Here is a 144,179-nt window from a genome sequence, read left to right as displayed (position 1 = left end):
GGGACCCAGGGGAAGAGCCTTCTCTGTGGCGGCCCCGACCCTCTTGAATCAAGTTCCCCCAGAGATTAGGATTGCCCCCACCCTCCTTGCCTTTCGTAAACTCCTTAAAACCCACCTCTGTCGTCAGGCATGCAGAAATTGATTCCCCTGGGCCGTTTTTGTTTTATGTATGGTTTATATGAGATGTATGATTGCTTTTTATATTAAGGGTTTTTAAATTGTTTTCATAATCAATTGGATTTGTACTGTTTTATTGTTGTGAGCTGCTCTGAGTCTTTGGAGAGGGGCGGCATACAAATCTAACAAACAAACAAACAAACAAACAAACAAACAAACAAACAAACAAACGGTCTCATGTCATGTCTATTAGGACATTTCTCCTTAGTTCTAGGTTGGCTTTTGTCCTTGATCAGTTTCCATTCTTTTTTCTTGTCTTGCCTTCTGGTGTTTTGGAAAATAGGTTGACCTCCTCTTCTTTGTGGCAGCCCCTCAAATATTGGAGATTGCTGTAATGATTCCCATAATGCTTCTTTTCACTACAAATGGATTATCAAACAAATCAACTGAGAGTTTTCTTCAGAGGCACAATTGACCAGGCTCAACTTATCCTATTTGAATGAGCCAAGGTGGTGCAGCAGATAGGCTACAGGCCACTGAAGCTGACTGCTAGATCTACAGGTCAGCAGTTCAAATCTCATCACTGGCACCTTCCAAGGTGGGTAAAATGAGGACCCGGATTGTGGAGGCAATATGCTGGCTCTGTTAAAATGTGCTATTGCTAACATGTTGTAAGCTGCCCTGAGTCTAAGGAGAAGAGCAGCATAAAAAATCGAATCAAATCGAATTTCAGATCTATTATGCGAAGATCTACTGTTTAGAGAATTTTCTAAAGCTGGGAAGTGAAGAGAAGAGGATGATCCTTGAAAGGTGCCATGTCATCTATGGGAGATTGTTGGACAGATTGCTGTATTATCTGCCTCTATAATCACTGTGCAGATGTTACTGCAATGGGTCAAGCAAACAGCTAATATTATGTAAATCAGGTTGTCCCAATATGAGTATTCATGACAGATCATGTCATTTTCTCCTTGCATTTTATAATTTTTCTAAAAATGGAGAAAATTCTTCAAGGAGTCCCATCTGGCTGTATTGTAGCACCTGTGTATGTCACAGTATAGGCACCAGTATAAGAAAATTATGGACATACTACTACTACTATTTGAGTTGATTCCGTATAAAGGCAAGTTTAAGAGAATAAGGCAGCAGCAATAATAACATTTGTTTAGATTGTTACTAAATCCATGTCATTGCATGTCCTCTGAAAGATATTGAGCTTGGTTTCTTCAAAGAGCAGCCCCCACACAGCTTGGCCAAGCACATTTAAGCAGTTTTTAATATGTTATGGTTGATTGTTCCAAGAAGACTAAATCCCAGTGTGTGTCTGTGGCTAAAATAAGTCTTTGGATTGCAGGCAGTGCAACCTGTTCAATATGTGATCCTTTATATGAGCTGTAAATACTTCTTGGACTATTTAGTAATATTTTTATTGCAGATAAATCCATTTGATTATTATGAAATTATGTATTTTGTGGGGGGTAAATCATGTGGAACTTTGCATTTGGTGAGTTACTTGATATGGATTACAAGTATACCAAATTTAAGTTGACCCAAATAAAAAATTGAATAGAGTCTGGATGTATTATAAGGCCAGGACATGTTGGAGACCTCAGCAAAAGCAATCTGTCTTCATTTAAATGTAACCATGACAATGTTGAGATGGAAATTGTGAGTTGAAAAGAAAAACATAACTATAACATTGCAATATATCATCACAAATCAACAGATACTTCTGTTAAAACATCTTTCAGGTCTTAACTGCTTGTGGTGTTTGAGGCAACATAATACAGCCTTATTTTTATTCTTAAAATTCAAGAATATATTTATGGGTAAATTAACATGGAATGAGTGATAGATGATAGATAGATTAGATAGATAAATAGATAGGTAGATAGATAGATAGATAGGTAGGTAGGTAGGTAGGTAGAAAGATAGATAGATAGATAGATAGATAGATAGATAGATAGATAGATAGATAGATAGATAGATAGATAGATAGATAGATAGAATTAATTCTTTATTGGCCAAGTGTAATTGGACATATAAGGAATTTGTCTTTGGTTCATATGCTCTCAGTGTACATGAAATAAAATATACATTTGTCAAGAATCATGAGGTACAACATTTGTTTAGATTGTTGCTAAATTTAATGATTGTCATGGGGGTCAAATAAGCAATGAGGAAACAATATTAATAAAAATCTTAAGGATACAAGCAACAAGTTACAGTCATACAGTCATAAGTGGAAGGAGATGGGTGATAGAAATAATGAAGAAAAACTAGTAGTAATAGTAGTGCAGACTGAGTAAATATTTTGACAGTGTTGAGGGAATTATTTGTTTAGCAGAGCGATGGTGTTTGGGAAAAACTGTTCTTGTGTCTAGGTGTCTTGCTATATGGTGCTCTATAATGACGTTTTGATGATAAGAGTTGAAACAGTTTGTGTCCAGGATGCGAGAGGTCATAAAATATTTTCACAGCCCTCTTTTTGACTCATGCAGTATGCAGGTCCTCAATGGAAGGCAGGTTGGCAGCAAATGTTTTTTCCTGCAGTTCTGATTATCCTCTGAAGCCTGTGTTGGTCTTGTTGGAGTGCAGAACCAAACCAGACAGTTATAGAGATGTAGATGACAGACTCAATGACTCCTCTGTATCAGCAGCTCCTTGGGAAGTTTGAGCTTCCTGAGTTGGTGCAGAAAGAACATTCTTTGCTGATTGTGTGTTTGTTTCATTATGGAATGAGATCCAAGTTTTTTTGTGGCTATGGGCCACATTTAATATTTTGTCGAGGTGATATGACACAGTGTGTGGGACAATGAGAAGACAACGGAGATATTTTTACTCTCAATGAGGGAAAGGGATGAAATTTGGAAAGAGCCTTTGCTTCTAAAAAAAAATTAAGTATGCCTATTGTAGGACTTGTAGTACAGATTAAATGCGTCTTTATTTATTTTATTTATTTTTTATTTATTAGATTTGTATGCCACCCCTCTCCGAAGACTCCTACCTTAACCTAATGAAAGATTGCCTCACCAATTTTCAGGAATAACGTTCAAGAGAAAACTTAGAGGGTTGCATGTTAGCCCTGTAATCACAAGTTTTCCTGTCCTTGGCTTAGTATATATTGTATGAAATCAGCCATTGTGGTGCATAAAATAAAATTTACAAACCTCAGTAACTGGTCTGATATGCAAAGCAGACCCACCTTATAAGGTTGATAGACTCCTGGCGACGTTTTGACAAGGTGCGAGTACAAGTGCACTAGAGTGCCTTCCGTCCCCTGTCCTATTGCTGTCCCATATCTCCTATACCTTTCTTCTATTCCTATATCTCTTCTTCTATTCTTTCATTGATATGTTCTATTACTTTATCTTCTTTTCTATTATTTCTTAGATATATTTTACTATGAGTATCTCCTCTATAACTTTCATCATGTATTTTATTATGTGTATATAGATATATACCCACTAAAACCCTCATTGTGTATTGGACAAAATAAATAAATAAAATAAATAAAAATAAAATAAGGTCCCACTCTTCATTTTCAGGCTGTTGTCTTCAGCTTTGTGCTCGCCCAAAGTGTACATACATACTGTTGTGATTCCGTCTGAGGCTCCTCAGGGAACGGCTGAACCTCTGCCGGCTCCATGCTCAGAGGGGGAGGATGAGGAACAGGAGGAGGAGGAGGAGGCCCAGGCAGACGGGGAGGAGGAATATCAGGCCGAGGGAGAGGGAGAACAGCCTGAGTCCCCCGGGGTGGAGCTCTCCCCAACAAGCAGCCTGGAGTCCTTGGATGAAAATGCACAAGCCATCATCGATCTCAGGCAGAGAAGAGCAGCACAACGAAGGGGACAATTAGCCAGGTATTTCCAGCCCTAAATAGGCAACAGCTGGGTTTGGGTGTGGTTCTCCCCAGAAAGGCTGAAAAGGCAGACCCACCCTTCCTGTATTGTGGAGTATTATCTTTGGGAGTCCTGGGACCTGGCTGTGATCTTTGGCGTTTCTGACTCTGGCTTGTGGCCCTGAAGGCTGAAACCTTGGGGGGAAAGACGTGGGTCTTATTCTCTACAGTGGTGTGTGTGCCAGCAAGAAGTCTGCTGTATTGTCTGGCCGTCATGACTCTGCTGTGAAGCCTCATAGCCTGTCTGTTGGGAAGAACAGGTTTTTCTCTGTGTTTGTTTTTCCAACTATAAAATGCCTTTGCTTTTACCAGCGTGTCTGGCTGCTTTTTTCAGTTGGTGTTGAAGTCTGGGGGCACCCAGACAGAACACATACACATACACATATATATTACCACAAGTAGATTATTTCTTCAAGTAAACACAAACAGGAGAGTTGCTTTCATTTCAGCAGAGCAGACAAGCACAAAGTGGTCTGAGAGTAAAGATTGGACAAAGAATACAGAGTAGACTAAGCCATTCCCAGACAGACTCGAAAGTGTTTAACTCCCATTGGATAACTTAGTTGCTATGGCTATTCATTGGCTGACCTTGTTAACATGGCTCTCTCAGTTCATGAATATTTTAACACAAAATACTTTTATTGCTTGCTAACAGTACAGGTTTAACCCTTGCTGGGCTATTTTTAATTAGATTAGATTAGATTTATTGGATTTATATGCCGCCCCTCTCCGCAGACTCGGGGCAGCTCACAACAATGGTAAAAACAGTACATAGTAACAAATCTAATATTTAGCAATCTAAATTACAGTTTTAGGTTAAAAAGTCCAAAAAAAGAAACCCCAATATATAAAAAACAAGCACACAATTGAATCATACACAAAAACTACATGGGCAAGGGGGAGATGTTTCAATTCCCCCATGCCTGACGGCAGAGGTGGGTTTTAAGGAGTTTATGAAAGGCAAGGAGGGTGGGGGCAATCCTAATCTCTGGGGGGAGCTGGTTCCAGAGGGTCGGAGCCACCACAGAGAAGGCTCTTCCCCTGGGTCCCACCAGATGACATTGTTTAGTCGACAGGACCCGGAGAAGGCCAACTCTGTGGGACCTAACCGGTTGCTGGGATTCGTGTGGCAGAAGGTGGTCTCGCAGATATCCTAATTTTCTTTTTCTCCCAGTCAGATGACTTCAGGAAAGTAAAATTCTCTGGAAATTCTACCAAAAAAAATCTCTTCCAGTACTTCAGAAACATAATAATTCCTAAGTCAAGTAGGGAAGTAGTCTCCAAGAGAATTTGTTTTCTTCTTTGAAATTCTGGCCATTGTAGAATGGAAATTGCAACTCCCCCACTTCCTCAAAGAATTGTTTTGATTGTGACTGAATGGTTTCTATGAATCTTGTTTTAAATAGTGAACAGAAATCTACTTTGACAACCATGAGGCTGAAAAACAGGGTTGAAATGGTTGATATAAATCATATGAAATTAACCCAGCATTTTTCAAAATCTTTGGAAAGCATCCATCTGTATTTTTTTGCTTTGGGTAAATGAGCAGATGGTAATATATTGATTTGATGCCTCGCAGGTGCTGAATTGGGAAGTTTAATACTTATAGCCCAGGTTGAAGGCTGCACAGTTGTGGTTGTTGATTATCTGCTGAGTCTTTGGGTAAGTTAGCAGTGTTCAAAGCAAATCACAAAGAAATTCAAATGCAATGGCACCATTGCAATGGTGCCACGAAACCAATCTTGTTATAAACTGCTTGTTTCCTGATGTCTGATTTAAGTAAGTAATAGCTTTTAACGGCATTGTCATCCATGTGTTATCATTTGTCACCCTGATCTCCCATCCTTTCCCCTTGAAGATCTCCATAAGAATTATGTGTTTAAGGATTTTTGCTTCAGATTGGGTTTTCTTTTTTGCATTCCTCCATATTTTTTCCTCAATTTATGATTAGGACTAGACCACCTGGTGATGAATATGGCTACACTATCTGATTTGGGCTTTTAAAATACATTTTTAAATATTTTCCTCCAGGTAGGATGAAATGACACTAAGCAGAATCCAAACTTAGAAAGAAATCAACAGCACTTTATTTTGACAAACATGAATCTTACTGATCTCAATAGGTCTGCTCTAAGACTAAATTTTGATCCAACTTATTCTCTTCAATCAAACGAAACCTCTTTTCAAGCCTTTTATTAAATTCACAGCAAGAGCTACCTTGAACGTTCCGTTTTAAAAGAAATATGACTTAATTTTTAAAAAACAAGCTTTCCTTTGCAAACAAGCTAATATAATTTTCCTTTCACTTAGAGATTAATGTTAACAATAACCTATTGTTCCACAGCTTTCACTAGCTTTCATTAATTATTTTTCTATGGGGACCAGATTGAATTTGAAAACTACATTAATTAAAAAAAATACAGCTCCAGTAACAGAACTTGGAAATGGAAAAATCCTTACAGATCATTTAGTACATTTATTTGCTAATACAACATCATTCCCTGCGGTATTTTTAAAAAGGCTATTTTTCAGTCCTTTGCCAAGTTTGGTTTGAAATGAGTCATATAAGATGAAAGTCCTTTAGCTGGAGGTAAATGTGTTCTCTACAGTTCTTGATCATAGCAACAGAAAATCTGGATATACTGTAGAAAAATAAGCAAATATGTTACTAGGCTAAAAATATCTGTCTCTTAAGAAGCAGCCTGAAGTCTGTTTTTTGTACCATTGCAATTTGAAGACAGGCTTTGCTATGATTATAATTATTATCTACATTTGTGTCTAATAACAGACACAAATGTTATGAAGATGACATATTCCTCTTCATTCAAGCATTCAACAACTGTTTGAAGTTACAATGATGCTAAAAGAGGAGAAATGATTGTTCCTCATATTGTGGCCATCACAGCATTTCCATGGTCATACAGTTGTGATTTGGGCACATTGTCAATTACAATGGTTGCAGTATCTTGTGGTCACATGATCATCTTTTGCAATCTTTTAATTTACTGCAAAAGTCACATAGAGTGGTACCTCTACTTACGAACTTAATTCGTTCAACAACCAGATTCTTAAGTAGAAAAGTTTGTAAGAAGAAGCAATTTTTCCCATAGGAATCAATGTAAAAGCAAATAATGTATGTGATTGGGGAAACCACAGGGAGGGTGGAAGCCCTGTTTCCTCCCAGGAGATTCCTAGAGAGGCCCCAAGGAGGCTTCTCCATGCCTTTTCCGGCCTGTTTCCTCCCAGGAGATTCCTGGAGAGGCCCCACGGAGGCTTCTCCCTGCCTTTTCCAGTTATAGTTTCAGAGGCTCGGGTTTGTAAGTGGAAAAGGGTTCTTGAGAAGAGGCAAAAAAATCTTGAACACCCGGTTCTTATCTAGAAAAATTCGTAAGTGTTGTGGTTGGCTCTTGCCCAGCTTCTGCCCCAAGGAATGTGGAGGTGGATGCAGGGAAAACATCAACATGTCATAGACCTGTTTCATTGCTGACAGAGTCAGGTAGTGAAGTTTCCTTGGAAGAAGAAGAAGGTGGGGGTGACTTGGAAGAGGGGAGTTCGGCAGAGAGCCCAGGAGGAGATCAATCATCTTTATCATCCCTGGATTTGGAACAAGAATGTATGACACATTTACGCATGCATAGAGTGATGCATAGGAGACAACAACTGAAGGATTATTACAGGAGATAAATGAGGCCACCTATGGTTGGGTGGGGCTGCTGTAATTAGTGCTACAGATAAAAGAGCAGCCTGCTGTTTTAGCCTCATGGCAGTTTATCTGATTCATAGTTTCATCAAGATCATGGTTTTTGCTGTTCATGATTGTGTGTGGACTTTCTGGACTTTAGAATTGGGCTCAATTTTCCAGTTATTGGGTGAGCATTTGGATTGCATTTAACCTATGCCTTGTGTGTACCAGAAAATCCCTTTTACATTTAAAAAGGGAGCTGTTTCTGTTTTTCTCTTGATAAAGACTTTTGGGTTTTCCTTCTATCATGTGGTGTGTGTCTTTCTGTACTAATTACCCTGTAATTACGGGCGGTTGAGACACGCCGGCAGAACAGTAAGTAGAGGTGTTCTTAGACAGAGGTACCACTGTATATGCTTGAGAAGATCTCCAACTACTTCTGGAAAAAGCTGCTTAGTGGCTTCATGGTCATTTCAAGGTAGCTCTGAATCCTACCGAACAGTTTGTGTTTCAGTTTAATGTAGGAATATATATATAATCTGTTATCTAGGACCCATTTGTGATTACCCTGAACAGCATAGGTATAGAGCAGGTGTCAAACTTGTCACGTCATGTTGTTGTCATGTAGTGTATCACGACTCTGTTCTTTGCTAAAATGGGGATGGGCATGGCCAGCACATGATGCATCCGGCCCATGGGGCCATGAGTTTGACACTCCTAGTTGACAGCCTCTCCAAAATTACAACATTTAATGAAGCATTAGTTTTTAAAAATGGTTAAATTCACAGTTACACGAGCTTCAGTTAATTTAATTTTAATTACATTTGCATTTTAATTTTTGTTTGGTCTTGCCTTCAGATTTGTTCTGGTTTCACCCATTTTTGGGGAGTATGGCTAATAGAATTTAATTTATGGGCCAGACAGCCTGTTTTTTTGTTGACTTTTTGCCATACAAACTTTTTCCATAGAGAGAAATGCCCTTCAATTTTCAAATAAATGAATGAATGTTTTGTTTATTTTTATACATACCTGTTGTATGCTTTATACATGCTCCTTTTATGTACAGTAACTCAACATACATTTTATATTTTCTTTCATCCTCATCTTGTCTTCCTCTGAGATGGATACTGTCTTTGGTTCTTTGCTACCTTCTGTGCCTATCTGCTAATCATACCCTACTCACAACTTTAACTTTGGAGGAAACTGCTTATTGTAGAATTATGTCTTGAATAATCTGACAAATACTGTCCATTCAGCATAAGCATAATATTTGCTCTAGATATCATATGTAATAGGATTGCAGAGAATAAAAATGAAGCTCATTACACTCCTCCAGTTGTTAGCTGTAAAAGTTAATAAGGAATTAAGATTTTATAACATGTTTTATTTTTTAATAATTAACACATGGAGATATAAGAAAAAGGCTATAATTATAATAATGGTTGTTGTACCTGGACATTTTGCTGAGGCAAGCGCATACAAAGAACTCTACTTTGTCTTGCGGCAAAGCTGTGAACTACTTAGTGTAATGTGCTGCTGGCTCATTTTGTAAGTAATAACGAAGTATTTATAAATAGAAATCTGAAATAAAATGCTACCATATGCTGCAAGCAGTAATCAGGTGCTTGCCCTTGGTAGAGTAAAATGCCTGTAGAGTTTCAACTCCCACTTGATCATTGTTAAAAGAAGAATATATTCATGTACTATGTTATCAAGGACCTGAATTTTTAGCCCTTGGTGGTGAAAGAGACAAAGACATTAGTTACACAATTAAAAGCTGCTTTAGAGTTCTCCCAAACTATGAAACTTCATTCAGATTTGGTATCTGTGAATTATTTATCCCCACTTAATTTTTAATAAATGTCCACACACACTGTATTAGAATTCCACTTTTGAGAGAGACACATGGTTTCTATTCCAGGATTATATGCAATTATTTCCCAATTATGGAGTACCCTAGGCCTTGAATATTATTCACATGAGTTCTTATATTTTTGCTTTAAACAAAATGAGCATATATGATGCTGTGATTTTCAAGCGACAAAGCAATAACATTTAATTTTGGAAAACAAATGTTTGTCTTCTCGGATGGTCTGCACAGACATGATCCCCTCAAAGTGGAAATGGTGTTGATTGGTCTGTAAAAAAAGGCATCAAAAACTCACCCACAAAATGTGCAGCATAAAAGGGAAAAAAACTTTTAAAGGAAGAGTAGAAGATGTCTCCCCCCTCTCCAGGGAAGACAAGCTCTCTGCAAGTGTTATTTCTCTCATTCAGAAATGGGATCAACTGTAGCTTTTCCTAAAGGCTTTCATAGCATGATCCCATCCCAAACCCATCACAGATGTAATATAAAGCCCATCTTCATGACTTTGACACAATGATGGCTAGATGATTGCCTAGTGACTTCCACTTGGTTTTTGTCCTCCTGACTAAGGGAGGGCTGAACAGAGGTGTCAAACTCACAGCCCGTGGGCTGGAGCCCATGCCTGGTTTACCGATAATTACAATATGTTACGAGATGCTACTATGATGATGTGAGTTTGACACCTCTGTATTAGATAAACATCTCTGCATCTCAAGGGCAAAATCTAAATGGGAAATTGCATTATTGCTTGTCATAACGAGAGGCTTATCAATAATTATGATATCAGTAACAACTGAACCTCCAAATTCAGCGCCAGCATATCCAATAGCTAAGTACCAATTTTGGGGAATATATACAGACGTGTGTAGCCCTTTCGTGCCTTTCTCCTTGGTTCCTTCCTTGGTTCCTTGGTTCGTTCATTAATTTGTTCGTTCCTTCCTTCCCTCCCTCCCTCCCCCTCCCTTCTTTCTTTCCTCCCTCCCTCTCTCCCTCCTGCCCTCCTTGCTTCCTTCCTTCTTTCCTTCTCTCCTCTCTCCCTCCCTCCCTTCTCTCTCTCTCTCTCTCCCTCCCTTCTCTCTCTCTCTCTCTTTCTCTCCCTCCCTCTCTCTTTCCAAAGCATTGCCCTCTGGTTTTGATTGAGCAGAATTCCATTTATGCTCTTGTGCTCATGTGACAACATCTCCATTGCATTCAGAGAATAACGTTCCAAGACAAATGTGTAACTGGCTTTGCATTTAAGCTTTATTGGGTATTAAACATCCTAATTTCACTATCCCTTATGTTGGCCTTTCGTTTCCATGAGGACTATATAAATCTATCCCAGAAACCAGAGTTGGTTCATAGAGCTGCCTATTGTCCGTTCTTGGTATAAACTGTTCAGGTGCAACTAAATCTAATTTCATAGGATGAGGCTGAATAACTAACTTAATTGGAATCCCTCTCTCTGCACGTGTAGTCTCTCTGGTCATGTAATTTCTGAATGCTCGTATATACATGGTCTTAAGCATAAACCTGAGCAGTAAGTATTAAAAATATAGCGAAGCTAAAAGGCTAGAAGTAAATACAGTATATTTGGTTGGGTTAGAATTTAGAACTTCATTGGATTTCTCTTGTTTTTGTTAGCCAAGATTCTGCATGACTTCAATTTTGTCTATCTTCTTAAAAGAAAAATGAATGATTGGAGAATTTAATGGAGAAATACCAAAAGGAGAAGGAGGGGGGAAACCAAGAAATTACTGTATTTTCCCAGAAATAATGAGACAAAGCAACCATCCAGAACTTTTTTTGGCTACGGAAACTAGTCAGAGTGGTGCAAGTCATAAGAAATGGCAGCAGAATAAAATCAATAAGACATATTTACACAACTCAGAGTAGTTCAGAGATTAATAGCCTTTCAAGTTGATTTGATATGTTTCCAGTAATATAATTTTAGGTGATGTTTATTAGGACTGCTGTAGCTATTCATTGCCCTTTGGTATAGGAAACACACTCATGTGTAAGTTCAAGCAACATTCTGAGCTCAACAAAATATTTAAATTGATGGGGGAAAATTCTGGTCAAGATTATTTAAATGAAAGATATAAGATTTGTTTTTAATCACAAGAAAGCAAGTATGCTACAAAGCAAATACTAGCCCCAAGCATAATCTTATTTTCCAAGAATACAACCTTATAATATTGAAATAACAAGTGATATTATATTTTCACCAACATTTAAAAAAAAACATTTACATTGTATGCCGGAGGCTAGTGAACAGTGTTTTGGAAGCCTAAAAATAATTTCACTTTTAGCTTTATAGAAAGAGGGTGTATGGCTATGTTGGCTATGTTCATCAAAATTATTAAAGTATCAACAAAATGATCACAAACTGTGTTCTGTCTGGGTCCCTCCAGAAGCCAACACCAACCAAAAAGAGAATCCAGACACACTGGTAAAAAGCAAAGGCAATTTATATAATTCAAGGCAAACACAGGTAACAGAAACTGTTCTTACAGTCAGGAACACGCTGGAACCTCACAGAGGTTTCACGAAGGCCATGAAATAAAACAGGATTCTTGCTGTCAAAAACAACGCTGGAGATAACAAAAACCCATGCCTCCCCAAGTCTTCCAGACTTCTAGGCCACAAGCCATGATCAGAGACGCTGAGAAGCAAAGCAGGGTCACAGAACTTCCAGTTGATAATGCTCCACAAGGCTGCAAGGGCAGGCCTGCCTTTTAAACCCTGCTGAGGAGAACCACACCCAAAACCAGCTGTTGCCAATTCAATGATGCAAATACCTTTCTAATTGGTCCCGTCTCTGAGCTGCACGTCGCTGTCTCATGTCAATTATAGCCTGTGCTTCTTCATCCAATGAGTCCAGGCTACTAGCTGGGGAGAGCCCCCCCCCCGGGGCTCTCAGGCTGCTCTCCCTCCTCCTCTTCCTGACTTTCCTGTCCCCCATCTGCCTGGTCCTCCCCCTCCTGTTCACTGTCCTCCTCCTCTGGGCATGGATCCAGCAGAGATGCAGCCAGTCCCTGAGGAGCCTCAGGCTGAATCACAACAAACTGTACCCATCAGTCTAACAAATTGGGCTTTACAGATTGCTGTGTATATGCTATGTGGAAGGGATTAACCCAGTGACTCTCAACCTTTCTAATGCCATGACCCCTTAATACAGTTCCTCATCTTGTGGTGATCCCCAACCATAAGTCTATCACCAATTCTCCCAACAGAGCTTTAAGCTGATTGGCAGAAAGTTCAGAGGGACATCCCCACTGTAAATGCTTGATTGGTCGGATTGTAAAAATATGTTTCAAGGTGCTAGAATAGAAGCTTTAACTCCTAACACCATGGGAAATTTATCTTTTCCCACGATCTTAGGCGACCCTTGTGAAACAGTTGTTTGACCTCCAAAGGGGTTCCCCCCAGGTTGAGAACCATTGGATTAACCTTTATTTTCCTTCATGCAAAAGAAAAAAAATGTTCTGTCACCTTTTCCAGTAGACTACACAAACAAAAAAGTATGTGTGTGTGTGTGTGGGGGGGGTTGACTGCTCTTTATAATGGAAATGCTGGGTAACTAGCCATGTTAGAATTGCCTATCTAGTTGTCTTCCAATCACCATTGAAAAGTCCTCTTCTGCTTGTATTCTGTTGGATAGCTCTTCTACTTCAAACTCTTTATTCTATTAACTGAGATGAAAAATAGATAGGAAACAGGCATTCCATTTTTCTTAAACATTCTGTTTCTGATTTTAAAATGTAATAGAATAATTTTTAGAATAAAATGTAAGAGATAGAAGCGGGAAACCAAGAATCTGCAGATGTTTTAATACTCCTGTTGCCACACTACAGATTCCAGCGCTACATGTGAATGTCATCTCATAGTCAAGCTTCATTCTCATTCTGCATTGCCAAATGAATAAATTCTTAAGTCAATTGGATGCTATAGCAAATGTTCAAAAAGTGCTCTTGAAACCAACAAAATATATCCTTACATCAAGCTACACATGTACCAACACTGCATATCCAGACTTCATCCAATGCATACTGTGTTAAAAACTTTTCAAGAACATAGTTATGTTCCCTCCAAAGAGAAGGACATAGGTATTATCTTTATTCTGGAAGTCAATTGCCAATCCAATCACTTGACCAAGAGAACTTCTTTCAAAAGCCAGAAAGCATCAACTCTATCAACAAACAATGTTTCACAAATTTTCAATTTTTTAAAAATTGCAAAATGATATGTGCCATTTCTTAATGAATTCCATATGCTGAATTCAAATATAATAATGAAATTTGTTAGTTGGCTCTAGTTTTCATGCAATGGATATTTTACATTTTTCAACAACAGGTAATAGGCAAATAATGCACCAAAACGTAATACGTATATATAAACCTTTACATTTTTTATTAAAATTAACTGAATTATACTTGCAACAGTGAATACATTAAATAATCTATTGTATATGCTTATTAAGAAAAACTAAATTAGTAAACAAATTTAAAATGTTCAAAAGTTTAAATTTCTCATTAATCTTGCCTTCAGTTTGTGTCCCCGTTGCTTCTCTTGACTTTTCTTTTTATTTCAAGGAAAGGATTGTTTCTTACAATTGTCCAACAGTAGTCTGCAAACATTGATGGGCTCCATTTACCTTGATATTTTTTTCCTTAGCTGCAGCATCTTGATGGACGCGCTTGCCATGCTTGTCACTCATTGCTCCACAATTTGATGGAAAGAAATTCAGATGAGAGTGTAGAAAATGAATTTGTAAGGACATGTTACAACCAAGATTTTTGTAGGCCTGGATGAGTTTGCCTGGTAGCTGCAAACCACCACTTCCTTGTAGCTTGCTGCTTTATTGTCCCCAAGAAAATTTGATGTCACTGACATAATGCTATCCATGCAGTCTTTTCCTTTCCACGCAACAGAGAAAGAAGCTCATCATCATTAATAAGTTCACCAATCTGTGGGCCAACAAAAATTCCTTCATTCATTTTTGTAGCACTAAGTGGTGGAAATTTACATGAAAGCTGCTTTATTCCTGTCCACTGCCTTCACAACGTTTTTCATTAATCCCAACTTGATGTGTAATGGAGATAGTAAAATCTCATTGCTGTCTACAAGTGCTGGATATTTTACATTTTTATTACGATTTGGCCACATGGGAAAGAAAACTGGACAGCTTCCTCACACATCTCAACAGCCTACACCCCAAAATACAATTCACCATGGAAATAGAAACCAACAACCAACTTCCCTTCCTGGATGTCCTAATCTACAAAAAACCCAATGGCTCCCTAGGACACACCATCTACCCGAAGAAGACACACACCAACCGCTATTTGAACGCAAAATCCCACCACCACCCTGCACAGATCAATTCTGTAGCCAAGACCCTCATCTCCAGAACCAAACAGCTAGCCAACAAAGACCACCTGGAAACTGAATTACACAGCCTCACAAATGTATTAATTTCCAATGGATTCCAAAGAGAGGCAATCACCAACCTAATCCAAAAAGAGACCCCCCCCAAGAACCAAGACACAGAACAGGACAACGGCATCGCCCTCCTCCCTTACATCAAAGGCACCACACAGAAATTCAGCAAAATTCTCTGCAAACACAACATCAAGACAGCCTTTGGTACAGATAAAAAAAATAGCCAACATCCTAAGAAACCCCAAAGACAATATCCAGCTAGAAAACCAGGGAGTTTATCAAATACCATGTAAAATCTGCCCAGTCACATATATTGGACAAACTAACAGGAGAGTAAATGCACGTATTGCACAACATAAGAATGCATTAAGAAAAAAAGAAAAAACTTCCTCCCTTTTCCAACACTTCAAAACTATAGGACATGAAATTGATTTTGACAGAACTAAATTAATTTCCATAACAGAACACTACAGCAAAAGAATAATAATGGAAGCCATCGAGATAGAAAAACATCCCCAAAATATGAACAAGCGTGATGATACCTCCCACCTACCAGACATATCGAAATCAACCTTCATTAACAAATGTATCCCAGCCATACAAACTGAAACCAGACTCAGAACACACATTGCAAAACAACTAAGTAGCCTGCGAGCTCCAACTACTCAGGATATCACCCCCAATCCACAAACATCAACTAATCAGCATACCTCAGTTACATCAACGACCCAGGTGTTATCCCACTGACTCACCAGGAAGTCTCAACACAGCACGCAGCTGCTGAGCCATCAAACCACACCCACCCAGCAGTATTTATAGAGGGAAGGCAGCTCAGGTCTCGCTGTGTTCACCCTAGAACAAGGACAGAAGCACCAGCTTGAAGATGACGAGTGGGACCTCGTCGAAATGTCACCAGAAATTTCTGAATCCTACATGGGAAGAAACCTGAATATACCACGATTTCACACAGCCAATGTCAGAAAAGAAAATTATATTTGGAGCGCTATTGTAATGACTGATATAGAATAGAATAGAATTCTTTATTACCCAAGTGTGATTGGACACACAAGGAATTTGTCTTGGTGCATATGCTCTCAGTGTACATAAAAGAAAGCATAGATTTGTCAGGAATCATGTGGTACAACACTTAATGACTGTCACAGGGGTCAAATAAGCAATGAAGAAACAATCGATTCAGTGGTTTCTTTTCTTTTCTTTCTTTTAGAGATGAGGAAGATTAGAACAACTGCAAGTAAATCTGAGTTGCAACATGGGTGTGAAATCCTACATGTTGTTATGTAGTCTTGTCGCACGTTGTTCTTTCTTTCATTAAATATTTTCTTAGATTCTTCTTTTTTGCCTTTTGTGATACACACACACACACACACACACATATATCACCTGTAATTTCCATGGCAAGAAAATGAAGTTTGACATTAAAGAGATTTTAATGAAATTCTGCACCATCCTTGAAAACTTCAATCAAGGCAAGATTATTCAACCAGTTTTGCAAATCCTTAAAGCTGCTGTTTCTTTCTTTTCTTGGCCTCACTCTTCCCTACTGCTGATTGGAAGGAGAATTAGAACAGACAAAAGAAAGCACTTCTTCACATAGCATGTAATTAACCTTGGAATTCATTACCACAACACACGGGTGATCACCACTCGCTTGGATGGCTTTAAAAGGAGCTTGCAGGAGCTTATGGAGAACAGATCTATCAAGGTCTTCCAGTTTCAAGACTATATCACTTTCAGATTTGGGTTATGTTGTCTCTGGGTTGGGTTGCCCTCCTACCCCCCAAATCACCCTTGGGCAATAAAGAATTCTATTCTATCCTATCCTATCCTATCCTTTGCTAATAAGTGGATGTCGTTTATTTCAACCTGAATTTTGATAATGGTAGAGGAATCAACCAAATTTAGTATTAAAGGCTTGCTCTGAATGTGATGGTTATATTTAACGACAATAAATATATTGTTTTTGGTTAGATGATGATGATGATGTTACCTATTGGTGATTCTATGGGCTAGCTGTCTCCACATCTTCTGATCTTGCACTATTTCTTTGAATTTTTCTATGCTCTGGGTGGGGTCAGCTTTGATGATGTCTAGACACTGTATTCTTTGACAACGTAGTTTCCTTTTACCACTAACTCTTCCAAAATAGAACTAATGTTGTATGGAAGAACAAGAGGATTTGGGATACATGCTGTAGGTAAGGAACTGTTGAGCAAAAATGGAGGATTTTGCATGAGGGGAGGCAAAAAATTATGCAAAGAAAGAAATACTGTACAATGGAGACTGAGGACACTGAGGCTGGAATCTTGATTATTAATACAAAAATGTTATGTAGGTAGACAAAGAAGTTTTGAATTTCTCATGCTGATTTGTAATGAATAACTAAATCTAATGAAGCCAGAGTAATAACTTTGATACCAACATTTACCTGTGTAAGATTTACCTTTCAAATGTGGTAATAGTATATATTTTATATACTCTCTTATATCTGTTTCTGAATCCCAATTTTCATTTTTTATTTGACATACGCAAGACTGTAGAAGTTTACCTTCTATGTTATGCATTTTATGGGACTCAGCACTGGCAAGTTTCAAGACTTATGCTTCACATTTTTCCTTCAGCAAGTCATGTAAAGCTAAGCTTCTGGACATAAGACTATAATAATCTACTGCAGGAGTTGAAATCAAAGATAGAAATTCATACCCATGTCTGCACGCATGGTGGTTCCAGCAGAATAGGCAAAACAATGCTTTTGACACTCAAAAATAATGCACCTCAAACTTTGAAAGCAGGGTAATGCAATAATTCTCACACTGTTTTCTATGTCAGAAGCCATAAGATGAAACTCAAAACAAATCGAAACAAAGTCTTGATATTTGATATTCATTGGAAGTATAGGTTCTTGTTGGTGTGAACTTCACCTCCAAATATTCCATGAATCCTTAAAGCGCATCCACAAGAATCTGTGCTCTAATAATGTTTTTACCCCAAAATAAGAGCCTTCTTATAGATATTTTGAACCCTGAAATAAGCGCTTGGCCTTATTTTTGGGGAGATCTTACCTTCTTACCTGATTTTCAGCTCTATCTCCCTAACCCTAACCAGCGAAAATGGTAGAGATTGTCTGTGCATGAGGTTAAATATTTTCAGGGAGGGCTTATTTTCAGAGGAGGACTTATTTTTGGGGAATGATTTATTTTTCGAAGAGGGCTTATTTTCGAGGGATTTTTTTTTCAGGGAAACATGGTAGTTCTTGTGCTTCTATTTGCCTTCCTGCTGAGTTGGAGACATTCCACAGATTTTATTTGTGCCATTGCTTCATCAAATCCTAAAATGGAATCATTCTAAATTTTGACCAGTATTCAAATAGATCCCATAACGATTTTAGCTTTAGGTCTCTGACATAATGATTTAAAAACCCACTTGCTTCACTTAATTCTTTTGTTTTTCAGAACACCCAAGTCACCATTTGTCATCCCCATTACTATCGTACCTTTGTGCAGTTCGCTTTGCCATTTGTCATTGCTTTTTACTTTTCTAAAAGAGGTTTATGGATGTGAGAAGAACAATGGAAATACATGCAAAGTATGGCCAGTCATGATGATGAGAATATTTTAATATAAAGGCAATGAGGGAAAGTATTTTTTAAAAAATATTTCATACTGATTGAATAATCTTCCCATTGTTTGTTTAGGACAACTTTTCCATTTTTAAAAAAACTTGTTGTCTAGTTGTCTTGACTGAAAAAGAATTGGGGAACTTTCTGTATGGTGTCTGGAGATCTCAGTCATCTAATCATAGTTGTCTAAAAGGTCCTTTCTCCCCCTATATGGTGATTTTGCTCCTCACCTGTTTAGTAGCAAGTTTTTGAAAAATGTACTAAGATAAATTTCTCTAATCTCTGTTTCTTTGCTTTTCTTCATCCTGCATTTTTGGTTTTCTCTTTTCTTGCTACCAGAATGCCTCTTGTAACCTGTGCCTTCTAACTCCAAATGCTTCATTTGGTAATGGATCGCCATATTCTTTGTTTTACTAGCAAATGCACCTTTGCTAGGGTTCAAAGTGGACAGCTCATTTGAATGGGGTTCACAGGCTTTGTTCAGGCAATATCTGTGGGGGGCTAGGATGAATAATAAACACTTAAGGCTTCTCAGTGTATTTATCAATAGCTTTGAAAATAAATCCTCCTTTATCGCCATTTCCAGAATAGTTTCAATTGTACAAATGTTCACAAATATATATGCACAAACGTTGCAACATTGTAGGTGGTGGATTCAAAAGCATGAAAAGATGCTTGTTAATTCATAGAAACGCTGGAAATTTGGGGGGGCAGTATCCCAGTGAGTGGTCACCTTGAAGCGTAAAGACTTTAAAAAAAAAATGATTGGCTGGTATTCTCTGCATTCAGCAATAATTGTTTGAAGATGTTTCCTGAGAGCCCTAGATTTGCAAGGGTATAGTATGAACCTTTTTAGATTTGCAGATCACTCAGGGAAATTGTAGCTTATTTTTAAACTGCACTGCACATGACTGGCCAGTGAAAAAACTTTGTGATGTGTCTGAATCACCTTGTTAAAAAGGAAGCACACCAATTTTGGACTCTCTTTTTTTTTCTGGAAAGAAAAAATAGGGAATAGGGATTGAAGCATTGAGATTTTTGAGAATGCATATCAGTTCCAAAATGCCCATCTACTTTTTTTGTTGACAGATTACTTTATTGTGTTAGAAATGTACTTAGCGAAAGTGAGGCTAAATCTAAGAATGGAGCAATTAATCCATTCCTTATCTACATTAGATTTTTGTGTGTTCATTCATATTAAAAAAAGGAATAGTTGCTTATAAATATTGAAACAATACTTTTAAGCTCTATTTCACTTTGACTCCCCCCAATAAAGTGATAATAGGATATAATCAACAAAAATTAAAGGTTGGCAGTTACTAAGTAAACATTAACAGAGTATTTTCAAATGACTTTGCCAAACTGGTGGACATTTTAATTTATCATTCTTAACCTATTTCCATCCTGGCTTGTTATTAATCTGAATATTAACTCTTTTTTTTCTTATATGAAGTTACTTTGGGAAATATCATAGCCATGATTCAAATTTAACTGAAGTGAAACAGTTTTCCTTGTTTTTTTCCCCCTGCCAGAAGGTTGGATCTTTAATTGAAAACAAATTTTCAGCAGAATTTGTAATATGTGCAAACATTGGGCACATATGTACAGTTTTGTTTACATTAGTGTAAGAGGGATGAAAGAATCTTTTTAAGCTATAATAAAGTATCAATCAGACAAGTGCATTTTATTTCTCACACTGTTCTGAATTCAGTTGAAAATAGCATCTATAGGATTCAGTTAATCAAACATTATGTTTTCTTCATGGTAGCTGCATCCAAGGATAACCAACACTCTTTCTGCTATATATAAATCACCTTTGTGATCATATTGTAAGCAGCTTGATCTGCTTTGCTGATGATGTAAAACTATAGACAATTCTACTACCCTATAATTCTACTACCTAGATTATGTATCTGAATGGTCAAACAGTTGGCAACTCCAAATCTCTGTTAACAAATGCTCAGTCCTGTACATTGGCAATAAAAATCAGAATATCAAATACAAGCTGGATGGAAATGATCTAAAAGATGAATCACACCCTGTCAAGGACCTTGGTGTTCTCATTTCAAAAGATCTAAGCCCCAGAGCTCACTGTAATAACATTTCTAAACAGGCATTAAGAGTTGTCAACCTTATTTTATGAAGTTTTCTCTCTGGTAACATTATATTTTTAACTAGTGCATAGAAAACCATTGCTTGACCTATCCTTGAATACTGTTCACCTGCCTGGAACCTACACTGTATTTTCTACATTAATACATTAATAGAGAGGGTACAGATTATTTTACAAGAAAAGTACTCAACTCCTCTGCTCCCAATAAAATTCCTTATTCTTGTAGACTTGAAATTTTTGACCTATGTCATCTAGGTTCCAACCTAAGATTAGTTTACAAGATCATTTACCTTAATGTCCTACCTGTTAACAACTACTTTAATTTCAACCTCAATAACACTAGGGCTATCAATAAATACAAACTAAATGTATTCTGCTCTAATCTTGATTGCAGAAAATATGACTTCTGCCATAGAGTAATAAATGTCTGGAACACTTTACCTGATCCAGTTGTTAGTTTCTCTAACCCCCATACCTTTTACCTTAAACTGTCTACCGCGGACCTTACACATTTCTTAAGAGGTCCCTAAGGGGCATGCATAAGTGCACCAGTGTGTTACCGTTGCTTCTTTATGTCCATTTATTTGTGCCATTTTTTTCATGTGTCCTGTTTCCTTGCAAATGTTAAGAAATAAAACAAACAAACAAACAAACCAAACTTATGGTTGGCTGAAAGGAGAGTTTTAGGAGAATGCAACACTAGAGATAAACTTAAATACACTAGAGATAAACTTTGAAGAGGCTTTCGGAGATTTGAGTTGATCCTTCTTTGGTACAATTGGAGTTTATCAAACAATGTCACTGAGCCTATTTAGGATAGCTGTAAACTTGCTAGCTCTAGCAAATCTGTATCTTCTAAAGCTAAGGAAATACAGTGCTTGTAGAAAATTTGATTGATGAAAAAAAACAAAAAAACCCCACAAATACGAATAATGATAATATATTTACTCTGAATTCAGTCCTGGCATTATTTAAGTATGGATGTGAAAGTATTTATTTTTCATTCCAGAATATTAGTTTATATTATTAACATCTTAGTCAATGCCTGTTTATCACTTATGGGCTCTGATTAAATCCTCAGTGCCTCTTCTCTATGTACTTTATGTTAAAATGGTGATTTCAGGAGAAAGTTGTAGAAAGCTTACAAGCTGATTCTTGAGAAAGATAAAGAGTCAAATACAACAATAATTGGCAAATGGTCTGATTGAAGGTGATAGAAATTAATCTTCTTTATTTGGAAACACTCAGCTGTATTTCAGAAATAGTTCCCCTCCCCATTGCATTTAATCAGGTGAAATACAGTTATATATTGGTGTTACCTTTGGCAAGATCAGCTGACGTCATTCTTCAGTAATCCTTCTTTCCTTCCTTCCTTCCTTCCTTCCTTCCTTCCTTCCTTCCCTCAGCTTCACAATAAAGGCATAAATTAAATGTTGCTATGACCGCTTTTCAAAGAAAGGAAAAGAAATAGCATTTAGACTTATTGTTTCATAGCACTTTACAGCACTCTCTAAATCAGGAGTGTCAAACTCAAGGCCTGAGGCCACATCTGTCTCCAGGGATGCTTAGATATGGCTTGTGGGGCAGCCCTGGAAACAGCAAAGGACTGGCACACAGTGCCTCTGCCAGTGAAAACTGAGCCCAGGAGGCCATGGGTGCCCCACCAGAGCTCTGTTTTTGCTGGCAGAGGATTGCAGGAAGCCATTGGAGCCAAAAATAGAGCTCACAAGGGCCATGGGAGGCCCTCCTGAGCTCTGTTCTTTTCTGGCAGAGGGTTGCAGGAAGCTTGGACTACCACATGAGCTGACCATGAGCTGACCATGCCTGCCCTGGTGCCCCCCTGGTTCCCTCTGCACAACCTTGATGCAGCCCGCAATGAAATCGATTTTGATACCCCTTGCTCTAAACAGTTTATAGAGTTTGCATATTGCTTGCAACAATGTGGGTCCTCATTTTACTGACCTTGGAGGGCTGAATGAATCTTGAGTTGATCTAGGTTAAATTCCTGACAACTAGCAGAGTCAGCTTTCAATACTGCATTCTCACCACTGTATTACCATATTTATGGTTCCTACAATATATATACCGGTATATATTGTCTTGATAGATCAAATAAGCTCAGTATTCTTTGCAATCCATTTGCAAGCCAGAAAACCTTTTAACATTGATGCATGAACTTCAGGTTCAACAATGCCTCTGGGTAGAACATGAAGTCTTAGGTCATTTTGTAGAAACATCAATGTTTATCTATGTTTCTATCAATTCATGCAGGCTGGAAAGTTTAGGAACTTTGGGCAAACTTTGGTTAAGTAGCAAGCCAAAGAATAAGCCTAATCAACAAGTAAATGATGAATTTTTTATAGACTCAAGACGATCGTTATTGTAATGGACATTAAAAGACACATGCATTTGTCAACCTATTAAAATCAATGTTATTATCCAAATGGATTTACAAACATTAAATACATCTTCCCATAAAGCATAAATAATGTAGTCCTATTTTGATCTTACTGAAGGTTCCCATGCAAGAGAATACATATTAATAATGTTTTTGGCTGACAGCCATACAAGTCTGAAAGGAGTAGTCATGTTTATCAACACTGAGACTGGCTTCCTTTTAGATGTTGCATATCAAATTAAATTTGTTCATATTTGTATGCTCATTTGAGCTTTTGACTGAGCTAGGAATAAAAAGGGACATACTGTATGTAGGAAATGGAAGTGGGCTGTAATCAGCAAGGAGATATATCATCAAAAAGCTAATATCTGCAGAAAGAAAATTTGAGATACTAAAGTGCATAATGAAATTAGGCTTGGGACGGAAGCTAGAAACAACAACATCAATAACAACAGAGCCTTTTCAGAGCTACATCAGTAAGAAAAAAAAGGGAAAGTATTATATTCTTTTCTATGAGATTCCTATAGCACAGAGCAAGTGACAAACTTCAACAGAACTTTTTAACAATATTTTTCTTTGGTTCTAGTCTCAGAGAAAAATTAAAATAGTTCAGACCAGAATAATTGGCCAAACTAAGTAAAGATGTGATGAGGGAGAATCACAGCTAACATGGAAGCTTCTCTTAAAGCTTTGGTTAGAGAATATTCAACGCTTCCACAAGGCATTAAAGACATTCCTCTTTGATTCAGCAGATTGAAACATCCTTGTTCTGGGGATCAGGAAGAGTGGGAAGACATTGGAGAGGTTGGGAAGGCTTTTAACAAGTTTTGTCGTTTCATTAGTTGTGTTTTAGCTAAGTGTGTGTATTGCCTACTGTCTGTCTTTGCCAGTTGTATATGGCTTGCTGTTATGCCCTTTGTTAAAAGGGCATTATAAATAAATGTTTACTATTATTATTATTATTATTATTATTATTATTATTATTATTATTATTATTATTATCATCATCATCATCGTCATCATTATCATATAAATTGAAGCCTTTAGGAACATATCACAATCACATTTAACAATCTTGAAAGAGTTGCAAGGTGTCACCCAAGTGACCCATTCAATGACATTTACAAAATTGTGAAGGACAGGTATAGTATCAGAGGACTAAAGTTACTGTATTTTTCAGAGTATAAGATGCACATTTTACTTCCTAAAAGAGGCTGAAAATTTGTGTGCATCTTATTCTCTCAATGAAGCTTTTACAAAGCTTTCCCCCCCCCCACTTCTAATGAGGTGCTAAAGATCTTCCTGGCTTCCTACTCCCCCCAAAGTAGTTTTTTTCCAGCCCTAAGTCTTTGCAAGCTTGCTTTCAATTCTACTCTCTACTGAAGATTTTTTTCAGACCTAATTGGGGGATAAAATAATGTGCTGAAGTTGAACAGACTAAGGAAGTGAGTCAGATGAATACCTGGTAGGTAGATTTATTTCTGTATTTTCCTCCTCCAAAACTAATGTGCATCTTATACTCTGGTACATCTTATACTCCGAAAAATATGGTAACCTTGTTTTCAAAGGAGTTAAAAAAAGACTTATAAGTTACAATAAAATGATTAGTTTGATGCCAACCTGAACAAAAATATGCAACAGATTATTAAGCATGTGTCCACAAACCTTTAGAAAAGGATGCATTATTTTGCAGGTGCCAGAAGAGTTTTCTAAGAAAAAAAATCTTATCGGACTGTTCAAACAAATTTATTTTCTGACAGAAAAGTGTAGTATGATATATATTTTATTTGTTTATTTATCATATTTGGAGACCGCCCATCTCTCTTATAGAATGACTCTAGGCAGAGTTCAAATAGGCATAAATATTAAAATATATATATATCGTTATAACGCATGATTGTGTGCTCTTAAGTGTGAATAATTTTTTAGCTACTGTAACTTGGCCGATAATATAATATTTTTCTTGCAACCTAGGATGGTAAGAACAACATGTGTTTTTGCACATATAAATCCTGATCTATAGAATTATAAAAGAACTATGACTGTATGTTTGAGATTTTACAGGACAAGATATTCTTTCTCTCAGTATCATTCACTTTCTCTCTCTTGACCTTTTCCCTTAAATCCAATGTGTCTGAGTTAGAGAAGACAAGTTGTCCAGATATTTCTTTACTGCTTATACGTAGGTACACCTCTACACTCAAGCACAGAATTAATTACAATTCACTAAATTCTACTTCATGCCACAATCTAACAACAGCGATGTAAAGGGGCCTTCAGTAGAAACAAAACTGCTTTGTAAAATGTTTAACGTTTTCCCAATAGACCAGGGGTGTCAAACTCAATTTCACCTAGAGCCACATCAGGGTTGTGTTTGACCTGGGAGGGGGGGGATAGCAAGGGGGAGCATGGCCAACTTGACGTCACTCATTGAGGCCCCATTTGCTTACATGGCGGCCTCATGCAGCCCTCTGTCAGTGAAAATGGAGCCAGGAATGCATGTGGCCCTCCAGAGCTTTGCTTTCACTGGCAGAGGCATTGTGGGCTGGTCCTTTGTGTTTCCAAGGTAGGCCCATGGGCCAGATCTAAGCACTCTGTGAGCTGGATCCAGCCTATGGGCCTTGACTTTGACACACCTGCCCTAGTCCATTCATTTATATGTGACCCTGCAGATTACACCTTTTCTGAAGAATATAAACTGTTCTGATGTCAAGGAAAAAGAATCATGTACTTTTGGGACCAAACCAAGATCCATTTTGTTTGGGTGGGTCTTCAGTATATGCTTCTCTATTATCTCTTTTATAAACCATTTTATTCCCCATTTTTTTTACCAATTACATAAACATCCATACATATACCATATTATTAAAACATCCATATTTCTATCCAAAACATCATAAACATATATCCTCAGTTTGCTCCTTTTATTCTTTTATCTCCAGTCTACATTTCATACTACTCTCCTTCCTCTACCTCCCTCTCTTACCTTCGGAGAGGGGCGGCATACAAATCTAATAAACTATAACTATAACTACTTTCTTCCCCTCTCTACCTCTTTCTTCACTTCCCTCTTCTCTCTCTCATCTTCCTTCCTTTCTACTTTCTCTTTCTCCCTCTTATCCATCCCTGAATACATCTCAAAAATCCATTTCATCGTTAGCAGACTAGCAATCCGAGAACCCTAACTCCATTCCAATGTCGGAACTCTCTCTTAAACTTATAGTATAGTTACTGTTTTCCAAAGACATAATTAGAATGCTTTTTTAAAAATCCCATTATCCCTGTATTCAGTATATTACAATAGTTGAAGTGACCTATTAGTCAAATTCCTGGGGCTTTTACTTTGAAAGTTCTGCACCTTTCGGTTTATTGTGGCTAAATACAGACAGATAAGAGCACACACAAAAATTACATACAGACAGGGATATTGATTTTTCTCTTTAGAGGGTTCATCTTAAGTGATAAAGATACTAGCAATCACTTAAAAGATTTATATCTCATAATATCATGGATTCACACAAATCAGCTTAATAATTCTCACACAGAATTCCCATTAGATGATCTAACTTGACCCAAAAATTATAATAATATATTACAGTAGAAAAGGAATTAGATGGCACTAGCTTTGAAGGATGGCATCTTATGAAATATGGAACGAAGAGAGAATACGATTTCAGGCATCAAGTTGTCAAGGTCATATCCCTAATTTTTAATCTTGTGGCTATATTCTTATAGATATATTCTCTAAATACTTAACACCTTCTCATTTTACTCCAAGCTTGCTTGTCATTTGTTCAGTGTTACCATATCTGAAAAAAATGGTGCATAATTAAGCATCACACAATAGATACACAGTACGTAAGCCAGAACACTCTTATTTAAATATTCATGCATTAAATAGATACTTTCCTCAGGGTTTAATGAACCATACAAGACAAATATCATGGGAAAAATGGATATTTTTAGTTGAGGTTTTCTTTTATTCATTCCCAGCTCTCTTTCCTGAAACCAAGGAAAGATGCTATTCTATTGTTGCCGTTAAACATGGAAAAAAAGTGAACACATTGTATAACAATACATTCTTTGCATTCTTTATTTGGTGGAGTGAATTCTGTTGCTTCATTCCAACCTCCCACAGACTGAATCTGAGATCCTTTAGGGACTTTACGGTTGTGTACTGGAAACTATGTTACTGACCTCTTTTCTTTCATTTGCAAGGTTGTTCATTACAGTTCTATTTAAAATTGTTTCATTATAAATCTAAGGCAACTATAAAACAAATGAGGCAAATGTTAAGGCAAAATGATGGGGAGGCAATCTACATGCATGATTTCAGAATTCTTCATTTTAACCTTAAGATATACCGTATTTTTTATGTATAAGACACATCTTTTTCCTCCCTAAAAGAGGCTGATAATTAGGGTGCATCGTTATACTCTGAATGTAGCTTTTTTTCCTTTCAGCCCTAACTAGCTGCTAACGATCTTCCCAGCTCTTACCTTGCAGGTTCTTTCATTGTTTCTCTTTGTAAAGAATGTTTTCCAAGCCCTAAGTCTTGGCAGTTTTTTTTAAAATTACTCTAACTTGCTCTGAGTAAGTTTCTTTCTAGCCCTAACCAGATGCCAACAATGTTCCCAGCTTTTACTGGCTTGCAAGCTCTTTCATTGTTACTCTCTGCTAAGAATGTATTCCAAACTCTGTCTTTGTAGGAGGGGGTTCATTGCTTTACTTGCTCCAGATGTTTCTTTCCAACCCTAACCAGGTGCTATTAATGTACCCAAGCTCTTTCATTGTTACTCTCTGTGAAGAATGATTTCCAAGCCCTAAGTCTTGTCAGGGTTTTTTCATTAATCTAACTTGCTCTGAGTAAGTTCCTTTCCAGCCCTAACCAGGTGCTAACAATGTGCCCAGCTTTTACCAGCTTGAAAGCTCTTTCATTGTTACTTTCTGCCAAGAATGTATACCAAACCCTGTCTTTGTAGGGTTTTTAAAAATTGCTTTACTTGCTCCAGATGTTTCTTTCCAGCCTTAACCAGTTGCTAATGATGTTACCAGCTCTTACCTGCTTGCAAGCTGTTTTATTGTTACTCTCTGCAAAGAGGAATGTTTTCCAAGCCCTAAGTCTTTGCAGGGTTTTTCCATTACTCTACTTGCTCAGACTTTTTCTCTCCAGGTGCTTATGATGTTCCCAGCTCTTACTGGTTTGCAAGTCTCTCAGAATAAGTTTTAAGCCCTTAGCCAGAGGATAAAATAATGTCCTGAAGCTGACCAGACTAAGGACAGTAGCCAGATGAATACCTGGTAAGCAGATCCTTTTCCCTATTTTGCTCCCAAAAAATTAAGGTGTGTTTTATATTCCAGTGTGTTTTATACTCTGAAAAATACAGTAGTTAGATTGACCCTGTTCTAAGCATCCATTGCTCATTTCAGTATCAGACTATCTTCTATGCAAGTGATTATAACATGATGTATGCTGAGGCAATAGGTTAATCACATTTGAAATCTAAACATTATATTCTCCCCAATATGGCTTCATTATAAGAAAGATACTAAGTGATTTCCTCTGTTTTAAAAACTAATAATCCATTCAGTCTTTTGATAGTAACTCCCAGCCCTTTAGTTATTAATATTCAGTTCAGAAGGAAACAAACAAACAGATGTCTTTGATCCATTATGAATATATCCCTACTCAGAAACTCTTTACAGAAGGCAAAGATTTGACGAGGTTATGGATGTTAAGTTCTCACCTTTTCCAACATAGTCAGCCAATAGCCAACATAATCAGTTAATTATACTCCTGTGCCTCCTAACTCACATTTGGACAGGCAACCCTGAGTAAAACAAAAGCATTTATTCAATGGAGGCTTCCTGCCAGATGGAATATACTTTTCTCATTGTTGTGATGCCCTTATAATGTTGTGGGACATCTTGGGGTGAACAGGTTGTAGTTTTAGAAGCTGAAATTTTGCTATGGGCTGCTACCTACTGAATTCTGAATACTTTATCCAAAATACTGCAAGGCAACTGATAGGGCAAAATTGTTCTAGGTAAAAATTACAATTCACAACTAAGTCCCTTCTTCCCCAGTTCACAAAATATCCAAAATAGACTGTACAGTACTATTTATTTCCTTCCTGATAATTGGTCTTCATGAAAGGCAAAAATAAAAATGATCACAACTCTAAGGAGGAAAATCACCATTTAATTGAGAGAATGATTGTGGCATTCCAACTTGCCAAAAAAGAAAAGATGATCAGGAAACAATATTGCAGAAGAGACGGAGTAACGACTCGGACACAAGAGCTGGATTTAAACTTGGGTCATTTTTATTATAATAAATTTGCATAATTTATTAATTAAATTAGCATGAATTAGCATAAATTTGCATAATCAACATACTCAACTATGACCCGGAACCAAATGGACCTGCAGGGTCAAACAAATACTTCCGGGGCGGAAATGACGTATAAGGTCAACATTCCTGGGCAACTATGGGCGTAATCGATGCTGGTCCAGGTGAGGGACCTCTCCCTCACCTGAGACCCTGCCATACACTCGCATGAGGGGGGTCCCGCCGGCTCACCCCTACCCTGGGACTTCAATAGCGGGACCCAAAGACAGGTTCCCCCCAAGTGCGCAGGTAGCACCCACCATGGTCTTGGAGAGAACCTGTCAATCATCCCCAAAGATGCCCAAGGGAGAACGCGCAGTTGCTGAAACCACCCAGATTTCCGCCCCTAACCTGCCTACCCAATGACCAGAGGTAAGCCAATTAACCTAATTAAATGCAAACACCCCCTAACCGCACATCCATCTCCCCAGTGTGGAATGGGCGAAAAAACAACCTGGCCTAATGGGCGAAGCTGCAAAAAATTCCCATTCGGCCCCCGCAGGCGACCCCTAGGCACACTGCAAAATAGGGAAGGGCGGGTGGGTGTCTGCTCACGAAGCCAGGTCCGGGCGAAAAGGCTGTTTCCCGGCCTGCTGCCCCTTAAATAGGGCCAGCAGGCCCCGCCCAGACCTGACATCATGCCCAGCCACGTGGGCAGGGCATTCCCGGCCGAAATCTCGTCTCGCAAGATTTCGGCCGAAAACAAGATGGCGGCCGCCATCTGAAGGGTCCGAGTCTGCCCGGCCCTTCAGCAACATCGCCGTGGGGCCGGTAAGTCAGCCGGCGTTATTGCAGAAGAGACGGAGTAACGACTCGGACACAAGAGCTGGATTTAAACTTGGGTCATTTTTATTATAATAAATTTGCATAATTTATTAATTAAATTAGCATGAATTAGCATAAATTTGCATAATCAACATACTCAACTATGACCCGGAACCAAATGGACCTGCAGGGTCAAACAAATACTTCCGGGGCGGAAATGACGTATAAGGTCAACATTCCTGGGCAACTATGGGCGTAATCGATGCTGGTCCAGGTGAGGGACCTCTCCCTCACCTGAGACCCTGCCATACACTCGCATGAGGGGGGTCCCGCCGGCTCACCCCTACCCTGGGACTTCAATAGCGGGACCCAAAGACAGGTTCCCCCCAAGTGCGCAGGTAGCACCCACCATGGTCTTGGAGAGAACCTGTCAATCATCCCCAAAGATGCCCAAGGGAGAACGCGCAGTTGCTGAAACCACCCAGATTTCCGCCCCTAACCTGCCACGGAGCGGGGGTCAGATCTCTATCTTGGCCCCCCGACTCCCCCCTCTATCTGCGCCAGCTCACGCAGAGACCTCTGCAGGTCCTGTAAGAAAATGGCGTTCCCCTGTTCTGACAGGTGAACGCCATCGGCCCGGTAAAGCCACGGCCGATCTACAGTGATGAGGGGATGGGCAACTACAATCCCCCCTAATTCTTTGACAGTCTTTCCCACGGCCTTATTCACCCTACGTCTAACCCGGTGGATGGCCCTAAGGGAAATGGCGTCCCTCCAAACGATCCGTGGGAGGATCTCTGACCACACCACTTGCGTGGTGGGCCATACCGTGCGAAGCCGCCGCAGGTCTTCGCGCGCCTGGACGATCAACGGTAGACCGCCAAGCAGGCATAGGTCATTGCCACCGAGGTGCAAGACCAGCCATCTGGGTGCGGCTATGGGCTGCCGACCACCCAGTCCCATCTGGGCGCGACCCTGGGTAGCCGCCCGCCCAGCAGCGCCGGGTACCGCCCTGAGATGCTGCGTACCCAGCAGCGTCGGTAGGAGGCCCTCCCACCGCATACCCCTCCGGCCCATCCAAACAACATTGACCCACCGTCCCAACGACAGCTGGGTCCCGATGGCACTTCTGGCTGCTGAGCGGCCGGCCCAGAAGACCATGCTGTGGCCACACAGCAGCGCCGTCGGTTTCTGCCTGGACTGGGAACCTGGAAGAGGACACACACAGAGAGGTTACCTAGCCTAAACCCTGCCCCGGATCCTCAGCGGGCCTGACATAACCCAAATATGCCGCTGACCGCCAGCGGCCGATCTCCTGAATCCGTTGGGCCGGGAGACCAGAAAGTGCCGCGCTAGTGGCGGCGCCGATACGGAACGAATGCGTTCCATAGCCGGCGGGATCCATGCCTACCTGAGACATAGCCTTAGACACTATCGCCCAGAATTGATACCGGGTCAGGGGGGAACCATCCTGGTGTATAAAAAGGTACCCACGCCCTGACCCACGCAAGACACAAAATTGCTGCAAAGCAGCCACCGGGCAAACAGACTTATCGGTGGCTGCACTAAGTTCAAGTCTAACCCCTCTGTGTAACTGATCTGTCTTGGAGTGTCTCACCAAAAGAGAGACACCCCCCTGTCTAAAGGACAGATCAGCGAGCTGGAAGGCGCGGAGCGACAAGTCAGACTGCGAGGAGGCCATTGCCTCGCTGACCCTGAGGGCCCCGAAAAACATAACGCAAGTCGCTGCCCTGAACAGCCGAGCCTCGTAAGGAGAGGCGCACAGACTGCCAAATGTCTGATTAATCAGAGACAGCTGCTGAACCGTCAGGGCCCGACGAGCGTCAGCGGGAAACCCCTGTCGCTCCCGCACCCAACCCTCCAGCATCCTCCGGATGCGAAAATCACCCGTAAAATCACCAAACCCCCCCGCCTTGGACAGAAAGGCGAGGCCGGCTAACCTAGCCCTGATAGTCCTCACTGAAAGGCCACGCCCCTTCAGCAGGACACAGAATTCAGCTAGGTGCTCCACCGGGGCAGGCCAGCAATGGGGGTAACCCTTACCCAGCCTGAAATCCCCAAACTCCTTACCTGCACGCTGATAAGCTCGCAGGGTACTAGGAGCTACCGATAAGGCGATCGCCCTGGAGGCCTCGTCTCTCCAGCTCTCGAGAGCCCGCCCAGGCTCCACAGGTGGGCTGGAAACACCTCCGGCGACTCTCGGGCCCACGGGGCCAGGGTCCGAAACCTGGACAACTGACCACGGGACAAGGCGTCAGCCACCCCGTTATCTAAACCAGGGACGTGCCTAGCCAAAAACAAGGCGTTCAAAGACAAGGACCTGTGCACAAAATGGCGGACAAGCCGCATCACCCTGTCACTCTTAGAGGACAGGGCGTTCACAACATGGACAACCGCTAGATTGTCACACCAAAAATGCACAGTCTTATCCCTGAACTGCTCCCCCCAGAGCTCTAAGGCCACTATTAAGGGGAAAAGCTCCAAAAAGGTTAAGTCCTTAACCAACGAACAGGCACTCCATTCCGGAGGCCATGCCGACCAGCACCACTGGTCACCTAACACTACCCCAAAACCGCAAGTCCCTGCGGCGTCGGAACACAGCTGCAGCTCCGCTTCCAAAAGAAGCTCCTGCCGCCAAAACGACAACCCATTAAAACGTTCCAAAAACTCCCGCCACACGCAGAGGTCAGCCCTGACCCCTGCACATAAGCGGGTACGATGGTGGGGCAAACTCAGCCCCTTCATCGCATCATATAACCGGCGAGAAAAAGCCCTACCAGGCACCACTACCCGACAGGCAAAATTAAGAATCCCAGCCAACTCCTGGAGCTGCCGAAGAGTAACCTTCCTGCAGCCCAGGACCGCCTCAAGTTTGGACCTGATCTTAATCAACTTATCCAGGGGCAATCTGGAAGATTGCTCCACTGAATCCAATTCAATACCCAGGAAGGTAATCCTGGTGGCAGGGCCTTCGGTCTTCTCGGAGGCCAAAGGCACCCCCAATTGAGCACAAAGGGCTTCGAAGTCCCGCATCAAAGCAAAGCATTGCTCCGATTGCGCAGGCCCGGCCACCAAGAAATCATCAAGGTAATGAACGACAGACCCCAGGCCACTCCGCCTCCTGAGCACCCACTCGAGGAAGGTACTAAAGCTCTCAAAGAGGGAGCAGGAAATAGAGCAGCCCATCGGCAATGCCCTATCCACATAAAACCCACCTTCGAAATGGAAGCCCAGGAGCTCGAAGTCGCCTGGGTGAATGGGGAGGAGCCGAAATGCCGACTTAATGTCGCATTTACCCATAAGGGCTCCCACCCCACACTCCCTAACCATAGCCACGGCCGCATCAAAGGATGCGTACCGGACGGAACAAAGCTCGTCAGGAATGAAGTCATTCACTGACTCCCCTTTTGGAAAAGACAAATGGTGAATCAACCTAAATTCACCACTCGCCTTTTTGGGGACCACACCTAAGGGGGACACACGAAGATTCGGAAAGGGCGGCTCCGGGAAGGGCCCAAGGACCCTGCCCTCAGCCACCTCCTTTCGAATCTTAGCCCGCACGATGTCTTCATGTCCAACAACCGACCTGAGGTTGTCGGACATGAAGGCCCTCCTAATACCCACATAAGGGATCCTAAATCCCTCGGAGAAGCCCCTCAAGAGCAACTCGGCTCTCGGGCGAGGGTGGTAGTCGATCAACCAACCCTCTAGCACAGAAACATTAATTGGGCTGGGCCCCTTTTCCCCCAGCTGGTGGGGGAGGTTTACCTGGACCCCCGCCCTTCTTCTCCGCCCCTTTCTTGGGGCGGGGACAGACTGAAGCTGCATGGGACCCCCCACAATTCCCGCAGGCATGCTTGTACTTACAAAAGGGACGAAAACACGCCCCTTTTGCAGCAAACTCATGACAAGCGGGCGAGGCCCCCTTGCCAGCCACACCCGGAGTCGCCTTGGCCGGCGAAGCCGCGCCGGGCTCCTCCTCCATAAAATGCCCACTATCAGTGCGCTCACACCCTTCCTTCCCGGACATATGCGTGGCCCGGAACCACAGATCCGGGACCACCATATCCCACGGCAAGTTGGGTTCCACAGACATCCTCATGCGGAAACCCTTATCATAATGGCGCCAGATGGTGCCCTTGTATTCAAAATGGGCTCTGGCAATTAAGTCTATATACTTAAACATGGCAGAGGCCATAGCCGGCTGCCGTTGTATCACTACCGACCCATAGGTAAGAAAGGCATACAGCCAAGAGCTGAAGCATTTCGTTACCTTGGTCTTCTTTGTTTTCTCCCCCGGGACAATCTCTTTCTCCTGCTTGGGAACCTCGCGGTTCAAAAGCGAAAAAAGATCGACGTATTCGCCCCGCCAAATAGCCTCCTTGACCGACGGGTGAAGGTGGCATCCTAGAGGGGTGGACGGCAGCCCGCACGGTATGGCCCCCGCTTTAATACAAGCGAAGGGGTCCCACACCGAGTTGGCCGCCACACCAAAAACACCCGCCCCATGGGGGTAGGGGAAAACCAGGAGCGGGGGCATGACAGGAGGGGCCGGAGGAACCCACCCCCCTGCCCCAGGCACCGCTGGTGTCCCCGCAGAACCCGTCCCAGGCAACGGAGAAGCGCCGGCCGCCGGCGGCCCCGGAGGAGGAACCGGCGGAGCCCACACCTGCCCGCAGGTGCCCGCGGGGGACCCCAAAAAGCTGGACCCACTCCCGACCCCCGCCGGGGGAAAACCCGGGGCGGGGGGAGGAAGAAAAGACAGAGATGTGGTGTGTGGTGCAGCCTCACCTGCCCCGTACGGGGTCGAAGACATCCACGGGGGGCCCAATGGTGTGGGGCCCGGGAAAGCCGCCATCGGCCCTGCAGGAGCCTGCTGTCCGAACGGAGCCGGCTGCCCAGCCTGGGCCGCCGCCGGATCTCTCCCCAACGCCGCAGGCACTTGATCGCTGGACACTCCGGGGACCGCACCGCTCCTCCACTGCTCGAGCTCGTCGAGCCTCTCCAACACCCTGGCCCAAGACATAGCGGGAGAAAAATCAGGTTGAGGGGCAGGAGGCACCGAGACCACCCCCCCCTGTTCAGGGACCACCCCAGCAGTCCCCTCCCTGCTGGCCCGAGCCCGGGCAGAAGGCCTAAGGGCCCTCCTGGGGCGCGCTGCTGGCGGAGCCAGAGGAGCAGTGGCAGGCCTCTTCTTAGGAGCCATCACACTGTCCCCTTAGGTAAGCAATAAGTCACTAAAACCACCTAGGCCGAAACCAACAGCACGAATGGCAGGCCCAACTCCAACCACAGGGCCCTACCTAGGGCCTGGGAGCCCCTGCTACCCCTATTAACCCTGAATTGGGTATAACAGTACAATTATATATGGATATAATGACCAGTAGTTATTAAGCAATAGTATTATTATGATGGCAAACCTCCCTGCTCAGGCAGGCCTCAAAGGCCTGCAATCCAGGAACACCCCCCGCCCCAAGACCGGGGGCCCAAACCCGACACCCCCACCGCGCCCTCCTCCCAGCCGGGAGGAGGTTACCAGTCCCCCTCGGGCCCGAGGGGGATCGCTGCAAACAGCTCCGGTGAAGGAGGAAAGGCAAGAAGTCTTCCAATGTACTTTTCGCCCCCTCGGTAGGCCACAAAATGGCGGCCGCAACACGAGGGAGACACAAAATGGCGGCCGAGCAGCACCAAGGAGTGTCTGCTCACGAAGCCAGGTCCGGGCGAAAAGGCTGTTTCCCGGCCTGCTGCCCCTTAAATAGGGCCAGCAGGCCCCGCCCAGACCTGACATCATGCCCAGCCACGTGGGCAGGGCATTCCCGGCCGAAATCTCGTCTCGCGAGATTTCGGCCGAAAACAAGATGGCGGCCGCCATCTGAAGGGTCCGAGTCTGCCCGGCCCTTCAGCAACATCGCCGTGGGGCCGGTAAGTCAGCCGGCATTAAAATGGTAAAACCTTTTATGAGAATTTTGAACTGTGGGGCAGGAATTTCTTGGGCTCTGATCAGGAATTTAGGACCACAAAAGGAAAAGCAGATAAGATTTGCCTCCATAAACAGAATATTTTTTTTGTTTAGAGGTAGTAGTAGTCCCGGACATAGTTCTTGTATCCTTGTTAATATGTGTTGAAATCTTGATAGAATTTGGCTCATTTCTCCAAATTGCAGCTAAGTTATACGCTTGATGTTTTCCTTATTAAGTTTACTTCAGACAATAAGATGGAGTTGGGTCTCTGCTGCCATTGGCCAGTTTCATTCTGCTTTTGGTTAGGATGAGCAACATTCTTTTCTTCTAGGCAAGGGAAGGATCAGGAGCCTCGTTCTGGGAAAGGAATAGTTTACTTAGCAGTGAGAGGGTTATTTTAACAGATAAAATTGAACTGGTCTCTGATTTACAGAAAGATATCCCCTAAAAATAATTTTCTCTTTTCATTTAGCTATCACATTGTAACATTTTTATTCACTGTGTAGAAAATGGATGATATAGGCTAAAGAAAACGTCTTGCCCGAGTGGATATGCCATTTGTGTTCATGCAGTTAACAAATGGATTCAACTGCTGGCTGACATATTTTATAAAAAAAGATTAGATGTGAAAAGTCTATATAACAATTTATCTCCCACTATCTTGTGGGTGGCCTGTGATAGATGTGACCGGATGACATTTCTCTTTTATTAGCAAGCCTGGGCAATTTCTCCCTATTTGTTTCCCTTCTCCATTAGCACCAAGTTATTTTCTTCCCCTGCTACCTACCACTCTACATGTTTCCAACAATAGTGAAGAGAACATCACTATTGTATTTGGGGAAGATGAGGCCTAATGGTGCTATTCCCTCTAATGATATGTTGAAATGACCAGACTGACATTGTTTCGTTTGTGCTACAATTTAATTCTGTTCCATCAATAGTATTCTAAAATTGCATCAATATATATCTTTACCTGCAAATGTGGTTGGGGAATTAGCAACAGCACCAGTTCTTAGACTTATGTACAATTTTACAGTGCTTTTACAGCCCTCTCTAACCCTGCTGTTCTGTTCAAAAAATCTTCCTAATCTTCTGTTCCGGGTCTATTTCACCCGAACTGAAAATTTTTCATTTTAGGTACTTATATTTGGTCTTTTTGAAAGCTTTTTTCACTTGGAAACTAGTTTGAACATTTCTGCACACAATGAAATGAAAATTGAACTGAAAAAAATTGATGCTTATTGGTTTATTTTGCTCATAAAAGGCTGCCCCAATGCTTATACTCAAATAGGCTTATACGCACGTAGGATTATACTCGAGTATAAGACCCTATGGTCTTATATTCGAAATAAACAAATAAGCATCAATTTTTCAGTTCATTTATATTTTTCTTATAATCAGGAATGTTCAATTTTGTATATCAAACCTTTTGGGGGGAAATCCCTTGGAGATTTGTAGCCTAAAAAAATATAAACTGACACGAAATGCTCAAAAAGGGGGGTGGGGACTTTTTGATCAAAATAAACCAAGAAGCATCGATTTTTTTTCAGTTGAATTTTCATATCATTGTGTGCAGAAATGTTCAAACTAGTTTCCCAGTGAAAAAGGTTTTCAAAAAGACCAAATTTAAGTACCTAAAAATATATATATTTTTATGATGATCAGCAATGTTACATTTAGTAAATCAATGCCTAAGATGTTAAAAATATTTTGAATTTGTAGCCTAAAAATAATTTAAAGTGAAAATGGTTGCACGCAACCGGGGGGAGGGGGGGAAGAAGGCCTTATTTCTGATTTTAAAAACCCAATAAGCATCATTTTTTTCAGTTCATTTATATTTTTCTTATGTTCAGAAATGTTCAAATTACCAATCCCACACCAACGTTAGTAAAATTGAACGCATTTTGCAGGCTAAAGAAAGAAAGAAAAAAGATCACAAAAAGGGGGTGGCCTTTTATGAGCAAAATAAACCAATAAGCATCAATTTTTTCAGTTCAATTTTCATATCATTGTGTGCAGAAATGTTCAGTCTACCTTCCAAGTGAAAAAAGTTTTCAAATTGACCAAACATGAGCAACTCAAATGAAGAATTTTTGGTCTGGGTCATGGTGACCTGGGAATAGAACTTAAGAGACTTTTTTTCAGCAAGAAAGAAGCCCCCCACCCCCAAAAATTTCTCATAGAGAGAACCTCTGAAATGATGCAAAGTCATGAAATTTCAAGTTTCAGATATGCAGGGAATATTTTTTACAGGGTCTCAAACTTTGATTTCGGGTCTCACAGACCCGAACATAACAGCAGGGCTAAGCAGTTTACAGAGAGTCAGCATATTGCCCACAACAATCTGGGTCCTCATTTTACCCATTTCGGAATGATGGAAGGCTGAGTCAACCTTGAGCTTGGTGAGATTCAATCTGCCAAATTGCACGTAGCTGTTAGTCAACAGAAGTAGCCTGCAGTACTGTACTCTAACCCCTGGGCCACCAGGGCTCAATAAAAACAAAAAATAGTTACAAGAATGGTCAGCACAATGTGATCAAATCTCTGCGTCCTCAATTTACAATCATTCATTTAGTGACTGCTCAAAGTTACAGCAGCATCAAAAAAGTGACTTATGAAAGAATAAGTCATGATATGTAGCTCCCTCTTATGGCAACTTGCAATTCCACAGCCATTCAAAACATAGTATACATTTCAAAGCTATATTACATCAATCCATGCAACCATACATTGTTGGCTTGTTTATATATTACCAACCCAACCATTTGGACAGAGTACTAACACACACCTGCCTACCAAGCCATGCCTACAGAAGCAGTAGTAAAATTTGTTGAATCCCGTTACTGAACCATTTGCTTAGCAATGGGAACTCTACTCCAGGTTGTGGTAATAGGCAAGGGATATCTGTATATGTATTGATTTTGAGAGAGGGAAAGGATTTGAGAGTGTTGCTGTAACTACCATTCTGACCTTTTGGTCTCTATCTTGAAGATATCAATAACAACAGCACTTAGACTTCATAGTGCTTTTACAGCCCTCTCTAAACAGTTTACAGAGTCAGATATTGCCCCCAACATTCTGGGTTCTCATTTTACTGACCTCAGATGGACGGAAGGCTGAGTCAACCTTGAGCCCATCAGGATCGAACTTCTGGAATCAGCAATGAGTTAGCATGCAGTACTGCATTCTAACCACTGTGCTACCACGGGTCTTCCACAATGCCACAAAATTCACAGCTCTGCTTCAGGAGAGCCGCCAGTTTGCTTCCTCCTGTGCCAGGTGAGCGCATGTGCATTGCATAATTTCCTAATGTTCTTTTCTCTCCCAACCACTTAAAGATGGAGCTGGTTGCTCAGCATTTCTTATTGTTTAATGTCAAGACCCAGATAGTTTTGCATAGTTTGGACAGGATCTACCTCCTTTGTGGGGCTTTCTAACACAATGCCGCCGGCGACTCACCGCTGGCGAGGGTTGCGGCGTGGGCCGGGGAAGGAGGCCGCCATGTTGGGGCGGAGCCTGCGCCCCCCACGTCATCCCCGGGGGCCGCAGCGCGTCGTTTGGGTGCGTGGTCACCCAGTGAACCTGGCAGGAGGGAGGCAGCCCTATAAAAGGGGCTGCCTTGTGGCGCAGTGCCTCCTGCCCGCCGACGCTGGACATCTCTTGCTCCCGAGCTCGCCGCAGGCCGGATCAGCGAGGAACGAGCAGCGCGCTTTTCTCCCCGACGGGAGGACTGGGGTGGACGGTTTGTAAGCCCCCGGGATCGATGGCGATCGCCGGGGGCGGCCCTGGTCTACGGGGGTGGGGGTGCGGCGGCGCCCAGCGCCCGTGCACGGGCCGTTCGTGGCGACGTCGCTTCTCCTTTGTTCGTTGCCGGCAGCGCGCAGGACGGCGCCGGCCGGAAAATTGCAGGATTCGCCGGCGGCTTGCTTGGGAAAGGGAGGAGGGGGTCAGATGGCTGCTGTGCCGGCGCCCCTCCTCCCCCCCACCCCCGCGGCATCGTGTAAATGGCGGCAGGGCACGCGGGGCGTCGACGGCTTGCCGGCCGGGTTTGCCCGGCCGGTGTGCCGCCGGGTGGTTGCTCTGACACCAGAGCATGGGAACATTGTCTCCAAAGGCTCCTTCATTTTATGAAGGGAATGATAATGAATTTGTTGATCTTCTCTAGCATGAAGCTAGAAACTTATGGCAAAAGCAATATGATTGCAAGATGATACATATTTATGGAGAGATGATTTAATTAAGTTAACATAAAGCATGCAAATATAGCTTGTCACACAAACCACAAGCAATGGTCATTCGTTCCATAATTAAACTGCCATAAACATGAGATGTAAACTTAGAGCTATACTTCCCTTATCTTACTATAGTTTGTAGAAATTTTGATCTATTTTTTATTTTATTTTAATTATTTATTTATTTGTCAAACATGTATAAGATAGTAGTTTGTATAAACATAACAAGTAATGATAAAATAAAGGACAATAGGACAGTGCTAGCAGGCCCGATAGTGCGCTTATGTATGCCCCTTACAGACATTTTAGAAACAGGGAGAGGTCAACTATAGACAATCTAAGGTTAAAGTTTTTGGGTTTTGGGGAAGAAACCCCAGAGTCAGGTAGTGCATTTCAGGCATCGATCACTCGACTGCTGCAGTCGTATTTTCTGCAGTTGAGTTTAGAGCAGTTTACATTTAGTTGACTCTATTCCATGCTCGTGTATTGCTGTGGTTGAAGGTGATTCCAAAGCCATTCATCTGAATTAAGCTGTTTCTGGATATATCTTTAGCGTAAAGCCTTTCACCAGTGATCTGGCACTATCACTATTCTCATTGGCATAAAGGCTGTACTAATACATCTATTTTATTTCTTTATTATTAACAAGAATTGGGCATAACCCAACAATCAAGTGCTGACCATACATGAGCAGGGACCGATTCTGTCCTGGATTCTATCCAATAACCTGACTCATTTGGTGCAAAGAATTCGGTGAGATCATTTGTCCCAATTTTCTCCCTTGGGAAACTTTCTTCAGACCGGATTCAAAGTTCTGTATATCCATGATAACATTAGAGGATTTTCTTGGAGTCAGTCTTGCTCATTCAACTAAGATCAGCGATAGGCCATTCCAGACCTTCAGGGATCAAGTGGTCCACTGGTCTACCACAGAGCAACCATTGTGCCTCTGATAGTTTTCATCCTTCAAGTATTTATGAACTATACATGCTGGTTAGGAATGCTGTAATACAGCAACATCTGGAAAGAACAAAAATATGGATAGGTCCTACATCCCTTTCCTATTTTATAAAACTCCTCTCCAACTTGAAATTTAAAAAAAAAAAAATGATTACTGCCTAAATCCATTCTGAAATGGTCACTTTTCCCATATGAATTACCACATAGGTTCTATTGTTGAGAAATGCATTATAATATTGCTTGGTTTTCTAGCAACGACGATTAAAAGTAGAAGTAGTCGGTGCATAGGTTCATGGGGACACAATCTGAAGTTAGTTGGGGGAAAGATCAATGGCAACATGAGAAAGTATTATTTTACTGAGAGAGTAGTAGATCCTTGGAACAAACTTCCAGCAGACGTGGTTGGTGAATCCACAGTAACCGAATTTAAACATGCCTGGGATAAACATATATCCATTGTAAGATAAAATACAGGAAATAGTAACAGGGCAGACTAGATGGACCATGGGGTCTTTTTCTGCCGTCAGTCTTCTATGTTTCTATGTTTCTATAAGCTGTACTTAAATTCTTAACTATTAAAGAATTAGCAGATAAACTAAATTTCTAAGCCAATCAGTGGTCTTGTGACAATTGAATAAAGTTCTACTATAAGATTTATTCCATCTTTCTGCTGCTGCGACAGAGAAGACTTCTTAGAACATAACTTGGATTACAGTTCAAAAAATGGACAGAACTGTACTCCAATAGAACTATAAAGCATGATATTGGGAAACACTGGAGAAGATTAATTTAAGCAGAAGTGACTCAGAACTCAAGGCATGAACTCCATGACTTACAACCGTTCATTTAATGCCTGTTTGAAGTTACAATGATGCTTAAAAAGTGGTGTATGGATCGTCCCCACACTTAAATCCATTGCAGAGTACACCGTGATCATTTGATCAAATTTTGGGTCCTTGGCAACGACAAAACATTTATGCTGGTTGCCGCATCCTGGGGTCATGTGATCACCATTTATGACCTACCCTTGACATTCTAACTAACAAAGTAAAGGTAGACAGCCAGATTCACTTAAGAACTCTAGCCAAAAGAAGTTGTACAATCAAATAAAACTCACTTAGCAGCAGAAGATCCAGCCTCACTTGTAGTCAGCTATATCGAAGTGGGGGTGTTAGGAGGTTAACATTAATACTATGGTTATAATGATTAAGTTAGGTTGGTCTAGCTAATGCATGCGCTAACGGTAAAGGAGGCATTTTCAGGGGCCTTTGCTTCCCTGCATAAAATTCTCGCTACTATTCTATTCCCTGGGGGAACGAGCAGGGCCACGGAGCTTATTGGCTCGTCTCCCAGACAATTTAAGGCTGAAGAAGAGTGTGGTGACTGCCTGAGGGGAATACAGGAACATGGGGCTGCGACGGTGGCACAGCTGGTTCAGCGGCAGGGAAGCGAGACAGCAACAGAAGGCCCGGTTTGTTAGCAGGGAGTATGTGCGCATGGGCAGGCTGGTTGGCAGCCACATGGCTTGGGCGGGGGCACAGGGTACCCAGAATGGTGGGCGGCGCCATCGCTCAAGCAAAGGAGTGCAGGTGGGGACCACACGGTTACACGCCCTCATGTATGGGCAACAAGGGGGGGCTTAGCTCTCCTAACAAAAGACCCGGTGGCTAACTATTTGAGGACACGGGGAATGATCAAGGGATGGTCCTGGGAAAGGACGCAGATGGGGGAGAAATTAGTAAGCCGCTATACATTACCCAGTTTCAGGGGCAGCGGCATTGGGGGAGACCCAGCTTCTCACCCAGCGAGGCAAGGCTGTTTCACTCGACAGCCAAATCTATGGCCTTTGGGACACGAAGGTATGCCAGGAGCTGTCCTGGTCGCACAGTAGTGGATCATGTACGGTTCCCTGGGCCAGGAAATCGATGTTACATTGGGGGCTGTGGCAACCGCGTCGGTTGTGCTCGGAGTCTCCAGTAACGCAGATGGTGGATTGATCACCGGCCAGGCGTATCTAACAGGACAGAGGCCTGGGTGTGAGGGACCCAGTCCAGGTACAGTGAGGAAGCCAGGGAATGGTTCCCTTTGTACCGTAAGACGGGCCTCCACTGAGCAAATAGCAGTTGGGGGCCGTTACAGGAGCATTGGCAGGATATCGGGTGGTATTCCCTCAGCAGTACTGATTGCGGTTTTCAGCAAGTTCTCCGCACAGTAATGAATACGGTGGCTGTTCAAAGTCAGTGGGTTTTCGTGGCGTTGATTCAAGCACCCGAGTACAAGCGTTTTTTTTTTTTGTTTTTTTTTGGGAGCGGGTGGATAACACTGTCTTGTTATTCTTATCGTTTCTCTAGGTCCTGGCCCTGCTCCACCGTGTTACGCGCTAAGTGCGAAGGAGCCGCCCTTTCCTTTGCCCACAGTGGCAAACTGCGGCCACTGCGTGGCATGTCGGCTGGATGTACAGCTGCAACATTATCTTCAGGAATGTGGAGGTTGCTGAGTCACTGGGGCTTCAGTGGAAGGGGCTTGAGCTCGGAGGTCTCCGTTGAGACGGGCCTCTCCCGTTTGGAAAGTTGGGAGCTATGAGGGGCCGGACCCAGATTGTTTGGTGTTGCACACTGGTGGCAACCACCTGTTGCTGGTGAATTGGGAAAGGTGGCCTGACACACGCGTGTGTACCATATATTGCCACGGAGGTGCTGGAGGTATGCCAAGAGCCCAAGGCGGTGGAGGATGCCAGGTAGAGAGTTAACAGGGCAGCGAAGGAATGGGTACTCCAGACGGGGGGGTGGAGTGTTAGGTCACCCCAACATCAGAGCATCCCAGCTAGCTTTATTCAGAAGGGACAGGGTACATTTGACAGACGAGGGGAATGACAAATTCATAACGGACCTGCAGAGGTGCCTGCACATTCATGTGCAGGGGGGGAGCAGGGGGAATAAATTTATAATTTCACCCCCTGCTGTGGCCGAAAGGGGGCGGAAATGGGCGTAAGCAGCAACTGTGTGATCTCCTTTAGGGGCACCTCTACTGAGGTGAGGGGCGATCTCCTTCTCGGAGTACAGGGCTCGACCGGCTTGGGTTCGGGGAGGGGGTCGCTCCTGTGGCTCGCTGCCTGTGGCGTATCAGAGACCAGTGGCGAGCCATCCCACACGCCGTGGGGGCGTGTCATTGGGCAGGGGGCAGGTGTAATTTTACCTGACCCTGCACCCGGGCAAGGAGCTTTCGCCCTAGAGTTGCTCAAGTGAGTTTGTTGCAAAGTTAACTCCGCCCCCATTTGATTTATGCACCTTTGCAGGTCACGTGGTTAATTGGCTAAATAGTTAATTTGAATTTGTTTAATAAAAGTGACCCTATTTATACCCACACCTTTGTGTCCGACTGTTACTCCGCCTGCGCCGCAATGCCGCCGGCGACTCACCGCTGGCGAGGGTTGCGGTGTGGGCCGGGGAAGGAGGCCGCCATGTTGGGGCGGAGCCTGCGGCCCCCACGTCATCCCCGGGGGCCGCAGCGCGTCGTTTGGGTGCGTGGTCACCCAGTGAACCGGGCAGGAGGGAGGCAGCCCTATAAAAGGGGCTGCCTCGTGGCGCAGTGCCTCCTGCCCGCCGGCGCTGGACACCCGCCCACCCTCCCTCTGTTACAGGGTGCATATGATGGGTCGCCCTTGGTGGGGCCGAGTAGGAATTTTTTGCAGTCACAAGGAATTGGCCGAATTGTGGCTGTTTTTTCGCCTACTCCACTCTGTGCGTGGGAGTGTGTGGTTAGGGGGTGGTCTAACCAACTAGCGCCCCCCCCTCAAGGTCACTGGGGGGGGGGACGGCCGGAAAGGGGGCGGAAATGGGCGTAAGCAGCAACTGTGTGATCTCCTTTAGGGGCACCTCTACTGAGGTGAGGGGCGATCTCCTTCTCGGAGTACAGGGCTCGACCGGCTTGGGTTTGGGGAGGGGGTCGCTCCTGTGGCTCGCTGCCTGTGGCATATCAGAGACCAGTGGCGAGCCATCCCACACGCCGTGGGGGCGTGTCATTAGGCAGGGGGCAGGTGTAATTTTACCTGACCCTGCACCCGGGCAAGGAGCTTTCGCCCTAGAGTTGCTCAAGTGAGTTTGTTGCAAAGTTAACTCCGCCCCCATTTGATTTATGCACCTTTGCAGGTCACGTGGTTAATTGGCTAAATAGTTAATTTGAATTTGTTTAATAAAAGTGACCCTATTTATACCCACACCTTTGTGTCCGACTGTTACTCCGCCTGCGCCGCAATCACTTTCCCTATATATATATATTTTTGTTTCACATTCCTCTAGACCAGTGTTTCCCAACCTTGGCAACTTGAAGATATTTGGACTTCAACTCCCAGAATTCCCCAGCCAACGAATGCTGGCTGGGGAATTCTGGGAGTTGAAGTCCAGATATCTTCAAGTTGCCACGGTTGGGAAACACTGGTCTAGGTGCCGTGCCTCATGAAGTCCAGGCTGAGTCCTGAAGCCAGGTCCACCTAATTTGTACTTCCATGCTCTCTTGGAGAATGGCTAGTCTGCTAACTGGTGATAGGCTGAAAGGGGTCAGAGCAGTAGAAGGAATCACTTTGCCTCTAACAAGTGACAGACTCACAAATCAGGATAACAACCACTTGAAAATGACTCAGAACAGAAGCAATATTGGATGAACAGAAAATGGCAATGAGGACAGTAGATTCCAGCCAGCTTTGCTTTTCTGCTGGCAAAAAGTTGAATTTTGTTTTCCATTTCTAGAATTTCTATTGAGTTTTGTTTGATAGTGCAGAATGTTCTTTTGTTCTCGATTGTTTCACAAAATGAACAGAGGCAAAGAAAGCAGAAAATCTAAAAACAAAAAAGCACTTTTTGCACAAATGACCTGCCTATCTGGGGGGACATAACTTGCAAACAAATGTCGGGTCATGTGGACAAAGAGGATTAGGAAAATGTTCTACAGTAATATCAGTGAGCACTTAGATATTAAAGAGTTGATTCCTCCAATGACATCTCTTGTATAAATATTTCTTTGCAATGAAACAAGCCTTTCCCTTGGGTTAATAATATTGATTTTTAGATGAATTGTAGACCGAATAATTATCAAATATGGGACGATTCCCCTGGCCTCTGTCAGTCTGTAGCTTAGTGCTCGCAATTAGATTGCATTTATGCCACATGCTGAGCTCTGGTAACTTGCCAATGTGAGCAAAATAAGAGCTTGGCACTTTTGAAAAATGCAGCTACGCTTCGGATCCCTAAATGAACACAGCCGTCTACTTGTCCAATCTGCTGGGCCCCTGAAAGGTGAAAAACTGATCCATAATACACACACACACACACACATACACACACATACACACACACACTTAAGTAGCTAAGTAAACTGTGTATGGGCGATGGAGATAGACCAAGGAAGGAGATAATATTTGGGAAGCAAACTCATTATGTTTGGATGGAACAAGTCCCCTTTGCTTGAGATCCATAAGAGCAATGAATTGCCGAGGGAAGGTTCTTCTCTTTTTTAAACTGCTAACCAATCTGTTGTGCAGAAACAGAATCATAATGAGAAGACCATTTGTTAGACTTTTAAACTGAATTATCTTCAGTGGGTGTTTGTGGCATCGTTCATGTCTTAATTGCAGCTATATAAATAGATTAATTACAAAAAAAAAGTTTCTGTAAAAGGCAAATGTTATGTGCTGTGGATATCTATTTGTGATTACCACTAACACAATCAATAAAGGGCATCCCACAGGGAGCTTTACTTCTTGGTGATTTGTTTTACTTTTGTGATCAAGTTAAAAAAAAAGCTACTTATTAAGCATCCAATGGCTATTTCAAAACTTTTGAAATACAATTCTAGGTACTCAGGTGCAACTCTTGCAGCACTGATTTTCTAAATGTAAACAATCCCCCCTCTCTCTCACACACACACAAACACACTCACACACCACACACCAACTTTTTAATACAAACTATAGGCTTACACCTGGTTTGCTTTTAAAACAAGTTGTCATCTTTCATTTTGACTTTATTTTTATATCCTTGGGGTCTGGAAGCTTAAAAATCTTAGTGTGCCATCTTAGATTGATTGATTGATTTTGTCCAATACACAATGAGGGTTTTAGTGGGTATACACATAGTAAAATACATGATGAAGGTTATAGAGGATATACTCATAGTAAAATATATCTAAGAAAGAATAGAAGAGAAGATATAGGAATAGAACACATCAATGAAAGAATAGAAGAAGAGATATAGGAATAGAAGAAAGGTATAGGAGATATAGGCGAGCAATAGGACAGGGGATGGAAGGCACTCTAGTGCACTTGTACTTGCCCCTTACTGACCTCTTAGGAATCTGGATAGGTCAACTGTGGATAATCTAAGGGTAAAGTGTTGGGGGTTTGGGGATGACACTATGGAGTCCAGTAATGAGTTCCACGCTTCGACAACTCGGTTACTGAAGTCATATTTTTTGCAGTCAAGTTTGGAGTGGTTAATATTAAGTTTAAATCTGTTGTGTGCTCTTGTGTTGTTGTGGTTGACGCTGAAGTAGTTGCCGACAGGCAGGACGTTGCGGCATATGATCTTGTGGGCAATACTTAGATCATGTTTAAGGCGTCTTAATTCTAAGCTTTCTCGGCCCAGGATTGAAAGTCTAGTCTCGTAGGGTATTCTGTTTCGAGTGGAGGAGTGAAGATTCTTGTGGGTAGAAATCTGAGCCATGCAAGTTATTAAAGGGCAGTGAGCAGCAGTCCTCTTTACATACAAATGATCAAAGTGAAAACCATCCCGAGTTTTCTGGATACTAATTGCTTACAGTTCACGCTGGTTGTACTTCAAAATAGTCATTGTGAGGGAAAGACATAAACAACTTGCAACAGAGGAAACAAATTGTAATATTGTGGGATCAGTTGTTTGATGTCAAAAGTCTGTGTTTGGGGAACAAAAAAGGCCATGAACTAAGGTTGCTTTTCTGCTTGGCAGGAGGTGTATGTGAAGAGTTCCAACATTTTGTATTTTTTTTATTTTATTTCTTCCTTTAAGATTTCAAAGGCACGAGGCATGATTAACAGTGAGTGGCAATGAGCCTAGGGTGAAGAATAAGATGATGTTTGATAGTGTTGTTTTGATTTTAAGGAGCTGTTGTATTAAGGAGCTACAGTTCAGTGTCTGGTGCAATTATTCATGAACTAGCCTGGATAATACTTTCATAGGGGCTTGGAGAAGAGGTTTCCTTAAAACAAATGTGATTAATATTGTTAGAAAAATAGTTAAAAAATAAAGATATGCTGCAGGAATTCATCAGGATAATGTATATTATCAAAAGGCATGTGATGAATTTTTAATGGGTATTTCAAGAAGTTGTTTTTGGAAAACGTAGAAATATAACTAATCTCGATGTAGCTATAGAAAGATATGCCGTGTATCAGAAGTGGGTTCCTCTCAGCTCAGACCGGTTCACCTGAACTGGTAGCAACCTGCTGGTGATGTCACAATGATGTCACAGAACCGGTTCGGTCGGTGTTGGTCCGTGGATGCTGCAATCTTTTTTTTTAAATTTATTTATTTTGGGGGGATTTTTTTAAAAAAAATTTCTTGGATTTTTTTCCTTCTGCGCATGTGCAGAAGCTGAGTTTCAGGTACTGCGCATGTGTTGCATCTTATTTTTGCCTTTTTTGGGGGGGATTTTTTTTCACCACTGCACACGTGCATCCATGAGGCACACCCATGCGTCACAGGCACGTGGCATGGGAGAAAGTGAACCTGCAACAAGGTAAATTAGTACCCACCCCTGCTGTGTATGAATGTTGTAGCTTAGTTTGGATATTTAATGCAAGAACAAATATAAGCACTGTTGTGGTTAGCTTTGGCCCAGCTCCTGCCCCAAGGAATGTGGAGGTGGATGTGGGGGAGACATCCACATGCCGCAGGCCTGTTTTGCTCCCATTAGAATCTGCCGACGAAGTCTCCTCTGACCAAGGAAGCATGAGTGAAAGGGAAGAGGGGAGTTTGGCAGACAGCCCAGAAGGAGATCAGTCATCTGTATCATCCCTGGATTCTGAACAAGAATTAATGACACATCCACGCATGCATAGAGTGATGCATAGGAGACAACAACTGAAGGATTATTACAAGAGAAAATGAGGCCACCTGTGGTTGGGTGGGGCTGCTGTAATTAGTGCTACAGATAAAAGTGCAGCCTGGTGTTTTAGCCTCATGGCAGTTTATCTGATTCATTGTTTTGTCAAGATCGTGGTTTTTGCTGTTCAAGATTGTGTGTGTGGACTCACTGGACTTTAGAATTGGACTCAATTTCCCAGTTATTGGGTGAGCAATTGGACTGCATTTAACCTGTGCCTTGTGTGTACCAGAAAATCCCTTTGACATTTAAAAAGGGAGCTGTTTCTGTTTTTCTGTTTATAAAAACTTTTGGGTTTTCCTTTTATCGTGTGGTGTGTGTCTTCCTGGACTAATTACCATATAATTATGGGCGGTTGAGACACACTAGCAGTACAAGCACGAGTTTTGCATGGGCTGATATTGAGAAGAGTACTATAGGGCAGTGATGGAGAACCTTTTTTGGTTTGCTTGCAAAAAGGGGGGGCACAGTGGTTGTGCACATGTGTGCCCATACCCATAATTCCATGCACCCCCACACATAAACACATGATCCCTCCCAGTCCTGGCAGGCAATGGCACACCCATTTTTTTCTTTTCCCAGGCTTCAGAACCTTTCTAGGAGCTTGGGCAGGATGAAAACAGCCTTCCCCATCCCCTACAGAGGCTGAAAACAGGCTGTTTCCCAACTTCCAGTGGTCCCAGAAAGCCCAAAAATCAGTTGGGCAGACTGATCTTGCATGCCCACCAATATATGTCTGCCTGACATTAGTTCGCCATCACAGGTAGAGGGAAATTAGAAATGAGCAAAAATGAAGTGATAAAGTTAAGGAATACAACGCATCAACTAGTGATGGCGAACCTTTTTTTTCTTCGGGTGCCGAAAAAGCGTTTGCATGTGCTATCATTCCTGTGTGAACGCCCACACCCATAATTCAATGCCTGTGTCAGGCCAGCCTTTGAATTCACATATTAACCTTTGGCTCTGTTAATAAATATGACTCTACGCTAAAGAAATAAGATGTGGAATTTCATTTATTTTCTCAGATGTCTTAATTGTTCACCTGACAGCCTGGGAATGGCGAAAGTGGCCTTCCCCGCTGTTATGTACCCTCGGCGGATCTGATTGGCTAAAACCTCCCCCACGACCATTGGTTGTTGTCAGGCAGCTGGTTTTGGGCGGGTTCTTTATAGTTACGTGATTGGATGTGCTGTCAGCAAGTTGTCAGCCTTAAATACCCTGTCGAGCGAAGTTAAGTTGTTATGTTGTTACTGAATTGAATAAACGTTGCTTGCTGTTACCTGCTCTCCACGGGTGTCTTTCTTCTGACATATTACCTGCCCTCCCTAGAGGGCCTCTAGAAGCCTGAAACAGCCCATTTCCCAACCTCTCCTGAGTCCGGTAGGCCCATTTTCCGTCCTCCCCAGGCTGTAGAGGCTTCTCTGGAGCCTGGGGAGGGCAAAAATATCCTCCCCCTTCCCCCAGAGACTCTCCAGGAGCCGAAAATGCCCTCTCGGAGCCTCTGGGAGAGGCAAAAATCAGCTGGCCAGCACGCACATGCTCATTGGAACCAAGCTAGGGTAGTGGCTTGTGTGCCAGTAGACATGGCTCCACATGCCACCTATGCCACCCATGCCATAGGTTCACCATCACTGGTGTAGGGTCTCCTGCTTGAGCAGAGGGTTGGACTAGAAGACTTCTAAGGTCCCTTCCAATTCTGTTATTTTGTTGTACTAAACCTTCTCAGCAGCTACACAACATCGCAAATCCTATCATGAAACATTCTAGCTAACCTTTGCCATCCTGAGGAAAAAAATAATCTGACCCTTTGAATGGCATGAGACAGCCATCATTGCTATAGCAAAAATGACCTCTGTGTTCAGAGCAGCATGTGACTTGTCTACAGGGACTGTTTCTCTCCCACAGCACTTTCTGAACAATGTGACCATGCACCTTGTGGTTGCATGGTTAATTCTCGAAACTCTATAAAGAAACAGCAGTTCCTGGGAGAAGCAGGGCAATTTTTTTTTCTCTGAGCAAAGATTAAAGGCAAGATAGCTAACTGTCTTCCCAAGATACATTGAACTGAGCAAGGGTTAGTGATAAAAGTTGCCATAGAGAAGGAGTAGGTGACAGAAAGTGAAGTCTTCAGGGTTAAGGCCAAGCAGCACACAGCACACTTCCAGACCACTGTTTGCTACAAGTCCCAAACCACAAGTATTGTAGCCTGTTGTGTAAGGTTAAAGGATCAAGCGATAATATGAAGTCTTGGCATTATGTTCCTCCCACAAATGCTTCTGGGATCCTGCCATTTTTTAGGAAAGTAGTTAGGCCCTCTGTATGACCCAAGTGATGATTTTTAAAACAGTTAACGTAATAATATACTGCAAAGCTGTTAGGGACGGATCTGTATTGTGTTAGTGGCTGATTACATTCTGCTTGTCGTAGGAATAGGGTTTTGAAAAGTAAAATGACAACAAATTGTGTATGTCACATTAATAATCTGAACAGGGATTTTGCAGAAGAGAAATCAGCCTTAATGGATAGTAGCAGAAGTGATTGCATTTGCCCCGGCTGGTAGATCCTATTGTGAGCAGAATCTTGGGAAATAAAGTCACATGAGACATTTGGAAAAGAGAGACAGAGTTTTTTTATTCTCTCTGGGCTTTCAGAAAAGAAGAAAACGAAATCAGTCCCTATCCTAATATGGGTATATTCCCCCTTTCCTATTTCCTAAAGGTCAAGAATCCATGTTTGGTAAGTTTCTACCTGACTCTAAACAATGGATTTCAGTTAATGGTTTATCGTTCCTCAGAAAAACAAATCTTAAACTATCCTGCTAAGGCAACTCCAAATCTCAACTAACAAATGCTCTATCCTACACATTGTGAAGAAGAATCTGAACTCCAAATACGAACTGAATAATCAAATATTACAGATAATTCCCACTCGGTTAAAGACCTTGGTATACTAATAACAAAAGATTTAAGTGCCAAAGCCCACTGCAACAATATAGCCAAGAAGGCTTCAAGAGTTGTAAACCTAATCCTACATAGCTTCTGCTCTGGCAATCTCACACTACTTACCAGAGCTTACAAAACTTTTGCCAGACCCATCCTCGAATACAGCTCATCTGTTTGGAACCCATATCGCATCTCAGACATTAACACCCTTGAAAATGTCCAAAGATACTTCACCAGAAGAGCCCTTCACTCCTCCACTCGAAACAGAATACCCTATGAGACTAGACTTTCAATCCTGGGCCTAGAAAGTTTAGAACTAAGACGCCTTAAACAAGATCGAAGTATTGCCCACAAGATCATATGCTGCAACGTCCTGCCTGTCGGCGACTACTTCAGCTTCAACCACAACAACACAAGAGCACACAACAGATTTAAACTTAATATTAACCACTCCAAACTTGACTGTACAAAATATGACTTCAGTAACCGAGTTGTCGAAGTGTGGAACTCATTACCAGACTCTATAGTGTCCCCAAACCCCCAACACTTTACCCTTAGATTATCTACAGTTGACCTTTCCAGATTCCTAAGAGGTCAGTAAGGGGCGAGTACAAGTGCACTAGAGTGCCTTCCGTCCCCTGTCCTATTGCTCTCCTATATCTCCTATACCTTTCTTCTATTCTTATATCTCTTCTTCTACTCTTTCATTGATATGTTCTATTACTATATCTTCTTTTCTATTATTTCTTAGATATATTTTACTATGAGTATCTCCTCTATAACCTTCATCATGTATTTTACTATGTGTATATAGATATACCCACTAAAACCCTCATTGTGTATTGGACAAAATAAATAAATAAATAATTTTATTCCTCACTATCCAACTGGATGTGACTCATAGAGTATGCCATGTTGACAAGTTAGCTTTTTTTCACACTAGCACTAACACTTGACCAGATGTTGACTCTATTTCTAAGTGGGAAGAATAGATAGTGGGAAGAGGAAGATTCCACTCTGGTGCAGGAAGGAACATGGAATACTAGAAGTGCAAATTCAAACAAAAGCATGAGCATATCTCAAGTGCTTACATGTCTCTCTTTACTGATCTTCAGGAGATTTTAAGATGTATTTGTTTAGTGCTGTACTGGATTCGTTCAATATCTTACTGAACCTCTACCTGCCCTTGTTGCTCCTATTTGATTTACCCTATTTTATTGTTTTGTTGATTCATATTTGGATGCAGAAGAACTAGTTAAGGTATCTAGGATTTAATCAACTTAAAAACCACTTTGTAAGAACGCTTACAGGATTTTGAAAATGTCATCCAATCTGCTTCAAGAACCTGAAGCGTAGCTTTGAGAATAGCCAACGGTTTCAAAATTATCCATATTTTTCTGGACAAAATGACTAATCTGACTTGATTGTGTCCAGATTTTGGGGGGTGGAGGGGGAGAGGTTTTGTTTTCCTAAGAGTTGAGGAATGGAACTACATACAAACAGATGTAATGTTTTATTTTTCAGAAGAAAAGAGTGAAAACTGGGAAAAATGTAGGTCTTTATGAGAGGATGAATTGTTCCAAGTGTTGTAAAAATGATTACAGGAATTAAGAGCTACATATCTTCAAATGTGCTTATAACTTTGCTATGGCACAAGTTGATGAAATAAGCAGAAAAGTGTCTCATCACCAACAAACAAAGAGAAATTGCTGAGGGAAAAAAACTACCTCAGAACAATATGGAACAATAGTAAAACTAAGAAACTTTCCATCTGACGATCTCTCCATCTTTGGGATGTCATGATTAGAATGGTCAAACGTAGTCTAATTATAAAGATTGGTATGATTTTCATTTTAAGCTGCATAGAAACATTCTGGGATCAAAGCTATGCTGAGGCTGAACTTGAAGTGACTGAATTCAGAACTGTCTTGAGGGCCAACAGTTCAAAAACAGGATTTCAGTAAATCTACCCAGTGGGCTATATAAATCATTTAATAATCAACATGTAACCACCATATCTAAAACTAAACAAGTTTCCCTAAAATCATAGAAAAGAACAACCCTCCACATTAGCCATCAACCAATTCCATATCCGTGAAAGAGGTGGGCTTTGAATCACCTTTGTTGTAAGAGTGACCATATGGCAATGTCACCAATTGAATTAATTACAATCTTGGATCCAACACATGCAATACCAGCCAACAGGATGGCATTATATAACTTTAGAACTAGTTACAGTAGGTACAAGATAATATGACCAACAGCACTTACAGCCTACTCAGAATGTTAGTAATGTTTCCTAAATAGGAGAATGATTTCATAGCAATAAGGTGTCATTTGTTCACTGAAATGTTGAACAATGAAAGACAACCTGGAGCTCTTTTGGCTTAGGCATACCATAAAGGTACTTTGCAAAATTTGCATAAAATAAAGCTCACTTCTCAGGGGACAAGAAGTAAAATGCCCATAGATGAATATATTTGTGCTTTATATTCCTTTGCTCATCCTCAAATAAGTTACTTCCATTTCTTTGTACTGAAATTAAACTTCATATTTAAAAGGTCATTTTAAAATTTATACAGCATACTCAAATTATTGAATGATGGGGGAGGATTGAGAGAGTGGGAATTTCTGGGTTGGCATATAAAGTAGCAGAGAAAAAACTGTGAAAGGTATTGTAGTATATTAGTGCAAGGAGTTTAGAAGGAGAGACTGTACAAATAATGTTTTCTTCACAGCATAAAAATATATCTTGGAAGTACTTGCACCTTCTCTGCTGATATAGATGCATAGATAGTCATTAAACAGATTCCTTCTGATAATGCTATAAAATATTTCCTCTGGTATATAGAATTAGTCAATGAGTAAAAGCTTTAAAATAAGATATGTTTAATTTTTATAAGATTTCAGTAGAAATACAGTAATGAAAGCAGCAGATTCTATAAAAGGTTCATTTCCAGTGTGTTCTCCACCCCTCCCTTATAGTACATGCAATGAAAGTGATTTTAAAATTAAATTTACGAGCAATGTGTCACTGCATAACACCAACAATTTATCCTCAGATGCAACATTTTGTAACCAGCTTTCTGGATCATGAAATTAATTAGCATGTAGGAAAAGACACCAAAAAAATAAACAAAAAGCCTTTAAATCTACTAAACTTTGTGGTATATTTATATCTGTTAAAACAGTTTTAATTACTTGCATTTGTGTACAAAATCATAAACATTTTAAATAATTTTGTTTTTCTCAGTTTTAATTGAGAAAAAAACACTGGGATTTTTCTCTGTGTATTATGTTTCCTTTTTCTTAGTGCTAAAAATATTACTGTCAAGTTGACCGCAACCAATAAAACTATCACTCCCACATGGGGTACCAGGAAATATAACTGTTATACAAGTAGTCTATGAAAAAAATAAATTAAATAAACTTTCCCTAAACAATCTCTCCCACCCCACCCCAATCCGACTCCCCCCTCCAAAAATCTGTCTGTATAAGCAACTAATAATTGTGTCTTTGTCAGTGAGGGTAGAATGAAAATAACTTACATTTCATAGCCTTGTCACTACAACCACAGACTGAGAATGGGGTACATTTTATCCTTTTTTCAGATATATTGAATTTTGGAAGCAGAAATCACAAAAACCACTTGAGTCCAACTCATTTCCTCCCATATTGCTGTTTAGGGATTTTCTGGAATACTACCACAATTAGGTAAGTATAAACGAATTCCATTCTTAATGTTGTTACAACTTTCCTATTTCAGTACTTTCCTTTAGTTCAGTGCATCCATCTGAGCTGCCTTTGAGGAAAAGGTTGTCCTGCCAGTTTTGCTAAGTCCTTGAGTCTTTTAATGTTCTTCTTTTCTGGATAAGAAGAAATGGCTAACAGAAGCTGCAAGTTTGCAAAAGAACTGAATTCCTACTTCACGTTTTGTTTTATTTTGTCTTGTTCCAATTTGTTCCTGCCTACTGAAAATATGAACATTGGGAAGGAGCGTTTAGAGGCAAAGAACCAGCACTTCTAATTCCTTCCACAACTTTGATTCCTACCTTGTTATTAGGTAAACCATTTTAACTTCATCTGTTGAAGGGATATGGGTAGGGAAGTGAATTGTTGGATAATGATGATTAATAGTCCAATGTATGGCAGCTCAGACACAACTGGGAGACACTGCATTTTTAGGCAAAGGCAGAGTATATATTTTGGGGAGATTTGTGCATAAGTTTAACAGCTAGCCTATTTTTCTAGCTAGAGACTAAATGACTTTGATATTTATATTTAGAGGCCTGTTTAAAGGCCAAATCTCTTGAGTATGCTAAAGCTTATCCACCAATACTGTACACCAAAAAGAGATTAGTATCCTAGCAATCTATATAACCGAACAGATTTTTTTTGTTGAGTGGTAAGTCCCCACTGAATGACGGACAATTTTTTGCCCTGTTCCAAAATATCATGGATGTTTTAGGCCACCTACTTAAATCAGCCTAAAAGAAATGGGAAGAAACAGTAATATTTGAGGCAGGTTCCTGGAAGTTTGAACTGAAGAGATGTTTACAGCAGGGACTTTGCATAATCCCAAGGTTTTCAGTTTTTAAAAATCCCAGGAACTGAAGAGTGGTTTCCTCTTCCCCCTCAGTCTGTGAAAAGTAAGATAAGAGGCATGTTAACATTATGTTCTATTGTTTAAATTGGCACACTTACATAGCAGTTTTCCTTGAGCATCAAAATGAATGGGGAGATTGTTTGGGGCAATTGTCTGAATTCAGACTTCCAGTTGATTCCACCTGCAATATTGAGACTCTGTTAAAATTTCTCAACCTTTTACAGAAAGGAAAGAGGAGGTAAGAAAAATAGCTGCTGAACGAAATGCCACTTTATCCTAGTCTCTGCATTATGGAAAGGTGGCTCAATTTAACTTCTTTCCTGGTGGGGAATGTGAGATGTGAAGATCCTGGCTCTATTGGAAATGATTCTTCAAGGTACTGCTGAATGGAGGTTCACAATATCACTGTTAACCCAGTAGCATAAATAAAATAAATAAATACAAGGTTTCAACTTGCTTCTGTGTTCAGAATAACAGAATTTGACAACTTCCCTCTTACACCCCCACCCCGATCAACGTGGTAAGAACTAATAAAGCCCAAAACATATAACTATGAATCAAATGCATGAATGCATGAATGCTTGCATGAATGCATGAATGCATGAATAAAATTATTCCAATGTGCATCGATTCCAAAGCATCTTCAGTCCACACAGCACAAATATAACACTAGTAACTCCCATTGCCTAACAGATCTGGTCTTTTCTATACTTTATGCAGTATATTGTCTGACTTCAGGAGTCTTAATTTGTCAAGAAGCTTTTTGGTATCTGCATGACACTTTGCAGAGAACTGGCAACTACCTAAAAATCCTAACTTTGTGATTGATTTGCTATATCATCACAGCGCCTCACCTTGCCCTCCAACAACCTAGGGATTGTTCTCCCATTAGGGATTGTTCTCCCTTTAGGCCCCAGTCCTCCAGCCTTTCCTCCAGGCCTAAAACCCAGAAGGCACAGTGGCCTTTGCAGCAAGCTTCAGCCACAGGAACAGAGAGGCCTGCGGCCAAGCATAGGTCAGATGGGGACTGCATCTTCAACTGTCAATGCTGATTCCAGAAACAAAGTGATTAGGGCCCCAAACAGCCCTTTGGACGCTCCTCCAACTCTATCTCACTTGACAATAGGTTGCAGGATGCTGATATGTAGGGTAAGGTGACCAGACATCCCACTTTTAGCAGGACAGTCCCGCTTTTTAGGAATTTTTCCTGCGTCCTGTGTTGTTTTTAAAAAGTCTCGGTTTTTTCGGGTGGCCAGTTTGCAGAAGCGTGCTCACTCGCTCCGGCTCTGCAGCACCCCACCGCCGCCGCAGTGATGTCCCTCACCCTTCAGCCCTCCTGCTGCTGGGCATGCTGCAAGCTGGCAAGCCAACCCAAGCCACCTCCGTGCCCCAAACTGATGGGCCAAACCTGTCCTGACACTGCAGTACCCACAACTCCAGCTGCAGTCACCATCCAGTCCTCCAGTGATGCCTACAAGCAGGGACCTTGTGAGCACTGTCGAAGCCTCCAGCCTCCGCCAGCTATGTCTTCATGGGAAAGAACAGGCAAGTTTTTTTGAGCGTTTTGAGCTTTGTCCATCCTCCCCCTGGCACTGATGGTGTCCCGCCTTACCTAACTCAAGATCTGGTCGCTTTAGTGTAGGAGCCTCCTTGTCCTGAGCCAGACCCTACAACTCCAATGCCCATCAGAGGGTGGTTTCAGGCAGGCCCTTCAGAGGCAATCAATTCAAACGGCTCTTTCAGGGAGCTGGTGGTTGCCTTTTCCATCGGTACAAGTAATTCCCTATCTGATCTTCCCATAGGGGGTTGTCTGGCTTTGTATGCCAGATGGTGGGAGGACATCACCACTGACCAAGTAGGTTTGTGAAACCCTTTTATCTGGCTTTTCTATTGAGTTCATCTCCACCCCCCTGGGTTTTTTTTTTTACTGTCCCTGTCCCCAAGTACAACCAAGAGGGCCTGACATGGGATCTGCCCAAGGTCCTTGATTCGCTCACGAGGGGACCCTTTGAGCCAAACTGCTTCACTTCGCCATCTCACTTACAAACTGCTTCACTTCGCCATCTCACTTACAAAGTGTTTTTTCTTGTAGCAGTGACTTCAGCCCATTGGCTCTCTGAACTGGCGGCTCTGTCAGTTTGAAGTTAGGACCTTTGTGGCTCTTTGACTGTTTAAGATTGCCGGCCCCCTTCCCTAGAGATTATCAAGAAGAGGGAAATAGCACTTCTAGATATGAAATAAGGGGAAATAAAGAAAAACACTGCCATAAAAAGCTGATCTTCTCACAGTCTTCAAATAAAGTTGTTCTTTGCCCTCATTACCTATGACCAGGCACAATTATCACTGTCATCTTCTTTTCATTTACCCTTTTTTGGCCAGTGAAAATAATGAAACCAAGCATTGTGTGTTTCAGCCCGTTTAAGCATAGCAGCGTCCGTGCATAGAATATACAAAGGAGAAATTACTGTCTCCCACCAATTGACCTGTAAGAGCTAGGAAAAATTCTGGCCAAGCCACTACCCAATTATCCAGAGATAAATCTCACTGAATCTACAAAGAGATATTTTCATAATGTTAAGATAGGGATGGATTGTTTTAAGGAAAGAAATAATAGAGGATTTGGTAAGCTGGAGCAAAATGTGAAAAGATAATTCTTGGAACACTTAAGAAAATGAAACCTATTCATAATGCTTTCCCCTCCCCCCCCCAGTCACCATGCCTAAACCCTCAATTAAAACAATGCCCCTGATATCAGGCAGTATAATCTGCATTTTATTTCACTCATGAGCAAAATAACAAGTTACTCAGGCCTGCGGCACTCATGAGTGATATGGGCCGTGTAATATCTTCTCCATTGAGTTTCCTATTATTAAGCTTGAAATAAGGAGTTCAGAATTAACTGTGACAATGATTTTATGGAGAGTCGGCATCACCATTAGCTTTTGCAGTTTACTGCTAATAAAACTTTGAATTTGCTACCCTGCCTAATAACCTCCTTGCCACCTTTGTTGTAGAGTCTTATATATATAAAAAATACACACAGAAAGAATATTCTGCCCAAAATGTGACTAATGAATTCCCCACCTCACTCCCACCTCACTGAAGTCCATCAGCACTGGCAAACTTTGGAATTGATTATATACAAAAATCACAAAGATGATCTCGAATGGAGTAGCATAGTCCAGCTAATGCTAAACCCATTTCTGAGACCAAATGGCAGCGGTTTTCACGTGTTGCGATGGGCATATAACTAATCTGCTATACATGGCCTGTCAAAAGGATATTTAATTATAAGTATTCCTGGTACCAGCCGTCAGTCCATTTTGAAAGGAAGCACATGAGTGGGCAGAACTAATATTTTAAATCTTACTCGTGTCTTCAGATACATTCCATGTTAATTGCACGTGGCTCCTTTCATTTTTAAACATTCAACAACAACCATTATTTTGAAGATAAAATCAGTAGATTCTCTTTGAGAATTCTTAGTTCATCTTTTTACTCACTGTGTCAAAGTTCCAACTAATGAGCCCAACCAATTCAGCACTTTCGACTTTCTCAAAGGACTGGTTGATTAAGGACGTCATATCGCCACGTTTGAAAGCAAAACCAACGCTGGCTATTTCCTGCATTTTCAGTATAGTTAAAGAATAGAGTTTTCTACCTCCTTGTCACAGGTCATATTCAGGGGTAGATTGCCATTACTGCCGCTACCAGTGCGGTGCATGCACAGTTTCGGTCCTCTTGTGTACGTATGCACATTATTATTGTTGTTGTTGTTGTTGTTGTTGTTGTTGTTGTTGTTGTTGTTATTATTATTATTATTATTATTATTATTATTATTATTATTATTATTATGGTACCTCGACATACGAGTTTAATTCATTCCAGACCCGAGCTCGTAAGTCAATCAACTCGCATCTCGAACGAATGCCTTTAGACTTTGTTTTTCGCGCCGAGATAACTGGAAGCAAGGAGATTCTTGCACCACCTAGCAGAAGCTCGGCTCGTATCCCGAATTTGAACTTGGGTGTCGAACAGAAATTTTGCTCGCGTTGTGGCTCGTAACTTGGAATACTCGCATGTGGAGCAGCTCGTATCTAGAGGTACCACTGTATTATTATTATTATTTATTAGATTTGTATGCCGCCCCTCTCCGTAAACTCAGGGTGGCTCACAGCATACAATAAGACAATTCATAACAAATCTAATAAGTTTAAAAAACATTAAAAAACCCATTATTAAACCAGACATACATACACTATGCATGACTTTGCTTCTGCACCTGTACAGGAAGCAAAAATGTGCTGAAATCTTGTGAGGGGACGTGCACACACAAGAATTCAGCAATTTTTTGCTTTCACGCAGGTGCAGAAGGAAAAAATTGCCAAAATCTCACATGCGAGCCCATTCCTCACAAAATTTGGTTTCTGTGGATGCACACAAAGCAAAAATACAGTAGCAGCCGCATGCAAATTGTGCAATCTGGCAGCCTCTAAGGGTTCACCATCCCCTACCGTAGCAACCTACTACTGGTTGCAATCCACTACTGGTCACATTGTACAAAATTAGGTGTTCTGGCATCTCCTTGGCAACCTCGTCCAGTTTCTGGCCAGCACCTATTGGGATGACCTTGGCACTCATAAGATAGTAAGTTGTTGATGTCTGGTTTGAAATTCCAGAGCTCCCTCCTTCCCACAAAATGTGCCAAGCTGCGAAACAGAGAAAATGGCTGCAACAGACCTAATCCATTTCAGAGTTGAAACACTGCTTATGGATACGATAATATGGGGCTCTTCATATCTGAAACAAAACATCTTAATTTTTTTAAAAAGTTAACTTCCAGTGCTTATACAAGAAAAAACTGGTCCCTTCAAACTCTGGATGTATACTGCCTAAAATCTTCCCTCCTTCCTTCCTGGAAGGTGGTGGCCTCTACTAGGAAAAAAAAAATCTAGGCTTGGTTAGTTTGATTCAGAAAAATTGAGGAGACTTATCCATGCTGAAGAAGTTGTGAAGAGTATCTAGTTTCTTCTAGCTTGCAGTGTTTGAATACAACTCCTTCAATTGGACAGAGATATATTTTGATAACCTTAAGCTATATTCAGTAAAGCTGAAGTGAATTGATTATTCACATAGACAATATTCATTGATTTCTCATCAGGCAAGGTACTTTTGTGTTGGTTTGTATGTCAAATCATTACCCATTATTGTTGTGGATATATACAGGACAAAGTAGCAGTTAATAAACATGCAGATTTAATAGTCTTTGCTAAACTGATAATGGAAAGGCCGGTGCAGACACTTGGGATTGAACTTTAGTTCCTGTCATTCCTCTCAGAATAGTTAATGGCAAAATTATTTGTGAAAATTATAATCTGAATTATTTGGAAGACTGAAATGGCCTATCAGTTGTTTGGATAAAGGAAGGCAAGGAACAAAACATGGGTTATGATGTCATAGTGCACACTCTGCCCCTTCAGACATACATCAAAACATGGCACAAATACAATTAGTCCTTGACATATGACCATAATATGTCCATGTTACACCAATGCTCTGCAGACTGCATTGGTTGCTGATCAGTTTCCGGTCACAATTCAAAGTGTTGGTTATGACCTATAAAGCCCTTCATGGCACCGGACCAGATTATCTCAGGGACCCCCTTCTGCTGCACAAACCCCAGCGACCAGTTAGGTCCCACAGAGTGGGCTTTCTCCGGATCCCATCAACTAAACAATGTCATTTGGCGGGACCCAGGGGAAGAGCCTTCTCTGTGGTGGCCCCGGCCCTCTGGAACCAACTCCCCCCAGAGATTAGAATTGCCCCCACCCTCCTTGCCTTTCGTAAGCTACTTAAAACCCACCTCTGCCACCAGCCATGGGGGAACTGAGATATTCTTTCCCCCTGGGCCTTTACAATTTTATGCATGGTATGTTTGTATGTATGTTTGGTTTTATAATAAGGGTTTTTAGTTGTTTTACTATTGGATTGTTACATGCTGTTTTTATTATTGTTGTTAGCCGCCCCGAGTTTACGGAGACATAAATCAAATAAATAAATAAATAAATAAATAAATAAATAAATAAATAAATAAATAAATAAATAAATAAATAAATAAATAAATACATACATACATACATACATACATACATACATACATACATACATACTGTACATACACACCCAAACAAACAAACAAACAAACAAACAAACAAACAAATAAATAAACTTGGATCAGAATTTTGGTTGCTAAGCAAGATGGTTGTTAAGTGAGTTACACCCAATTGTCCTACCTTTTTGCCATGGTTGTTCAATGAATCACTGCAGTTGTTAAGTGAATCACAAGGTTGTTAAATGAAGCTGGCTTTTCCCATTGACTTTGCTTGTTGGAAGCCAGCTGGGAAGATCACCAATGACAACCCTATGACTCTGTAATGCAACCATCCTAAATGGGTATGGCTGATTTTTAACTGTTGTTAAATAACTGATTGTTGTTTCTTTTATATGTTGTAAGCCGCCCTGAGTTCTCGGAAAGGGGCGGCATATAAATCAAATAAATAAATAAATACTGGTGGCCCCGGGTTGGGTTCCACTTGCCTTTGCCGCTCCATTTCCCCCATGAATGTCCATTCATACAATTTCGCTTCCGCGCATGCTCAGTAGAAAGATTCAGCTCGAAACCCAGCCGAGGAGCTGATCAGCTGTGCTTCAGGTGAAGAAATAAAGGTCAGTATAAACCCAGGGATGGATGGGAGGGCTCTTTTTTTCAAGCAGCACAAGAGAAGAAGCCATCCGAACATAGAAAAAATTGTGAAAAATTCCACAAAAAAGATGGCGGTGCCCACAGACCAGCACTGACTAAGACGGATCCGTGGTGCCATCATCACGTCACCAGTGGGTTGCTAACAGTTCAGCCGAGGAAACCACCCCTGCGGTGGCCATGGATTTGAATGTTGATTCCATGATTCTGAGGATGCTGTGATACGGATAACAATCATAATCAGGACAAGCAACTCCATCACTAAGTGACATGGTCATTAAGTATGACAGTACATGACTGTGACAGACTTACCATATTTACATCACAATTATTAAGCAAATTATTTGTAATCTTTAAGGCACTGCAAGTTGCAATGTTACTATTGGCTTCTCCATTGTCTGTGCTCGCTGGAAGCCAGCGGTGAAGCATACATATGACCACAGGATGCTGCAACAGTCATAAGAGCGAGGACCAGGCACATAGTTACTTTTCAGTGCTGCTGCAATTTCAAATGTTTGCTAAGCATGACATGTTAAGCAGTGACTATCTGTAATGTTATTGTTCCATAGATAAACAACCTCAAGCTATGCACACTAGATGTTTATTATGAGGAACTGAAATAACAATCTAATTGTGTCTCTTTTTGCCCATTTCTAAGGTGGAAAAGAGTTCACGATGGCAATAGCAATAGCGCTTAGAATTATTTACTGCTTCACAGTGCTTTAAAGCCTTCTTTAAATAATAATAAAACTACTACTACTACTACTACTACTACTACTAGATTTATTAGATTTGTATGCTACCCCTCTCCAAAGACTTGGAGCGGCTGACAACAGTAATACAAAATACAAATCCAATGTTAAAAGCAAAAACAGTTTTAAAACCCTTAATTAAAAACAATCGTACAACCCAAACAAGCCATACATAAAATGGAGCAGCCAAGGGGAATCAATTTCCCCATGCCTGCTGACAAAGGTGGGTTTTTAGGAGATTGCGAAAGGCAAGAAGCGGGGGGGCAGTCCTAATCTCTGGGGGGAGTTGATTCCAGAGGGTCGGGGCTGCCACAGAGAAGGGTCTTCCCCTGGGTCCTGCCAAACAGCATTGTTTTGTTGACGGGACCCGGAGAAGGCCAACTCTGTGGGACCTAATCGGTCGCTGGGATTCATGCGGCAGAAGGCGGTCCCAAAATGGTTTACAAAGTAAGCATATTGTCTGATCCTCACCATCTAGGGCTTCATTTCACCCACCTCAGAAGGAGGGAAGGCTGAGCCAACATTGAGCTGGTAAGAATCGAACTGCTAGAGCAGTGTTTTTCAACCAGTGTGCCGCGGCACACTAGTGTGCCGCAAGACATGGTCAGGTGTGCCGCGAAGCTCAGCAAAAGAGAGAAAGAGAGAGAGAAAGAAAGAGAAAGCAAGCAAGAGAGAGAGAGAAAGAGAAAGAAAGAAAGAGAGATAGACAAAGAAAGAGAAAGCAAGCAAGAGAGAGAGAGAAAGAAAGAGAAAGAAAGAAAGAGAGATAGACAAAGAAAGAGAAAGAAGGAAAGCAAAAGAGAGAAAGAGAGAGAAAGAAAGAAAGAGAAAGCAAGCAAGAGAGAGAGAAAGAAAGAAAGCAAGAGAGAGAGAGAAAGAAAGAGAAAGAAAGCAAGAGAGATAGACAAAGAAAGAGAAAGAAAGAAAGCAAGAGAGAGAGAGAAAGAAAGAAAGAGAGAGAGAGAGAAAGAAAGAAAGAGAAAGAAAGAAAGCAAGAGAGAGAAGGAAAGAAAGAAAGAAAGAGAGAGAGAGGAAGAAAGAGAAAGCAAGAGAGAGAAAGAAAGAGAAAGAAAGCAAGAGAGAGAAAGAGAGGCAGGGAAGGAGGGAGAGATAGAAAAAGAGCAAAAAAGAGGAAGGAAGGAAGAGAGAAAGAGGGATGGAGAGAGAGAGGAAGGAAAAGAGAGAAAGAGGGAGAGAAATAGAGCGAAAGGGAGGAAGAGAGAGAGAGAGAGAATTTTTTTTGTCCAAACTTTTTTTAGCCCACCCACCCACCCACCCACCCGCCAAGGTGCCCCATTATTTTGTATATGTAAAAAATGTGCCGCAGCTCAAAAAAGGTTGAAAATCACTGTGCTAGAGGACAGCATTCAGCATAAGTAGCCTGCAGTACTGCATTCTAATCACTGTACCACTACAGCTCATAAGTGTGAGGACTAGTTGTGAGTCTCTATTTTCAGTGCTGCTGCATTTTTTAACAGTCACTAAATGAATTATTGTAAATCAAGGAGTACTTGTAGGTAACAGGCATAGTTTATGTCATGATACCTTGGTATGTGTTTTATCCCTCTAGCAAATTTATGGTTGATCCAGATGCCCCTTTTAAGCAAAGGGTTCTTGTAAGTTTCCAACGAGTAATGAATGCCTAAAGGAGGGATGGATGGTTTAAAAATATCTCTAGCAAAGGTTTTAAACTCTTGTTTGATATGAAAAGTATCATTAATTACTTTCAAAACACCAACATTATATTAGATCATGTATAAAAATTAAAAATAATCAGAATTCTGCCTGTAGGATTATATCTAATTGTTTATTCTCCTTCCCCTTGACTACTTCTATTATAACTATTACCACTTTCAACATTCCAATTATGAATATAGAAATATGATTATAAAAGTCAAACATGAGCATTATATTTAGCATGTTAATATTTCATTGGCTTATGAATTCATAACGTCGACACAAGATTTAGTTTTCTTGAAAGGCTCCTTGGAAGTAGTTTTAAAATTCAGCAAAGTTCTCCAAGCTGTAAGAGTCCAGCTGCTTTCAGACAGTGAGATAAATTTCATAAATAAATATTTTAAAATTAAATTAAAATTAAAATTGCATCAATTGTTTTATCCTTTCTTTTTTCTAATAGTTCAGAAATGCATAACCAAACAACCCCTTTCCAAATCCAAGTTCAGTTGTGGGGGTTTAGATATGAAAAAACAATAACTGCAAGCAATACGCTGTACAGTGGTCTCAAACGGCACAAGTGCATATATAGTGTGGTGTTTGATTACTTCCTCAAGGAGAATTAAAAGTTGGACTGAATAGTTTCAAAATGACAGAAAAACCTTTATTGTATATAGGATAGGATGGGATGGGATGGAGTGGAGTGGAGTGGAGTGGAATGGAATGGAATGGAATGGAATGGAATGGAATAGAATAGAATAGAATAGAATAGAATAGAATAGAATAGAATAGAACTTCTTTATTAGCCAAGTGTGATTGGAGTTTGACTGGAATTTTTCTTGAGTACATAAGCTGTCAGTGTATACACACACACACAACAAAGTATATGTAGAGCAGGCATGTCCAGTCCACAGCCTGTGGGCCAAATGAGGCCCTTTATGTCTAGTTATATGCCCTCACAACATCATAAACCTTTAACATTATTATGTGAGTTATATACTTTAACTACATTATAGATTTTATATGGAGCCCAAGACAATTCCTTTGCACTCAGGCAAGTCAAAAAGTTGGACAATTATGATCTACATTATGGGAGTCCAACCTTTTGGCTTGCCCGGGCTGTACTGGTTGAAGAGAAATTGCCTTGGACCACATGTAAAATATATAGTTAATTTATAAATAAATCACATAATGTTAAATGTTTGCAATTTTGTGGGGCCATATTACTAGTCATCCAGTCTATTGGGCCATGAGTTGGACACACTTGATGTAGAGTATTCTACATCAGAGTATATATAGAGTATATATAAAGTATTCTTATTAAAAATGAATAGTGATGACTCTTAAATCTCTCCTTATAGTTTTTCAGAATAATTTTGGTTTCATGTATGCAGTTTAATCTGAAATTTTCCCCACCTTTGCACATCAGATTAAAGGGCTCCAAATCACAGAAATGCTCTGGATGATGTCTACATTTTTTTTCCTTTTTTCTTCTTTTGAATGGCCAATTTAATGATCTAAAACAGATTATAATAAAACTAAAGGAAACAATAAAATCAACATCCCAAATAGCCAAAACCCAAATTTGGACACCATCATCTATACTCCTTAATCCATCAACAGTTACTAATAAATCTCTAAACTCCAGCCTAACCTCCTCCTAATGTGGAGGGAAAATACATATTTTAATGATTCTTTGAAGTCTAGGGAAGTAGATCCTGCCAGATCACACAGGGAAGGATTTTCCACAAGGCAGGGGCCTCTGCAGGGCAAATATATTTTTTAGGTCTTCATAGGAGACAACCTTTAAGGAAAGGGAGTAAATCCACCCTATTCAATGTGGTGGCAGGGCAGGTACCCTCAGGCAGAGGTGGTCCTGCAAATAACCAGTTATTTTCTATGCAAGGCTTTAAAGCACTTTAGATTGCACCCCGCAAAAAGCTTATTATAGTTAAGTCTAGTTATATAGTTAAGTCTGATGTTGCTGTCTCCTATAAAAAAAATCTCTAGATCTAAAAAATATTCAAGTGACACAAAAGATGTCTCTTCCTGAGACCATTGTATGCGAGCTGTTCATGAACACCACATTTCGCTTCTTACTTCGTAATAGAGCCCCTGATTACAATCTTGCACAAGCGAACAAACTAACTTCAATACTGACATGGGCAGGCTATTGTCCATATCCTCTGATCTTTTTCAGTGAGCTCAATCTGTCTCTTATTAATTGGACCCTAAACAAATGTACAACAGAACCAATGCATACAACCATTCAAGGGGCATACATAAGTGCACCATTGTGTCTACTGTCCCTGTCCTACTGTCACATTGTCTTCTTTTACCTTATTTACTACTTTTGTTATGTTTATACAACTACAACCCTATACAGTGTTACCTCATTATACGAACCCCTCGTCTTACGAACAACCCGAGATATGAACCCGGGGTTCAAAAAATTTTTGCCTCTTCTTACGAACTTCTTTCTTCTTACAAACCCGCCGCCGCTGCCGAGAAGCCCCGTCGCCCGGCCGTCGCTTTTTGAAACAGCCAGGGGGCTTCTCAGCGTCCTCCTGAACCCGAACGCCAAACCCGAACTTCCGGGTTCAGTGTTCGGGAGGCCGCCGAGAAGCCCCCCGGCTGTTTTAAAAGGTGACAGCCGGGCGGCGGCGTTTTTTTGCGGTTTTTGTTGTTGTTGCACGGATTAATTGATTTTACATTGTTTCCTATGGGAAACAATGTTTCGTCTTACGAACTTTTCATCTTACGAACCTCCCCCTGGAACCAATTAGGTTCGTAAGACGAGGTATTACTGTACTTGTTTGACCAAACAAACAAATAAATAAATAAATAACAATAAATAAACAAAAATAAATAAATAAATAAATAAATATACAATACTGTTACAAATCTGGGACTCAATTAACTAAGTTACAAACAACACTAGACTCAATGTCATCTTTTGCAATACAGTAATACCTCATCTTACGAACTTAATTGGTTCCCGGAAAAGGTTCGTAAGGCAAAAAGTTCGTAAGACGAAACAATGTTTCCCACAGGAAACAATGTAAAATGAATTAATGAGTGCAAGAAACCGCCCCCCCCTGCAAAAACACCGCCGCCCGTCTGTCACCTTTTGAAACAGCCGGGCACTTCTCAGCGTTCTCCTGAATGTTGTTTGGGTTCAGATTCAGGTTCGGATTCAGGTTCAGATGGCCGCTGAGAAGCTCCGCTGCTTGGCTGTCGCCTTTTGAAACAGCCGGGGGGCTTCTCAGCATCCTCCCGAACCCAAACGCCAAACCCGAATTTTTGCCGAACTTCCGAGTTCGGCGTTTGGGAGGACGCCAAGAAGCCCCGCCGCCCAGCTGTCACCTTTTGAAACAGCCGGGGGGCTTCTTGGCATTCTCCCAAATGCCAAACCTGGAAGTTTGGCAAAAGTTCAGGTTTGGCGTTCGGGTTCGGGAGGAGGCCAAGAAGCCTCACCGTCTGGCTGCCAGCTTTGCAAAAGAGCCGTGGAGCTGTCAGCCAGTCGGGAGGCTCAAACGGAGGTGGTGAATCCCAAAAGGGAATTCCATGTGTGGACCTTTGATGTCACGGAGATGTCCTTCCTGGCCGGCTGAAACATGGACTCCAGGAAAGATGTCTTCATGACGTCAAAGCTCCGCCCATGGAATTCCCTATTGGGACTCCCCACCTCCGTTTGAGCCTCCCGACCGGCCAACAGCTCTGCAGCTCTTTTGCAAAGCTGACAGCCGGGCGGTGGGGCTTCTCGGCCTACTCCCAAACCCGAACGCTGAACCCAAACTTTTGCTGAACTTCCGGGTTCGGCATTCGTTAGAATGCCGAGAAGCCCCCTGGCTGTTTCACAGAAGATGCTGTTGAAAAGGCATTATGCAACCTAAAACCATATCTATCTGTTGGACCTGATGAATTATGTACCTACTTCTTAAAAAAGCTCTCAACCACCATAGCAGAACTTCTTAGCATAATTTATGAAATATCTTTCTGAAACAGTCCCTTGCCTGACTTATGGTCACTAGCCACGGTCATTCCTATTTTCAAAAAAGGTGACCCCAGGTTAGTTGAAAATTGCAGATCAATTTCATTATGTTGCATCACATGCAAAGTCATGGAATACATTATAAACCAAACCATTACCCTCTACTTAGAGATAAACAACCTACTCTCTAAAAAGCTATTTGACTTCAGATAAAAAATTGTCTTACAACCTGCAATTCTTACACTGCAAAAACATATGGACTTCACAGCTCGGCCAGGGTAAAGCAATAGATGCAATTTATATAGATTTCTGTAAAGCCTCAGTAGTAGACGACAAACTACTTCTAAAATCTTATGACATTTCAGGATCTCTGCATGTGGATAGCTTCATTCCTATCAAATAGACAACAAGTACCATATATACTCGAGTATAAGCCGAGTTTTTTAGCCCCAAAAATGGGCTGAAAAACACAGCCTCGGCTTATACTCGGGTCATTGACAAAGTCACCACACGAGGGCGCCATTGCTTGAGCCAGAGCGAGGAGGCACCAGCTTTTGTCCCCTCTGGCAGGCCGTAGTTCCTCTCCCTAGCTCAAGCAAAGAAGGCAGCCATTTGCAATGGTGAGTCGGATTAAAAAGGCCCCTTGCTGTCAGATTCTCCTCCCCCTCCTTTGAAAGGATTTAAACTGTTTAAAAAATGGTATTTTGTGGTAGTTGCTGTCCTTGCTTGGATAGGATCTAATAATGTGTTATGAGGCAGAGCTAGACAGGAATTCTTTTTCTATCTGTCTATCTTTCTATCTATCTATTTTTCTATCTATCTATTTTTCTATCTATCTATCTATCTGTATCTATTTCTTTCTATCTATCTATCTATCTATCTATCTATCTATCTATCTATCTATTTTTCTATCTGTCTGTCTATCTTTATATCTATCTGTCTATCTATCTATCTATCTATCTATCTATCTATCATCTATCTATCTATCTGTATCTATTTCTATCTATCTATTTTTCTATCTAACTATTTTTCGTTCTATCTATCTATCTATCTATCTATCTGTATCTATTTCTATCTATCTATCTATCTATCTATCTATTTTTCTATCTGTCTGTCTGTCTGTCTATCTATCTTTCTATCTATATCTATCTATCTATCTATTTCTATCTATCTATCTATCTATCTATTTTTCTGTCTGTCTGTCTGTCTATCTTTCTATCTATATCTATCTATCTATCTATCTATCTATCTATCTATCTATCTATCTATCTATCTATCTATCTATCTATCTATTTCTATCTATCTATCTATCTATCTATCTATCTATCTATTTTTCTGTCTGTCTGTCTATCTTTCTATCTATATCTATCTATCTATCTATCTATCTATCTATCTATCTATCTATCTATTTGGTTTTCTATGCTGATAACCTCACAGCAGCTAATGCTGAAGCTCTTCTTTGGATACACTTATTTGTTTGTTTGTTTGTTTGTTTGTTTATTTATTTAATTGGATTTGTATGCAATCCCTCTCCAAGGACTCAGGGTGGCTCACAGCATATATAAAAACAGAACAATAATGTAAATCCAATTAATGATGAGAAGGAATCCAGTTTTGAAGGATTTTAACTCTTAGGTTTTAGCTTTGTTCCTGATCGAGCTACTTTTTTTACTTTTTAATTTATTGTTAATATTGTTAATTTGTTTACCCTCTTTTAAATTTACAGAGCTAGTTTACTGGTTTTCTTTAAAATAAATATTCTAAAACATGTCTCAACTAATGTAATTTTATTGTTTTCCATTTTTATAAGTTACCAGTAGCCACTGCATTTTCTAACCTCGGCTTATACTCGGGTCAATACGTTTTCTCAGTTTTTGTGGCAAAAATTGGTGCCTCGGCTTATACTCGGGTCGGCTTATACTCGAGTATATACGGTAGTCAAAATAGGGAACAACCTATGAAACCCTACAGCAAGGATGAAATGCTACCGGTTTGGCCCTGTTTGGATATACTGGTAATGGCGGTTGTTGGTGGTTCAGAGAACTGCTAGCAGTGGCAGTGTTTTCTTGTGTTTAACCCTCTGCACATGTACAAACCATTTTCTTGTTTTTAACCCTCTGCACATGTACAAAGCACACGCAAAGCACACACTTCTAAACCAGTAGGGAAGGTAAGTAGATTTCACCACTGGTCCAAGGAAACGTTTTAGGACCCACACTTTTATACTTTACATAAACAACCTTTGTGATCATATCATAAGCAACTGTGTTCTCTTCGCTGATGATGTAAAACTATTCAACAACACCAACAATGCTACTACCCTACAAAAAGAACTTGACTATCTGTCAGAATGGTTAAGCAATTGGGAACTCCAAATCTCAATCGAAAAATGCTCTGTCTTACACATTGGGCAAACCCCCCCCCCAATAATAACAAAAAATAATCAGAACACAAAATTTAATCTGGGAAGATATGACCCTAACTTTGTCAAGGACCTTGGAGTACTCATCTCAAATGATTTAAGTGACCTCACTGTAACAGCATTGTCAAAAAGGCATTAAAAGTTGGTAACCTAATCTTGCATAGCTTCTTCTCCAGTAATATTGATCTACAAACTAGGGCATAAAAAACTTTTGCTAGACAAATTCTTGAATACAGTTCATCTGTCTGGAACCCACATTGCATATCAGGCATTAATACAATTCAACTAGTCCAGAAATATTTCACGAGAAGAGTCCTCCTCACCTCTGCTTGCAAGAGAATACCCTATGTCACCAGACTTGAAATTCCGGGCCTAGATAACTTAGATCTTCACCATCTTCTATCCAACGTAATTATAGTATATAAAATTATCTGTTACAATGTCCTACTTGTCAATGAATACTTCAGCCACAACAATACATGAGCACACAATAGATATAAACATGGTAAACTGTTCCAAACTCGATTGCAGAAAATACAACTTTAGTAACAGAGTTGATAATGCCTGGAATGCATTACCTGACTCTGTAGTTTCTTCCCCAAACTCTCAAAATTTTAACCTTAGACTGTGATCTCACCCCATTTCTAAGAAATATTTAAGGGACATGCATAAGTGCACCAGCGTGCCTACCGGCCTTGTCCTACTTTTATGCATATCCATTTCATGTATTCATAATTATATTTTTATATCTGTGATCTACCAGTAATACATGCCTGATGAAATCAATAAATAAAATAAACACAGAGATGGTTCTTCCCTTCTCCATCCTCACAGAGTCTAGGTATGGTGAGGATAGTGGGAGTTACACATCCCTGAGGAAACAGGAACAGCCTTATGTTGGAGATGAGTGACCAGAGCATGAATCCTGGATGGTGAAACCTTTTCACAGAAAAGAACTATCATGAGATCATCACATGTACGATAGCTGCTTTTAGTGAGTAGTTTGCAGAACTGGGGTTTTGTGGTTGGCTAATGAGTCAAGAGCCAGGGAAGACTTGGGGAGTCCAACACAGCTCACAGTTGTAATGTACTCTACATGGACATAAAGCTCAGCAGAGCTTAATTTCTTTATCACTTTTGCAATTACTTTTTCACTGCTTTTTAAACATTAAGAACCTTTGGAATGGCAAGTTTTATGGCATGCAGTGAGTGAATTTCCTTCAGTCCTTAGCAAAATAAGTTTTAAATAGGAGTTTAAGGACATAGAAAAAAAATCTTTTTTTGAGGTGGGAGAATAAATGGTAAAAGGCTGACTGCACTGTTGTTTTTGAAAAGTTATAAATGGATGTTAAGGTCCAGATAAATTTCAAATAAAAATTTGAAATTTATTATAAGACTCCTTGTGTGAAATGGCTGTTATTTTGAATTTGGAGAAAAATATGATATGTATTTTGAATGTTGGAAACTAGAGGGAACCAGAATATAGATTAAAGGAGAAGAATACTTAAATTTGACTTGGTGATACACACAATGATGTGAAATACTTTAACACTGGATGTATTGAAAGATATTTGTGAACAATGAATCAGAAACTAATTTTAAGAATGTCTGCTATTATAGATAGACTGTGTTTAAATAATGTTATAGAAGGTTTTACCTGATAAGACTGAAATTGATTAGAATATGGATTTAAAAATTTCTACAAAAAAGAACGGGAAAAGATATAACTGGATTTACAAACAAAACTAGTTGATGTCTCAATAAGAAAAAGAGAATTACAAAAACAAACCAGAAGAGTGACCTGGATAACTATGCTATATTGGACTTACAAAAGACATCTATTAAATTTTTGAAGTAGGTTGTGAGATGGGACAAAAGTAAAATAAAAAGTACACTATTTGAAGGAATTAAAGACCAAGAGTGTTAACCATTATGGGAAGGAACATAAGCTAGCTTTGTTTGAGATTGGAAAAGATTGGGAGAAGAGATCGTTGTATTTTAAGAGTGGGTAACAGATTTCTAAAATTGTTGATACCAGTTATGACAAAGGAGTACCAGTAAATTACTTTTTTATATATGTACTTTTTATTTTTATTTTTATATTGTTATTTTTGCTTTCTCTCTTTTTTCTTTTTCTTTTATTTTTAGCTTTTATTAGCTAAAGATAAAAGCTGTATTAGCTTTTATCTTTTTCATTATAACATTTAATAAAAAATATTTAAAAAGAAAATGAGCATATGATTGTTATGATAATTTTTTTTTGTATCTTACTTGCCTTTTGCTGGTGTTGGACCAGAATAAAGTTTTGATTTGATTTGAAGCATATGAGCATTTCTTTCAAACAAGCTGTTATTCAATTTTTTTTAAAAAATCCAGTATAGGGATATTATGAAAAGCAGATTATATAAAATCATACCAACATCATTTTGGTGTCAAGAAATTAGTACACACAGTAATATATTGATAGGCTTGGATGCTTCCTGGCTTTGTCCCAAATGTAGATAAGTATTGGTTAATTTGCAAGGGAGGCTATTTTTAAATGTAGACTTTTTCTTGCTAACCCAATGCAGCAATAGTAAAGTAATGTGAACAATGACAAATTCTTTCCCTTTGGCTTTGTGCAACGAATGTGGGTCTTGCCCTCCAAACAGTTGGAGGTGGAATTAGTATACAATCTCTGACAATGCATTGGTGGAGAGATCGATCAGGTTGCTTTCAGAGTCAGACCTCATATTTATCACAAGGCAAAGCCATAAAGCCTCTTATAAGATTTTAACAACAATACCATTTATTAAAAATTGCTGTTCCAACAGCCTTGCAGTCTGATAGAGAAAAAATATAGCAGATGAAGCTAATGCAATGCAAATTAGATATAGGTATATTGACTATATGCATGTCACTCCGATATTTTTTTGTGGAGGGGATTCTTTTAATGGTAAGATCTGCTAATCAAAGAATTTTTGAATGATATCATCTAGTCATACTTTGTATCACACATTCTGATATTATTTTGCAGAACATCATAGCTATGATACAAACGATGAAGTTTTGATCATCTCAAAGAGAGTCTGCATGTGGACATTAAAATGGTCCATTGTCATTCATACAGGATATTCCATCACAATGCAAGTTTAATCCAGGCTGTCTCCTATTGGAAATTATGTTTTCCATGTAGTTGGGCCCCTAAATTGCAATTTCCCATTCCTTGAGCAACCATTTACTCACCATGTTTATTTAATAAAGTTTATTTTAAAAAATATTTATTAAAGGTGGATGAAAGTTTGGCGATGACATATGACGTTATCAGGCGGGAAAAACTGTGGTATGGGGGAAAAAAACCACAAAGTATTTTTTAATTAATATTTTTGAAAAACTATGGTATAGACTTTTCGCGAAGTTCGAACCTGTGAAAATCGAGGGAACACTGTACCCCTAAAAACCCATTCTGTTCTATATTCAATATCTACTTCTTAAACATGTAGATTTCTGGATAGGGGATTTTCTTTTTTCAGTATTACCAGACACACCCACATCCACACACATATCTAAGGCAGAATATCATCATATTAGCCATTGTCCATCCACTGCAAGATTCTGCATGTTTCCAACCTATATAGTTCTGAGGCTTTCTTTTCCCCGCAATACTTGCTGATGTCATTGATCAATCTTGTTTTAGGTCTCTTTCATTATTATTATTATTATTATTATTATTATTATTATTATTATTTATTAGATTTGTATGCCGCCCTTCTCCGAAGACTTGGAGTGGCTCACAACAACAATAAAAACAGTATAGACAATGGAACAAATCTAATAATAAGAATTATATAAAAAAAACCAACTGTTAAAAAACCATACAACACATACATACCAAACATAGAATATAAGAGAGCCTGGAGGAGATGTCTTAGTTCCCCCATGCCTGGCGATATAGGTGGGTCTTGAGTAACTTGTGAAAGACAAGGAGGGTGGGGGCTGTTCTAATCTCCGGGGGGAGTTGGTTCCAGAGAGCCGGGGCCGCCACAGAGAAGGCTCTTCCCCTGGGGCCCACCAAACAACATTGTTTGGTCGACGGGACCCGGAGAAGGCCAACTCTGTGGGACCTTATTGGCCGCTGGGATTCGTGCGGTAGAAGGTGGTTCCGGAGGTATTCTGGTCCAATGCCATGAAGGGCTTTAAAGGTCATTACCAACACTTTGAATTGTGACCGGAAACCGATCATGGATGCTTTTTATCCTTTCTCTTAAAAACAAAACAACAGCTAAAAGAATACTGCAAAATGTATTCTGCCAACTATATGGCATATATATAAATATGTGCTATAGATCAGTGATTTTCAACCTTTTTTGAGCCGCGGCACATTTTTTACATTTACAAAATCCTGGGGCACACCACCAACCAAAATGACACAAATCTAATACATAAATAAATAAATAAATAAATAAATAAATAAATACATAAATACATACATACATACATACATACATACATACATACATACATACATACATAACCCCCTCATATATACAATCCCATGTAACATCCCCTTATAAATACAGTCAATCATCAATCATCCCTCCTCAAATTTATACCACTGTCTCATTTCTGGGTACTTCTCCTGTCTTTCCCCCTTTTCTCTCTCATGTTTCTCATTTCTCTCTCTTCCTCCCTTTTTCCCTCATTCCTTCTCCCTCTCACTTCTCCTCTTTTTCCATCCCTGTCTCTCTCCCCCCTTTATGCGTGTGTATGTATACACACTCCAACCATTTCTAAAACCAGTTATGGGCTGGGGGGGGGGTTTCTTATTATTTGGGTGCTTTTTACAATATGCTTCAAGAATCACCTCTCTCTCTCTCTCTTTTGTTTCTCTCTCCTCTCATTCTCTGCCTCAATCATTTTATCATTTCTCTTTTTTTCTCCCCTTTTTGTTCTCATTTCTCTCTCTCCTTTCCTCTCCCTATCTGTCTCTCTTGCTTTCTCTCTCTCTTGCTATCTCTCTTTTTCTCTCTTGCTTTCCTTCTCTCTCTCTCTCATTCTCTCTCTTATTTTCTTTCTCTCTCTCTTGTCCTTTCTCTCTCTCATGCTTTCTCTCTCTCTCTCTTTCTCTGTTGCTTTCTCTCTCGTTCTCTCTTATTTTCTCTCTCTCTCCCTTGTTCTCTCATTTTCTTTCTCTCTCTTGTTCTTTCTCTCTCTCTCACGCTTTCTCTCTCTTGTTCTCTCTCTATCTCGTTCTCTCTATTCCTTTCTTCTCTGTGGAGGCCGGCGAAGGTTTTCCTTAGTTTGAATGTTCTGAGCAAGCTGGCAGGGGATGGGAAGCAGCCCCTTTACTGACAGCCCGGGACGGGAGAGGGGTGGGCGTTCCCATAGCGCTCGGAGTGGCTAGCAGACGGATCGCCAGCGCCGCTGCAGCCACCAGGAGGAAACGGGGGAGCTGCCTTTCTATTGTCCTTCTGATGCTGCTGACGTGGTGCCAGGGACCAAACGCCCACCCAGTCCTGAGGGAAAAGACGGACTGATTGGGATGGGAATTAGCATCTCTCCCGCCGCGTTACGTAGGCAAGGCAAGGCAGAAACTCACCAGACGCGGAGCCCAAAAAAAGCACCTCAGGAAGGCAGAAGCGAAGCGCCCCCACCGCCCGCTCGCTTTCCAACGCTGCGCCCATTGCGCCGGGTTCTTTGCCTGAATTCGCCTCCTTTCTGAGGCTCGAGTGAGCCTCCTTCGCCGGCAGCCGGGGGGGCAGAGCCCAAAAAAAGCGCCTCAGGAAGGCAGAAGCGAAGCGCCCCCACCACCCGCTCGCTTTCAAACGCTGCGCCCGTTGCGCCGGGCTCTTTGCCTGAATCCGCCTCCTTTCTGAGGCTCGAGTGAGCCTCCTTCGCCGGCAGCCGGGGGGCGGCTTCTGCAAGTGGGAGCTCCAGGGCTGAAGCCTCAGCCCTGGAGCTCCCACTTGCAGGAGCCGTCTCGCGGCACACCTGACCATGTCTCGCGGCACACTAGTGTGCCGCGGCACACTGGTTGGGAAACACTGCTATAGATTATATTATATAAATAAATAAAGATGTGTTTGAGGGGAAGGGAATGACAGGGAATTGGGTAGACAGAAAACTCAATTCTGGAAATTTTCTTGAAGCCATGATAGTATTCAAAGTATGACTCTAGCATTGGAGGATGGTCCACTGCAAGAAAGAGTTAAGGTATCTCTTTTCTATTCTGCAAGAGAGTAAAAATAAATTGAAATGGAAATTGGCTGGTCACATAGCAAAAAGAACGGATGCAGGTGGAATGTCAAAAGTCCTTCATTTTAAGCTATCGGCTGTTGGTTGAAATGACTGCAGAAAGATATAACATGTTTCTGCATTGGTTTGGATCCATTATGTAATGGTGCCTTTCTTCCACAAGGCCCTCTGGCTCTGGCACTCTCTCAAAATCCCTGCCTGTTCCTCTATCGTCAGGAATGATTTAAAATAAAAAACACTTGCACTTTTGAACCATAAAACAAAAATACATAGCTGAAATCAAAAGAAGGAGGTAAATTACTTTTACTGCTCTGCAAAGAAACTTTCACTTGGCTTTTTCCTGTTGTTCTGAAACTCTGAAAAAAATCAATATAGAAACATATCATAGACCGAAGGCAGGTCATCTGTGCACTAGGTGTTTTTAACCATCAATTCTGAAGGGGGTGCATATGGCTCCAACCTGAATGTACTATTCTTTGCACTAAGTGTCCTGTTGAAACTATATTTTTGCTCTAGCTAACCATTTCAATGGTTATTACATTTTAGTGTTTCAAACTCCCATCTTCTATTATAGATTCACTGATAGAACCATATGACAGTGGCAAGATAAAAGGCATTTAGGTGTACATGCTTATTTGAGGCCAGAAATCTCAACCCAGAAAGAATACATCTGACAGAAATGAAATACCAAATACAGAATGTGCTACTGATCTGTTATCTTTCTTTCTTTCTTTCTTTCTTTCTTTCTTTCTTTCCTTCCTTCCTTCCTTCCTTTCCTCCTCTTTTTTCAAGCCAAGTTTGTACTAAACCAATCATCTGTCTCAATATGTTTCTTAATTTTGAGATTCTCCTGGCTGCTTTGCAAATTTGCGATGAGAGTTTTTCCTGAGGGAAAGATCTTTTTTAAAAAAAATACAATCTCTACTTCTGAGAGAAGACAGCAGAACATATTTGCTTTTAGGCAGGAGTCATAAAAAGGAATTCTGACATGCTACACATCCCAACCAGAGGCAGGTATGGGTTGCTGTAAAAATGAAATGGTGATTTGAAGCCATAATGAATTTTTTCACAAGCAGGTGAGGTAGCTGGAAGGAGAATACAGTGCATAGCTATTCTTTTTCTATTCTTTCTACTCAGAACAGGAACACAAGATTCCTGAAAGCAACCATGTTGATAGCTGCATATCTAATAACTTATCCATGGTTAAAATAATTATTTATCCATCTAATAATTGTTTATACATTATTACCTTTCCTTATTGCATGAAATTTGGGTGTACATGTATTTACAATATGGATAGCCAATTTGGAGTTTGTATGTAATTTTTCTTTTTTATTTTCTTCCAGACATCTGTTAAAGCATTCCTAATATAATGTTTTTGGAAGTATTGGTGGACTTTATACTTTTCCTCCCATAAAAAGGCGTGGCATCCAATTGGTGAATCCTGACCTTCCAATTTCAATATTCTTTCATTTTTTTAATTGAATGCATTGTTTCTTCCAAATTAACATAGCAGCCTGATAATTTCCCAGTCTGGAAGGTCATATCTTCCCCTCTCCTTTGCATCCTGTAATAATTTCATTTTAATTCTTCCTTTTTTCTTTTGCCATGTAATTTTGTTCAAATTTTGAAAAAAAGCTCTTCTCTAATTTTGCTGGTACACATTGAAAAAAAATAGTTTAGGAAGAATATTACTCTTGATTAATGCTATTCTTCCCATAAAGGAGAATTGCAGATTTGACCATCCATCTAGATCTGTTTTAATTTGTTCAATTAACTTTTTATAATTATCTTTTTTAAACGTGGCACACCTTGATGTTAATTTTATCCCCAAATATTTTGTTTTCTTTGATGTTTGTATTCTCAATTTTTCTATCAATTCTAATTCTTGCAATTTGGTCATATCTTTAATTATCATTTTTGTTTTTCTTTATTAAGACTACTAGGTGACCCTGATGACAAAGATAAAACTCCAAGTAGCCTCAAATATTTTCTAAAATAATGTAAATCACCAGCTGTAAATGTAAATGATTTAAAGAATTTAAATCCTTCCATTTCCCCCATCCAGCCAGAGTTGAAGAAGCTTCTTGAATAAGAAGAAAAACATCTTTAAAATAAAAACAGGAAAGTCCAGTTGCCTCTTGAAAAAGTGCATTTCCAAAATTGTTATAAGGCTGGATAAAAATAATACCTAATTCAGGAAAACATGGGTCAAGGGAATTTAATCTCTTTGTAATTCAAAATCAAATCTTCTCAGAATCATATTCTCATTGTATTGTATTCTTGTATTCTTTTCTTGATCCTTTGTTTCTGTCTCTTGATAAAACTAATTCTGGGCATGATAAAGTATAGATTTAAACTTTTTTTGCTCTAGCTAGAGATCAAACTAGTAGAGTTCATGGAGTTGTGCCCTTGACCTTGCACTTTCTGCCCTTACATTTTTGCTGGTTTTCTACAATGGTAATTGTTACTCTTTTTTTCTGTTTTATTCCTTCATCTATAAAACTGCGAGTGTAGTAACTACCCTTAGAGAATCGTTGCAAAATCTTAAAAGGTTACTATGGTAACCATGATACACATTAAAAGTCCTGTGGCAATCATAAATAACAACAGTTATGACTATTGTGCTTTAGTACAACTTAATTCCGTGAGAGAGATTTAAGCATATACTTCATTCTTTTGTCAACACTGATGGGTATTTGTAGGTGGTAATGCTTGCACCTGAGAGCTCTGATCTGAAATTAAATTCAAAATGAGGACATTTACAGAATGAATATTCTCCTTTCTTTGAGTAGGAACTTAATGTTCCTTAAAAAAGGATGCTGGGACCTTTAGAATCTCCCTCTAAACAATGTGGGTTGCATAGGGGAAATCTTTCCACTGTGACTCTATTTTAGACTGCAATTCTATATAGATTTAGCTGTGAGTGAATCTGTTGCAATGAACTCAATGACTTTTATTTTTCAGTACACATGGGAAAATTATAGGGATTTTCTCTTTGTTGATTTAAGATCTCCATCTTCCCCAGCATGTCCTCACACCTATTCCACCTTGTTCTGAAGAGCCTTAGTTCCATTCGTTCACTGATAACATTTTTGGGGACTAGAAAGAAGGAAAATAATGGTAGTGCAAAGTGTTTTTGAATTCAAAGCATTTAAAGTTTGAAATGCCCTGTTTGGATTCCAAGCAGAGGGTTTGTATTGGAAAAGCAAATTACCCTGACTGTGTTTTTTTTGTTTTGTTTTAACGTTTAAGGTAACTGCACTGGTGGGTTGCTGCAGGTTCAAACCAGTTCTATAGAATTGAGAGTGTAAATTTACCACCACTTGCTGAACCGACAGCGATGACCGGCGGTTCACGCTCCCGAACTGATACTCTGGTCACCATGGCTTGCAAGAAACCCCTTTGCGCATGCACAAAGGGTCATTTCTGGGTGTTTTGTGTAATGTAATGGGGGCATGCAAAACATACACTTCCTTTGTGATGCGAACAGGTAGGGAAGGTAAGTGGAACCCATCCCTGGGTAGCTCTGTTCTGCATTTGAGGCAAATTGTGGATTGTTTTGAGCTCAGAAAGCTTCTGGGGTATCAGGCAGCCCACTTGAAAAAGTCCTTTTGAATAGTTTTACGTACCCAACAGGAAATCCTTTTTCCTTGAACTTTCATATATAAACTTAAATCAAGATCCATGCCAATATTTTTTTCCTTCTTTCTTGCTAACATTCCTTTATTTCTGCTCAGACATAGCAGCCTAAGAAATATCAACAACAATAACAACAACAACAACAACAACAATAATAATAATTTATTAGATTTGTATGCCGCCCCTCTTCAAAGACTCCATAGAGTGTAACCTACTTATTTGAACTGATTACAGTGATCCCTCATTTTTTACAGGGATGTGTTCCAAGACCACTCGTGAAAAATGAATTTCTGTGAAGTAGAGGAAAGATATTTTTTTATGTATTTAATGAGTGTTTGGACTTTTAAAATCCACCCTTTGCATTAAACAGTCATTTTATAAAGTTTTTCATCTGGAACTACATGTGATATCCTACCAGTTTACAATAGTACTGTAGAAGAATTTTATGAATTTTTAATGGTTTAAAATTTGCAATGGATTTAATGGATTTAAGCTCCCTTTGAAAACCCGTGAGGTAGCGAATCCACGAAAGATGAACTGTGAAGTAGCGAGGGATTACTGTTAGTGTTGGGCGAACCCAACGAAGTTCGGGTTCGGCGAACTCACCTGAACTTTGCCGTGAAGTTCAGGTGAGTTTGCTGAACTCAAACCTGAACAGAAGCAAGCCGCTGTGGTGTCCTTTTCTGTAAAAATAAACAAGAAGGTGGGGAATTCCTCACCTCATTTTGCTTCCTTTTATTTTTACAGAAAAGGATGCCGCAGCGGCGCTGCAAGCAAAAGTAGGTGGGAAATCCCACGATGGGATTCCGGGGGCGGGGCTTTGACGTCATGGAGATGACTTCCTTCCCATTTCGGCCAGACAGGAAGTAGTCTGGGATGGGATTCCCCACTCTCCTCCCGGGTTTCAGTTCGGCATGCCAAACACTGCAAAGTTTGGGACGAACCCGAACTTTGCAGTAATATAATTACTGTATATTATATCAAACAAATGACTGCAATAATTGCATTTTTAAAATTAATACCTTTAGGAACCATATATTATCCATTGCAAAAGAATGGGGGAAACTGATTTGAATAAATGAATTGAAAAAAAATAATGCAATAATATTTTACTAAGCATTCATCCATCTGAGAAGGAAAACTAAAGAGTGGAGATTGTGGAAAAGAGAATTTCTGGAAAAATAATCCATCATTGAAGGATGCAGCTTGCCAAGTATCTCTTGACATATGATTTTCACACTGGGAAAATAATGGATGGTTCCATTCCAGCTCAGAATGTGATTTTTGGCAAGGTTACTGATGAAACCATCTACCAAATTAAGAGAGAGAAGAGTAATCTTTTGAGAGTACTCATCTGCTTAGACTTTATGTACATTAGAGTAACTAAATTCAGTAATATAACAAAAATAATGTCTGATGCCTTTTCCAATTTTTTTCAGATTATATCAATTGTAAGTATATGCAGTATGGGCTACCAGAAGTCAGCTTTAAAGACTGAAAAAAGGCCGTTCCCTCCAGTAACCTACAGGGACACACTATTTCTACTAAAAATGTAACTCTTAACTTTAACTTCCTAATAGTTAGGAAATTAACATTTTATTTGACTTACAATTTTATTTTAAAAAAATCAAAATTCACCAATTTATTTGAAAAGCAAAAGAAGGGTTTTGTGTTTTAAACAATTCCAAAACTGATAGATTCATTCATTTAACACCCCAAGTCTGCGGAGAGGGGCGGCATACAAATTAAATAAATAAATAAATAAACCAGCTTCTTTGAGCACATGGCTTATTCTTTTTTCGGGGGGGGGGGATTAATGCATCTTTTTTTTAAGCAAAAGAAATAAATATGTGCATTTGAACAATGTTTGAAATACTATTATAAACCTTTGTTTTTATTTTATATTCAGATAGTGGTGCCATTATTATGAATTATGGATCGTTTTATTTATTGTTTCAACTCAAAGGCCATAATATAAAGTCACTTATCAGGAGGGCAATAAAACAGTAATTAATTTTAAAAATCAGGTTAATAGTCACAAAAATAAAATCATTTAAACTCTCTATGGTTTGGAAAAAAGTATTTATAATATTCATCCAAGGTTTGGGGAAAAAACCTATTAGTTTCTTTAGGGTAGCTGTCAATTATATATTTTTTTCATAAGAATTTGATTTTTGGGGAATAATGCCAGAATACTTTTTACATATTTGATACATTCAGCCAATAAAGCAAATTTGGAGACACTAAACCAGTGTTCCTCCACCTCAGTAACTTCAAGATGTGTTGACCAACTCAGCATTCTCGCTGGGAAATGACAAAAATAGACAGGGTGTGTGAGGTTTTTTTTAGGAGCCAGCTGCCATGTATGGTCAATGCCATTGTTGCATCCTATAAACTTGTCAGTGCTAATTGGAGGAAATTAAGTTTTGATGTTACTTCATGTTTTCTCCCTTTTTTCCCCCCCGGAGATTAGGATTGCCCCTACTCTTCCTGCCTTCCGTAAACTCCTTAAAACCCACCTTTATCGTCAGGCATGGGGGAATTGAAACATCTCCCCCTGGGCATGTTTAATTTATATATGGTATGCGTGTGTGTATGTCTGTTAGTATATGGGGTCTTTTAAATCTTTAAACATTTTAAAAACTGTTGGATTATTTATGATTTGTTGTTACATGTTGTGAGCCGTCCCGAGTCTTCGGAGAGGGGCGGCATACAAATCGAATAAATAATAATAATAATAATAATAATAATAATAATAATAATAATAATACTCATCTTTAACTGTTACGCCATACTGGGCAGGCAGCTAGAACTTGATCTTTATGTTAATCGATGCTACCTAACTGGAAAATATACTTTTCATCCAGTTGAAGTTTTGTTAAAGAAATTCTTAAATTTCTTCATAAATGGAATGAAAAAGCTTGAAATCACAACTGAAAATAACATACTGTAATTTTTGGAGTATAAGACACACCTTTTCTCCTCCCTAAACTGTAAACGAGGCTAAAAATTTGGGTGCGTCTTATACTCTGAATGTAGCTTTTTTTTTAATGCCTTTTTTCAGCCCTAATTAGCTGCTAACATTCTTCTCAGCTCTTACCTTGCAGGCTTTTCATTGTTTCTCTCAGTGAAAAATGTTTTCCAAGCCCTAAGTATTTGCAGGTTTTTTTTCATTGCTCTACTTCTCTGAATGTTGCTTTCCAGCCCTAACCAGGTGCTAACGATGTTCCCTGCTTGCTCTTACCTGCTTGCAAGCTCTTTCATTGTTACTCTCTCGGAATAAGGGTTTTTTAAAGCCCTAACCAGGGGATAAAATAATGTGCTGAAGACTAAGGATGCTAGCCAGAGGAATGTCTGGTAGGCAGATATTTTTTCCTATTTTCCTCTCTCAAAACTAAGGCACACCCTATATTCCGGTGCATCTTATACTCGTGACGAGACGCAATCCCCGCTGGACGGGGGTCTCGACAACCCTGTGATGGTTCACTTTACGAGGCCCGATCCTGAAACCATTACTAGTGCTTACCAATGAAACACGGAGTCAATGGTCTGGGTAAAGTGACAAAACTTTATTGTTACAAGTATGTCTCTTTTATACCCTTCATATGCAAATGAAGGGGTTTCAACTAGTAATTTTCTATTGGCTAAATACAAGTCTAATTTTTCCTAATATACGTTTCTTATAGGCTACAAATATAAGGTTTTTCAAATCTATAGGCTAATAATAAAACTTTTGAATACGCAAGTTTTCATAGGCTATATCTATATGCAAAATTAAGGCTTCTGAGCACCCAACTGTTCATAGGCTATTTCTATTAAGCTTCTAATTGGTTATAAAAAGTATCATCTACAGCTTATGATAGGCTACTAAATTCTTACTTTATGCACCTATCGGTAGCTGAGTTGCCAGCCAATCACACCGTTAGTGCCTTATCTCGTGCCAGGAGCGCTGTTGAGGGATTTCTCTTACTGTGTCCAAAGTTCATGGCTATTGTATGACTCACTGTCTCTGGGCAAATTTTCACCATGCTATTTCAGATAACTGTTTCTGCGTATATCCTAGAGCATAGCTAATATTTGGCTTACACAATCCCTACATACTCGGAAAAATGTGGAAATAAAAAAGCAAAAATTCCAAATACATTGCTACAAATTGCTTTTATGTTATAATTTACAAGGTCTAGTTAAAGGGAATCAGGAGAAAATACAAAACAGTAACGGAAAGGAGAAAGAGGGGAATTGTCTCTGTCTTTGCCCTGCTCAGCATGTCCTAAGACTGAAGAACTTCTGCCCAAAGGTATTTCTTTCACCAAAAAAGCATACCTGTGAATGTTCAGCAAAGAGGCTGAAGGATACACTATTTGGAAAACTGGTTGGCATCCTAATGAAACTTGCCATAGCCATCAGATGCAAGTTGTCTGTAGGTTATTCTAGCAAGGTTTTCTTTCTCCACCCCCCGTTTCCCCCCACTTTTTCTGCTTTGGATCCACAATATTATTTAAGCATTAATAAATGTCAACTCATCTATTTACAAGGAAACCGAATAGATTATTTGCAGACATGTGAACCTCAGAAATTGCCTCTGCAATCTATTCCTGTGGAATCGGCAAAAGAGGAAGCAGGCTTATTATAGGTCAATACCAATGAAAGGCCCTCTGTGCAGACATCAGATTCACAGTCCATTAAGTTTCAGGTCTGCCCCAATATGGATTCTTCTGATGTATGACTATTACATCCTATTTTTGTTGACTCAGTTCCTATGTCAGCACACAGAATTAAACATTTTGGCTTCGACCCAGACGCAAGCTGTCTGTAGAAGATATCTTCTTCTTCTTTTCCTTCCACCACCATGACAGTAATGAGGAATGGGCATTAGCTTGATTTGCATAACACACACTTTTAAGTTAGACTGCATGTCAGTTGGAGACAACTTATTGTGATGATGCCCATAGCATAATATGTTTTGTGCTATCAGCATTTATTTATGCAAATTTCATCTTTACAAGCGGTCATTTCCCAATATTCTACCATGAAATCACTTGCTTTGCCAATAAGAAGGAAATAAAAGTTGGGGGGGGGGGGGAGAGAACAGATATATAAATATATATATTACTGATCGTGAGCAGTTGGCAGTCTAGTCAATTGACAGCTCTGATGACAAAACTAAAATCTGATAGACCACGTGTGGTCAATTTAGACACATGCTGTCAAATGATCATTTCTCTTCTCTCCAACTTACTTCCCAAATTTCAATTCCGTTGTGTTTGCAAATAAATAAATAAATAAATAAATAATCCACAATACTCTATGGATTAAATAAAGAGGATTAGTGCTTTCAAGGCATAGATTCTTCTGCTGATGACAGGGTTCCATCCCATGCTGGAAGGAAATATAAAAAGTCTCAGAGCCGACACAACATTAAACAAAAAAGAGCTCATGAAAGAGAATTCCAGATCAAGATGAATATTGAACAAGTTCTGCAGTTGTAGATGCCAGGTGACTATTGAGAATGAAGGGGAATAGATGAACACTGGTTGGGGACAGGATAAAATATCCTGGAAGTGGGAAGCTGAATTCTGTGTTGAACTATAATTGGAAAGAGTGAAAACACATCCAATGTGTCCAAATGAGGGAAATGCAATTGTATATCGCATGTGGGTGGAATTACAGAGTGCATATATTTATTTATTTATTGGATTTGTATGCCGCCCCTCTCCAGAGACTCGGGGCGGCTAACAGCGACAATAAAACAGTGTACAATAGTAATTTGGTATTAGAAATGATTAAAAATCCATTAATATGAAAACCAAACATACATGCATACATACCATGCATAGAATTATAAAGGCCTAGGGGGAAAGAGGATCTCAATTCTCCCATGCCTGGCGGCAGAGGTGGTTTTAAGTTGTTTACCAAAGGCAAGGAGTGTGGGAGCAGTTCTAATCTCTGGGGGGAGTTGGTTCCAGAGGGCCGGGGCCGCCACAGAGAAGGCTCTTCCCCTGGGTCCCGCCAGGAGACATTGCTTAGTTGATGGGACCCGGAGAAGATCCACTCTGTGGGACCTAACTGGTCGCTGGGATTTGTGCAGCAGAAGGCGTATGCATATCTTAGAGATGGGCTTAGAGATGGAAGCAACAAGTTCAAATTTCTGTTGGAACAGCATTAACAAAAGAAAGCATGAAATTAGGAAGCATGGCTGTGCTGCAGAATCAAAGCCATGAAGGAATCAGTTACTACTCTGGGATAGAGCAGTATGGCCACAGTAAAAAGTGGTTGGCTATTGTCATTTTATGGAATGGTGTTTTTTTCAATTTTCCAGTCTCGTTTATAGTCCTTGAATTCTCTTGTGTTCTCCACCCAAATACCAACCAGCAAAACATTTCTTAGCTTAGCTTACAAGTTCACACAAGATCAGCCAGGCACTACTGCTGCTGCTGAGACACCTCTACTATTAAATTATTTTGAACAGCTGGATCTCTAATGTGCCAGTAGAAAAAAAATGTGTACATCTAAAGAATGAGAAATTAAGTGGGAAAAGGTTTAGAATATTACAATACATTACCTTCTGATTCCAGGTGAATTATTCTAACTGTTCAGTTTCAGGAGATTAATTTTAGCACATTTGAACGCCACAAACAAATTGGAGAAGAGAAAGCAGATGAGTTGTATGATTCTACCATTTGTTATACATTGGCCAGAATATCTTTTCCTACTTTGGGGCAGATGGGCAACCCTAATTTCAGGCACTAGAAATTTAGTTAAAGGAATTACAATATGTTTGTGCTCCTCATTCTGTGCTGTTTTCAACTATCAGCCAGTAATGTAAATTTGTGTTTTGGAAGTTCCATCATTCTTAAAGAGTTTGGAGTCAGATATACTACCAGTGTTGGCTTGAAGTTGGTTTTCCCTCCTTTTCTGACTTTATTGTAATCCAAAATGCTAAAAAGAAAAGTATGTGTATGAATTCTGGACAAATCCTTGGCTAAAGGGCATCCATTTTGTTCCCAGGTGTTTATTTGCATGCCCCTCACTTTTTTATATAGTTTTTTTTGTGTTGTTTAGACTTGTATTCACAGTAAAGATATATGTTCAATTGTATTTTGGTGTATTAAATGTAATCTGCTAAAATCTATTGCAACAATCAAAGATATATGCCCCCCTCTCTCTCTTCCTCATATATCTGAGAAGTGCCGATCAGTTCATTTTGTTTAGGATTTTGCAAAAGATTGAACTGCTCAAGCATCTCTTCTCAAAGGCTGAGAATGATAAAAGCAAAGAGAATCATTTTGGGACTGTTGAGAAATAAATATTGGTAAAACTAACAGTAGCACCCAGAAGACCAAACAACTCCATCTGCAACAAATGAAAGACAGATTTTTGCCTAGAACTTTACTTTGAACGCAAGTTTCAAACAAATGCAGCCCTCCTGCTCTGAACTCTTTTTAACATCACTTTTATGTTACAAAAATATTTTAAGCAACAACACAAGGTCTTTTTTGTTAATCAGACAGATTTATCAAATGCAAAAGCCATTCCTCACAGACTCTTTGATTTATTGAGGACTTCACCTCATTGATGAGCAACCTCAGGCAGGACACTAGTAGTTAATGAATACATGGGATCTATCCCCCTCCCCAATTCATAGCCTTCCTACATAATGGCTATTAAAAAGTCAACATAAACAACATGTGTGTGTGTATGAACTAACTTTCTTGTTCTTGTTGAAGTACATAGTGCCAAGATCTAATTATAATGCTCAGCCTTTCCACATTAAAACTGAATTCTCTACACCATACTTTGGGAATGCTACAAATGCCTCCTAGGAAAAGACTCCATCCCAAATAATCATGGTCCCCAGATTTATTAATTTATTTCTTTCATGTATACCTGCCTGATTCCCAATGAATCTAACAACATCCTTCAGTTTATTGAAAACCTCAAGAAGTATCACCATGTTTTCGGTTGTTGCTGATTTCCAAAATAGTCCCGTATTAACCCATAACTATATTTTTAGCCTCTGATATATAAACAGTATATTTTAGCACTGCATCAAAATATATCAGAGTCAGTGGTGGTTTTCACTTATCTTTGCTACCAGTTTGGGAACGGGAGTGTTTTTGATGATGTCCGGGTGGGTGGGCGGGCGGGCGGGTGGAGCCTGCTGCCACTGCCACTGCCACTGCTGGTTTGCCCAATCCAGGGCAAATTGGTAGCAACCCACCACTAATTAGGGTGGAGAAGCCTTTTTCTACTCAGGATGATATTTGGCAATTGTAAGCTGCAAGGTTGCGTGCTGGCAACAAACAAAATTAAAGAGCAGAAACAGTTCTTGCCAAAGGACAGAATTGGCTGAAAGTAACATGGAATTTTTATAAGCAAATGTAAAAACCATAGTTTTCCAACTTCTGTTTTAGGAGAAAATACTCTTAACTTTCACAATTATTTTGTCCTTGTGTGCGTATGTCATGGTTTAATTCACATGGGAGTATTGACAATCTTGATATTTTAAATAGCCAAAGGGGGAAAAATACTGCTCAGAATACTGAGTGGTTACAAGTTGCTGTAAATTTAAATCCTTCTGAAACTACAATAAAACTCATATAAACAATTTTGGAACTTACCTAGCAAATCAAAAACATAAGGAAGCATTTTATCTGACATTCTGTTGTTCCTTATTAAATATTTGTCAAAATGCATAGATAGTAGAGCTGGTGAAGCCATTGCCAAAACCAGAAGATGCATGGAAGCACTAATGATTCTCCTGATTTTTTTTTTTGGGGGGGGGGGGTTGAAAGAGAAAACTGTACCCCTGCATACCTAGCATGTAGGTACTATGGAGGGGGCACCATCTTGTCTCTTGGTTAGCAAAATATCTTGACTCTAAGAGGAGCACAAAACCTTCTATTCCTTGATTGCTATGACTTCTAATATATGTTGCTCTGCAATAATTGAACCTATACTGGTGAGCTTCTGGCTGTCCTTTTATCTAAATCAACAGCATGTGTCAGAGCTTTCCGCCACACTGTGTCTATCATTTACTCAAGTTCTGGGACTTGAGGCTTATGGAAAAGCTTATAGCTTTTGTGTAATTGCATTTTTCTTAATGATGAAAGTCTCTTTAATTTTCTATAATTAAGAACACATCACCTTCAAAATATTTTGGACAATTGCTTTTAAAAATGCATTTAGGGAGGTACTTTGCAGGCAGGAAGTCCACAACTTATTAAAATAGATAAGCTACTATGTAGATTAGAAGCTGTTAGTCACTTTCCAGGATTTCAGATTCTCAGAAATTACAATTTCGTGTAGTTAGCTGAAAGAAGTATTAATGTGAGCACTGGATACTTACTGACAATCTTGTCTAATAGAAATAGAAAATGTTACCAATAATCTATCTTCTTAACGTAATAAGAAAAGAAAAGAATGATATAAATGAAACTGAGATCTAAAGATACTTTATTCAAAAGAATACCTGGAGGGCTTTAGTCTAAAAACAAGGCCTACTTAAATTGTTTTATCCTCCCTGTTTATTGAGAATGCTGACAATTTGTTAATTTAGTAATGTAGTAATGGTATTGTTAAATGTGAGAGGATGAATCCCAGTTGTAATCTTTGTGTCCATCTAATAGCATCAAATTATGCACTTTGATGGGAATAACAATTATTTTTCTTATCCGATTCTAATTCTTTAGAGTTTATACTATATTATTTTTCAATGAGAAAAATCCCGTAAGTCTCCTGATCAGAAATAAGCTTTTCACTATATTTCCAAAAGATTACTTTGAGTTTAGAAATAGTAACTTTTTAAAAGAAACTTTAAAAAAATTAAAGTCTAGTCATAATAGAGATCCACCATATACTGTATTTTTCACTCTATAAGTTGTACTTGACCATAAGACGCACCTAGGTTTAGGGGAGGAAAACAAGACACAAAACGCTCAGGCAGAGCCTGAGAGGACCACAGATAAGTGTCCTGTCATGTGCCAGCTTTGCCTATTTATTTCTGTACTGCGGAAAAGAGACAGAAGAAGCAGGCAATGACAAAGGCAGAAGAGGCGAGGTTCAGCATTATAAAAGGACCTCACCACTGTGGCCCGGCTGCTATTCACCAAAGATGCACAGTCATTTCCACCCATTTTTGGGGGGAGGAGGGTATCTTATTGAGCAAAAAATATGGTATTCTTCAACAAATCACTAGAGTTGTGCTATGTTCCTTCCTGCTTCAAACGCTCGATTATCATCCCAGTGCCAAAGAAGCCCTCCATCAAGGAACTGAATGACTACAGACCAGTTGCTCTAACATCTGTAGTTATGAAAACCTTTGAAAGGCTAGTGATGTTTCACTTGAAAACCATCATGGATCCACTGTTAGACCCCCTGCAATTTGCATACCGAGCAAATAGATCAACAGATGATGCTGTTAATATGGCTCTACACCAGTGTTTCCCAACCTTTTTTGAGCCGCGGCACATTATTCATATTTTCAAAATCCCGGGGAACACTGAAAGGGGAGGGCGGGGCGGGGGGAGGGCTAAAGAAAAGTTTGGACAAAAAAACCCTCTCTCTTCCTCCCTTTCGCTCTATTTCTCCCTCTTTCTCTTTTCCTTCCTTCCCTTCTTTCTCTCTCTCCATCCCTCTTTCTTTCTTCCTCTCTTTTTTGCTCTCTTTCTCTCTCCCTCCTTCCCTTCCTCTATGTCTTTCTCTCTCCTTTGCTCTCTCTCTCTCTCTGTCTCTCTTGCTATCTCTTTCTTGCTTTTCTCTCTCTCTTGCTCTCTCTCTCTCTTTCACTGTCTTGCTATATGTCTCTTTCTTTCTCTTTGCCTCTCTTGCTATCTCTCTTTCTTTCTCTTTCTCTCTTTCTCTCTCTCTGTCTGTCTTGCTATGTCTCTCTTTCTTTCTCTTTCTCTCTCTCTGTGCCTCTCTTGCTAAGTCTCTCTTTTTCTCTTGCTATGTCTCTCTTTCTTTTTCTCTCTCTCTGCCTCTCTTGCTATGTCTCTCTTTCTCTGCCTCTCTTTCTTGCTCTGTCTCTCTCTCTGCCTCTCTTGCTATGTCTCCCTTTCTCTCTCTCTTTCTCTCTGTCTCTTTCTCTGCCTCTCTTTCTTGCTCTGTCTCTTTCTCTGCCTCTCTTGCTATGTCTCTCTTTCTCTGCCTCTCTTTCTTGCTCTGTCTCTCTCTCTGCCTCTCTTGCTATGTCTCTCTTTCTCTCTCTCTTTCTCTCTGTCTCTTTCTCTGCCTCTCTTTCTTGCTCTGTCTCTTTCTCTGCCTCTCTTGCTATGTCTCTCTTTCTCTCTCTCTCTGCCTCTCTTATATGTCTCTCTTTCCTTCTCTCTCTCTCAGCTGACTGCAAGCGGGAGCCCTGACGGCGGCAGCTGGACGTGCTGCTGGACACCGTATATGCCAGGCCCGCAGCGCCAGCATGTACGACGTCTAGCAGCACGTCCAACCGCCACCGTCAGGGCTCCCGCTTGCAGTCAGCTGAGAGAGAGAGAGAGAGCGCTCCCTCTCGCCGCCGCCATCTCCCCACGACTGCCTGCGGCCACTGCGGCCGCCCCCGCCCCCCGCTCCCATCGCCAGTGCCCTCCCGCCGGGCCACAAAGGAAACTTGCCGTCAACGCAGGAGAAGCTCCAGCTGGGCGGGGCGCTGCCGGTACTTCCGTCTTGGGGCTCCCGCTCGCAGCTGTCAACCGGCTCCTGCTCGATGCCGCGGTTTTCTGCGCTCTCCTGCTGGGTCCCAAAGAAGGAAGGCGGGAAAAAGGCGCGAAGAATAGAGCTCTCATTCTTCCTGCCTTCCTTCTTTGGCGCCCAGCAGGAGAGCGCCGAAAACCGCGGCATCGAGCAGGAGGCGGGGGACAGCTGCGAGCGGGAGCCCCAGGACGGAAGTACCGGCAGCGCCCCGCCCAGCTGCAGCTTGGCGGCACACCTGGCCATGTCTCGCGGCACACCAGTGTGCCGCGGCACACCAGTTGGGAAACGCTGCTCTACACTACATCGTTCAACATCTTGAATCTCCAATGACCTACGCTAGGGTCCTCTTTGTGGACTTCAGTTCAGCATTCAATACCATCGTACCGGACATTCTCTTAACCAAACTAAATCAGCAAGCGGTACCTGAACGCACTTGTAAGTGGATCACAAGCTTCCTAACAGACAGGAAGCAGCAGGTGAAGCTAGGAAAAATCACATCAGATACATGTACAATTAGCACAGGTGCCCCCCAAGGCTGTGTACTCTCACCACTTCTCTTCTCTCTATACACTAATGACTGCATCTCTAATGATCCATCTGTTAAACTACTGAAGTTTGCAGATGATACAACAGTGATCGGACTCATTCGAGACAATGATGAATCCGCATACAGACAGGAAGTTGAACAACTATCCTTGTGGTGTGACCAGAACAATCTAGAACTGAACACACTCAAAACCATAGAAATGGTGGTAGACTTTAAGAGAAACTCTTCCACCCTTCCACCTCTCACAATACTAGACAACACAGTATCAACAGTAGAGACCTTCAAATTTCTAGGTTCTATCATATCTCAAGACCTAAAATGGTCACCTAACATCAAAAACATCATCAAAAAAGCACAACAAAGAATGTTCTTTCTGCGCCAGCTCAGGAAGCTCAAACTGCCCAAGGAGCTGCTGATACAGTTCTACAGAGGAATCATTGAGTCTGTCATCTGCACCTCTATAACTGTCTGGTTTGGTGCTGCAACCTAACAGGACCGATACAGACTTCAGAGGATAATCAGAACTGCATAAAAAACAATTGCTGCCAACCTGCCTTCCATTGAGGACCTGTATACGGCATGAGTCAAAAAGAGGGGAGGGAAAATATTTACTGACCCCTCACATCCTGGACACAAATTGTTTCAACTCCTACCCTCAAAACGTCGCTACAGAACACTGCACACCAAGACAACTAGACACAAGAACAGTTTTTTTCCGAATGCCATCACTCTACTAAACAAATAATTCCCTCAACACTGTCAGACTTTCTACTAAATCTGCACTTCTATTCTACTAGTTTTTCTCATCATTCCTTTCACCCATTTCCTCCCATGTTGACTGTATGACTGTAACTTGTTGCTTATATCCTAAGATTTTTATTAATATTGCTTCTTCATTGCTTATTTGACCCCTATGACAATCATTAACTGTTGTACCACATGATTCTTGACAAATGTATATTTTATTTTATGTACGCTGAGAGCATATGCACCAAATTCCTTGTGTGTCCAATCACACTTGGCCCATAAAAATTCTATTCTATTCTATTCATAGATTATCATTTATATAACTTCTTCACCCTAAAGCTTTCATAAATCTCTTTTCATGCTAGTAATGCAATGTGATTATAGTCTTATGATAGTCAGAACTTCCATGTCATTGGATGTCCTTAGAAGAATAGTTATTATAGGTCAACTATGGATTCTCATATTGACCTAGTAGAAGTTTTCACAATGGAACTATATCCAATTTCATCTGATGTAGGACAAAATAATATAGACTGAGGCCATTATCATAGTGTCAAATCATTGTTTGTGTTTGGTGGATGTGAGATATTTCTATGGGATGCAAAGGAAATAATATTGAAATAATTTGATACAACATGATAAATTGTTCCCTCCTCCATAAACATGCTCATTAATACCTTTGTTTAACAACATGATGTACAGTTTACTGAGAACAGCGGAAAATATTGCAAAAAGTATCTTCATGGCGTGGTGGAGCATGGAGAAAATGCCATGTAAATGTTGGCGCTTCCAAGAATTGTCACCATCAGCATCGCTAAGCTACATCAATCATGAAACGAACAAAAAATCCATTTCACAGGCCACCAGTAAACATCTTAGCTGTTGGTCCTCAGAGAGTACGGAAATGTTTCGATGTGGCAGTTTGGCATGATTACAAGGGAACATCCTGGAGATTTGCTGACTCCTCATCAACAAACAGCACACTGAAAACCATCATGTCAGGAGATTGAATAATTGCACAAAACCACGTGAGCCCCTTGCAAGCCGCAGAACGTTTCAGGGCCAGGAAATATGTATTTTGCAGGATTTTGTGATGCAAATTAATGGGAAAATAGGATTCACAAAGAAGCTTGAAGATGTGTCCAGTCCAAAAATATCTACCTCAGGATTTCAAATAATGACTTTTGGGGTGGGGTGGTGGTAGAAAATTGGGGCAAAATTGCCTACTTTCCTCCTATTTTTTGGAATTTTCCCAATGATTCCACTGGTTGGAAGCTACTGAGGAGTCAGAAGGAGAAAAGTGGCAACTTTTCATCAATTAATTTTGAAATATCCATATTATTAATATTTAGAGAACATTCATCCTTATGATATATACTCTTCCAAATCTGTCTTCCAAATGTGGTGGAGTCTTACTGACCAAAAGTTAATTTCTAATTTCCTTCCTGCATTTCTTAAAATAAATACTGACTTCTTGTCTTCTGTGGTTTCTATACCTATTGAACAGGGGTGAATTCCTCCCAGTTCAGAGAGAGGGGCGAGTTTTCGGAGAGGGGCGGCATACAAATCTAATAAATAAATAAATAAAATAAATAAATAAATAAAGATCAACCAAACCATTAGTGACCTGCTGGTGACATAATTTTGGTGTCACAGATCCATTTCTGTCTGTGCCGTTTTGTGCCTGCCATCATCTTTTTTTCTGAATTTTTGGCCGATTTTACTGTGTTTGGATGGCTTCTCCTCATTCTGTGCTTTGAGAAAAGCCCTCCCACCTGGGTTAATTCTGACCTTTATTTCTTCATACAAAGCACAGCTCCTCAGCTATGTGTCAGCTGAATCCACCTTCTGAGCATGCGCGGAAGTGAATGCCCAAGGACAAGTGAGCGTGCATGAGTGGAACATGTGTGCATGTGAAACATTGCAATGCGAACCGATGGTGAAAGTAAGAGGACCCCACCCCAGCTATTGAACATATACAAATGTCTTTGTGTTTCTTGGTTTTCATGGTGGTTCCATCCCACCCAGCTTTTTATTTTATTTTAATGTATAAATAAAATACAATTTTGTCTCCATGGTATTTATTGTTTTATTTATTTATTTATTCATTCATTCATTCATTCATTCATTCATTCATTCATTCATTTATTCCATTTATATACCGCCTCTCTCTGAGGACTCAGGGTGGCTTACAACATATAAAAACAATACAACATCATAAGACAATTAATATTAAAAGAGTTAATCTAAAACCCCAGCAATATTAAAATAAGTCATTCCCATTCACGCAACAAACATACACTGCATTCATTTGGCCAGGGGGCTAGGGTCTAATGGCCTCAAGCCTAGTGGCATAAATGAGTCTTGAGACTCTTGTGGAAGGCGAGGAGGGTGGGGGCAGTGCAGATTTCTGGGGGAGCTGATTCAAGAGGGGTGGAGCCCCCACAGAGAAGGTAATCTGGACCGACGCCATGTAGGGCTATATAGATCATAACCAACACTTTGAATTGTGTCTGGAAACCAATCAGCAGCCAGGTATGTAGTGGAAAGCACTCGATGTGACAATAAAAATAACTTACAGGTTATCAAACCTGAAGGTGATCATTTGTTCTAATCCACATATGAAAATATTTTATGATTCACATTTGCAAATTAATACCTTTCAGACAAAGCTTCAAGAAGTCTGCAGTTTCTCAGAAGAAAGTAAATATAAAAATCACATTAATAGGATCAATCATAAAGATCTTAAGCTTACTAGACCTTGTCGACTTCTACATTCCTGAAATAGTCTGTCTGGCATTGTGAAACTTCTCCACTAATGGCAAATACATATATTAATTATATTGTTGGCACATCCCTAAGGTATGTATGTGTTAAAATTAGAAAACATAATGAAAGTATGAACCTCCAGACTATTATTCCACATATTTTTCACCCTTATTTCATACTAACCTGACTGAAGTTTCATATTTCTACAATTATTTATATTCAATATATCTATCTATGTAACTTTGTAGATGTATAGGCAAGTAACTTTAATAAAATATCCATAAAATATACCATTCCTCCATTTTAGTATGGACAGACCACTGTTCTGACTATCTCTTTGGGGACCAGACTTCAGAAATAATTTTGATTAGCCATCCCCACACAGGGGATCTCAAGTGCTTATCTTGCTTTTTTTTATTTACAATTATTTCCATGTAACTATTTATGATACTCTAAGCAATCTATATGGTTGAATGATCCTATCAGTGATAAATGGCAGCTTTGCAAGACACTCCCTTCTAATGAATGTTGAAATAAAAGACTGGTCCTCTTAAATTGTATTCATTTGAGCTTATCCAGAATTAACCATTCTTTTTCATTTAGTTTACTGTAATTTTGCTGAGATGTTTATTTTTATGGCGTTATTTGGAAAATATATTGCTCATTGATTAATCCCAGCAAGAGCTTGTGGCTCACAGCCATAGGTACTGTATATTATCTATAATTTAATTTCACAGTGCAAGAGATTTTATAGATTCAACATTCCCCAACCAAATTCATTTAATCCAATTAAATATTGCTTAGATGCCCCATTATTCTTATTTCCTATTACACCTGAGATATATTGTTTTTTTCACACTATGGTTCTTTGGCAGTTCTCTAGACGCCCAGAGTCCTTCAGGAGTTGGGCGGCATAGAAATACAATAAATTAAATTAAATTAAGTAATAAACCAGGCCTCATTTAAATGGAAGCTATTATTTCTATTGTCTCTTAGATTCAGACTGAGTGCCTTAAAAATCTATGTATCTAAAAGCTACATGGCAGAGATAATTCCATATTTCAGTAATAATAATAATAATAATAATAATAATAATAATAATAATAACAACAACAAGAATAATAATAATGACAAACATATATTCAGACTAAATTTTAAAAATTACAGAACAGCAGAAACACAAGAAATTAAAGAAAGAAATAATAATCAGAAGGTAGAAAAACAATACATGGCATTACATGAAATTCATCAGTTCCTGATTTAAACGTTTCCTTAATATGACTGTAGGGAATGAGATTGCATGGAGTATTTTCACCCCCGGTATGTTAAATTTTGCCTAGCCATGTCCCTTGGTGTTCTGCTTAAAGCATGAACATCTGCAGGGCATACATCTTCAGGTAATTTCTCATTCTGTAATTGGAAGCTAGTCCTCGGGGAAGTTTTCACTTGTTTAGCTGTATATGTAAAGGTTTCCTTCCAGGGCATTTCCACTGTAGACATGCAAAACAATGAAGGAGCATACCATATTAGAGACAATACATCTGTCTTGGTTCATTTAGGGCAGCAAAGACAATTAGAAGTGGGATGAAACAAAGGAGTCACCATAGCTACCAACATCCTGCCAGATATCCTGGTAGAGTAAAGAAAATGTCATGGGTAGCTTCATCATCCACTCTGACGAACGATGAGATCACTGGCAGCATACCAATATTTTGATTTTACTATTGTGTTAAAATCAGGCGATAAAGGCATTCACCGTCTCTTTCTTGTCCCCACTTGATAAAACACTTCTCTTGAATAACGTATAAAAGCAGAGGTGTCAGGACTTTGTACTTGCTAGGAATTTGGAAAGTCAGGAAGCCTTTATACCAGTGCAAAAACAAACAAACAAACACAGCATAAAAGTTGCCTTTTCTCATGTCTCCATTTTTTTCATGTATGCCTGATTCTTTTCAATCTCACCTACAGATTGTTTATTCAGATGTTTTATGGCATCCCTTTCAGCAAAATTATTATAATCTTGTTGCAGAGGTTATAACGATTTAAAACAGAGCAATTGTCTCACCTCTTGACAGCAAAGTGCTGTGAGATGTGATGTCGCTTTCCCCAGCACTTTTATGCTTAGATCATTTCTTCTGATCAGGTAATAAATCCAGAGGAAACAGGATCCCTCGTCTCCCATAATAAGTATCCCATTGGGCAACACTAGATGTCACTGTCAATACAGGCTGTGGCTTCTTATACTAATCCAATGTAGTTCCTAAATGATTGCTGGTGGACAGGCAGTTGAGAAAAAAATGCTGCAAAAGTACAGGGCTAAGCCTCTTCCCCAAATTAAACCATATGCTTCCAAAATTGGATACTCTAGAATATGTATTTGTTTTAAATCAAATCCCGAGTCAAAGCTTCTGAGAGCAGGTAGTGTTTTCCTCAAAGCATCCGGAGCTACTTTGAGAGCTGGGCAAGGTGCTGATGGTGAGCAGTCTGACACTGGGTGAAAAAGGCACAAGTCTTTGTATCTGTTTCTATTTTTATTTAAAAAAAAGACATATAAGAAAAAATATTTGATTATGGAGACTGGAGTGGGAAATAAAACACAACGAATGATAGGGTTTCTTCCCCCCCCCCATAATTTTAAGAAGACCGCTTACCTAGGGTTCAACAACTATACTGAGAGAAAGAGGGGGGGGAGAGAAATGAACAGGTGGTGGATATTACGTTCCAGTAACAGTCAGGTGTCGCTGGGTGTTTCCCTACTCTGGCGATAAAGTCACAGAGTGGGCATTGGCTGGCTGAGCCTGGCAGCAGGGAATATATACTGCTCAAAAAAAATAAAGGGAACATTCAAATAACACATCCTAGATCAGAATGAATGAAATATTTTCATTGAATAAAATGGTGCCTCTACTTACAAACTTAATTCATTCCGTGACCAGGTTCTTAAGTAGAAAAGTGTGTTAGAAGGAGCAATTTTTCCCATAGGAATCAATGTACAGTGATCCCTCGATTTTCACGATCTCGATTATCGCGAAACGCTATACCACGGTTTTTCAAAAAATATTAATTAAAAAATACTCCACGGTTTTTTTGCTATACCGCGGTTTTCCCCACCTGATGACGTCACTCTCTTCCTTCCTTTCTCATCTTTCTTTCTCTCTCTCTTTCTCTATCTTGCTTCTTCCTCTCTCACACTCTCTTCCTCCCTCTCTCATCTCTTTCTTTCCTTCTCTCTCTTTCTCTATCTCTCCCCCTCTTGCTCTTGAGCGGCGGGCGGCGGGCGGGCGGGCGAGTGGCGGGCGGGCAGCAGCGAGGAGCCGAAGATCGGGGTTTCCCCTTTGCGTGGGCGGCGGGGAAGACCCAGGGAAGGTTTCTTTGGCCGCCCAGCAGCTGATCTGCTCAGCAGCGTGGCAGCAGCGAGGAGCCGAAGATCGGGGTTTCCCCTTTGCGTGGGCGGCGGGGAAGACCCAGGGAAGGTTTCTTCGTCCACCCAGCAGCTGATCTGCTCGGCAGTGCTGCTGCAGGAGGACCCGTGTTCGAAAGCCGGTGAGAGGGGTGGATCGGGCGGATGGGCGAGCGGCGAGCGGCGGGCAGGCGGTAGCGGCGAGGGCGCCGGACGCGCTGGGGGGGGGCGGGGGCAGCCGACATTCAAAGCAATCTTTGTTGGCTTCCGCACTTTCATCGCTCCCCGGCTCCTCCATCTGCGCATGCACGGCCATGGAAAAAGGGCGCGCATGCACAGATGGTGTCTTTACTTCCGCACCACTATACTGCGGAAAATCGATTATCGTGAGAGGTCTTGGAACGTAACCCTCGCGATAATCGAGGGATCACTGTAAAAGCAAATAATGTGTGTGATTAGGGAAACCACAGGGAGGATGGAGGCCCTGTTTCCTCCCAGGATATTCCTAGAGAGGCTCCATGGAGGTTTCTCCCTGCCTTTTCTGGCCATGTTTCTTCCCAGGAGATTCCTAGAGAAGCCCCATAGAGGCTTCTCCCCGCCTTTTCTGGTTACAGTTTTGGAGGCTTGGGCCTGTAAGTGGAAAATGGTTCTTGAGAAGAGGCAAACAAATCTTGAACACTGAGTTCTTATCTAGAAAAGTACGTAAGTATAGGCTTTCTTAGATAGAGGTACCAATGTACTTTGTTCTTTACAAAGTTGGATGTGAAATTGATTGTCAATCAGTGTTGTTTCATAAGTGGGCAGTTTGATTTCACAGAAGTTTGATTTACTTGGAGCTATATTGTGTTGTTTAAGTGTTCTCTTTATTTTTTTGAGCAGTGTATATAGCTCCCAGGAATGGCCAGCAGTTATTTTCTGTTCTAGTGTTAGCCAGTTATTCCTGTGTAGTCGTTCCTACTTGCTTGTCCATTAAAGGTTGCTTTCAATGATTCTTGTCTGGCGGCTTCATCCTTGCAGGGATCTAACAGATGTTTATGGTTTTTGTATATATCACAGTTATCAACAGGCTGAATCTATATTCCATTCAGAATGAAATTCTATGTTATTCAGTTGTCTTAATCTCTCTCTTTCTCTCTCTTCCCTCCCTCCCTGCCTCTCTCCATCTCTTTCTCTCTCTCTCCCTCTCTCTAATAATAATAATAATAATAATAATAATAATTATTATTATTATTATTATTATTAATTAGATTTGTATGCCGCCCCTCTCCGAAGACTCGGGGCGGCTCACAACAACGATAAAAACAATATTAAACTGGCACAAATCTAATATTAAAAAAAACTAAAAACCCTATCATAATTAAAAACCAAACAGCACATACATACCAAACATAAATTATAATAAGCCTGGGGGAAAGGTGTCTCAAATCCCCCATGCCTGGCGGTACAGGTGGGTCTTAAGTAGTTTATGGAAGACAAGGAGGGTGGGAGCAGTTCTAATCTCCGGGGGGAGTTGATTATTATTGTTGTTATTATTATTATTATTATTATTATTATTATTATTATTATTATTATTATTATTATTCCTTTGAAGGAGAGGAGCAATACAAATCCAATCAATTGTCTCAAATAGGAAATGTTCTTTAAGCTAGAGAGAGGTGGGACTCAATGCTGGTTCACCCAGCACTGAAAATGTGTGTGCCCACTTTCCACGCATGTGTGCAGCCTTCCATGCGTAAGCTTTGTTTGTGTGCGGGGCTTGCACACATATTCATGGCTTGAAAAGGTGGCTAAATAGGATGGCATAGTGCTGGGGCGGATGGCCAGGCCCATCCACAGGTCACTACTACAGAGTCTTCCGAACAAGTCCAAAATGGCTGAATACCTTCTCTGCAGTAATGGGCTACTGCCCCCACGGGGGGTGGGGGGATGCAGTGGGGATAGTAAGTTTATGCACTATTTATTGAATACTTAATAGGGTTTTTTATTGTCCTTCCTTCTCTAGTAACTAAGTATGATCCTTAAAATAGGAAATAATTAAATAGTATGTTTTTACCCATACCATTTTACCTAGTTGTGGCCCTACCTTGACCAGGAGGCGCTCTGCACAGTCACTCACGCCCTCATCACCTCTCGTCTTGACTATTGCAATGTGCTCTATGTGGGGCTACCCTTGAAGAGTGTTCAGAGACTTCAGCTGGTGCAGAATACAGCAGTGCATGTAATAACGGGTGTACCAAGGTTACACTAACTTTATGTGTGCTGCATTGGTTGCCAGTCAGTCTCCGAATGCAATTCAAAGTGTTGGTTATCACCTTTAAAGCGCTAAATGACTCAGGGCCAGACTAGTAACTAAGTATGATCCTTAAAATAGGAAATAATTAAATAGTATGTTTTTACCCATACCATTTTACCTAGTTGTGGCCCTACCTTGACCAGGAGGCGCTCTGCACAGTCACTCACGCCCTCATCACCTCTCGTCTTGACTATTGCAATGTGCTCTATGTGGGGCTACCCTTGAAGAGTGTTCAGAGACTTCAGCTGGTGCAGAATACAGCAGTGCATGTAATAACGGGTGTACCAAGGTTACACTAACTTTATGTGTGCTGCATTGGTTGCCAGTCAGTCTCCGAATGCAATTCAAGGTGTTGGTTATCACCTTTAAAGCGCTAAATGACTCAGGGCCAGACTATTTATGGGTCTGCCTCCTCACTCATACCTCACTGTGGCCAGTAAGGGCCCACAGAATTGGCCTTCTCCACGTCTCATCCACCAAATAATGTCAGTTGGTGGGACCTCAGGGGAGAGTTTTCTCCACCCATTAAGACCTGGTTTTTCCGGAAGGCCTGGAATTAGGCTGATTGCAAGTATGTATGTTTTTTTCGGTTATTACTGTTATTATTGACTTATTATTAGATTTTAACTGTTTTTATTGTTGTTGTATTTATTCCTATTGTTAACCGCTCAGAGTCCGTTTGAAATGAATGGCATATACATACAATGAATAAGTAAATAAATAAATAAATGCTTTAATCATTTTAATCATTATCTAGAACTGAACTTTTACAGCAATTAAAGAAGATTGAGCTATTTGCCTAATCTGTTATCATACTTGTGGGTTCAGTACAAAACCTTAAAATGTTACAAATGTTGTCCTTTCATTTATCCTTTTGTGGTTATTCAAATAATGTGATTTAAACAGCTGAAAAAGAGTCCAGGCATCTATTTGAAAACTTATCTTGGTCGGTAAGCCACTCCCACCCAGTCACATGACCTTTAAGCCACCCTCCTGGTTACATGATTGTCAAGCCATTCCCACCTGATCACATGGCTGGCAAGCCATTCCTATTCAGTCACATGCTCATCAAGCCACACCCACAAAATAAGCCATGCCCACAGTGGGATAGTCAATTTTTTTTGACAGCCGATCATTACTGCTCTGACTAGAGACCCATTGCAAATAGAATATTTAAACCTAAAATGCTTTCTATTATGTAGCAACTGAGGAAGGGACACTAATTCAGTTGATTTCATAGTGCTAGGATAGGACATGTATGTGCTGGCGAATAAGATGACAGAATGTTGGCAGAGAAAGTGAAGAGAATTGAATAAAAAGGAAAGTGTCTGCAGAACTGGAGACAAAATAAATGATTTATTTCCACAGAAGGAACATTTTCAACAGCAGTAGAAGCAGCATTATTAAACTTACCTGGACAGGGCTAGAAAACTCTGGATGATCAGTGTTAAAGATGGAAGCAAAGGGTAGATATTTCTATACACCTCTCCTGTCATTGAGTGGTTGTCTTTGTGGCCTAGATCTGATAACAGAACACAGTACTTATATGTAATCATATGGGATCATTTCAGAGAGCAAGACAATGAGGTTAGACTTGTGGATGAGGGCTTTGAGGTCGTGACTGGGCAGAGAAGCAATTAACTCGTCTTCTATGGTGAGGTGGAACTGCATTGCACAGACACAAGGGAAGAAAAGATAACACAACCAGACACTGACTCATCATAATTAGGAGGTTTGCAATAATGGCATCCACTCTTCATCTTCAATCTGAAGGGTTATCAGCTTTATTGATTCAATCAAAGTTATAGAATTGTTGCAAGCTTTCAAGTTCATTAAAACTCTTCATCTTAGAGATAGTGATTAAAATAGAGGAGAGGGGGAGAGAGATATTTTAGCTAATGTTAGAGCTGTTCCAATTACATGCTTGAGTGATAAGTAAGAGAGTTTAGGAGTTAGATGTTGTTATCTGGTGCAAGATAAGTTGTGTCTAGTTACAGTAAGAGCTCTTTTTGGTAGAGTAAAATTTGACTTCTGTTTTGCTTATCACCAGCTAAAATGCGGATTTTTATTTTATTCCCCTCCTCTGTGGCCAAGGATCTATGTTTTATTTAATCCCAACAAATTATGCAGTTTAAGAAAGAGAAGCATTTCCTGATCTCACACTGCACCAGAACTGTAATCATAAACATGTCAGAATCCCAGGGTTAAATTATTATGGATTATCTTTATTATCTTTGAAGTCATTGCCCCTATTAGAAATTCCAAAATATATAATCCATTTAGCATCATGTTACTAGAATTGAGAATGCAAAGAGTCATGTAGTTTAGATCTTCAAAATGTATAACCATTTTTGGAAATTAGAAGTAATGGCACCATTAACTCTGGCCTGTTTCATATGAATCTGGCTAGACTTTACTTTATTGGAAATTTCTATTCGATTAGTGATCCTTCACTGGCACTCAAACCCAGGGGATCAATTATTCACTCCCTTTCATTTGTTACCTACATGGCAACAAACACAATGACAATTTTGCATCAGTGCCACAAGGTATAACAGACTAAGTGCATGCATTAAAAACGGCTTTGTTCCTGGATCATGACAAATGGGTGCGTTTTGGAAACAGTTGTCTAATGACATAATTTACAGTTCACCAGAAGAAGCAGTAGAGGGTACAAAAGGGGTCCAACTGCCAAGCACAAAGCCTGTGAAGAATGCCATATAAATGTTGGCATTTCTGAAATTGCATCGTTGTTGTTGCCTGCATCTGTAAAGTCAATATCAATCAGTAAATAAATAAATAGAGCTGGTTCGCTGAACACGAATAAATGAGACACCTTAGCTGCTGATTCTGTATCCTTAGAGAATGCAGAGATATGTTTTTTGTGTGGCAGCTTGGCATGATTACAAGGGAACATCCTGTTTATTTGCTGACTCTTCATCAAGAACAGGCACCATAAAAACTGTCATGTCAGGAGGCTGAATAATTACACAGAAGCGTGCCACATTTCAGGCTGGTTTGTGAAAGCTACGTTTTCCAGGAGTTTATGATAATTATGACTTTCAAGAAATGTTTGCAATATATCTTCAGCCCTGGGATACTATTTTGATTGTTTTGTGGACAGAGTTTAGACACCGGAAACAGGAAGGGGACTTTTTTCCCTTTTTGTTTATGTGAGTCTGTCCAACAGAATTAAACACAGCTATATTTTGTTCTTAGATGGTAGTAAGGTGAGGTCTCTGCCTAGCTAGGAAGGCAATAGGACCGCCTTCTGCTGCAGGAATCCCAGCGACCAGTTAGGTCCCACAGAGTGGATCTTCTCTGGGTCCCGTCAACTAAGCAATGTCGCCTGGCAGGACCCAGGGGAAGAGCCTTCTCTGTGGCGGCCCCGGCCCTCTGGAACCAACTCCCCCCAGAGATTAGAACTAAATAAATAAATAAATAAATAAATAAATAAATAAATAAATAAACAAATAAATAAACAAATAAACAAATAAACAAACAAACAAACAAACAAACAAACAAATAAATAAATAAATAAATAAATAAATAAATAAATAAATAAATAAATAAATTCCCATTCATGGTTTCTGAATTTTAAGAATATCTGTGAATCAAAACAAAACTAGATGCCTTGGGAGAGGCTGGAATGGTCTTCATGTCACCTGCAGGACCCTAAAAATATAGGGTAAGATATGTTCCTCCCTTGATCTTCACAGGATCAGATCTTGCCTCTATAATACACGTATAATACAGAATCCAGAAACAAAATAGGCTACTCAAACAGCTTTCTGTTTTCAGCTCAACGCAATTCAATTTTAGTATATATATCTGAATGTTAATGAAGCTCCAGCCCTGGTCTGGATCGCAGAGCTACAATAATTTAATGAAAAAATAATAATAATGAGCTACTGGCATGAGAGTTAAATGGCAACAAATGCATTCTGTCATTGTCATTCAAGTGTCTCACATCAGGCATCATGACATCAATGTGTAATTATTTTATTTGAATATGCTAGGAGAATACACAGAGATTTTGGCATTTGTGTAGCCTTGCTATGGATGCTATTTGAGAAAAGAACAGAAAAAAAAATACCACAGGAAACTATTTACACCAGATTTTTCATAAGAAGTACAAATACCTTCGTCAATTTAATGAATCTTCTTGCTGATTTGGCTGTCAGATTGGACCATCGCTGTCAAAAGATTCAGGACACAGATTTCACCTACTATATAGCAAAGGGCCCTACTTACCATGTCCTGGTGACACCCCAATTGGATTATTGCAATGAGCTTTAATGGAGATGCCCTTGAAGAGCATTTGAGATGGTGCAAAATATAGTGGCATGAGTTATGCTATGTTTCTGGTAGAGTCTAGGACATTTACCACTTCTGTTGTGTGATCTATATTGGTTATCAAATTGTTTCCAGGTGTAAATCAAGGTGCTGGTATTGATCTTTAAAGCCCATCATGGCATGAGACTGGAAAGGGCTACTTTTTCCCAATTTCATCTTTCCATCTCACCAGATTCAATAGAATAGGAATGTTATGAGTTCCATTGATTAGGCAGCTACATATGACAGTCACTTAGTGGTGAGTTATTTTGGCTATGGCACCCACATTGAGGAATTTTCCTCCCCCAGAGATCAGGTGGGCATCATTATTTATTTATTTATTTATTATTTATTTATTATTATTCTCCCCCGGGCATATACAATTTATGCATGGTATGTTTGTGTGTATGTTTGCTTAGTAAATGGGATTTTTTAAAATATTTTAAACTATAATTTAGATTTGTCATGAATTGTTGTATTCTGTTGTGAGCCGCCCCGAGTCTGCGGAGAGGGGCGGCATACAAATCTAAATAATAAATAAATAATAAATAAATAAATTTATTTATTAAATTTGTATGCCGCCCCTCTCCGCAGACTCAGCTTCAGACTTCATTACTCTGAAGCTTTCCAAAGTCTCCCAAAACTTGGTTGAGCCTAGAAATTCTGAGGAACCCAAAGGACAGGTGAATTCATGAGTTGGCTCCATTGTTATTAACATCCCTCCATTTACCTTTCTATTTTGGTTTAGTTCTGTTTATATAGATTTTAATGTTTTAACAATTATTTATAATGATTTTAGGCAGAGGTGAGTTCCTCCTGGTTTGGACTGGTTCGTCTGAACCAATAGTGAGCCACTGGTAGTTTCACAATGACGTCAAGGAACTGGTTCGGTCAATGTCAGTCTGTGGGCACCATCTTTTATTTATTTTATTTATTTATTTTTCTTTTTTTTAAAAAAAATTCTTCTGAGCATGCACAGAAGATAAGTGTCCAGCTTGCATGCAGTCACCATCTTGTCTTGGGATTTTTTTCTTTTGGATTTAATTTTTTTAAATTCCACTGCACATATGCACACACACACAAAATGCATACACAGACACACAGTGCAGGAGGAAGCAAACTGGCAGCGAAGTAAGTTAGAACCCACCCCTGATTTTAGGTCATCATTTTTTATATTTATTGTTTGTATTGGAGAGTCATTTCTCATGAAATGGGCAGCCTTATGAATTTTATTAATAAAATAAAATTAAAATAAAGTCATAACATAAATAGAACAATATCTACTCAGAATTTCTTCTATTCGGAACAGTGGGGCTTCCATAAAAGTGAAGGTTATCTACCATGTATCTTGCTTGCCCATGTGGAAATACTTGTCTTCTGTATGCCTTTGGTAGGCCTCCTACATGACTTCAATGCACATAATGTATTTAGAACACATTCTGTTGAAATTAATTGAATACATAAAAATCAAAGAGTTGAAAAAAGGATGTTAAAGATTTATGAATGCTAGTGAAATGATTAGAGCACAAAAAAGCTTTGAATCTCAAAGCCAGCCTTCCATCTTGTTCTTAAATATCCGCCTTCTTTGATCATCCACCCTTCAAACTTTTACATGGCTTTAATGTGCTCTTATAATTGTTTCACTAATACTGTTGAAGATTAAAGGTACGAGTCAAATTCAAGTCTGATATCTGGAGGGGGGCGAAGAGTAAGGGTTGATCAGGCTTAATTCTGAATAAATGCATGTATGAGTGTTTGTTGTCTGTGTTTGCTGCTTTGTTGAATTTAGTTTGGGACCTACAGATGCTGCTGTAAAGATCATGGAAAAATTAAGTGTAAACTTCCCAGGCTTTTTATGCTTCAGCTTCCATCAGGTCCAGCTTCCAAATATGCCATTGTGTGTGTGTCAAAAAATATGCTTTAAAATCAGATCAGTAGGAAGACTACCAAGATTGTTATTGATATGATCAAAAAAGAGGAGCAAACTACAGTTGGTTGTATTATAGCTGCTAAGAAATTGCCACGTGTTGGCAATATACAACAGTTGATCCAGTGACAATATGTAACTCATGCACCTGTGTAGGGATTGGAAGTATTCATGCAGCTTCTATAAAATCAGTATTGTTGAGATTATGCCCCTAAATAACTCTCTTTTTCTCTCTGCCTAATTTACCCAGCAGCAACCACTTCTATCTGTTTTCTTCCACAAACTTATTTTATCTCCTGCTACATTTGAAAGTGGTCCAGTGGAGGTAACATTTTCCTATATTCATCACTAGGGACATTTGTTGTCATTCATATTTACTCTGAAGCTGTGAGCCTGTACGTGAGGCAATATTATCCACTATTGTAACAAGCAGAGTAGGAGTCGACAAAAATCTATTTTTATAATATAGCATAGGCTTAAATTTAAATCATCACGATAATTATAACTTACTGTTCTTTATTTTTGTGGAGCACTGCCTAGAGTCATTTACAGTGATACCTCTACCTAAGAATGCCTCTACTTAAGAACTTTTCTACATAAGAACTGGGTGTTGAAGATTTTTTTGCCTCTTCTTAAGAACCATTTTTTACTTAAGAACCCAAGCCCAGAAAAATTTCCCAGGAAATTTGAAAGTGGCACGAAGGCCCGGCCAGTTTCCTGCCATTCCCCCTTTAATCCTGGCCATCTTGGGCTTTTCTGGGCTACCAGAGGAGTCTTTTGGTGGCGCTTAAGGAAGCTTTGGCAGTCCAGAGCAAACAAAGCATTTTCCTTTCTCTGGGTACTTGGAGAGAGAATAAACTCTGCCAGCGCCCAGAGAAAAGAAACACTCCCTTTGCTCTGGGCAGCCCAGAGTGAATGGAGTGTTTTCCTTTCTCTGGGCACTTGGAGAAGGAATAAACCACTTCACTGTGGTGACTCCCTTGCGCTGCCTCCCATACACCTAGCGTCAGGTTGTCTCCCAGAGCGTCTGGGCATGGAAAGGCAAAAGGGGGTGCTTCACCCCATCTGGACCAGCTCAGCTTCAGCCAAACTGATGAGTCACCACAATGAAGGAAGGGCGCCTGCTACAAAGCAAGCGAGCGAGAGAAGAGGGGAGCCCTTAAGCATGGGAAGGAAGAGGAAGCAGGTAGCAGCAGCAGCAGCAGCCGCCTTTCGGTCAAAAGAGCGGGAGGTTCCCTCTTCTTCCCACCTGAGTTTCTCTCTGGCACAGTTTAAGGGAGGCAATCTTGTGCCGGGTGTGGGAGGCATGTGCTCCTCCTTGCCACCTCACAGTCCCTCTTTTTTTTTAAGCCTTAAAGTTTTGGATTTTTTTATTCCTCTCACCTCACCTTCTTTCAGTAGCGACTGTTCTCCTCCTCCTCTTCCTCCTCCTCCTCCCACCCAAATTCCGAGCTTTTATTTCTTTCCTAATGGGATTTCACACATTATTTGCTTTTACATTGATTCCTATGGGAAAAATTGCTTCTACTTACAAACTTTTCTACTAAAGAACCTGGTCACAGAACAAATTAAGTTCTTAAGTAGAGGTACCACTCTATTTTGTGACATGGGTCGCTATACAAATTACAAGGGGAGGAAGAAAAAGAGAGAGAAAGAGAAAGAAAGAAATAGAAATAAAGAGAGAAAGAAAAAAGAAAGAAGGAAGGAAGAAAGAAAGAAAGAAAGAAAAAAGTCTACTGATGAATGTCTCAGATTCACCTCACAGGGTTGTTGTTGTGGAGAAATTAGAGGAAGGAAAGGGTATTAGATGTGCTGGCTGCCTTGAGTTATTCATAAAAATAATAAAGGTAGGATAAAATAAATAAATTTAAATAAAACAGGAAACCAGATTTCAGATCAGTACAGCATTAGAAAACACCCCCCTCCCCAATGTAATGTTTATTTGGATTGATGCTCTCCAACACCATAAGGAAGGATATTAACCAAATTCAGGACTACTTATTCTCAGCCTGACCAATTAAATCTACGGGGAGAACCTGCTGTAAATGAGACATTTTGGAGAGGTTGAGGAGGCTGATGTGAAGTGGCGCTGCTTCCATGTAACAGTGTCAACATTGTGGAAAAGCCTTCCCAAAAGAGATCCGACTGATTCCCTGTTGCTAGTTGTTTGGAAACTCCTAAAAGCCAAATTGCTTCTGAGAGCTCTCTCCTGAAGTAAATACTGCCACTTTTATCTTTTTGTCATTTATATTGTATGGTTTTTTTTTCCATTCTCATTTTTGCCATTGGTGTTTTAATTTGTTTTAGATAAGCTGCTGGATTTTTTTTTACTGCAGCAGCGTAGAAATACATTGAATAAATGAATAAAATATAATAAAAATAAATAGTACTTTTTTTTTTAAAGAGCCTTTACAGCACAAACCATTTTAGAAAGGGAAAACCAGGCAAATGTGTTATGGTGGTTATTTGGGATTCTAGTCCATCTTCAACCATAGAAGCTTAATAGGGGAAAATGGAACCCAAATCTGAGATAGTGTTTTTCAATCAGTTCAGCTTTAAATTACATGGACTTCAACTCCCAGAATTCCCCAGGCAGGGTTGCTCTAAGCCTTAGAGTCTGTTGCTGTGGAGAAAATGGGAAAAAGAGTATATTATATACGCCACTTTGAATTTCTAAAGGAAAAGTAGACTGTAACTTTCTTTCACCCTTCCTGCATAAAGAAATACCGTATTTTTCGCTCTATAAGACACACCTGCTGATAAGACGCACCTAGATTTTAGAGGAGGAAAATAGAAAAAAAATATTTTGAGCCAAAAAGTGGGCTAAAATATTTATTACAATAACAGAATAACTTAACAGCTGGGAAGTGGGTTCGGGGGGGTGCTGGGAAGCCCCCCAGGCCGGCTGCGATCTTTTAAAACAGCCGCGCTGCTTCTCAGCTGACTCCTGAAGCGCGGAAGTTCGCCTTTGGCTTTTGGCTTCAGGAGTCAGCTGAGAAGCGGCGCGGCTGTTTTAAAAGATCGCAGCCGGCCTGGGGGGCTTTCCAGCACCCCCTCCGAACCCCCAACTCGGAACCGCGTTCAGACGATTCCCCCCCTATCCCCATCCCTGCGCCCCCTCTGTTCCAGCACCTCCCCCCCTCCCTGCCTGCATCTTCGCTCCATAAGACAGGGCTGATTTTTCATCCTACTTTGGGAGGAAAAAAACTGCGTCTTATGGAGCGAAAAATATGGTAGATAATTTCTCTTCCCCATACTCATTCATGCAAAGGCTGGCTCAGGAATTCTGGGAATTGAAGTCCACAAGTCATAGAGGGGCCATTGTTCCCCACCCTTGGTTTAGTACATACATCAAAAGAACAGTTCCATTAAAAATGGCCCCTACTCAGTGGTGGGCAGCAGCTGATGCGCCCAAGTGCACGGCCCCGGTAGGTCTCATGCACCCAAGTGCACAGCTCTGATAAGTCTGGAGCTGTGCACGCAAGCAGCCAGCGAGATACCGGCAATTTTTACTGTTTTTTTGTGTCTGTGCATGCGCAGAAGCAAGGAAATGGGAGAAAATCGCCCAAATCTTGCATGCGCAACTATCCTCACGCATGCGAGATTTGGGTGAAAACTGCTGCTTTTTTGCTTCCGCACATGCACATAAGCAAAAAAGCAATGATTTTTGCCCAAATCTTGCTCACACAACAACGCTCGCGCAAAATTTCAATTGCTGCACATGCACAGCAGCTGAATCTCCTGTAAGTGAATGTACAAGCACACACACCAGATATGTGCATGGACATGGAACACACCATGAGCACCAGCGATTGGTGGCCCATCACTGCCCCTACTCATTTGATCACCCTTCCAGGTTTTTTTCTTTTTAAGGCTGTATTAAATAAGGCCAGCCACCTCTGGACAAGGACTAGGTTTTGATTTTTATGCGACAGTCTGTTTTCTGTACATGTCATGTGGTAATGTTAACTGGTGACAGAAAATGGAGTGGGAAAGAATTCAGAGGCTTTTAAGAGGTGTTAGGAAAAAACCCCGCAGCACAGCCATTTGCTGCGTTCTCTTGCATTATTTATCGAAGCCGAGGAAACAAATATGTCCTAAGCCAACACTGCAGATTGCTAAAGAGCTCAAGAGCAAGGCTCATTCCTAAAAGTTTCAAAGGAAATGCTGATATTCTGAGTTCCCCTGGATGCCTTTGACTGAGAGTAGTTGCTTTCCCCACTCGCCAGTAAAAGCATGTGTTAAACTGCTTACTGTTTTACAAGGGCTTAACTATTGTCTCCTGCGGTGTTATCCTTATCAACTAGGAGGATGTTGTGAAAAAGTCCCGTAAGACTTTGCCAGGTGCCCAAGAGGATGTGTCCTGCTTGGAGCTTGAGCAGCTGGGAAGAGTTTTATATTGCTAAGAGGATTTTTTCCTCCTTAATTAATTGCATAACTGTAAGTTTGTCACGAAACAGCGGAACAGTCCTCTGGAGTTCTTGCTAGGAATCGTTAGAAAACAGTGTCATGCAAAAGCAACTTCACAGGAAAAGGCGTACAAAAACTTCACTTCTGTGCAAGTGCAAAGGAATTATTGAGCCAAAGGGTGCCCTTTGATCACAAGCTTCCTTTATGCAAGCTATTTCTGTAATAATGATGGAGGTGACTTCTCAGCCCCAAATGCAGCTCTAATTCTTTACCTATAGTAGGACATTGCTTGCCTACTCTATGCAAATGATAGTGTTTTTATTAATTTGATACTCACATATCCAAAAACCACAGTTGGCAAATATCTTTATTGGGCTAATTAAAATGACACAAAATGATGTACAAGCTTTTGAGTTCTCCAGAAATGCATGGCCAGCGGCTTAAACCACCAGCTGAAATTGCCCCGGAGCAGGGCGACGCTGCTCTGAGCTCTGCTGAGCTCCAAACTTCCGGTTTCCGGAAAAACCGGAAGTTCGGCATTTGGCAGCGTGCCAGGATGGCGCGCTGCATGCTGGGCTTTGGGGGAGGTCCTGGATCACCCTATTTAAGGGCAGTCTGAGCAGGACCTCCTCCTTGCCCCGATTGATCCTGAAGCGAACACCCGCCCACCCTCCGCGATCAACAGTGTGTCTGAGGAGGTCGCTTCGGGGCCGAATAGGAATTTTTTGCAGTTTCCCCTTTAGAGGCAGACGGTTTTCTGCCTATTCCACACTGACGGTACGGACGGAATGATTAGGGGATGCGGCGCCTGATAGTATTAATTAGGCTTCCCTTTGGTCACTGGAGTTGGCAGGTTAGGGGCGGAAATGGGCAGTAGGAGCAACCGCGCATGCTCCTTTGGGCATCTTTTAAAAGTGATGGACCGCCTCTCTCCAGGAACTAGAGGTTAGAACAACGTCGGGGATTGGAGAGAGGATGCCCATGGGACTCACCAGATCCAATTTCCCTCGGGGATTGGAGGGTGAGCTCCTCCCACATGCCAAGGGGCATGGCTTGGATCCAGGTGAAGGTGGCTACCTTCACCTGATTCAGCAAGGAGTTTTTGCCCAATGTTGCCCAGGAAGGTTTTGGCAGGAATTTCTGCCCAGTTAGTTTTTGGCCTCTGCAGGTCCTTTGTTTATGTCAATTTGAATATTTAAATTTACGTATTTAAATTTACGTTATTTAAATGTATGTTAATTTAATAAAGTGACCCTAATTTTAACCCATACACTGTGTCAGCGTCTTTACTCCGCTTCCGGGGCAATTTCTTTATCGTGCAAGATGCAAACATGTGCAGCATCCCCCCCCCAACAGTGGGTTGATTCCGGTTTGTAACCAGTAGCACTGGCAGTGGGATGCTCTGCCCACCTGCCCAAGACTCTTCTGCGCAGAAGCAGAAGCATTGCATGCAAGTACACAACCACGAACCAGTAGCAATGGGTTTAGAACTCACTACTGCCCCCCCCAAAATAAAACCAACCAAACAATAAAAAACAGGATAAAGAAGAAAGTCCAAAAAGTTGGCTACATTGTTATCCAATGAGGACTTCAGTTTAAAATTAATCTCAAAATGTAGGCTGTGGATTGATGGATTGATTGCATAGTTGGGGTTGGATATTTTGAGGATCTTGTTCCATGGAAATCTTTGGAGACAAAATAAATGAATGCTTCCCCCAGCTGTAAAAACACAACCACCACTGGTTCCCAATCTGTTTTGTGCCCTAGATGTCACCTGCTAAACTTAGTTTAATAAATTAAGAAACCATTTACCGTAGTTAGGTTCTATGCACTCGTTTTTGTGGTGCCTTTATACAGTGGAGTTGCTGCTTCAACAGAGGATATTAGATGGGTTTAATTTGATCTATCTTATTTTCTTTTCCTAGCTGTTTCTGCTGTCATGTATTAATCTTGTTTCTCCTGGTTTAGTTTCTGTAATTGAGTGATTAATTTTAATCCTTTGTTTAACTTGTTTTACTATGTATACCATCTATTTTCAAGATGTTCTTATAATCTGTCTTCTGCCTTTTTAGTGTGCATTTTTAGAGCCTTAATTTTAAAAGATTCTCTAAGGTTTTCCTGGGGAACATTTGTTTTGAGTGGTGGTCTATAAATTCTTAAGTAATAAAAACAAGTAAATTTTAAAAAGCCTCTGCTAAAGACAACCTTCTTAAAGGAACACTGGGAACTCATTCCACTGATTTACTGAAATCACCCATAAAATGTTAGTAGATCCAAATCCAATTTCCACATATGCAGAGAGATTTAAGCAGTTCAACTCTCACCTCTAGTATAGTGTAACATTTCCTAATTGGAAATGAGTAATGGTGTATTTCAGGTTACAGTAAGGTACTTTGTGCTGATCCCCTTTTGTTGTCTCATTGTTTGGTTTTCAGACTACCTTAAAATGTTGAAAGGTGAAGGAGAAACTATTTTTTCAAACTTTCTAAAAAATAATCTTTATTAAATATATACATTAAAATGATAGGAAAAAAGAGCAAAAAAAAAGAGAAAGAAAAGAGACATATATTTAAACATCACATTTAAAATAGGCATAGATTTAAAAAAAATGCATAAGATACCACATAAATATCTTATAGTTATATACATCACCATTTGGAATTAGTTTAAGGCTCAGAGTTTTAGATATTTAGGTTTATTCCAGATAGTTTTAATCTTATATGAATATGCGTATCAATATTTTTTTTCAAACTTTCTATAACTATTTTTTATTAAATAAGCAACCTTTTCCCCATTTTTGTTCTCAAGGAAATAGGGATTTTGTATTTTTCAGCAAAAAAGATAATTTATGCTTTTTGTTGCCTTCCTATCATCTCCATTTTAAAAGTCTACATTGATTTTGTACCAAAAAGATAATCCAATAATTATCATATGCCTTCAGGTAAAACTCCTAGTAAAAGCCAGGATGAAGCCCTGCAGTTTTCTTGGTATGATTTTGGAAGTGGTTTGCCATTATCTGTTTCCTGGCTCTGAGAGGGAGTAATTGGCCCAAGACAACTATAATGGCTTTGTGCCTAAGGTGGGAACTCAAGGCTTCCCAATTTTTATTATGATATCCTAACCATTATACCGTGACCAGGTTCCTAAGTAGAAAAGTTTGTAAGAAGCAATTTTTCCCATAGGAATCAATATAAAAGTAAATAATGCGTGCAATTGGGGAAACCACAGAGAGGGTGGGGGATTCCTAGAGAAGCCCCATGGAGGCTTCTCCCTGCCTTTTCCAGCCCTGTTTCCTCCCAGGAGATTTCTAGAGAGGCCCCACAGAGGCTTCTCCCCACCTTTTCTGACCATGTTTCCTCCCAGGAGATTCTTAGAGAAGCCCCATGGAGCTTCTTCCTGCCTTTTCTGGTTACATTTTCAGAGGCTTGGGTTTGTAAGTGTAAAATGGTTCTTAAGAAGAGGCAAAATAATCTTGAACACCCAATTCTTATCTAGAAAGGTTTGTAAGTAGAGGCATTCATAGATTGACAGCGCCGGACTTACCCGGCGGCAGGCTTTGCTGGAGGGACCGGGAGACACGGTCCCTCATGGCGGCCGCCATTTTGGATCCCGGGCAAAGTCTCGCGATGCGAGACTTCGCTCGGGAGGTCAGGCCTGATTGGCCAGGCTCCTGATAGGTCCGGGCGGGGCCTGCTTGCCCTATATAAGGGCGAGCAGGCCCGGGGCTCTCCCTTTTCGCCCGGACTGTGGAGCCTCGAGCAGACACTTGTGTTTGCTCGCGGCGGCCATTTTAGGTGCGGCCTCGTGTGCGGCCGCCATTTTGTGGCTGAGTCGGGCGAGAAGACTTCTTTGGACGGCGAGGGGCTTCTTTCTGTTGCCGGAGAAGCTCAGGGATTAGCGGAGCCAGCATCGGCTGGTCTCCGCTCCGGTTTGGAGCCTTAGTCTTCCCGGTGGTCGGGGGTCTTGAGGGGCTTTACCTTGGGCGGCAGGGGTACCTGGGAGGGTGCGGCCCTGCCTATAAAGGGCCCAGGAGCCAAGCGGTGGGCAGTGGGGCCTTGCTGCCACCGCTGGTGGGGGGGAGGTTTGTCCCCTTGTGGTTGCATTGGTGAGGCCTGCTGCTTAGGACAGGCCTTGCCTTGGGGGTGCAGGCCTTGGGGGGTGCCCTCTTCCTGTTTGCTATTTCTTCTGGTTGAAATATAATATATTAAATAAGCTCATGGCCCCTAAAAAGCGGCAAGCTCCGGCCCTCCCGGCCCAACCAGTGGTGCGGCCTAGGAGGGCTGATAGGCCGTCTGCCCGGGCTCGGGCTGCGGCTGAGGGGCCCCGGGGGTGGTCCCGGTGGTGGTGGGGTGGGTTTTATGCCCACGGTCCCTCAACCAGAGGTTTCCCCTTCTCTTTCTTGGGCCAGGGTACTGGAGCGGCTCGACGAACTGGAGCGGTGGCGGTCAGGTGCTGGCCCGGAGGGGCTTCCCATGACTGCTGCCGCAGCCTGGGGTGCCGACCCCGAAGAGGAGCCGGCCCAGGAGGGGCAGGTTGCCCACACCACGCAGCTGGCACCCACCATGCAGATGGCCCCGGCGGGGCAGATGGCCCAGTTGGGGCAATGGTCAGCGTTGCAGGGACCATCAAGGATGGGCCCCCCGTGGATGGCTTCTACCCCTTACGGGGCAGGTGAGGTCGCACCACACGTAGGCACTTCACCGCTCCTTCCCGTGCAGGGTCCCGGGTTCATCCCGCCTGCATTGGGGAGTGGCACCAGCTTCATGGGGGCTGCTGCGGGCACCTGTGGACAGGTCTGGTCCCCGCCGGCCCCGCCAGTAGGGGCCCCGGGGGTATCTTTCCCACCTGGGGCGGGGGTGGGGGGTTGGATCCCTCCTCAGTTGGCCATTATGCCACCGCCCCCTTTTGTGTATCCATCGGGGCTTGGTGTGCTGGGATCGGGGGCCACCACGGTGTGGGACCCGTTCGCCAGCATCAAGCCTGGGGCCATCCCTTGTGGGTTGCCCGCGACGCCTTTAGGCTACCATCTTCACCCGTCAGTGAAGGAGGCAATATGGCGGGGGGAGTATGTCGATCTTTTCTCCATTTTAAACAGGGAGGTCCCTAAACAGGACAAGGAGGTGGTCCCTGGGGAGAAGGTTAAGAAAACAAAGGTCACAAAGTGCTTCAGCTCTTGGCTGTACGCCTTTCTGACCTTTGCGTCGGTGGTAATTCAGAGGCAGCCGGGTAGGGCCGCTGCCTTGCTGAAATATATCGACCTCATTGCGAGGGCCCACTTTGAATATGGGGGTACAATATGGAGGCATTACGACAAGGGGTTCAGGATGCGTATTGCCCATGACCCCTACTTGCCCTGGGATATGGTGGTTCCGGACCTGTGGTTCCAGGCCACGCATATATCAGGGAAGGAGGGCTGTGATAGGACCGATAGCGGTCACTTTATGGAAGAGGAGCCCGTGACACCCGCGCCGGCCAAAGCCGTGGCAAGTGCCGTCGGGAAAGGGGCCTCTTTGGTGTGTCACGAGTTCGCTGCAAAGGGGGCGTGTTTTCATCCCATTTGCAGGTTTCGTCACGCCTGCGGGAGTTGTGGGGGGAACCATTCCGCAGCCGTGTGCCCCCGCCCCAAGAAGGGGGCTGAAAAGAAGGGCGGGGGTCCCCCAAAGCCTCCCCCACCTGTTGGGGGAAAAGGGGCCCAGCCCAATTGATTTGCGAGTGCTTGAGGGTTGGTTGGGTGACTACCACCCTCGCCAGAGAGCGGACGCTCTCTGGCTAGGCTTCTCTGAGGGGTTTCGGATCCCTTACACTGGTGTTAGGAAGGCCTTCATGTCTGACAACCTTAGGTCGGTTGTTGGTCATGAAGACATTGTTAGGGAGAAGATTCGGAAGGAGGTGGCCGAGGGCAGGGTCCTCGGGCCCTTCCCGGAACCGCCCTTCCCGAATCTTCGTGTGTCTCCCTTAGGTGTGGTCCCCAAAAAGGCGAGTGGTGAATTTAGGTTGATTCACCATTTGTCTTTTCCAAAATGGGAGTCAGTGAATGACTTCATTCCTGACGAGCTGTGTTCAGTCCGGTATGCATCCTTTGATGCAGCCGTGACTATGGTTAGGAAGTGTGGGGTGGGAGCCCTTGTGGGTAAATGCGACATTAAGTCGGCATTCCGGCTCCTCCCCATACACCCAGACGACTTTGAGCTGTTGGGCTTCCATTTCGAGGGGGGTTATTACGTGGACAGAGCCTTGCCCATGGGTTGCTCTGTCTCGTGCTCTCTTTTTGAGAGTTTTAGCACCTTTTTGGAGTGGGCGCTCAGGAGGCAAAGTGGTCTGGGTACGGTCGTTCACTACCTTGATGATTTCCTGTTGGCGGGGCCTGCGCATTCGGAGCAATGTTTTGCCCTGATGCGGGACTTCGAAGCCCTTTGTGCTCAATTGGGGGTGCCTTTAGCCTCTGAGAAGACCGAAGGCCCCGCCACCAGGATTACCTTTCTGGGTATTGAACTGGACTTAGAGGAGCAATCTTCTAGGTTGCCCCTAGAGAAGTTGGTCAAGATTAAAAGGAAGCTTGATGAGGTGCTGGGCTGCCGGAAGGTGACCCTACGGCAGCTTCAGGAATTGGCAGGCATTCTTAATTTTGCCTGTCGGGTAGTTGTTCCTGGTAGGGCTTTTTCCAGGAGGTTGTATGATGCGATGAAAGGGCTACGTTTGCCCCATCATCGTACCCGCCTCTGCGCTGGGGTCAGGGCTGACCTCGGCGTGTGGCGGGAATTTTTGGTCAGGTTTAATGGTTTGTCTTTCTGGAGGCACGAGCTTCTTTTGGAAGCTGAGTTGCAGCTCTGCACTGATGCCGCGGGGACTTGTGGTTTCGGGGTGGTGTTAGGTGACCAGTGGTGCTGGTCGGCATGGCCTCCGGAATGGAGTGCCTCTTCGTTGGTTAAGGACCTGACGTTCTTGGAGCTCTTCCCCTTAATAGTGGCCTTGGAGCTTTGGGGGGAGCAGTTTAGGGACAAGACTGTGCACTTTTGGTGTGACAACCTAGCGGTTGTCCATGTGGTGAATGTCCTGTCCTCTAAGGGCGACAGGGTCATGTGGCTTGTCCGCCATTTTGTGCACAGGTCCTTGTCTCTAAACGCATTGTTTTTGGCTAAGCATGTCCCCGGGTTGGATAACGGGGTCGCTGATGCCTTGTCCCGTGGTCAGTTGTCCAGGTTTCGGACCCTGGCCCCGTGGGCCCGAGAGTTGCCAGAAGCGTTCCCCAGCCACCTCTGGAGTCTGGGGGGGATCCAGAGTGGTGGAGAGACGAGGCATCCCGGGCAATCTCCTTGTCTGTAGCGCCCGGCACCCTCAGGGCATACCAGCGTGCAGGTAAGGAGTTTGGGGAGTTCAGGCAGGGCAGGGGTTACCAGCTTAGTTGGCCTGTCCCTGTAGAGCACTTGGCCGAGTTTTGCGTCCAGCTCAGGCAGCGTGGCCTGTCAGTCAGGACGATCCGGTCCCGGTTAGCCGGCCTCGCCTTTCTGTCCAAGGCGGGGGGGTTTGCAGATCTTTCGGGTGACTTTCGCATCAGGAAGATGCTGGAAGGCTGGCTTAGGGAGCAAGCGGGGGCCCCTGGTGACACTCGTCAGGCTCTGACGGTGGAGCAGCTGTCTTTAATCAACGTGGTTTTGGGCAGTCTGTGTTCCTCATTGTACGAGGCCCGTCTTTTTAGGGCAGCGACTTGTGTCATGTTTTTTGGGGCCCTTAGGGTCAGCGAGGCCATGGCTTCATCTCAGGCTGACACTTCGCTCCGAGCCTTCCAGTATGCTGATCTGGCCTTTAGACAAGGGGGGGTGTCCCTTGTAGTAAGGCGGTCCAAGACAGATCAGCTGCACAGAGGGGTTACTATCCAACTTAGTGCGGCCACCGACCAGTCGGTGTGTCCAGTGGCCGCCCTACAGCTTTATTGTGGTATGCGGGGGTCAGGTCCGGGGTACCTTTTTAGACATGGGGACGGGACCCCTCTGACCCGTTTCCAATTTTGGGCGCTAGTATCCAGGGCAATGGCCCAGGTGGGCATGGATCCCTCCGGTTACGGAACGCATTCGTTCCGTATTGGAGCCGCCACTAGCGCGGCACTTTCTGGTTTCCCGGCCCATCGGATTCGGGAGATCGGCCGCTGGCGGTCAGCGGCATATTTGGGTTATGTTAGGCCCGCTGAGGATCCTAGGCAGGGCTTAGGCTAGGTAACCTCTCTGTGTGTGTGTGTGTCCTCTTGCAGGTCCCCAGGCTAACATGAAACCGACGGCGCTGCTGTGTGGCCACAGCATGATTTTTTGGGCCGGCCGCTCGGCAGCCAGGAGCGCCATCGGGACCCAGCTGTCCCTGGGGCAGTGGGTCAAGGTTGCCTGGATGGGCCGGAGAGGTATGCGGTGGGAGGGTCTCCTACCGGCGTTGCTGGGCGGTCAGCATTCTGTGGCTGCGCCCGGCAGTATGGGGGGAGGCTCCTGGAGTCGTGCCCAAGTGGGTTTGGGTGGGCAGCGTCCTGTGGTCGCACCCAGGTGGCTGGTATTGCACTTAGGTGGCAATGACCTGTGCATACTGGGAGGCCTGGCGCTGATCATTCAGGCACGCGAAGACCTGCAAAGGCTTCGCGAGGTATGGCCCACCACGCAAGTGGTGTGGTCTGAAATATTACCTAGGCTGGTGTGGAGGGACGCCTCTTCACTTAGGGCCATTCACCGGGCTAGGCGACGGGTGAATAGGGCTATGGGTAAAACCGTTAGGGAACTAGGTGGGGTGGTAGTGCCCCATCCCCTTATCATGATAGACCGGCCATGGCTTTACCGGGCCGATGGCGTTCACCTGTCTGAGCGGGGGAACGCCATCTTCTTACAGGACCTGCAGCGGTCTCTGCGTGAGCTGGCGCAGCTAGAGGGGGGAGTCGGGGGGCCAAGATAGAGATCTGACCCCCACTCCTGTGGCAGGTTAGGGGCAGAAAACTGGGGTGGTTTAGCAACCGCGCGTTCTCCCTTGGGCATCTTTGGGGATGATTGACAGGTTCCCCGCAAGCTCATGGAGGGAGTTTCTGCCTGAGCAGCTGGGGGGAACCTGTCTTTGGGTCCTGCACCTTTAATTCCCGGATTCGGGTTAGCCGGTGGGACCCCCCTCATGCACAGCATGGCAGGGTCGCAGGTGACGGCCTGGCCCTCACCTGGACTTGCATCGAGATACGCCCATGAGTTGCCCAGGAATGTTTTTTGGCATAACGTCATTTCCGCCCCGGAAGTAGTTGTTTGACCCTGCAGGTCCAGTTCCGGGTCATAGTTGATTATGCTAATTTATGCAAAGTATTGAATAAATTATGCAAATTTTATGTTAATAAAAATGACCCAATTTAAATCCAGCTCTTGTGTCTGTGTCGTTACTCTGTCTCTCCAGCAATGACAGCGCCGGACTTACCCGGCGGCAGGCTTTGCTGGAGGGACCGGGAGACACGGTCCCTCATGGCGGCCGCCATTTTGGATCCCGGGCGAAGTCTCGCGATGCGAGACTTCGCTCGGGAGGTCAGGCCTGATTGGCCAGGCTCCTGATAGGTCCGAGCGGGGCTGCTTGCCCTATATAAGGGCGAGCAGGCCCGGGGCTCTCCCTTTTCGCCCGGACTGTGGAGCCTCGAGCAGACACCCGCCCGCCCTCCACTATTTTGCAGTGTGCTTAGGGGTCGCCCTTAGGGGGCCGAATGGGAATTTTTTGCAGTTCTGCCTCTTAGCCGAGCTGTTTTTTTCGCCCATTCCACACTGGGGTGATGGATGTGTGGTTAGGGGGTGCTTGCATTTATTAGGTTAATTGGCTTACCTTTGGTCATTTGGGTAGGCAGGTTAGGGGCGGAAAACTGGGGTGGTTTAGCAACCGCGCGTTCTCCCTTGGGCATCTTTGGGGATGATTGACAGGTTCTCCGCAAGCTCATGGAGGGAGTTTCTGCCTGAGCAGCTGGGGGGAACCTGTCTTTGGGTCCTGCACCTTTAATTCCCGGATTCGGGTTAGCCGGTGGGACCCCCCTCATGCACAGCATGGCAGGGTCGCAGGTGACGGCCTGGCCCTCACCTGGACTTGCATCGAGATACGCCCATGAGTTGCCCAGGAATGTTTTTTGGCATAACGTCATTTCCGCCCCGGAAGTAGTTGTTTGACCCTGCAGGTCCAGTTCCGGGTCATAGTTGATTATGCTAATTTATGCAAAGTATTGAATAAATTATGCAAATTTTATGTTAATAAAAATGACCCAATTTAAATCCAGCTCTTGTGTCCGTGTCGTTACTCCGTCTCTCCAGCAAAGAGGTACCACTGTACTCTGTACTTCTTAGTTCAAAGTTGCGGTTCAAGAATTTTCTTTAATAGAAATCTCTGGCAATATATGTGAGACAGAGAGAGTAGTGCTGTTTCTGTTTTCATACCATCAAGACATTGATATTTGGTCTAACAATGATCAGTCTAAGCTGTAGGTCAGAAGACATTTCTCACCAAACATTATTTTCAATGCCCTGAATGTCAACAAACATATTGTACTTGTAAGTTAGAAGGCCAAAGGAGTCAGGTTAACAGACAGCTGAAAATGGATTCCTATGCATTCCTTGGCTACATCTATGCATTCTTTGGCTACATCTGGTGTTCCTCATTAAGTTGCTGCAGTATCTGGATTCTGTTTTTAAATGTTCCTATTAGTACAATGTTGATATCTTCTAGTGAAGAATAAAGAAAAAAATATCACGAGTGAGGACTTGTATTCTCATCAGTCAAGACATTTTCACCATATTTCTGAATTTTGGAATATTGTCCTGGAATAAACAATTCCAGAACTGTAACCTTAATATGAATATATCATGCAGCAAACAACATTATTTAACATGTACCTTGAAATCACAGGGAAAGTCTTCAGGGCTCTCATCATTGTAATACAAATATCTCTTTCTTCAACACAAAAACTTTTGGGAAGTCCTTTCCACATGACAGCATCCATGTTGTGTCCAGAGGACAGTTAGGCCTTGTACCCGCCCCATATTCCTTGGGCGGGAAAATACTGCAAGGTGATTGGTTGGCTCAGCCTGGCAGCCCGGTATATATATAGCTGCCAGGCATGGCCATGTTTTGTCTTGTTCAGTTTTGTAAACCGTTACTTCCTGTTTAATAAAGAACCGTTACTTACTACGAGATTGAAGTCCTTTATTCCAGTAAGGATTTAACATCTGGCGACGAGGAAACGTGCACCAGAGAGAAGGTAACCAGGGACTTCCCTCTGTGTGGTAAAGCAGGACATATTTCATCAAACTACTCTGAACAGACATATACCCAAAGCTCACAGTTTTATTGTTCATTTGTAGAGGTAAAGGCTGGTAAGAATCTACAAACAATTCCATCAAATCCTTTATTGGACACTTCAAAATAAGTGGAGAAAAAAGTTGTCTGGAATACCTCACCTTTTCCATTTTTGTCTGAGTAATGTACAGGTGAAACTCAAAAAATTAGAATATCATGCAAACATTCATTTATTTCAGTAATATAACTTAAAAGGTGAAACTTAATATATGAGAGATACTCATAACTTGCAAGGAAAGATCGTTCAAGCTGTGATTTTTCATAATTGTGATGATTATGGAGTACAACTCATAAAACCCCCAAATCCCTCATCTCAGAATATTAGAATGTTACATGCGATCAATAAAAAAAGATTTGTACATAGAACAATATCAGACTTCCAAAAAGTATAAGCATGCATATATACTCAATACTTCGTTTGGGCCCCTTTTGCAGCAATTACTGCCTCAACGTGGTGTGGCACAGACGCTATCAGCCTGTTGCACTGCTGAGGTGTTATGGAAGACCAGGATGCTTCAATAGCCGCCTTCAGATCTTTTGCATTGTTTGGTCTCATGTCTCTCATCTTTCTCTTGGCAATGCCTCATAGATTCTCTGGGGTTCAGTTCAGGGGAGTTTGCTGGCCAATCAAGGACAGTAATCCCAAGGCCATGGAAGCAGGTTTTGGTGCTTTTGGCAGTGCGGGCAGGTGCCAAGTCCTGCTGGAAAATTTAAGTCACCATCCCCATAAAGCTCATATGCGGATGGAAGCATGGAGTGCTTCAAAATCTCCTGGTAGATGATTGCAATGAAGCACAGTGGACCAACACTGGCAAATGACATGGCTCCCCAAATCAACACAGATTATGGAAACTTTACTCTGGATCTCAAGCATCTTGTAATATGTGCCTTTCCATTCTTCCTCCATACTCTGGATCTTGTTTTCCAAATGAGACGGAAAGGCTTCCACAGTCTGTGTTGGTTTGAGGAGGCTTATTTGACAGCAAGATAGAAATAGAAAAGAAAACCCAGTTTACTTGATAAGTATTGGTATGGTGGCTAACTATATTTGATGGGATAAGAGAAGAGCAAGACAAGTTGAAATGGATTTTATGGTGCTCTGCTTGAGCAGAAGTCTACTTAACAGTTAGATTTTTTGTGGAATAGGGTCTTGTCAAGCTGGAGCAGCTACATTCAAATACATTTCTAGTTGGATCTGGGACTGCTGCCAGCAAACTGTGACCTGGAAGATGTTTTTTTCTTTAATACAGTAATTTCTGTGTATGAATTGTTTGCTTTGTAGGTTTTTTTCTTCTATAATAAATATAACCATTCATAGTGTTTGAACTTTGAAAAGTATGTTTCCTTCAACAATCCATGGAACATTTCCAAATTCTGACATCAGAATGCACAACTCAGTGCTGGATTGATGGCAGGGAATATTTGGGGGTTAATGGATGGGGACATAGTGGCCAGCTATTCTGTAGTTGGAGCAATGGCTAGCCTTGCATTTAGGTGAAACTTATTTCACATGTACAGTAGTGATCTCCTTTATGCTGCACATGGTTGTTACTTTAGTAATGCTTATCCCAATTCAACTTTTCCAAAATAATCATTAGGACCTCTTTTTAAATTAAAATTTCATTTTTTATTTCAAATTGAAAGAATAGCCTGAAATAGGAAAGCAGGAGGGCTCATCTCATTTTAATTATTTTAAAAAATCTAACCAGGCTCGTAGATAAATAAATAAATATTTATTTTTACTGCATGGTATATTTAATTTTCTTTTTCTTTGCAGCAGCAGTTATATGATCCTGTCATAGAGAAACCTCTGCATCTCCAATTTCAATTTTGCAAACAATAGCCACCACAAACCCATTTGCCTGAGAAAAGTGCCCCAATAAGCTTTGCTTATCAATATTAAGGAAAGGACTGAAAGGACCTCCCTTTACTAGCTTGAAAGAAAGCCCAGAAAGTTAGCTAATTCTATAGCGCAATTGTTAGCTCTCTTGACTTTGTATCTGCGGATCGGGGTTTGAATCCCGGTGGAACCACCTTTTTTTTAATTTTAATTTTTAAATTTATTTATTTATTTATTTATTTATTATAATTATCATCATCATCATCATCATCATCATCATCATTTATTAATTATTACCATGGGCACATCGGGAATGTTCCCTTTTGCCCCCCAAGAGCTGGAGGGTCTTTTCTTTTTTTCCCACTAAGAAGGGATTAAAAGGACCCAAACCCCTTTTATTATAAAAAGAAGCATGATGATGATGATGATGATACTACTACTAATAATAATAAATAAAAAAATAAAATTTAATTTTTTTTAAAAAAAGGTGGTTTCACCGGGATGCGAACCCCGATTGGCAGATTCAAAGTCAAGAGAGCTAACAATTGTGCTATAGAATTAGCTACGTTTCTGGGCTCTCTTTTAAGCTAGTAAAGGGGGGTCCTTTCAGCAAAAGGAGCTGGGAAATCCACAATTTCGACATCATGGAGTGTTCGGGGTTCGGTTCGGGTTCTGGGTTCTGTGACGTCACCCGAATTTTTTGTAAAGTCCGCCCGAATTCGCCGAACCCGAACTTTGTTGGGTTCGCCCATCACTACAACTAACGGGTGATGAGGTTGGTTGGTGTGCAGGTTCTGTCACTGAACAATGTCTGTCTTTGGTGGACCTCCTTGTGTGCTACCTCAGGCCACCAGTGGCCTACAGACCATTGTTTATATATCACTGAATTAATAGATTGCTGAAAACATTACTATAAAAGAGAACATTATCTAATATATCATTTGTTTCTACAAATTTGGAAGAAGCCTTAGGGCCTGGCATTACTTGGCGTGTGAAATTTAATCAATCACATAATTAAAGGCTGAATAATATTGTATAGGCCCAAAGGAGCTAGATTAAGATTAAATGTGAACCCTAAACGTTGCCATTTCCCAAAGTTTGAATGATTAACTGTGCAAATGTGTAGTATTCTTTTAATTTAGCTCCCCCTCTTTCTCCTCCTATGAAATATAACAGAAGCACTCTTAGAAAAAATGGCACTCTGTCTACAGCTACTGCTTTGGAAATATAGTATGGGCCCATGAGGGCTCTTCATCTGTTTTCATGACAATACTTTAATCTTGCAATTAATTAAAATCCTTTTCCCAGTGAATGGCACTTTCTTCTTATGCCTTGATGTGGCCAGTTTGGGGGAAAAAAAACAAATGTGAGGAAAGAATTCTGCATATTTTGTGGTGGCTGGACTATGTTGTATAATCAGGGTTATTCAAACCCTTAAGGGAAACACATATACACCCATATTTTGGGGCAACGAGGCAATTGGATCATCAAAGTTACCATAATTTGACAACCTAAGGCAAATGAATGAGAGGACTTCAAATACCATAAGCCTTCTGATTCTTTCTCCTAATTACTGATGCTTAGCCACACAAGTTCTCTAATTGGCTTGATTGAAAACCCACTGACTTCCATGTACTTTTATTAGATTTAAGATCAGACCCCATGCCCTGACTTTTCATTGCAGGCCATAAATACAGAACATATTTAGGCACAGTAGTCTCCTCAGTGCACAAATTTTAATCCATAAGCTTCTGCTGAGCTGGCTTGGTTTAATTGGAGGAAAGCAGCGGAAAGAGCAAGGGTCTCCATTTTCCACTGAAGGGCAGGAGGAAGCCTATTTTCTGCTGTAGCATTTGTTAAAGATTATTCTCATAATATGCATTTCTCCCTGGGAAAAAAGAAAATAAGGAAAGAAAAAAAATACTTGGCCTGTTTGAAAAAGTCTTTGTAGGAAGCTGCAGTTTTAAAAAGAGAGATAGGTTTTCTTTTGATCTGCCTACTTCTACCATCCAGTAATTTTGGAACGAAAATGGCAGGGGAAGGAAGAAAACACAGTTCCGGAGAAATCTCCCTTCAGGAGTCTAATTCTATTTTATAACCCCCTTCCCATTTCTGTTGCTTCTCTATGAAGAGGCACAAAACATTTTGAGAGCGTGATGGGAATGCTCTCCTCCCTCACAAGTGAATGTTTGGCAAGGGCATTCTCACCTTTTTGATATGTGCAAAATTTTTCCAGTGTCAGGGATAAATAGTAAGATGGTAATGATATAAAACTATTTAATGTAGTTTAATATTTCTCAACCTTCACAATTTTAAGATATTGTATGCGGGCTTCAACTCCCAAGCTGCTGACTAGAAAACACTATTGCAGCAGAGGCGGAGTAACAACACAGACACAAAGAGCTGAATTTAAAATGGGTCATTTTTATTAATTAAATTTGCATAATTTATTCAAATAAATTAGCATAAATTAACTATAACACTAAACAAGGACCCACAGGGTCAAACAATTGCTTCCGGGGCGGAAAATAACATCAGAAAAACTTCCGGGGCAACTTATGGGCGTAGCTCCATGCTGATCCAAGTGAGGGGCCACACCCTCACCTGAATCACTGCCATGCACCTGCATGTGGGAGGTCCCGCCGTCTAACCCCTACATGGGGAAGGAAATGGGCGGGACCCAAAGACAGGTTCCCCCCAATTGCTCAGGTCGTGTACACCATGAACCTTTGGAGAGAACCTGTCAATCATCCCCAAAGATGCCCAACGGAGAACACGCAGTTGCTAAACACCACCCAGTTTTCCGCCCCTAACCTGCCTACCCAAATGACCAGAGGTAAGCCAATTAGCCTAAACCGGGGGGGCGAAGCACCCCCTAACTGCATATCCGTCACTGCAGTGTGGAATAGGTGAAAAAAACGGTCACAGGAAATGCCTGAGACCGCCAAAAATTCCTATTCGGCCCCCTAAGGGCAACCCACAATGGCACACTGAAAGATAGGGAGGGCCGGTGGGTGTTCGCTTCGTCGTCCAGGGCGAAAAGGAGGCCCTGAAGCCTGTCCAAGCCCTTTTATAGGGCTGGCAGGCTCCGCCCCTGGACGACATCATCGGCTAGGCCGAAGCCTGCCGAGGCTGGCCGAGATCTCGCAAAATCTTGCGAGATCTCGGCCTTCAAAATGGCGGCTATGCCGAGGGCCGTGTCTCCCTGGCCCTGCAGCAAAACGGGCCGGGGAGTGAAGCACCAGCCAGGTATTCTAGCTGTTTTGTCACAAAAAGTAGTCAAAAACTCCACATGTAAGTACACACGCACGCGCGCGCGCACACAGAGAGAGAGAGAGAGAGAGAGACTGATCTTGAGGTTGTATTGGATAGTTTCTTTCATGATTTGATAAAATCCTCAGTCTAGTTTGCAGCTTTACTTGAAATTAGGATGTGGTTGTGTGAGTGTGTGTGAGGTAAAATCCACAGTGAAAATTCATTTGTTTATTTGGTACCTTCTAAAACACACACATATACTGTACATCTCTAGACACACCTCACTATAAACAGAATATTGAAGATAAGGTAAAGGCCAAATTAAGATGTTGGCCTTTAATATTTTCAAAATGGCAAAAGAAGATGTAGTGTCTGCTAGTTCTAAAGACCCTGCATTGTTTAGTAGTTTGGGATAAATATATATATATATACTTCCCACATACCAGAATAAACATTGGAATGTTCTTTGCCAAGAGTTCTCAAGCTTTTCCTCACCATGGACTCTCTTTAAATACAATTTGTGGCCACGAACCACCAAGACTTAATTTAAGATTTAAATCATAACATTTCTTCAAGTCTTTGCACAGCTCCTGTGATGACATCAATGCCTCCGGGGGTCCATGAATCACAGGCTGAGAATTACTGTTCTATGCCATTTTGTTTGAAACAACTAAAAAAAAAAATCCCCCATATAAACAATGTTTGAGAGTTATAAAGAAGGCAAGTAAAGAAGTATAGAAGAGAACTTTAACTTCATTGGGGGGGGGGGGGGAGAGAGAGAAATAACCTGGGCATATTAAATGAACATGAATTGTTGGATGTTAGGAAAAACATCAAAAAATACTTCTTTGCTAACACCCCCCTCCCCCCAATTGAACCTGTGGGATTTGTAATGATGGGCACCAGCATGAATTGCTTGAAAGAGAGATTGAACAAATTCATGACTGAAAACATAGTCAGTGATTTTCAGGCATGATAACTATATCTGAACATCACAAACAGCACTAATCTTTGGATGATATGTGTTCCATAGTAATAAATATCTAATTCATTTTTAGTGTTTTGCATTAAATAATCACCTGATGGATTATAAGATTAGCACATTTCACTTCACATACTGGATTTGACAAAGGGAGAGTCCTGCTACTCTGTGTAAATCAGTAGGTGGTGGCAGAGGTTTATTTTGGGGGATAATGAGTAATTGTGGAATGTTGGAGAAATTCATTCTTTGTGATTTTCACCGGCATGTACTGAAATCTATATGCAAATTGGATAGAGTTATACATTGAAACTCAACATACTTTGCAGAATTTCATAATGCAGTTTGGAATGTTAAAAATTGCACAGAATACATATCTTTAAAGAAAAAGGCACACAAAAGTATTCAGAAAAACAAAATATAAAGACAGAAAGATAAATTGCAAAATTTGTACACAGTAAAATATGGAAAAAGATAAATATTAGGAAACATGCACACAAATTTTAATGCATAATCTTGAAAAAGGAGAAATTAATAGGGTGGTGTATTGCTTCAAATTTGATTCAGAGGGGTGCTTTGAGTCACTTAGCAGTAACATTGATCTGTGGGTGATTAAAGTAGTTATATCATTTGCCCATTAAACAAAAAAAATCTGTTTTAATATGTCACAAACATGTGCCGTGTTTCCACTCCAGGTATTCCAAAATAGATTTACTAAATTATTATTTTTAATTGCACAGCACTAGAAATTAAGGAAAATTGAGAGATTTACCCAGGCTGACTGGGCTCATTGAATAATTTATGCAAAATCCTTTCAAAAGCATGGAGATTGTAAATTAGAAGCTTTTACATGAGAATGTTTATTGCAAGCCTATTGGGAAAGTAGGGTTATTCATATTAAATAAAGCACTATTTGTTTCCACATCTGCAACATATCTGTCATCATATTGGTTTATCTGATGGGGTTGACATAGCCTGAAGTACTTTGTGAATATTAACTGTTATTAATGGAAATAATATAATTAAAATGACATGATGATGCATGACTGACTAGACTCATTGATAAAATCAATGATTGATTGATGATAGGTATAACAACATCATAAAAGATGATACCATGAAAAGGAGCAAGTTACAAAAGTTGATTTTCCTAACCTGTTCTGCAATGGTCATTTCCCCTAATTAATAGTCAAAGTGGAATGAGGCTGGAATGGAGAGAGGGTGCTGCACAGAATTGGATTAGCCAATACTAAAAAAAAAAATTCAATCAAGCTAAAACTGTTTATTTTATGTATTTATTTATTCATTATTCATCAAGCATGCATTAGATACCAGATATAGATATAAACATGATATCAACAACTAGCTTGGCCATGTGTATGAATGCATATGAAGGTTATGTATGCATATTGTTTAGTTATTCTATTATGAGTTTTAATTAAGGTTTTAGAGGTTAGATTGCATTTTTTTACTTCTTTTTATCATTTTGTTGTAATTTATATTGTTGTAAGCCACCCTGTGTCCTTCGGGATTGGGCGGCATAGAAGTCTGAATGAATGAATGAATGAATGAATGAATGAATGAATGAATGAATGAATGAATGAATAATAGAAGAAGTGGATACAAATAAAAGGGAATATTAGGACAGGGACAGTAGGCATGCTGGTGCACTTATGCACGCCCCTTAAAGACCTCTTAGAAATGGGGTGAGGTCAACAGTAGACTGTTCAGATCTCAGAAAGGTTGAGATTCAAGAGGCACTTTCAAAAATAGTGTTTAGCTTCTGGCCAAATGAAGCCTTAAACTCAGTAAAGCTTAGGCCAGATCCAGACACTGGGCAAAGTTGAAGAAAAGAGAATAAAACAAACTTGTTTATTTATATTTCGACTTCTATGCCACCCAATCCCAATGGGACAGGGTGTTGAACGTCAGGGCATGTGCTTTGTTGAAAGTCACTAGGAAAGAACATATTTACTTCAGTGTGAAACATTCACTGGGATAAGAAAACATCATTGATTTTGCTACCTAAACTTCTGGTCTCTATAAGAGTGAAGGGGAAACATGGTTCTAAAGCTCATTGGATGACACAGATATTTTCCTAGTGCTGCACAAACCGCTCAAAATTTTAAAGATTAAGACTGGTATTTGAATAAGAAATTGACAATTGAATATGAATTTCTGTAAATGACAAAGCATTAGTGCAAGCATTCCAAATGCTTAGCTTTACAAGAGTACATACCAACTCAACTTTTTGAATTCTCAAAGGCTGCCTTACCCAAAGAGCATTCCAATGTGCATAACTCATAGTAGGTAAAATAATAATGAAGGGGGAAAAAACTCTTAGACTATGTTTTCTCTTGATACTGAAATTCCCTATTAAAGCAGATATTTTCCATTGACTAGCCTGTTATTTTCACATCTGGTCACCCTGCAGGACCGATATGAGGGGAGAACTTGTCCTTCCTGAATTTCCAGTTCCCGGTACATAAAACAATGGCAATTGTGGCTCTCTCAGTGAGATACATTGCAGGGGAAGGTTTCGAATAATTGATGACAGCTCTTTGTATTAGGCAAGCTGGCTCCATTTATCGCAACAACTATTTGCAAATGTGCAGTCTAGACAGCCATAAACTGCAAGTATTCACTCGTGGGCCATTGGGAAGCTGTTTGCTCTTCCTCATAAATGTCATAACTGGGTGTAGGGCTTGAGAACTCTAAGTGACAGGAGGAATAGCCTTACACACTAGGTTACAGCTGCCTGAGTGTAATTAAGCTTGTCTGAAATAAGGCCAAAGGCACCAATGTATTTACGCCTTCTATTTGGCACTTTTCTCCCAACTTATTTTATTAACGTAGGGTTGCCTTTAATTATGCAGTACTACACACTGCATTATTGATATTCTGCAAGCATTAACTACTGGTGCCCCTAATGAAGCAGAAAGAAAACATATTTTCCTGTTATTTGTCAAGACTCACAAAATACCTCATATGGGAGCTCCTGTCCTCCCATTTCACCCAGGAACAGGAGACTTTCGAGTAACTGGCCCATCAGCCTCATATTCCTTTTTAACTCTATATTCAACACCACACTTGTAATGTGCCTTTAGTTTACTATTATGAGCTCAATCTATTTTCTTTAAAATACTTTTCGGAACTCTGCTCCTTACTATGATCCTACCCCTGAGAACTCCTTGTTAATCACAAACTCTTTAATGAGTCACACTTCCATCTAGCTACAAACAGGGACAATAGATCAAGATACTACTAAGTTCCAAATTAAAATATAAAGTGAACTGTGTTCCAAAACCTGAATGGTATCTTTAGTACTTCCAACTCATAAATACAGAAGCCTCCTTGTGAGACTTACTGCTAAATCCACTCTATGTTTTTGTCAATACAAATGAGCAAAAAACTTCCTTGACTACTGAAGATCTACATCTCATTAAACTGGCTTTATCGTCTCAGACTATATCTGGAACTCACATGATAGAAAGTATTTTCTAATTTTTTTTAAAAAAATATGTTTTTCATTTTTTTTTAAAGGCAAGACAAGTAAAGCAAGATGCCTAGCTATGTTTAATGGAAGATAACAATGGTTAAAAACTTTAAATCTAGATCCAAATGTCTGGTTTTCTATGTATGCTTGAGTTTACAGACATGAGTAAATGCATCAAGTACGTAGGCAGCAGAAAATACAATACAAGTAGGAATGAATGGAAAATCAACTGTTTTCCACCCAGGAAATTCTTTATCCTGAACACACATCTGATACATTCATTATAACGAATTTCCATTGTTCTGTCCCAGAAAATAATCTTTCATTCAGATTCCTTACAAAGTATGTTTTTAATCAATGAAAAGAACATGCTCCTAACTAAAATAGAACATTGCTACTCCCAACTTGTAGTTCATGGATGAATCCCAAGCCTGATGTCAGAGGTTATTATGCAAGTCATAGGTTTTTTTTTAAAAAAATCCAGGATAGGAACTCAGATAATTGCAGGTGGTGTACATCATTGTAATTTTCAGAAGATTATTCTGGCACTGACTTTGGATTGGGACCTTGGAAGCCATTACGATGGAATTACCACTGTGGATCATAATATCAATGGCTCTTAGTTAGATCAACATTTTGTTGATGTTTAGGTTTATCCTACAAACTAAGTCAGCCATGCAGTCCTCACTAGCACCCATCCCCTTTGGGGAAAGATACGTCCATAATTCACATGCTAAATAGAAGTCGAAAATTCTACAGAGGCTATATATAAAATTGCATAAGTCCAAATTCATAAATTTCTAATGTAGGGTCAGTAAGAAAAGCAAGAATGGGCATGCTGAAAGCAAAAACAAAACAAAAAAAATATTGGAATATTGCAATCTGTCTTTGCCTCTTTGAGCCCAAAGTTCTGGTTAGGTGAATGAATAATGAAGCGCTTTAGCCAAAGCCATACAATCATTCTCTGTCATCTTTCTGTAGCAATTCTATGGCCTGGGAGCCTTGCACAGAAAAACAGAACTAGATCATGAGCCTGCAGTGTATCAGGGCAGTACTAGGGGATGAAAGGTGACAGACTAATCAAATGTGATGGTCTTGGCAGTGAGTTAACCACCCTGTGGAATTCAAATAAACACTGTTTGCTGAAATCCAGGACTAAGCATATTCTCAGCTGCCTGTATTTTCCTGTATTTGAATACATACGATTCAAATATATATACACACATACATACATACATTCTATATATACACATATACATACATATAAAATATATAGTACATATTTGAATGTATAGGGTTTGTGTCTGCACACATACCCCAAAGCATCCTCAGTGAAAGAACAATAGCTGCTTCCTGTTGTAAAATCATTTGATATATTTAAATCTCATAGATGCTTTTCATTCATTTCCACTTGGAGCCACCCTAAATCTATGAAAAATAGCATTCTATATCGGCATCTATTTTTATTGATTCTGTTTATCTACCACTACTGCTTATATAAGAGACACAAAGGGAGTTGAAACAGGGGTAAAAGATAGATGTCTTTTTATTCTCATAGCCCTCGCCCAAATTAGATGCACACGGAGAGAAACAATTCCTTTCACAAAAACAAACAATCAAGCCAATGTAAAAACAAAGAAAGAGGTTGAAAAATACACTCAGTCTGGGGACTTCCTATATATTAGAGGTGCCAACTGACCTTCACATTCAGTTTTGGCTTCATTTTTTTCTTCATAAAATAGCCCAGTTGACTCGGACCAAATTAGAAGCTACCTGATTTGATTTGGGGCTACATCCAAAGTTCCTTGGCTGAATAGTATACAGAGAAAAAAATCCAAATAGCAGAAATGCCTTACTTTTTTAGCAGAATGGAACAAAAATTAAAGGTTGTGTACATCTATACAGTGAGTCAGTTCAAGTAGTAGTTAAGTCACCCAGCTAGAAACCAGGAGACTGTAAAATTCTAGCCCTGCCCCTGTGCCAATCACTCTCCCTCAGCCCTAAGAAAAGAAAGCAATGGCAAAACAACTTCCAGAAACCTTTCCAGGGAAATGGAGTTGTCCAAGAAATCTCCAGAAATTAAAGGCATCAAATATATGTGTACATGTATATGTAAACGAGTCACCAGTTCTAGAGAATAAGGTGTAGAAACACTACAATATGAACCCTCTAAATGTTAATGTGGGCTGTGAACAGTGATGCGCTCCTACGGGTATGGTCAGGTACACAGAACCAGTAGAAAAATTTTGGTCAGGTATGGAGAAATTGTTTTTCTTTTTTTCCCTTCTGAGTTCTGGGTATGTTTTTCCTATTGCAGTAAATGGGGTTAATTTTAGAAGAGCTGTGCGTGTGTGTGTACATACACATTGATTGATTGATTGATTGATTGGATTTGTATGCCGCCCCTCTCCGGAGACTCGGGGCGGCTAACAGCAATAATAGAACAGTATACACAATAATCCAATAGTAAAAACAATTAAAAACCCATTAAAGTAAAAACCAAACATACATTCAGACATACCATGCATAAAATTGTAAAGGCCTAGGGGGAAAGAGTGTCTCAGTTCCCCCATGCCTGACGGCAGAAGTGGGTTTTAAGTAGTTTATGAAAGGCAAGGAGGGTGGGGGCAATTCCAATCTCTGAGGGGAGTTGGTTCCAGAGGGTCGGGGCCGCCACAGAGAAGTTTAGCGGCATTGTTTAGTTGATGGGACCCGGAGAAGACCCACTCTGTGGGACCTAACTGGTCGCTGGGATTCGTGCAGCAGAAGGCGGTCCCTGAGATAGTCTGGTCCGGTGCCATGAAGGGCTTTATAGGTCATAACCAACACTTTGAATTGTGAACGGAAACTGATCTGCAACCAATGCAGACTGCTGAGTATTGGTGTGACATGGGCATATTTAGGGAAGCCCATGATTGCTCTCGCAGCTGCATTCTGCATGATCTGAAGTTTCTGAACAGTTTTCAACACACATACAGTTTATATGTAGTAGATAATGTATATTTTTGTGTGCCTGTGTGTAATATGTATGTACACTTATGGCATATATACATATATAGAATTAAATAGTATATTTTGGATGTTCAATAATAGTAAATAGATAGACACAAAAGGAAAGTGTATCTCTTTGAGGCAAGGAGAGGCCAGACACCCTAACCCTAACCCAAACCTTTGACATGAGTGATGTCAAGTTAGCCACCTTTAAGCCAGTCACATGACCTTTAAACCACCCTGGTCACATGATTGTCAAGCCCCTCCCACCTGGTCACATGGCTTGCAAGCCACACCCACAAAATAAGCCACACCCACAGTATGGTACTAAATTTTTTTGCAGCCCTTCACTGGCTGTGAAGGAACAGTTAAGTGACTGACACTTTATTTGATCACAACTGAAGGAATGGGTGCTCTATCTGTGGGAATAAATCCTTCCACAATTCAGATCAGGATATTCAGGATTATTATCCAAAGATAATATTAGAAAACCAATAGAAGGCATTTACGAGAGAAAATGGAGCGAGGTTATCTAGACTCTCAGTAATCCAAGAGCCAAAAGGCACAGAAAATCCAAACTTTTTGCTGCCCTCTCATGATTATCCAGATTTTTCCAGTTGAGATCTTTTGCTGCTCCCAAATAATTTTATAATTGTGCAGCAGGTGCTGAAAAGCTGCCTGCCACTGTTTTAAAAAGTAAGTATTCATACCTTTCCTAAAAATGTGGCTTTGGATCTGAGATTTCTCCTGAGTCAAGTATCAGAAACAGTGTGCATATATCTCATGACACATCTAGCTTGCTTTGGAGATTGGGCTTTAACTGCTGCTCTTATCATAAGCAAAATGACTCACAAGTTATCTTTTTTATTGTCACTGCCATCCACAATTTATAATTGCCCTTCTCTTCTATGTATTGGAAGACAAAATAGCTAATTGGGAGACTCTAAATACTATTCTTTGTTGTCTGGATATCTTAGTGTCATTTATGCCTTTATCATGGCATTTATGTCATGTGCAGCATTAATAGACTTTGCTGGGTGATATTCTTGATGCTAATGATTTGTTGATTTGTTCTTCAAAAAAATCAACTTTCTAAAGCAACATTTTACTTCATTGATTTATGGTGGCATTAGTTCAAATGAAATATACTTTCTTTTCCTAGAAGAATGAGGTTATAATTAATGAGATTTTGCCAGCATTTATGATTGTTGGAGTTTCCTTCCCTCCCCAGTATTTTGATGTGCTTTTAAGAAACAGGCAAAGTTTTGTAAGGATTTCTCTGACAGAAAGATATTTTTTTCCGTCCGTAATGTTGATTAGACATAATCATAGCTAATAGCCACGGCAACCTCTTTCTATTGTTTCCACAACACAAGTCAGATCTACTCTACCGATAAAGGAATAAAATGAATGGCTGACAGATTTGGTGTTGCTTTAAAGCAGTGTTTTTCAACCAGTGTACCACGGCACACTAATGTGAGACATTGTCAGATGTGCGGTGGGGTAATTAAACATGGGTCTCCAAACTACGGCCCGTGTGCTGGATACTGCCCACGGAGGCCATTTATCCGGTCCACCACCAGCCGCCTCTATCTGAACATAAACATTCCCCTCACAATCCCTCCAGCTATCAGCGACAGGAAGAGTGGAGGCACAGGGAACGCTCACTGACCAATCACCTTCTAGGATTCATCCCGACCACTAGCAATGAACCAATAGCAGGCCACCTCTCATCCACATTCAGGAAGGTCCCCATTTGGGCTGCCAGGCACTTGTCATTGTGTAGCCATGGAGAGTAGTTGAAAGAGGACTGGAGGTAAATGTTGCCACCACTAGATGAAGCCTCCTATATGTATAATATGTACTGTGTTAGAGTGTCATTTTGTGTCATTTTGGTTGGTGGTGTGCCCCAGGATTTTGTAAATGTAAAAAATGTGCCGCGGCTCAAAAAAGGTTGAAAATCACTGCTTTAAAGAAAGCAGCACAAATGAACATCCAACCACAGATCTAAAAGGAGTCTTATATCCTGCTTCTTGTTTTCCTACATGAACATTTTGACTCAGGGTATACTGCCCATTTGTTAAGACAGTCTCTCTAGTCCCCGGGAGGAAGGAAGGGGCAAGAAAAGTCGATATTTAGTACTCTGGAAAAAGAAATAGTTTCTGCTGCTGTTGCTTTCTCTGTCCTGATTTTATTTTGAAATCAAGTTAACCAAGAAAAATGAGAGTATTTATAGAGATTCTCAATCATCCAGGTCATGGTTGTCCTAAAGTTACTTTTTCAAGGGGCAATTGGACTTTTTTGGGACTAATTTTCTTTCTTGTTTGAAAGAGAGGTGAAAGTGACCATCTACGTCAAATCATCCGTCTCTCCACAGAGGGGGAGCGATACAACAACATCTTATCTCCAGTCTAAACCACAGTCCTTTCAGCAGTTCTAAGAAGGCTCCACACCCATTTGCACCACTCAGGTGACCCTGATGACAAAGATAAACATCCAAGCGGACTCAACACCTTTCTTTAATTTTTTTTTTAAAAACCCAGCTATCTGCAAGGAGTATAAATCCTTCCATTCTCCACCAAACTAGTCAGAGCTGAAGAAGCTTCATGGATGACAACAAGCAAAATGTCTTCAAAGAAAATAAGAAAGTCCAATTGCCTCTTGAAAAAAGCACCTTTTGGAGAAAAATGAGAGTGATTAATACCACCCAATAAACACAGTTTGAGGCTATGCTCTCTCAGGTGTTCCTTATGTTCTATGGTAAATGGCATCCCTTATATGGGATGGAACTGTTGTCCTGGTGGTACCTCTCAAGTTTCCCTCACTCTTATGAACATGACTTGATCACTTTGCCCAGATCATTTCTCAGTGCCCCACTCCCACCATCTCCCATGGTTTCAAATTTAAATTAAGTTTGAGAGAGAAAAAATAGTTCCAAAGAGTTTCTCTTCAGAATCAGCCAGACATCTGCAATTCTCCTGCTTCTGCCATGCAGTTACTTCTGGAACACAGTAATGTACCTTGTGATATAGAACACAATTGAACATGGCTACTTCAAAACTTTATTTATTATTTATTATTATTATTTATTGGATTTGTATGCCGCCCCTCTCCGCAGACTCGGGGCGGCTCACATTTGCCCACAGAGTGGATGCATGATGTACTATATACAGTGGTACCTCTACTTTTGAACTTAATTCATTCCGTGACCAGGTTCTTAAGTAGAAAAGTTTGTAAGAAGAAGCAATTTTTCCCATAGGAATCAATGTAAAAGCAAATAATGTGTGCCATTGGGGAAACCACAGGGAGGGTGGAGGCCCTGTTTCCTCCCAGGATATTCCTAGAGAAGCCCCATGGAGGCTTCTCCCCACCTTTTCTGGCCCTGTTTCCTCCCAGGAGATTTCTAGAGAGGCCCCACAGAGGCTTCTCCCCACCTTTTCCGGCCCTGTTTCCTCCCAGGAGATTTCTAGAGAGGCCCCACAGAGGCTTCTCCCTGTCTTTTCCGGTTATAGTTTCAGAGGCTCGGGTTTGTAAATGGAAAAGGGCTCTTGGGAAGAGGCAAAAAAAAATCTTGAACACCCGGTTCTTATCTAGAAAAGTTCATAAGTAGAGGTGTTCTTAGGTATAGGTACCACTGTATACAAATCCTGGTGGTTTTTTTTTAAATTCCATCTTGCCCATGTAGATCTTGGGCAAATAGACAATTCTACAAAACCCTTTCACTTGGTCACCAACATTTATCAGTCCAACTGCCATAGAAAATGTTGAACCGATCTGGAACAGATGGACCGAATCTCTATTCTTCTCTGAATAGCTTTTATTCTGCATCTTTTTATTCAAATGTTTTAGGTACATAAAAGACATTTGCCATTGATTTGTTTTAGGGTAAAAAGGCATTTCCAGCCAACAAGGAATCTGTTACAATATGGACTGTAGTGAAACACAGTCTGTTGGTATTCATCATTCTTGACTCAAATGTGTATTTCAAAAAGCATCCATAGATTTTGGAAAGGGGCATAGAGCCTGTGTAAATTTGGATGTAAAAAAGGATATTAGGAGAATATTGCATACATGTGCTTTTGAGAAATACCTACATGCAAAGATTTACAGAAAAACATGATGGGAAATGTTGGTGTATGAAAGTAAAAGCAGATGTATTTGTTTGTTTGCTTGTTTGTTTCAAATTCACCCATATTATGGCAAAATGGAACAATGTGGAAATACCTTGCACCCTTGATCCAGGATATAGACTAAAGCTTTGCAGAGTTTGAAAATGATTTGAAAGAAATGCTTCAGACTTTGCACAAGAACAAGCATGAATACATTACTTCTCTACTGTTCATTAAAGCAAGCTAGTCTTTTTCTAGGCTTCTACAAGAGCCTAAAAATGCAGTTGCTGTAATGAATTGAATAATTAAAGCAATTGAGTCTTTAATGTGACTCTTAAATCCTGCCGTTTCTGCTTCAGTGAGATAGAATCCTTCTAATGTTTTATATCTACACCAGACTTTAATATATAGAGTTCTAACACAGACAGTATGGGATAATGATTAAGTGTTGAGCTGGAACTGGGGAAATGTAGGTTCAAGTCTCGCATTGGGAAAATTTGGGTCAGCTACTATCAGTCCAAACTACTTACTTTACTGTTGTTTTGGGAATAAAATGAGAATATCTCTTTGTCAGCTTCCTCAAACTATCTGGGAGCAAATGTAGTCCATAAATCAAATGAATGAATGAATGAATGAATGAATGAATGAGTGGATTCAATTGAAATAAACAAGCTTTATTATGTATTAGCAGTTCCAAGGAATATAATTTCTGATTTCCCCTTGTTTCTCTAGCATGCAGTTATGCATGAAAGCACAAATTGTTTCATTAATATCAAAAGCAAAGAAAATTCTTCCTTTAAGCAGTAGGAATCCCTAACTCCTGTGACTACGGAGGACCTTAAATTAAAAAGAATACTTCCAGGCGTTGTAACTTGAAACCTTTTCCAAGGAAAAGTCTCCCATTTTTGTGATTAATTGCTTTGAATACTGTACATGTTTTCTTATAAAAAAATAATCTAAGATTTGAAAGTGAAATCCAAATAATAATATGTTGTATGAAAAAGAAAAACAAACTCTAGTTTCATTTTATGAGTTCAGAAATACAAGACATAGAATGGAATAGAATAGAATAGAATAGAATAGAATAGCAGAGTTGGAAGGGAGCTTGGAGGTTTTCTAGTCCAACCCCCTGCTTAGGCAGGAAACCCTACACCACTTCTTAAAAAGTTCCAGTGTTGGAGCATTCACAACTTCTGGAGGCAAGCTGTTCCATTGATTAATTGTTCTAACTGTCAGGAAATTTCTCCTTAGTTCTAAGTTGCTTCTCTCCTTGATTAGTTCCCCCCATTGCTTCTTGTTCTACCCTCAGGAGTTTTGGAGAATAGTTTGACTTTTTCTTTGGGGCAACCCCTGAGATATGCTGCTATTATGATCTGTTTTTGATAAACCCATGTTGACTTTTGTTTGCTGCTAAGTGTCCATTGATTCATTG

Source organism: Erythrolamprus reginae, chromosome 3 (genome assembly GCF_031021105.1).
Source record: "Erythrolamprus reginae isolate rEryReg1 chromosome 3, rEryReg1.hap1, whole genome shotgun sequence".
Classification (NCBI taxonomy): Eukaryota; Metazoa; Chordata; class Lepidosauria; order Squamata; family Dipsadidae; genus Erythrolamprus; species Erythrolamprus reginae.
This window is presented reverse-complemented; position numbering follows the sequence as displayed.